Below are 144,179 nucleotides of genomic sequence, written 5' to 3' on the forward strand. Positions count from 1 at the left end.
AATCAATAAAATGTTTAATAAAAAAAGAAAAAGAAAAGAATGCAGGATTTGGGGTAAAAGTCTGGGCTCAAATCCTAACCCTGATAGTTGTATGTCTTTGGACAAGTTATTTTTTCTTCTCTAGGTCACAAGGTTGTTAATTAGTAAAATAAGGACATTGTACTAAATCAGAATTTCTTAAAAATAAAACTCTTCGATAAAAACTATTGGGAAAATTGGAAGTTAGTATGGAAAAAAATTAGATTAGACCAACACTTCACACCCTTTACCAAGATAAGATCAAAATGGATACAGGATTTAGACATGAAAAACAATACTATAAGCAAACTAGGAAATCAAGGACTAGTTTACCTGTCAGATCCATGGAAAGGGGAGCAGTTTATGATAAAGGAAGACATGGAGAACATCATTAAAAACAAACTAGATGATTTCAATTACATTAAATTAAAAAGTTTTTGTACAGATAAAACCACTGTAACCAAGATCAAAAGAAATGTAGTAAATTGGGAAATAATTTTTACTACTGACAAAGGACTCAGTTCTAAAACATATAGAGAACTGAGTCCAATTTTCAAAAAAAAAAACATTCTCCAATTGACAAACGGTCAAAGGATATGTGAAGGCAATTTACAGATGAGGAGATCAAAGTAATCCATAGCCATATGAAAAATTGCTCTAAATCATTACTTAGAGAAATGCAAATTAAAGCATCTCTGAGGCATGTGAAAAATGCTCTAAATCATTAATTATTAGAGAAATGCAAATTAAAGCTTCTGTGAGGTACCACCTCACATCTCTCAGACTGGCCAATATGACCAGAAAGGATAATGATGAATGTTGGAAGGGATGTGGGAAATCTGGGACACTAATACATTGTTGGTGGAGCTATGAACTCATCCAAACTTTCTGGAGAGCAATCTGGAATTATACCCAAAGGGCAACAAAAATTTGCATACCCTTTGATCCAGCAATATCATTACTGGGTCTATACCCTGAAGGGATGAAGAAAAAGGGTAAAAACACCACTTGTACAAAATATTCATAGCAGCCCTGTTTGTGGTGGCAAAGAATTGGAAATCAAGTAAATGTCCTTCAATTGGGGAATGGCTTAGCAAACTGTGGTATATGTATGTCATGGAACACTATTGTTCTATTAGAAATCAGGAGGGAGTGGAATTGAGGGAAGCCTGGAGGGATTTGCATGAACTGATGCTGAGTGAGATGAGCAGAACCAGTAAAACACTATACACCCTAATAGCAACATGGGGGCAATGATGAACCTTGATGGACTTGCTCATTCCATCAGTGCAACAATCAGGAACAATTTGGGGCTGTCTGCAATGGAGAATACCATCTATATCCAGAGAAAGATCTGTGGAGTTTGAACAAACACCAAGGACTATTACCTTCAATTTAGGGGGAAAAACCATTATCTTATTATGTAATTTTTTTATCTCTTACACTTTATTTTTCTTCCTTAAGGACATGATTTCTCTCTCATCACATTCAACTGAGATCAATGTATACCATGGAAACAATGTACAGATTAACAGACTGCCTTTTTGTGGAGGTTGGTGGGAGAGAAGCAAGAATGGGAGGAAATTGTAAAACTCAAAATTAATAAAACTTTTCCTAAAGAAAAAAAATAATTTAAGTGGTGTTGTGCAAGCTCATTCAGGAAGTTAGTGGAAAAGCTGGAATGAGAGGAAATTTGACCTAGAGAAGAGCCTCAGATAGAGAAAGTGGAAGGAGAAACAGAGACTGAAGACAAATGCCAAGCAGAATGACATGAATTTGATGGGCGGGGGAAACAAATGAGTAAAGAAGGGGGAAGTCATTGTAAAATCACTGCTAGTATGAATTAAGTATGCAAAAACTATGTCAAACTTCATTTACCCCAACCCCCAAATCCCCTAGAAACTATTACTCAAAGGAAATGAGATGGTCACCAATGTACTTTAACCACTCCATTCCCTCCACTTCAATTAATCCAGTAAGCCACTCCTGTCTATACTAGAATCTTAGAGCTTTGGACTTAGTTTCTCTGGTTTCATTAATTTCATTTCGATCCTTACCATCAGCCTACACTCGCATTCTCCGGTATTTTGCTGTACCCTGTTCTGCATCCCTCTCACTGTCTTCTTTCTCTGCTCCAAGATCTCTGGAAGAAAATCAGCATGGCCCACTTAAAATACTTGACTCCCTGTGTGGCACTGGTTGAAGTAGGTTTCACTTCACTGAAGGTCTTGAAAATGAATTTCATTTTTTGTTGATGATGGAATTTTTTTAATATAAGATTTAGGTCCTTTAGAGATCATCTGTCTTAGTCCCTTTATTTTGCAGGTGATAGAATGGAGTTGTAACTCACACAAGATCACACACAGCAAATAGTAGAAGATCAGAACCCATGTTTTTCTACTTTAGCCACAAAACTCTTTCACTATACCATGCTGCCTTTCTGTTGTTGAGGGTATTCTTGGTCAGATAGGAGTTAGACCTCTCTGAAGTCCCCTCCAGAATGAATAATTTGCAATTTTTTTATTGAGCTCTTCATGGGGGATTGTCCTGGCCTTTGCCCAATCTCCTCAAGGTTGTAATAAGTTTCAAAAAGTGATCTCATCAACTTCTTGGAGAAGATCAAAGCTAGCTGGCCCAAGAGTCCCAAGCTTCCATCTTCTTCATCTCATCAAGTTTCTATCCCTGCAAGGCAAGACTACATTGTGTGCCCTTGTGATCTGGGAAATCCATATAAAAAATGTTGACCCTTCCTTCATACCTAGAGAAGAAGTCTGAATTTTTCCTTTTTTGTTTATGGAGTGTTTACAATAACCTTATAAAATTTCAGTTAAGTATTTGGTTATAGGCTATATGGAGCTCAATGTTAAGCAAAAATACTATATGAAAGAGAAAATTTTTAAATATAAAATAAACATGAAAACTTTTAAAGTGAAACAAATTTGAGAAGAATAATGAATATGCTGATTATATAACAAAAATTATTTCAAAAAATAACTATTGAGTAGCATGTTCCTTAAATGTCCATATTACCTCTTGATCTAGAGGATGAATGAGAGATATTGGTTAGGTGGCATGTAGATGATTTCAGTGCCTTCATTGTAGAATTCATGGGGTTCTGGATAGTTGGGGGACATTGTCCAGAAACAATAACACTTTAAAGGGAAATCCCTTGTTGACAAGGTAACTAATCCAAGGACTTCATACAGTCAAAGAAATGATATTCTCTTCAAACTGGCTCCCTTAGGAATACATGGGGATTCTTCATAATATTTGTAGTTCCTCTTTGTCAACTGCCTTCAGACAGTTTACATTTCATGTTTTTGGATTACCTCAGTGGGATCACCATATTGTCTTTTGAGAACAAATTTGTAGGTATATGGAACTCCAAATATCCCAAACAGAATTTAATTCCATTTCCTCCCCCCAACCCTACCCCTATTTCTAATTTTCCTATTCATATTGTTAACATGGCCATCTGATTTCCCAAATCTATAATCTCAGTGTCATCCTTGGCTCCTCAAGCTCTTTCATCGCACACATATGCTCATTGACCAAATGTGCTGCTTCTACTTTCACATCTCTCATTTTTGTCCCCCCATCTCTATTGACATTGCTACCATCCTAGTTTAGACCATCATTATCTCTTGCCTGTACTATGGAAATAACCTCCTAATTAAAATCTTTGTCTCAAGTCTTTCCCCACTCCAATTCATCCTCCATACTGCTTCCTAAAGTTCTTGAATTAACTTCAGTGATTCCTCTTATTCCAAAGATTAAATTTAAGCTCCCTTGGCATTTAAAACCTTTCACAATTTGACCATAACCTAACTTTCTGACCTTATTGCACACTACTCCTCTTTATATCCTTTGAGGTATAGGCGAACTGACCTTTCACAGAACACTCCATCTTCCTTGTGTCTTTGTACTCATTGTTCCCAACTGTGAAAGGCACTATCTCCTCACCCCCACTTCTAAGAGCCCTTAGTTTCCTTCAAGATTCAGCTTCAAATGGCACATTTCACAAGAAATTTTTCATGACCAACACTCCCCAACCTCAGGTGCTAGCGACTCACTCCCCCAATTTTCTTGTCTCTCCCAGGTAGATGCTTAGTTCCTTGAGGCATGGACCATTTTGCTTTTATTCCTATTTCCCTAAAGCCCAGTTCTATGCCTGGCCTATGTTATTGTTCAGTCACTTTTTTTCTTTTTAAAAAATTTTAAACTTAAATATAAAATTTTAAAAACCACATTATCATGTGCACAGTAAAACACGAGAGGATTCATAATATAAAAAATAAATTTCCATTTCAAGAAAACATATAATAAATATTGGACATTGTGTTCAAAATTGTTCATTTTTTCTTCACTTCCTTGTAGGTTTTCTTTTGTTCTCTGCTGTGTTCTGTTTATTTTCCCCTCTTCCCCCATGAAGGCTCCAATTAAATGTGGATATATTCATATTATATATATATATATATATATATATATATATACACACCCCACACACATATATACACATATGCTCATGTATGTATACTTACATACACATGCATACATAGACACACATTTTACATATATACCTACACATATACACACACATAGATATTCATTTATAGACATGTATGTAAAACTATATTATGCTTATTTCCTTTTATCCTATATTTCTCTGAAGGTGAACAGTATGTTCCTTCATAAGTTCAAATCTTTCCATATTTTATTAAATCGATAAGTACCTCATTTTCTCTACCACAGCAATATTTCTACTTTATACTAGCTAATTATTTTAAATAGTCTAAAACAATATTTCTTAATATTGCTGTCACATAGTATAATTTCCTTATTTTCCCTTTTTGATTAAATCTATTTTAGTTTTAACTTTATCTGAAATCATGATTATTCTTGCTTTTTTTAACATCATAAATTCTACTCCTGATCTTTATTTTGTGTCTCTCCATTTTTATAGTGTTTTCCTGAAACCACAACCCCTCCTCACTCCTCTACTTCTACCCACTACCTTGCCTTCCTATCTCTTAACCCTTTCAAGAATTCCTCCCTTACACACCCTTCTATAGACCCCTTCTTACTGAGCTACATACTCTTCTATAATCCTCCCCTTGTCCTATCCCCTCACCCTCTAACTTATTATCCTCCCTATTCCCTCCTCTCTTTTTTAATTTAAAAGGTTTTTATAAGCAGACATTTACACAGTATTATTCCATCTTTAATTCATTTTTGATGAGAGTAGCTTTCCTCTCCCAAATCATTCCTCTGTGTCAGATTTTCCTCTCACACCTTATTTATATAAGATGATAACTATTTTATGTTTTCCTATATCATTTTACTTTTAAGAGTCCCATCCTATGCAATTCTACTTTCAAACTACCCAATTATTAGTATCAATCTTGGACATATGGTTTACATTTCCACATGTAAATAGTGAGCAATTTGTCCTTATTGAGTCTCCCTGTAATTAATCTTTGATGTTTACCTTGTATTTCTCTTGGGTCTTATATGTAAAATTTTCTGTTAAGTTCAGGTCTTTTTGCAGCAAAATCCTGAAAGTCCAGCAATTCATTGAATATCGTTTTTTCATTAAGGATTATGATTAACTTTGCTGGGTATGATATGTTCAGTTGTAACCTCAGGTCTTAGTGCTTTGTAGTCTTTTAAGATAGCCACTGCTACCTTAATTGTGGCTCCATGATATTTGAATATTTTTCATTACTTTTAATATTTTCTCTTTTACCTGGTGTTTGGGGAATTTGGCTATGAGATTCCTAAGTTTTCCTCCTAGAATCCCTTTCTGGTGGTGAAAGGTGAATCTTTTTTATTTTTATTTTCCCCTTGTTCTAATACTTTAGGACAATTTTCTTGTATCAAGACTTTTTTATCATAGTTTTCAAGTACTCTGATTATTCTTATGCTTTCCCTTATTTATCTGTTCTCCAGATCAGCTGTTTTACTTATGAGGTGTTATACATTCTCTTCTATTTTTTCTTTCTTTATATTTTGTTTTATTATTTCTTGGTCTTTTATAACTTCACTGACTTCTGTTTATCCAATTCTAATTTTTAAGGAGTCATGTTCTTAAGAGTCTGGATCTCCTTTTCTTGTTGGTTAACTTTCTTTTCATAATTTTCTTGTTTTTCTTGGATTGCTCATTTTTTAGTTTTTCCTCATTCTCTCTTATTTGATTTTTAAAGTTCTTTTTAGTTCTATGAATTCTTTTGAGCAGGTAACCATATGATGTTACTTTTTTTGGGTTATGAGAGGCTTTTTTTGCTTCAGTATCTTCCTCTGAAGATTAACTCCAGTCTTTTCTATTTCCCATAATAACTGTGTATGATTGGGTTCTTTATCCTTTGTCTGCTCATTTAAAGAAATATTTTTACCAACTTATTTTTATATTGTCCCAGGTTCAACCTCTGTATACCTTTCCTCCTCCAAGTCACAGCTGGGGCCCCTCCACCCACTGCTGGAAATGATCTTACTCCCTAAGAACCTTCCAGTGGCTATAGCCTTCAGTTATCCTCTCTGCCCTGGAACCAAGACCGAGAACTCAGTTCTCTTGTAAGTGTCCACAGTCAGCAGTGCTACCACACCACTGCTTCTGCATTCACCGGGCATGTGCTGGTTCCTTCTTACCCAGGATCCAGTGGGCAGAAAACCTGGGCCTGGACTCCCTTATCAGCAGAGGTTCCCTCTCTTTCTGGGCACAGACATTGAACTCCCTACTCTGTCCAGATTGAGGAAGAGGCTACCCTCCCAACCTGCTGCCCCTGAGGACTCTTGCTGTTTTGGGGAGTTAGACTGGAGATGTTTACAGTTCACTGTCCTCAGTCCTGGGTGTTTCCTTCAGATCTTCTTGAGTTGTCCCAGGAGGACCACTATTCTGTCCCAATTCTTGTTTATTTTTGTTGCTTTCCATTCACCCTGAGATATTTTTTTGACTTGTTTAGGGAGGAATTTTCTGATCTACCCTGCCATCTTCCCAGAATCCTCTCTGTTATTTTTTTCAATGACTGGTATTTGTTTGTTTGTTGGCAAACATATTGGAGTGGTTATCATTTCCTTCTACAAGTTATTTTACATATGAGGAAACTGAGGCAAATAGGGTTAAACAACTTGCCTGGGGTCACACAAGCTAGAAAGTATCTGAGACTGGTTTAAAAACTCAGCTTTTCCTGACTACAGAATTGGTGCTCTCTTCACTGCATCACCTAGCCACCCCAATAGCTGGCCCACAATAGAGGCACAAAAAAAAAAAAAAACAAAAAAACGCTTGCTGCTTGATTGATTGGAAACAGCCAAAGCCATTCTGAGTAAGTCAAGTAAATGAAGCATAGAATCACACTACATAATGCTATTTTCAGCCAAATCCATGGTACGGCTATAAAGCAAGGATCCTGGATTTGTACATGGCTCATAAACCAGCCCTGAAGCCATTTTCAAAGAAGAATTTCTGAAATATTGAGAGCAAAATCCTTGCAATGAATTTTCCTCCTTTGGAGGACAAGACTCGTTTATGAGTTTTGATGTTTTTGCTGTGATCTCTTGGCATTTTTGTTTTGGTAGGGTCTTCTTTTTCTCAATAGCATGCAAAAATTTTTGATAAGTCATTTTAAAAAATTTTGTATTCTAAATTAATCTACCTCCTGGCCCCACTCCTTGAGAAGGAAAGCAATTTGATATAGATTATACATCTTAAAGGGCAGCTAGTTGGTATGACAATGAATAGTGTTGGGTTTAGTCAGGAAGACTCATCTTCCTGAATTCCAACCTGGACTCAGACATATATTAGCTATGCGATCCTGGGTAAGTGATGGAATCCCCCTTGCCTCAGTTTCCTCATCTGTAAAATGAGCAGGAGAAAGAAATGGCTAATCACTCCAGTATCTTTGTCAAGAAAAACCCATATGAGGTCACAGAGACTTGGACAATTGAACAAGTAAAACACAATACATGTGAAGTCATGCAAAGCCTATTTCCATTTTAGCTGTGCTGCAGAAGAAAGCACAGACAAAAAATACACCCCAGAAAAATAAAAAAAAATTCAAAAGTACATTTTGGTTTATATTCAAATTCTATCAGTTCTTTCTGTGGAAGTGGATACCATTTTCACCATGAGTCCTTCAAAATTGTCATAGACCATTGCATTATTGAGAATAGCGAAGTCATTTACCACTGATCATTCATTGTATCGTATTGTTGTTAGTTACTGTGTACAGTGTTCTATTTCTGCTCACTTCACTTTTACATCAATATAACACAATGGTATCCTATCACAATTCTTTATCACTACTTGTTCACCTATTCCCCAATTGATGAACATCCCCTCAATTTTCAATTTTTTTGCCAGCACAAAAAGGACGGCCATAAATAATTTTATACATATAGGTTCTTTTATTTTTTCTTTGATTTCTTGTGGATACAGGCATTGTCATTGTATTGGTAAGTCAAAGTTTTATACAGTTTTATAACTGGGAACAATTCCTGATTGCTCTACAAAATCGTTAGATCAGTTCACATTTCTACCAACAGTGTATTAGTGTCTCAATTTTTTCATATTCCTTCCAACATTTGTCATATTCCCCTTCTGGTATCACAAAGTTTTTTTAATTTGTATTTCTCTAATCAATAATGATTAGGAGTATTTTTTCAAATGATTATACACACATATACATACATATATATATATGTATATATATATATATATATGTTTGTATGTATGCATTTGATTTCTTCCTCCAAAAATTGCCTGTTCATATCATTTGATCATTTATAAATTGAGGATGATTCATATTTTTATAAATTTGATAAAGTTTTCTATATGTTTGAAAAATGATGCCTTTATCCAAGAAACTGTCAATAAAATTTCCTCTAATTTTGTGCTTTTCTTCTAATTTTGGTTACATTGGTTTTATTTGTACAAGCCCTTTTCAGTTTAATGTAATCAAAATTGTTCATTTTACATGCAATATAGTTTAAGATATGGCAATGCTAGACCAATTTCCTTTTTATTGTTTCATTAATTCCTTTGATATTCTTGATATCAAATCCTAATTAATTTTTGTTGTTATTTTTCTAGCTCAATAAAATAATTTTTAATAATTTAATTATGATGGCACTGAATAAATTAATTTAGGTAGAATTGTAATTTTTATTACACTGACTTGACCAATCCTTGAACAATAAATATTTCTCTAATTAATTAATATGACTTTATTTGTATAAAAAGGTTTCATAATTATGTTCATATATTTCCTGGGTTTGTCTTGGCAAGTATACTCCCAGTTATTTTATATTGTCTGTAGTTATTGTAAATGAACTATCTTTTACTATCTCTTCTTGCAGGGCTTCTTTGGTGGTAATATTTAGAAATGATGCTAATTTATGTGGGTTTATTTTATATCCTGCAACTTTGTTAAAATTATTGTTTCAACTAGCCTTTTAATTGAATCTCTAGAATTTTCCAAGTAAGCCATCATATGAACATCTACAAAAGAAGATAATTTTATTAGCTCATTGGCCATTCTGATTTTTTTAATTTTTTTTCTTTTCTTATTGCAATAGTTAGTATTTCAATATAATATTGGTGTTAATGGGCATCCTTATTTCATTCATGATCTTACTGGGAAGGCTTTTAGTTTATCCCTGTTACAGATAATGCTACCTGATGGTTTTTTAGGTACATGCTTCTTATCATTTTAAGGAAATATCTATTTAAATCTGTGCTTTCAAGTATTTTTAATAGGAATGGGTATTGTATTTTTTTCAAAAACTTTTTCTGCCTCTGATACGATCATATTTTTGTTACTTTTGTTACTGAAATAATCAATTATCTTAATAGTTTTCTTTATACTGAAGCAGTTCTGTATTTTTAGTATAAATCCCACTTGGTCATAATGTATAATCTTTGTTATATATTGTTGTAGTCTCCTAAATACTATTTTATTTAGAATTTTTACAACAATATCCATTAGTGAAATTAGTGTACAGTCTTTTGTTTTTGTTTTTGTTTTTCCAGGTTTAGGTATAAGCACCATATTTGTTTCATAAAAGGAGTTTGGTAGGACCCTTTCTTGCCTATTATTCCTAAATAGTTGATCTTTAAATATTTGGTAGAATTCACATGTAAATCTATCTGGTCTTGATGCTTTTTTCTTAGGAAGTTCATTGAAGCCTGTTCAATTTCTTTTTTCTAAAATAGGTTAATTTAGATATTCTATTTCCTCTTCTGCTAATCTGGGCAGCTTATTTTTTGTAAGTTTTCTTCCATTTCTCTTAAATTGTTAAATTTATTAACATATAATTGAGCAAAATAACTCCTAATAATTGATGTGATTTCATCTTCATTAGTGGTATATTCACCCTTTTCATTTTTATGCTAATGATTGGTTTTCTTCCACTCCATTTAAAAAAATTACATTAAGCAATAGTTTAACTATTTTATTAACTAGTTTCATTTTTTTTAATTCAATAGGCTTTCTTATATCCAGTTTTATTCATCTCACATTTAATTTTCAAGATTTTCAATTTGGTGTTTAACTGAGGATTTTGAATTTGTTCTTTTTCTGTTTTTTAAATCTTATGCCCAATTCATTAATCTGCTCTTTCTCTATTTTATTGATACAAGCATTTAGAGATATAAATCTTTCTTTGAATATTGCTTTTGTTGCATCCCATAAGTTTTGATCCGTTGTCTTATTATTTCCACTCTTTTTAATAACAGTATTTATTGTTTCTATGACATTTTTTAGCCCACTCATTCTTTAAAATTAGGTTATTTAGTCTTCAATTCATTTTTATTTGTGTTTCTATGGTCCTTTATTGAATGTAGCTTTAATGCATTATGATCTGAAAAGGACATATCTAACATTTTTGCTTCTCTGCATTTAACTATAAAGTTTTATGGCCTAATATATGGTCAATTTTTGTAGAAGTATCATGTCACATTGAGGAAAAGGTCTATTGTTTCCATTCCCCTTGAATTCTTTCCAGATGTCTATTTTATATATATACATACATACATACATACATACATACATACATACATATATACATATATCTTATCTAAGATTCTATTAATCTCCTTGATTTCTTTCTTATTTTTATTATATTTGTCTGGTTCTGAGAAGGGAAGACAGAAATTCTCCACTATTATAGTTTTGCTATTTTTATATGTAACTCATTTAACTATACCTTTAAAAAGGCAAATCCTATAGAATTTGGTGCATGTAAGTTTAGTATTGATACTATTTTATTATTTATAGTGACTTTTAACATCAGATAGTTTCCCTTCTTATCTCTTTTAATTATATCTATTTAAGCTTTAACTTTGAGATTATTATTGTGACACCTGTTTTTATTATGTCAGTTGAAGCATAATAAATTCTACTTCATTCCTGTATTTTTACTCTATGTCTCTCATTTTAAAATACATATCTTGTAAACAATATATTGTCAGGTTCTGTTTTTCTTTATCCATTCTACTATCCATTTTCTTTTATGGGGGAGTTTATTTCATCCACATTCAAAGTTATAATTACTATTTGTGTATTTCATTTCATTCTATTTTTCTATTTTTCTTCATTATTTTTTAGGATCATCTCATCATAGTCAATTCAACTCCAAGTCTTCTATCTATGTATATTCTTTTGAACTACCCTAGTAATGATAGCAACTAGGTGACCCAGTGGATAGAGCAACAGCCCTGGAATCAGGAGCACCTGAGTTCAAATCCTGCCTCAGACATTTGACATACAGATCTTGAGCAAGTCTTTTAAACTAATTGTCTCATTTCTAAAGCCATCTCTGGTCATCCTGATTCATAGTTGACCACTGGACCCAGATGACTCTGGAGGAGAAAGTGAGACTGATGACTTAGCACAGTACCCCCTCACTCAAATTCAATTCATGTGCTTGTCATGGCATCACCTCTCTGATACCGTCTTTTTAAAAAATGAAGGACAATCATGACAGTCATGAAAATCATCATCATCATCATCATCATCATCATCATCAATAACGATAACATTCTTAAGCATGACAGATTTTCTCCAGTCCCTCATTTTTTATTCTGTGTGTCTCTCTGCTTCAAATGTGTTTCCTGTAAACAGCATATTGTTGGATTCTGGTTTCTAATCCTTACTGCAAACTGCTTCTGTTTTATGGGTGAGTTTATCCCATTCACATTCATAGTTATGATTATCAACTGATTATTTCTCTCTGTCCTGTTTTCTTTTGTTTATCTTTTACTCTCTCTTTTTACCCCTTTGTATGTTCTTTCTTGTTCAATCATTTTTCAGTAGTATCTGACTCAGCATGCCCCATTTGAAGTTTTCTTGGCAAAGATAATAGTGGTTTTCCAATTCCTTCTCCAGTTCATCTTACAAATAAAGAAACTCATTTTACAAAAGAAGTTGTAAAAGATTAAGTGATTTGCCCAGTGTCACACAGCTAGTAAGTGTCTGAGGCTGGATTTACATGTATGTCCTCTTAACTGCAGGACTGGCAGTCTATCCACCATGCCATCTAGCTTCCCTAACCTAAAATGAGAATTTACACATATGAATTTATATGATACATTAGAAATTTATGTACAAAGCTTGGAAGTAGCTGAGACCAGATTTGAATTCAGGAAATTGAGTATTGGTGACTCCAGGAACAACAGTCTATCCTCTGTGTTCTTCTTTTTTGTTTCTTTTTACAATTTGAACAATTTTGTTTTTTAAGGTGTCATTTTTTTCAGTATGTTTTTTGCCTCTTTTACCAAATTGTTGACTCTCTTTTCATAATTATCCTGTGTCATTATCATTTTTCTCAATTTTTCTCTATTTCTCTTATGTGATTTTAAAAATTCTTTTAGAGCTCTTCCAGAAATTCTTGAAGGACTTTGTGTTCAATTCACTGTTTTTCCCTTCAAGGCTTTGCTTGTAGCTATTTTGATATCATTATCTTGAGTTCATATTGCAAGGCAGTGGGGTTAAGTGGTTTGCCCAAGGCCACACAGCTAGGTAATTATTAAGTGTATGAGCTCAGATTTGAACTCAAGTACTCCTGACTCCAGGGCCGGTGCTCTATCCACTGAGCCACCTAGCTGCCCCGAGTTTATATCTTGATCTTACCTACCACTACAGTAAATTTTTATGGTTAGCTTCTTTTTTGTTGTTGTTGTTAGATCACTTTTCCAGACTTTTTCTTGACTTTTAAATTTATGCTAAATTGGGGTTCTTTGGGGTGGGAAGGGTGCAAGGAGTATTGTACTATGCTTCAGGTTCTTTGGGCTGCTGTTTTCTTAGCTAGTTCTGAGTGGTGGTGGGGAGGGGTCTATAAGTTTTTTGTGCTTCCAAGGTGGTATGATCAAGAAGAGTTGTGGTCACTGCTTTCCTAGTCTGTGTTCTGCCTGGTCTTTACCCAGGAAGGAACCTTGTTCCTCCGAAGCCACCACAAGTGGTGGCACTCCTCTTAATTCTGGAACTGTGATTTGGGCCTCTGTTCTATAGTTGTAAATGCTTCTCTTTTCTGTCTTGGAACTGAGACCAGAGTCTCTGCTCTCTTATGAGAGACCCCAAACACTCTTTTCCACCCTGCAACTGTGACCCCGAAAGCATATGAGTAATGCAACAGAGTTCTGAAACCAACACCAGTAAACAGCTCCCTGTAATCTCTTTCTAACTAGTTGTCCAACCCCTTGAACATTTGTGAACTGAGAGCTCCCAAAGGTGCTGCTGTTACTGATGTAGGCCTGCTATTGGTTTATGCTGAATTCTGAACTGACCAAAAGACTTGTTGGAGGAAGGGCTCCCCTTACAACATGACAGAGACATAATAGCGGTCTGCAAGTATTTTGATGATTTGTAGAAGAGAGATCAGGAGGCAGCTTGGCACAATGGGTAGAGCACCCGCCCTGGAGTTAGAACTTGAGTTCAAATCCGATCTCAGTCACTTAATAATTGCCTAGCTGTGTGACCTTGGGCAAGTCATTTAACCCCATTGCCTTAAAGAAAATTTTAAAAAAGAAGAGAGATCAGACTACTTCTATTTGGTTCCAGAGAGCAGAACCTGGGAGCAACATGTGAAAATTACAAGAAAACATATTTTAGTTCAATATAAGTAAGAACTTCCTGATAATTAAAACTATTCAACCTAATTGGGGTTTCCTCTGAGGCACTACTGCTTCCAAGGACACAGAGGTGCTCAAACAGAGCATGGATTTCTTGTTAGGAATGACTGTTTTAGAGAGGAGTCAGGCTTCATGTGGTGATTGGCCTTGACAATTTCTTTTTTTAATTATTATTTTTCCGCTCGAACAAACACACATTAAGTGTTCATTATTTACTCTTTTTATTTCTATTTTATTTTTTCAATTACATGTAAAGATAGTTTTCAACACTAATTTTTGGTAAGATTTTGAGTTCAACATTTTTCTCCCTCCCTCCCATCCCCATAACAGTGAATGATCTGATATAGGTTAAACATATTTCCATATCAGTCATGTTGTGAAAGAAGAATCAGAATAAAAGAGGGAGAAAACCATGAGAAGGAAAAAAAAAACAAAACAAATTTTTAAAAGTGAATATAAATATACTTTGGTTCTACATTCAGACTCCATAGCTCTTTATCTGGATGTATATGGTATTTTTCATCGCAAAGACCTTCTATATCAACAGACTTGGCTGCACTGTTAGGGAGACAGAGGATGATAATGAAATGGACTCTTCTGGTTGGAAGAGAACTGAGTGATGGTAGGTAGATTGAAAGGTAGATTCAGTTCTCTTCCAACCAGAAGAATCCACTTCATTATCATCTTCTGTCTCCCTAACAGTGCAGCCAAGTCTGTTGATATAGAAGGTCTCAATGATGATTTAGTGAGTGGATGGTAGCTGTATTTTCTTTGTATGTTCATTTTGCTGCAGTGAAGATACACTAGCTAAGTCTTCTGAGACTGAGCAGGGAAGGGGACATTAACTATCATGGTGATTTGGCATGTTGAGAACTCCCACATACCTTATTTAAATTTGAATTTTTTCCTCAATCACAAAGACTCCTGGGGTTAATTAGAGATAAGCACAAATGGAAATTTAGACAAGGAGCCCAACTTCTACATAAGTATTCAAAAAAACTGAAACTAAACTCATAACTTTTCATAAAAAATAAACTTCTTGCCAAAGGATATGAACAAATACTTCTTAAAAGAATAATTGCAAACTATTAACAATAAGTGAATGCTCCAAATCACTAATAATAAAAGAAATTCAAATCAACACAACTTTGAGGTTTCATCTCACACTCGGCAAATTGTCAAAGATGATAAAAGATGATAATAATGCTGGAGAGGCAGTGAAAAGTCAGACATACAAATACATTGCTGATGAGACTATTTAGAAAACCAAGTGGGAATTATGCAAAGAAAGTGACCAAAATGTCACTTTGAACCAGAGATTCCATACCTTGAAGAGATCACTGATAAGAACAAAGCACCCATGTAAACCAAAATATTTATAACACCATTTTCTGTCACAGTAAAGAATGAGAAATAAAGTAGATGCTTATTGATTGGGAAATGGTTAAACAAATTGTGTTGCATTGGAAGCATTAGAATAGGATTGTGCTGAAAGAAATAATTTGGGTGATGAATAGAGAAGCTTCCAAAAACATATATAAACTAAAGCAGAATGAAGTCATCAGAGTCAAAAAACACAATAAACAATAAACACAATGATTGCAATAATTTTTATGGAGAGAACAACAACACAATTGAAAATGAATCTTGCAAAATTACAAAGAACAAAGTAAGAGAAGAGAAGACGACTCTCTTCATTCCTTTTACAGAAGAGGGAGGTCCATGGATGTGAATCATCATAGGTATTGCCAGAATTTTTAATGTTTTGATCAGGTTTGAAGATTTTTTTCTTTAAAGAATAATCTTTGTTAAAAGGAATAGCTCTCTGGGAGGAGAGAGGGTAAAGGATATAAGAGGAAATATAGATGATATAAAAGCAATCAAAAAAAGCTCCTTTAAAAAACAAAGTAAACTTCTTAGAGTTGAAGAGTGGGGAAACACATGACCCTTAAGGACCATGATATTACCTCCTAGGCTTAAAAAAACAAATTATTTTAACAGGAAATCCAAGTTCATATAATGTCAGAATTAGAAGGGCCTTATTGTTGTTGCTGTTTTTCAATTGTTGTCCTACTCTCTGGGGCCTCATTTGGGGTTTTCTTGGCAGAGATACCATATAACAGAGAGAAAGAATTTGAACCTAGGTATTTGTACCTCAAATTCTTTACACAAAATATATACTCTGGCTTCCACAAAGAATTCTCCATGGTGCTCATGGGTTTGGATTATTGTGCTTTCTTTGACAAAACAATCCTTTCTTCCCCATCCCCAGTACTGAGGACTGAGGATGTGGGGGGACCTTGTCCTGCTCTGGCAGAATTAGCCACAAAGATCTGTGGGTCAGTTTCTTTTTAGCCTGTGCCACAGTAGCCAGAGTCTAGTGCTTAAGTACAGGAAGGCAGTATTTCTGGTGTGTCTCAAGTGTAAAAATAGCTCCTCTGTCTGCCAGCCAGAATTACTAGAGTGTGACTTTCCAGTAGTCGGCTATTCAATGCTGACCTTCGAAACTTTAAAAGTCAACTCTGTTGAGTCTGCTCCATTCTTGCTTTTCACGTTGGCTAGCTGGCTGATGGATCCTTAATGTGGGAGGGGGCAGTAATTAGAGAGACAGACTGAGGCTGGTAAGGAAGATGAACAGAAAAATAACCAGGAGGCATTGTACCTGTTCAGTTACTTAGCTGAGACATGGGTCATTTGAAACTCCCTTGCCCCAAAGTTTAGATGGAAGGGACACATTGAGGCAAGAGCTTCCCAAAAGGCAATGGGGAAGTAACCTGGGGGGCGGAGGAGGGCAGGTTGAGACTTTTACTTCTCCTACCTGAAATTCTCCTACCTGGCTTTGGGGTGGCAGTATCACAACATCACAGAATTATGGAGTTGAAAAAGACCTCAACTTCCATCTAATCCCATCTACACATCTCCCACCCCCATTCATTATCACTAGGTCCAGCCTCTATTTGAAGACTTCCAATAAGGAGGGTTTCTCTGCCCCTAAAACAGACAGACAGACACACCACACACACACACACACACACACACACACACACACACACACACACACACACAAACACAACCTTCTGTAGGAGTCTGTTTCATAGTTCTAATTGGAGAATCTGTTTCATAGTTCTAATTGGTAGAAAGTTCTTCAGTTGGTTTTCCCCCGATATCAGTCCTAAATGTGTCTCTTTGCAAATTTCTTACTTCTCATTTTGCCTCCTGGGGCCAAAAAAACAAGTGTAAACCATCTTCATGTAAAACTTGGGCAAGTACTTGAAGTTGACTAGCGTCACGTCCTCTCTGAGTCTTTTTTCTTCAGATTAAACATCCCCAGTTCCTTCCATTGGTGTTCATATAGCATGACCTTGAGGGCTTTCACCCTCTGATGATCAGAGACCTAAAGACAGAAAGGGTCTCAGAGTCTATCTAGTCTAATCTCTTCACTTTATAAGGAAACTGAGGTCAAGAAAGTCACACAACTAGTAAAGCATCAGAAGTGGGATTATGAAGCCAAATTCTCTGACCCTAGAGCCAGTACTCTGCACCAATCCTCTCAACATTCTCCAATTTATCCACAAGTTTCTTAAATTGGTGCTCAGAATTGAACACAGGACCCCAGTTGTGGTCTAGCTAGGGTAAAATAGAGAGAGATGATCACCCTCTAATTCCTGGAAGCTCTGCCTCTATTAATGCAATGCAGAATCACATTAGGTTTTTTGACCACCTTATTACACTGTTGACTTGTCTTTTTTAACTTGAAGTCTTTTTCACTTAGCCATCTATCTCCCACATCTACTTATGAAGTTGATTTCTTTAAATTCATCATTGTTGTTGTTTAGTGATTCAGTCATGTCCAACTCTTTGTGACTCCATTTGGAGTTTTCTTGGCAAAGATACTGGAGTGGTTTGCCATTTCCTTCTCAAGCTTATTTCACAGATGAGAAAACTGAGGCTGTGAAGGGTTAACTGACTTCTTCAGGATCACATAGCTAGGAAGTGTTTGAGGCTGGATTTGAACTTATGTTCTCCTGACCCCAGGACTGGCACTATAACTACTTAACTACTTCAATCTAAATATAAGATTTTACATTTATACCTATCAAATTTCATTTAAGGAGATTCAGATCCATGGTCTTGTCTGCCTGGGACTTTTTTGGATCTCAAAGCCACCTAATGTTTTAGTTATCCCATGCAGTTCTATGTCTCAATCAAATTCAGTATGTCATTTTGCCTTTATCAAAGGCAAGTGATTTTTTCAACTTTTTGGTCTAGTGCCCCTTTATACTCTTAAAAATTATTGAGAACCTCAAAAATTTTTCTATTTAAGTGGAGTATATGAATGAAATAAATGAAAACTGATGAATTTTTTAAATGTTATTTTTTGGGATTTTTTCCAATTACATGGAAAGATAGCTTTAAACATTCAACTTTTTGAAAGATTTTATAAGATTTTTTCTATGTCTCTCCTTCCCTCCCCCTTCCCCACAACAGTAAGTAATCTGATATAGGTTATACATGAAAAATCAAGTTTAACATATTTCCATATTTGTCATGTTGTAAAAAAAGAAACTGATGAATTTTTAAATATATATTCATTAATTCATCTTAAATAATAATAAATTATAATATAAATAGGATGTTCTGTGAAAAATCACTATGTTTTCCAAAAGAAACATTTGGTGAGATGGATGATATTGTTTTACAAATTTTGGCAAATTTCTTTAATGCGTGGCCTAAGAAAAGACAGATGGATTCTCATATTTGCTTCTACATTCAATCTCTTGCAATATGTTGCTGTGGTTGAAGTAAATACAAAAAAAATCTGACCTCACACAGATATGTAGTTAGAAAGAGAAGTATATTAACAGGGCAACAATTCTTTGGTATTTTGTTTTGGGAGATTTCTTAAAATTCAATCATATTTTATTTTACTGTTAGTTCCAAATTCTCTTCTTCCTTCCTCCCCCACTGCCACTCATTGAGGAGGTAAGAAAAACAAGCCTTTGGTGATAGTTTAAAAATAGTTTTGAGCTCACAGATCTCCAAAAAATCTCAAGGGTCTACAGACCACATTTTGAGAACTATTGGTCTAAGGCATTGCTAAAGACTATAAGGCTAAGCAGAAGACCCCTAGGGTGCTTCACTTTCTGGAAGACATAGAGTCATTAGGTCTTTTTATGGTGTTTTCAGGGAGAATTAAAACCCTTGATGTAAGGGCTTGTTGAGTCCTTTTCAGGGCTGCTCATTTACCTTTGGTGTCCCTCCTTCACCCAACTCTCACCTATGACTCTAAGAAGTTGTAGCATGCACAGGAGCCACACCCCATTCAACTATCTCGGCAGATGGGCTAAACCAGTAGTGTAACTGATAGGCTTGTCAATAAATTAGGGGAGTGTCTACCCTAAGTATGTGAAGACTTCTGGTGGAATGGGCAGATGAGTACCTCTTGTTCCAACGGCCATGAAGGTAGCTGAAGCAGATGCTATGGAGTGCTTTAGAGTTTGGTCAGACATCTAAGACACCAAGGTCATTTACTATACTCTGAACCATAGCCATTTGCCCTGAATTTTGACTGGACTCCAATGATGAGAGAAGGCTGATGACTGTACAATTCTGCTCCACTTAAATCCAATTTGCATTCAAGTCAATCACCTTAGTACAAGTAAGGATGAATAATAAAGTCGTGAATGCTGGCTCTTTGAGCCCAACCATTCTCCCAGGTCCAGAGCCATCGCACCTGCCTCAGAGGATACTTCTTCCATCCAAAACTCATTAGCCCATGCTCTCCACTTTTCAACATGAAAAACACTTTTTCAAATGCTTTCCCAAAATCTAAGTAAACTACATTTCCCAGATATAACAGACCAGTAATTACATCTTAGAGAAACCATCCTGAATCTTTGGAGTACCACTTCCTTTTCTAGATATCTACTAGCCTTCTCTGACAATTTGATCATGGATCCAAGGGACAATAATTGTCCTTCTCCAGTACAACTTGACTTTTCATCTTCTCCATGATCTTAGAGATATTACAAGTAGTGATCATTAATCACATCTGCCAGTTCTTTCAGCACCTGAAAATATAGTTCATCTAGGCCAGTTGCCTTGAATTCATCACCAATAGGCAGGTGGGCACAAGAGCCTTGGGAGTGGTTATACATCCCTCCTCCCTATCCACCCCAACCCAGACCATTAATCCTGCTTCTAGTTCAGCTTTCCTAGCCACCAGTTGGGAACGTATTTCCTTTGTATACCAATTCTAATTGCCACTCAAAGGGCAGACCAGTCAACCTAGAGGGAAAGACCAGATGGCATGTCTCAAGCACCTCCAGACCCTGAGGGACACAGTCCAGATCCCTCAACACAAGAACTTTGCAAGTAGCAACGTTTCCATTTCAGTGCCCTCAGCCATCATCCTGGGAAGCAAATTATGATGCAACCTGACAACTGCTCCTGTAGGTGATGCAGACACAGTTACTAAAGACCCCAAAGGGAAAGGACTTGTCTCCAAAAAGTCCTTGGCACTGTCAAAGGTTCAGCATCAGAAATGGGCATGATTTTATCAATGGAAATAACATTAAAGAAGAGGAATTACCACTGTTCTACAGGCACATAGCATTTAATAAATGCTTTTATTCATTCATTTATCTGGGACAATTAGGCACTCCCTTTGTGGTTGTTCAGTCATGTCTCTTTGTGACCCCTTTTTGTGATTTTCTTGGTAGCGATATGGAGTAGTTTGCCATTTCCTTCTCCAGCTCATTTTACACAAGAGGAAACTGAGGCCAACAGGCTGAAATAATTTGTCCAGGGTCACACAAGCAGTAAATATCTGAGACTGAATTAGAATTTGGTAGAGTAGTCTTCCTGACTCCAGGTCTGGCACTCTATCCACTGCAGAATCACATAGCTGCCCAGGTGCTCCCTTACTATTTCCTTTGTTATATTGAATATCATCTCTCATTTTCTCAGTCCTCATCCTTTTCACTTCTCTGCAGTATTTGATTGTGCCCTCAGTTTTCCAGGGGCAGGGGTGAGGGTCAATTACATGTGCTGAAGACTTTCTTCACTTTCTTCTGACATAAACAGGTATATATAAAATGTAAATTATTTGGAAGGAGCTGCAAAGGCTTCATGTAGAAGGCATAACTGAAATAGAGTTTTGAAGAACCCAAAGAATTGTAAGTGTAGAGGACACCTTGGAACAGCTGCATTCATAGAAGATAGCGTTGCAAAAAGGTGAAGTTGGGGATGGAGTGGATCACCCTTCACCCCTCCTCAAATAGAATGGAAGCTCTTTGCTAGCAGGGACAGCTGCATCCCAGTATCAAGCATAGCACCTGCTACATCAATGAGTTATTAATTAATGAATGAATAAAATAATGAAAAAAGTAAAATGAATTTCTGTTCTGACCTTTCCAATGTAGGGGTCCTTCTCCCTGGCAAATCAGAGTCAAACAAGTCAGTCTTCTTGCTAGGGTAATTATCATGGTCCCATCAGCCTTGGACAGAGTTCCTTCACTGAGTCTCTTCTTTCCTTCAACATAGTTGGGAAAAAGTACCATTTGGGAAACATGTTTGACATAGATATACATGTACAACCTATATCAGATTACTTACTATCAAGGGGGAAGGGAAGAGAGAAAGGGAACAAAATGTGGAATTCAAAAGCTTACAAAAATATGAATGTTAAAAACTATCTTTGCATGTAATTAGAAAAATAAATAAATTTATATAAAATTTTTTAAAGTTTATTTTGCAGACTATAACATTCCTGGTCAACCTCTGCTCCTTCTGAACTTTAGTACATTGGACATTTACCATTATTTTCAGCTTCCATTGCTTCACCTTGCTTCCATATTCTGTTTATATCTTATTAAAAATTTAATTTAGTTGGTAAGTCTTCTGCAATCCACATTGAGTCCTTTAAGTAACTTCCTCCTCATCAGAGGAAGGAGAGTTGTGTTTGAATTCTGGCTCTGCCACCAAGGTGATCTTGTGACTTTGGGCAATTCATTTATGCTCTCTGGGCCTCAGTTCTCCCTTTTATAAAATGAAAAACTTCTGAGTTTATCTGTCCATCTACATAACTGAATAAAACCAGTTAGATAAGGACCAGTCCTTGGAATCTCTGCAGCAATTTTTCATCAATCTCCCACCCCACCACCACCCCCCACTCCCTACTTGCCTCTGAAGCCTCCCACCCAGTAACAAAACCTTTCCTAAGATAGGTTAATTCCTTACCCATCCATTTGTCAGCAAATATTCAATACATTACTGATTCCATTCCTCACTCTCTGAACTTCACATTCCCAACTGCAGACTTCTCTCCTTGAAGATATCTATCTTCTATCACCCTCTTCCTCCTCTCTCTTTTTCTCTTTGCATTTTTACATCATTTAACAATACACTCACCCCTGTAATCCCCAACTAAAAACACACAGCAAATAAAAAAAGAAATCCCTCATAAAAATTGTATTGACTAGTAAAACAATATTCTATTTTGACTATGTCCAAGAATGTAAGGCTCATTCTGCATTTTAAGACCATCACCTCTTTTAAAGGTAGCGGGTCTTTTTGGAATTATGGTTGGTTATTGCATTTATCAAAAATCTTTCATTGCATTTTCTAAAACTTTGACAAAAAGATATCTTTCTTTAAAATATTGTAATTTTTTCCTGGTTTTACTCACCCTTCATAAGTTCACAAAACTCATCCCATTTCCTCTGAAACTATTCAGTTCATTATTTCGCATGGCACAATAATCTTTCATTACATGTATATACCATAATTTGTTTAGCAGCTAGATGGTGCAGTGATTAGAGTGCTGACCCTGAAGTCAGAATGTCCTGGATTCAAATTTGACCTCAGACACTTACTAGCTACCAGGCATCCAGAACCACCTCCAGTCATCCTGATTCCTATCTGACCACTGGATCCAGATGCTCCGGAAGAGAAAGTGAGGCTGGGAACTTAGGACAGCCCCTCTTCACTCAATCCATGTGCTTGTCACGGCATCACCTTCTGGATGTCATGGTCTTCTTTGAGAACAAAGGACAAAAAACAACAATTTTTTAACCCTCAGTTAATGGACAACCCCTTCTAATTCTTTGATCTTAAGAGAGACTGCTAGACATGGGGGTGATGATCAACCTTTGGATTTGCTCATTCCATCATTGCAACAACCAGGGACAATTTGGGGCTGTCTGCAATGGAGAATACCAGCTGTATCCAGAGAAAGAACTGTGGAGTTTGAACAAAGACCAAGGACTATTCCCTCTCATTTAGAAAAAAACTGTTATCTTATTGTCTGATCTTGTTATCTGTTATACTTTGTTTCTTCCTTAAGGATATGATTTCTCTCTCATCACGTTCAGTTTGGATCAATGTATACCATAGAAACAATGTAAAGACTGACAAATTGCTTTCTTGGGGGGTGGGCGGAAGGGAAGCAAGAGTAGGGTAAACATTGTAAAACTCAAAATAAATAAAATCTTTATAATTCAAAAAAAAGAGAGACCTGCTAGAAATATCTTTGTAGACATGCATCCTTTTCTTTGATCTCTTTGGAATTATATACCGACTTTGGAATTATATAACTATTTAGAAGTAGTTTAGCTGAGTCAAGGTTTGTTTAGCAAAGAGTTTAGTGATTTCCAGGACAATATTTCCAGATGGCTTTCCAGATTCACTGGATAAATTCTCAGATCCACCAATAGTGTTTTAGTGTACCTGTTTTCCTGTAGCTTCTCCAACATTGGTCACTTTCTTTTTTCTTTATTTTACCAATCTGAAAGGCAATAGAATCTTTAATGCTTGCTTTTTGGTTCCTGAAGATAATTTTTGTTATTTTTTTTCTAATACTATAAAATAATCCCTTTGGTAATTTGGATGGTTTAACACAAAATAAATAAATGATTGTAAGCAATAGCCATTTTTCTTATACTGGTATGATATACCTATGATCAATTACTATTGCGTCAATTATTTAGGTCTGCCTCTATTTCTATAAATAAAAAGTTTTATAGTTGGATTCACATAATTCTTGGGTGGGTCTTGGTAGACTCTTGAGTATTTTATATACTCCGTGGGTGTTTTAAATGAAATTTCATTTTCTATCTCTTCCTGCTAGAATTTGCTGAATTATCAGCAAATATACAGGAATAATGATGATTTCTGAGCATTTATTTGATATTCTACAACTTGGTTGAAGTTACTAATTATTTCAGTTAATTTTTAGTTGATGCATTAGAATTCCCTAAGTAAGTCATCATATCATCTGCAAAACGTAATCATTTTTTCTTGCTCTTTGCCTGTGCTAATTATTCCCTTGATCTCTTCTTCTTGTCTAATTGCTACAACTAGCATAGCAACTATGTTAAACAAGGGTGATGGGCTCTTTGCTTTACCCCAGTCCTACTGGAAAGACCTCTGACTCATCTCCATTACCTTTAATGTTTGGTCTTAATTTTAGATAGATATTATGTACTAGACTCAGAAAAAGTTCATTTATTCTTATGCTTTCTACTATTTTTAGCAGAAACCAGCATTGAATTTTGTCAGGTTTTTTCAGCATTTATTGACATAATCATGTGGTTTTATTATTTATGTTATTAATATGGTTTAGTAGTAGTAGTAGGCTGGTTCTCTCTTCCCATTAATGAGTCCCTGAGGCTGACTGTCATTTTTCTGAGCCACCCCAGGGCCACGCCCACTTCATTCTTGGCTCGATTTCAGGCTCTCCTGATTTTTCCACCACTGCCTCAGAATCCTTGACCCCATTTTCCCTTTCTTATCCTTTCCCCTTTCCAGCACCCTTTCTATATCGTGTTTCCCACCATTAGAATGTAAGTCCCATGAGGACAGCGACTGATTTTTGGCTTCCCTCACCAAGATTTAGTGTAGCTTCTGGAATATACAAAGCAATTATTACTAGGTGCTTTATGTAGTAATGCTCACAGCACTCAGACCCCCTCCACATACACTCTTTCAGGGGCCTAGCATTGGTCAAATCTACATTCACTGTGCCCTCTTGCAAAGATCTGCTTTCCCAAATAGGTCTCAAAGGCAACCCATTCACCCACTTGTCAACCCCTTGCTTCCTGCCATGAAGCCAGGAACACATCTGTTCCTTTAGTCAAGATTGATGGTTTGGGAAGGCTGGCTCCCTTTTTCAAATTCTTCTACATATGCTCTGTGTACAGAGGCACACATGGCCATGCCCCCAACAGACTGCTGGATGAAAGCCCTAGGCCTTGGGCCATGAAGAGACCAGCATGGCATCCCTAGTCTTGGTAACCTGGGGACTGAAGAGTCAATGGATAAAAAAGGGAATGAAAGGTCTGACCATGGAGGATGGTCTATAACCTTCCAGCAGAAATCTAGTGGAATTTCTCCATCAACAAGGTTGAGAGCTTGGGAGCTGGTCTCCATTGGCTTTGCCTGCTGTCAGATTTTGGCCCTATATGCCTCAGACTTGGAGCATCTGCTGACCATTCTGCCAGGGCTGCAGCACTTGTTACCTCCCAGTCATCCTGCAAGACAGGGAGATCAACCATCATTATTTCCCTTGAATGAATGAAGAAATCAACATGTAGGAGACATCATCCCAGAATTCCAGGGATACTTGATGGGATGTTCAAGTTCATCTACTCAGAGCCCTTCATTTGTAATGCTCTTCCCACTATGTTAAGCTGTGATGTGGTTAGACCTCAGCTTCCTTCTCTGTCAGCTGAGCTCTTATGGACTAGGTCATCTCTAAGGTTCTTTCTGTATCTAGCATTCCATATGGGAGATGATCTGACATAGACCTGTGGAAGTCTTCTATAGAATGGCAGCACTGAATGGAACCTTCTAGATCATCTCAACTGGGAATTCTGAATGTTTATGGTGTCAGAATAGCAATCTGGGGAAAACCCTTGACTTCTTGAATGTTTTTAAATACACAAAATGAAAGAAGCCATTTATTGAAATACAGTTATCAAAATATGAAAACAAACAAGTTCACAGACCCCAGGTTAAGCACTCCTGATTCTAGACCAAGTCCTTCATTTTATAGAAGAGGAAACTGAGGCTGAGAAACAAATACCTTGTCCAAAATCACACAAGGAGTTCTTGGCAAAGCAAGTACTTTTAATCTCAACCAGGTGAGTGTTCTACTGTGCTATGATGAATACTTAGCAATGACTTCAGTCTGCACCCAAAGTTCAGGTATATTCATAAACTAATCAGCTTCCACAGAGGAGCGCCTAGTCAACTGTCAGTGGTAACTGAAACCTTACTGGTACAACAGCTCCTTTTAGCTCTCAACCTCTTTGGAAATGATCCCAGCCTATCCCTAGATCATGTGGCTGAGTTGTACAAGACCCCCACAGTTGATCCAGAGGATCTAACCTGAGGGCCAAATAGTCTCTCTGCTTCCAGTTCCTCCTCTCTCCAATCTCCCCTCCACACAGACCTGGTCTGACTACCACTTGCTCAAGGAGGCTCAGCAGAAGTCCACAACATGCCGCCCAAAGGGGACAATGGACATGCTTGGGGAGGAGGCGTAAACTTGGATTGGAAAAATGATGTCTTTGTTTACACTAACCTCTAATAGAACTTAAGAATTTCCTTCCATTATGAACGTGATTCTAAGGAGTCCACAGGCTTCTCCAAACTACAAAAGAGCTCCAGGATTCCAACAAAGTTAAGAACTCCAATTCCAGCAGCTCCCTATTTATCTCTAGGACAATTTAACATTTAAAACCCTTTACAATCTGTCTCCAACTCATCTTTCCCATACTTATTATATATTCTTCCTCTTCACGAATTCTTTGGTTTAGCCACTGATCATCTTGTCGTGTTGGCAAAGGGACTGAGGGCAGAAGGAGTTCCTTCTCAAAGATGGAAAAATACCCTCTCTGTATCTTTGCAACTCATACCAACTTCAGCATTTTAGAATCCTTGGTTTTGCTAAAACTTTGAAGCCAATTCTGACTGCTATAATACCCTCCCTGACAATACTTTTCATTTTGGTTTGCATTTTGTATGTATTCATCTTCATGCAACAAAATTTAAGCTCTTAGAGATCAGGGATTGTTTCATTTCTGTCTTTGTACACTGTTGACTGACACACATTTTTTACTTAACAAAAGTCTATTGAATAAATGAGTCAGGAAGTATGGGTAACATGTAATGTGCCTTCAAACACTTAATAATTACTTAGCTGTGTGACCTTGGGAAAGTCATTTAACCCCATTACCTTGCAAAAAAAAAACAAAAAAATACACAATGTGCCGCCACTGACAGATAAATTTTCCCTATGGTGGCAAAAAGAAAGCAAGAAATTCAACTGAGTAGGGACTTCTCCATTCTGAGGATACAGCTGGGGCAGTTAGATACCTAAGTTCAAATCCAGCCTCAGACACTTAATAATACTTACTTAGCGGTGTGACCTTGGACAAGTCATTTAACCCTATTGCAAAAATCAAAAAAAAAGAAAAGCAATCTGAGGATATAACATGAAAAATATATGAAAAATGTGCTTCAGTCTTTGTTCCAACACCAACAACTCTGTCGTGGGTGGATCACATTCTTTATTATAAGTCCATGGCAAAAGTTATTTCCATATTTTTCCACCATTGTCATTGCTGATTATTATTATTTGGGGGGGGGGGTGCAGGGAAAATGGGACTGGGTGGCCTGCCTGGAGCCGCATAGCAGGGTGATCTTTGGGTGTCTGAGGCCGGATTTGGACCTGGGTGCTCCTGGCTCAAGGGCCAATGCTCTGTCCACCACCTAGCCACCCCTACTATTATTACTATTTTATTTTATTTTGGGTCTTTTTTTTTCTTTTTTCGGTTTTTTTCAGGGCAGTGGGGTTGGGGTGGCTTGCATGTCACATGGCTGGGTGATTGTTGGGTGTATGGGGCCGGATATGGGCTCGGGTGCTCCTGACTCGAGGGCTGGGGCTCTGTCCATTGCGCCACCTGGCCATACCTACAATTATTACTATTATTTTTTTAATTTTAATTTTTTCTCTCCCCTTTACTTTATCGCTCAAGCGAGTCTATATTTTGTGGGGGGAGGGGGTATTCTGTTTACTCTTAAACAAGAATATTTTATTATTGTATAAAAATTATTTGTACAAAAAGAGAATAAATAAATATTAAAAAAAGAAAAATATATGGGAGTAAGACTAAGAAAACTCAAAAATCCAGGTCCCAAGTCTACTAACTTGTGTGACCTTGAACAAGTCATATCCCCTTCACTGGGTCTCAGTTTCTTCATGTATAAAGTGAGAAGGGTAGCTAGGTGATTCAGTGGCTAGAGTACCAGGCCTAAAATCAGGAAGATCTGAGTTCCAATTTGGCCTCAGACACTTAATACTTATGTGACCCTGGACAAGTAACTTAACCATGTTTGCCTCAGTTTCCTCATCTATAAAATGAACTGGAGAAGGAAATGACAAACTATTCTAGTATCTTTGTCAAGAGAACCACAAAAGGAGTCACAAAGAATCAGAAGCAACTAAAAAAAATGAAAAACAAAATGAGTAGTTTGGAATAGATGATTTCCAAGGTTTCTTCCAACTCTGGTGCTCCATGTGTCACTTCCTAATGTCTCTTCTGGTTTGGACATTATGCTTTAAGGTACTTTTTGCTTCTATTTCTTTAGGTTTTTGCAAGGCAAATGGGGTTCAGTGGCTTGCCCCAGGCCACACAGATAGGTAATTATTAAGTGTCTGAGCCTGGATTTGAATCCAGGTACTCCTGACTCCAGGGTCGGTGCTCTCTATCCACTGCGCCACCTAGTTGCCCCTACTTTTTGATTCTAACAGTCATTTGATGAATGCCAAGGATCTGTCCAGTTCTGCCATTCTATGGTCCGATTCCATTAAGGCCCTGGGCCTCTCTTACTCCTCAGGGCCATTCCCACCCAAGAGCTACAGGTCTGTGCCATAGTGAGGTGGTACAGGCTCTGCTGTATTCTCCTGGCTTCCACTGTCAGACTAACGGAATGGCCTGGCCTGGCCTGTCAAAGCCAACTCCAGTAGACTTAGAGAGTCCATGCTTTCAAGATTATGACTGGCCACTGTTCCTTTTGTTTAACTTAACTTGTGTTTACCTAACTCTGTTGAGTTGTTCCCTATCCAAGGGAGAAGAGGGGTGCAGTCGAAGAAGCACTGAATTTCTAGAGAAAGACCCTAGGTTTGAATTCCTGTTCTGTTACTCCTGGTATCACTTCAGGCAAGGTACTTTCTGAATCTGTGCCTCATTTGTAAAGTGATAGGAATGAATTAGAGAAGTGATGTTAAACTAAAATAGAAACAGGAATACTAGGTTTCTGGCCAGTGCATATTGACTTAGAAAATGGATCTAACATTATTCATGTTCTTTTTTTCATGATCTATGTTCTATTATATTTTTGTTTACTTTGTTAAGTATGTCTCAATTATATTTTAATCTGGTTCAGACTGCACCACAATGTGGCCTACAGATTACCTTTGGATTAGATGATCTCTAAAGGACAGTCTAACTCCAGTGTTCTATGTGCTATGACATCTTCTTGCTTTAACATTCAAGGATTTTGTAATCCATTGTGGGGAGAACTCAGTTCCTTTATACAGATATTAAATGAATGGAACTGCGCAAGCTTTCAACCTTACTTTCCAGCTTCTTAATTCTCCCTTTCCCTGTCCCTCCCTGTCCCCCAAGTCAATCCATCCCATGTGTAATACCAGCCTTGTTACAAGAGATATTGGATTGGATTGGGTTACATGAGGTATTGGGGCAATGCCCTGAGAGAAGATAAATTCCCTGAGGAGGGAGGGTGGATGCCCAGAGTTGAGTCTTGAAAAACAGCCCTAGTTGGAGACAAGAGAAGAAGGCTTTGCTCAAGCAAGAATAACTGGTGGATGTTCCAAAGACCATGCTACAAAGGACTCAGTGTGACCTGCCTAATCTAGATTATTAAAATAATCCTGACCTAGGTAGAGAGAAAGTCTATTAAGGTGGATGATATTGAGAAGACACAGATATGGGACATAACAAAGGAAAAGTCATTAACACTTGGGATTGACTGACTAAGGAAGATAAAGGAGAGGGAAGAGTCAAGATGCTGTCAAGTTTTAAGCCTGAGCAAATGAGTGGCACCATGGACAGGTGTGGGAAGCTGACTTATGTGAGGGCTGAGTTTACAATATAACTGTAGCACTGAATGTCCCCTCTCTCCCTCTGCCCCCCCCAACAAGTCCTTAGATTCCCAGCCATGGCCAGTCATATTGACTGTTGTCTTGTCACTGGACTTCAATGACTGGAGGAGAATGTGAGGCTAATGGCTTTGTGCAGCTCTGCCTAACATTAACCCAATTCATATGTGAATCAAGATATCACCCCATGATGTCATTGATCTCTTTAAAAAACAAAGAATGAACAACCAACTAACCAAGATCTCAAAAGCTAGGGATGTTTGAAAAGGCTGAAAACCCCATGCATGTAGTATCTGTTACACACTTAGTCTATAATCTTAGATACTCTCCATGCCTCTTAGCAAGGTCTGCTTACATGCCAAACCAAACAGATGATTTACAACTTGAGCTGCTTGAGATGGGAAGAGAATGAGGAGAGGAAATGGAGGCAGAACTGAGGATTCCAAGCACAATTTGGGATTTCCATCAAGGGTACTCAGAGAATTCACTTGATGTGGTTCCCTGCCATTGGTATCCTCCATACCTGTAACATTTCCTGGAGTAAAGATCCTTCCTCAGTTTCCCAACCCTGGTTACACCCTAGTATGAGGAATAGATTATTAAAGAGAAGCTACCCCACAATATAGGGATATGTGGGCAGAAACAGTACATGGTGGTCAGCACATCACTCTCAAAGGGAGTGATTCAAGGGGTATGAGGGACTTCAGGAATGTGATGAAAAGGGGCTTGTGAGAGCTGGGCCTCCCAAGAGTTCTGCCTCTGCTCCAGTTTTTGATTTTGGAGACCTCTCAAAATATAGTCAGAAGTTGGAATCAAATTCAGAGAAGGTCATCATAGCAACAGATGCTCTGGTAATACACACTACCCAGATGGCATCTTAATAAATACTATTAGATGATAATGCCTTAGTTTATTTAATGTCTTGCTTCAGAGAGCTTTACCCTGTCATATAACATCTCCTTGCAAAGCCCCCAAAATGTTGAGTGACTCACCCAAGGTTATACAACATGCAGTCAACAGAGACAGGGGCAAACCTTAATCCTCCCCTTCCCTGTCTTCAAGTTATCAGAACTCACCACTTGGTGCTGTGGTTCAGGTGGCTGTGTAACATTTCCCAATCAACATAAGATGTCAGGGCTGGGAGGGACTTTAAATACAAAAGATCAGAGAAGGTAGAGAAGGTAGAGACCTTAGAAAAAAGGATATCAGAAATGGGAGGGACCTTAGGTTATAAAAGATTAGAGGTGGTGGGGCAGAGGAGCCTTAAAACATGGAACATTAGAACCAAAATGGACCTCACAACAGAGAACGTCCCAGAACATCACCACCATGACAGACCTTAAGACAGAATGTTAAAGGCAGAAGGCAAAGTAGAGTGTCAAGGTTGGGTGTGATTTTAGTGATCATCTAGTCCAACTTCATCATTTCATATATGGGAGAATTGAAACCTAGGAAGTCAAGGAATTTGCCCATAGTTACCCAACAAGTTAGTACCAAGGGAAGCTATGTGGCACAGTGGATAGAGCACTGGTCATGGAATCAGGACAGGCATTCAAATCCAACTCAGACATTTGACTCTTACTAGCTTGAGCATGTCACTTAACCCTGATTGCCTCACATCCAGGGCCATCTCCTGTCATCCTGATTCATATCTGGCCACTGGATCCAGATGACTCCAAGGAGAAAGTGAGGCTGATAACTTAGCATAACTGCCCCCCACTCAAATACAATTCACTTGCTTGTCAGGGCATCACCTCCCTGATATATGATCTTTTCCAAGAATGAAGGACAAATATTATCATCATCATTATCATCATCATCACCAAGGGTACTCCTAGAAGCCAGGTCTCCTGATTGCCAGTATTCCTATGTCCAGATCTCTTTCCCTTGGGTGTCTCATTTTTTTAGGTTTTTGCAAGGCAATGGGGTTAAGTGGCCACACAAGGCCACACAGCTAGGTAATTATTAAGTGTCTGAGATCAGATTTGAATTTAGGTAGTCCTGACTCCAGGGCTGGTGCTCTATCCACTGTGCCACCTAGCCTCCCTGTGTTTCATTTTTTTAAAAAGCATTTATTGATTTCTTCTCTCAGCTTGCCATACCAATCTGACTGAACTTCCCAACAGGAATGATAAGCCTCACTTATATTTCTGCTAGAATAGAATTGGACATGGAAGAGGTACACAGTCCAGATTTGATGAGATGGTTTTGCCCATCTTTGGCTCAGCACAGAGTGGAAAAAACCTAGCTCTCAGGTCAGAGGACCTGGTTTCAAATCCTTGACTTTGAGCAAATCCCTGGACCTCAGTTTCCTGCTCTGTAAAATGACGAGGATGGACTAGCTAGCCTCTGCTCCAAATCTAGATTTCCATGTTTTTTTTTCCCTTGTCTTAGGCCTTTGGGGGGTCCTTATCACTCAGGATTATCCATGTGGCTTAACTGTTCTCTTCTCTCTGCTTCCCCCACCCTACTTCATTTCACTTCCCTTCTGAGCCCTCTCATTTTTAAGCAGAGAACTTGGCAAAGAATTGCTATAGCAACCAACAACCTGGCTCTGATTAGCCAGCCATGAGTCATCCTGCAGAGCCAGGGGAGCAAAACTAGGGAAGAGCAAGGGAGGGAGCAAAGCTAGAGAGCAGGCAGAGCTAGGGAGGGGGAAGAGGTAGGGAGGGGAAGAGCTAGAGAGGGAACAAAGCTAGGAAGGGAGAAGTATGGAGGGGCAAAACTAGGGAGAGGAATAGGGAAAGATCTCTACTGGGGAAAAGATCTAAGGCAAAGCTAAGGAGGGCAGTGCAGGGGGACCAGAGAGTGGAGGGAGAGAGAGCTAAGGGAGGGAAGCACAGGAAGTAGAGGGGAGGGGATAGAAGGGAAGCCAGGTAGAGGTAGCAGATTCAGAGCTCCAAGAGGATGGAAAAGTACCTCTCAAAAGTAGCATTGGAATTCAGGCAAGTTCATAATGCCAACACACAGCACACTCACAAATGCAGTCTCTTTCTCTCTGCCTCTCTGGGTCTAGGTCTCTCTCCTCTCTGTTTCTTTCTGTCTTTCTCTATCTCTCTCTGTCTCTGTCTGTCTGTCTGTCTGTCTCTCTCTCTCTCTCTCTCTCTCTCTCTCTCTCTCTCTCACACACACACACACACACACACACACACACACACACACACACACTCACACTCTGTCACAGAGTGAGCTCTCAGGGTCCTTCCATTTTTGGTTTGATGTTTGTTCCTCCTGATGAACCAACTCCCTTGATCAATGCAGATCAGCCCTGGCTCTGTAGCAGAGTCTTAGAGAGTTACTTCGGGACACTGAGGTCAGCAATCTACCAACAGTTACAGAGCTCACACATGTCAGAGACAGATCTGGAACCCAGGTCTTACTCCATGTTGTCTCATAGAACATAGAATAACAGGACTATAGAGATCATCTTATCTAACCCACTTCCCAGTTTATAAACAAGGGAAATGAACAGCCCCTTCCTCATTATCTACTCTACTCCCTTCCCTCTCATGATTTGTTTTCTTTACCAGTTATTTTACTGAAACTATTTTCTCTAAGCTTCCCATGACTTCCCCATAGACAAATCCAATAGTTCTTTGGTTTTCATCTTTCCAAAGCTATATCTCTACAGCATTTCTAAGTGCTCTATGAACCTTTAAACTCTCTCTGAAGGGGAGTTGTCTTTAATAGCAATATGGAAGACAACTGTTTCTACTCCCTTTCTCATACCCTCTCCTCCTTTGGGTTTGAGGATACCACATGCTTTGGGTTTTTACCCCTGCTTCTCTAAAATGTCTCTTTCACTAACCTTTCTTCCTTTCCCCACCCCATGAATGATATTCATGATCTTCTCTCTCTTCTCTACACATTGTGATTCTGTCATTACCGTGTCCCACCAAGTATCTTCAACTCAATATGACCAAAAAAGGTACTCAGCAGCTCCTTCTCTAAACCTGAATTTCCTCTGAACTTCATTAGATTTATTAATGGTAGGCATCTATCTATCCCCAGTCACCCAGCCTAAATATCTCAGGCACTTTTGATTTTCCTAACTGGATATATTTCTCATTGGGGAGCTAGGTGACATGAGATAAAGTACTGGCCTTGTAGTTAAGAGGATGGAAGTTTGAATCCAGCCTCAGATACTTGATATTTACTAAGTGTGTGACCTTGGGCAAGTCATTTAACCCTGATTGACTCTCATCCAGGACCATTTCCAGTCATCCTGATCCATGTCTAGCCACTGGCTCCACATGACTAAAAGAGAAAGTGAGGCTGATGACTTTCAAATCAAATTCATGTGCTTGTCATGGCATCACCTCCCTGATATATCATTGTCTTCTTTGAGAATGAAGGACAAATATCATCCATCATACCTCTTATTGGTAGGAAGTTTGTTCTCAACATTAAGCCTATGTTAGCTTAAGCCACTTGGCAGCTTCCATTCCCTGTTTCCAGATTTGCCTTCTCAGATCAAAGAAGAAGCCTCTTCCAGGCCAGACATCTAAACATCTCCATTTTCTCCAAATGACCTTGGAATGGAATGACCTCCAGTGCTCTCATCATCTGAGGGCCCTCCTCTGGATACTCTCCAAAAAGTTAATGTCCTCCCTCAAATGAGGTTCCCCAGAACTGACCACAGTATTACACCCATGGGGGATGACCAGAGTAGACCACATTAGGACTCTCACCTCCTTCAATCCTAAACACTGCACACCTCCCTCTTGCAGCTCTAGCAAGTCATGTTCCAAGATACTTTTCAGCTCTAACTTGGTCACAGAACCATAAATTCAGAGCTCCAATTTCATCATTTTACAGAAGAGGGAACTGAGAACCAGAGAAGTCACACAGGCTCATATATAGATAACTGGAAGGAACCTTGAAGGTCACCATGCCCATCATTTTTTGAGAGGGAAACTGAGACTCAAGGAAGCAAAGTGACCTGACCAGAGAGGGAATTAGAAGCAATTCCTGACCTCTGACTCCAGAGTCATAGCTCTTTCCTGTAAAAACATTCCTCCCTTGGAAGCAATACTTTGTGCATATATATGTGTGTGTTCAAAATATGTGTATGTATATATGTGTGTATTGTATGTGTTGCATGTACATAAGAGCACACGTGTCTATATTTGTATTTTGTCTATGTGTGGTATGTGCTTGTGTGCTATATGTGCATGTCCATTTTGTGTGTGTGTGTGTGTGTGTGTGTGTGTATGTATACACCTGAGTGTGCTTGCCTCTTGGATTCAGAGAAGAACAAATCCTTGCCTCCCACTTAAGGTCCCTCTCCTCTTCTCCTTGCCCCAGCTCCAAGTATCCTGGGGGGCGGGGCAGAAGCTTTCGGTGAATCAATGAAGATGGAGGAATGGAGGGAAAGAAGGCTTCCCTTAGTGCTAATAGGACTTATACAGGTGTTATTACCCTCATCTATTTTCCAACAGAAAATTGTCCAGATGAGAATGAATTATAAAGATTATACATGTCTGCATCCTCTAGTGGGGGGCCCTAGGAGGAGGTATCATAGTTAGCGATGATTAGAGAAGGAAGGGGGGGCAGCCTGGACTTAAAAAGAAAGAATGGGTTTTCTGGGAAATGCTTAGAAACTGTCTGCCTGTGTCAGGGGCCCATGGTGACGGGCATCTGATGACGGGCAACCATGGTGATGAGAATAGGTTATTTCTCATCAGCGGAGCTCATCTACCCCTCTGGGAATCCAAAAGACCAGGTGGGGAGGGAATAGCTAGAGTCCAAGCTTGGAAACATTCAGCTGGTGGGAGTGCTCATGGAAATTTTTCTTCCTTTAGGATATTCAAGCCAATTTGAAGGAGTGTATTTCATCCTGAGCACACACAGATACATACACACACACACATGCATACATATATATGCATGAAAATATATATATATATATAAATGAGCACACATATGTGGTGACAGGTTCTCTTCCCATACAGATGTACTGATCTATTTTTTTATATATATTTACAGGCATGTGGAGATATATTTGCTTTAAACACTCATTCATCCACTAATTATTTGTTAAGTGCTCTGCTGGGTGCTAGGGAAGATGAGATATTGTCTTGCTCCCTATAAGCTCCATGAACCCCAGAATGCTAGACTTAGACTTTTTTTAGGTTTTTGCAAGGCAAATGGGGTTAAATGGCTTGCCCAAGGCCACACAGCTAGGTGATTATTGTCTGAGGGCATATTTGAACTCAGGTACTCCTGACTCCAGAGCCGGTGCTCTATCCACTTTGCCACCTAGCCACCCTAGACTTAGACTTAGAAGGAACCCCAATTCTAAAGATTGAGTTCAAACCCCTCATTTGATAGAGGAAGAAACTGAGAGTCAGAGGAAGGGAAATGACTTGCCCAAGATCACACAGAGGATCGTAGATCTTGAATGGGAAGGTACCAGAAAGGACATAATCTGTCCCCTAACATCCTACAGAGGAAGCCCTGAGGGTTTTGTAAATGAACTTTGGGGTCAGAAGACTTGAATTCAAATTCTGCCTCTCTTGCTTACTACTCTTCCTTCCTAGGTCTCAGTTTTCTCCTCTGTCAAATGAGAGAGTTGAATTGGATGTCCTCAGAAGTCCCTCCCAGCTCTGGTTCTAGGATCCTGGGGGGAGGGGGGGGATCATGAAGCTTATGAAGGTAAGATAAATACTGAGAAAATGAGCAAGAATAAGCAATGTGACATGAGAACTGCATTAGAAAGGAGTGAAATAAAGCATTCCATGTAGAACCAACAAGGGAATCAGAGCTGACTTCCTAGAAGTGGTGGAATTGGAGGTGGACAGGCTGAGAATGAAGAGCACCTCAGTTTGCCTGTCCATGCCTATAACTGCCCTTTCATTTGAAATATAAGCTTCTAGCAATGCCAAGATCAAGATAATAAGTAATATTAAACTTAACCCCATTGCCCCACACAAAAAAGAAGAAAAAGAAAAAGGCATACATAAAGGGGCAGTTAGATGGCACTGAAGTGGTTAGAGTACCAACCCTGGAATCAGAAAGACCTAAGTTCAAATCCAACCTCAGACATTTGACACTTACCAGCTGTGTGACCCTGGGCAAGTCACTTCAGCTCAATTGCCTGCAAAGAAGCAATATTAAATGAAAAATGTATCTAAAACCTCATGACTGAAAAGGGCAGAAAAATAAGATAGAAGCCTTGAGAAGCAGGCACAATGGTGAACTGATTTTCAGATCATGTGGAGAGACAGGTTATCTTTACAGTATTACTCAAATTTGTCACCCTAAAATTACTATACTGATGTTCTGCCCAATGTTATGGTAATGCTGTGGTGCCCCAACAACATAGGAAAGACCCCATCCAGAAGGTCAGACATCACGAGAAATCCTGTGAAGATGGTTCTGGAAGAGGCAGTGAGAATTTTGTCTTTGTCCAACACTCCCTTCACTACAATCAACATAATGTGCAAGTCATGTCATCATGTATATGATGTCATGGTCTTCTGTGATTGCAAAGAACAACATCACCAACACGGAAGATATTCAACTTGTAGCCTAAAAGCCCTAGGTTTGAATACTGATGCAGCCTTTTGCTGTGTGACTTTGGGTGAATCACTGAACCTCTCTGTTCCTCATTTTCCTCTTCTATAAAATGAGAGTACTGGAATTGAGAGCCTTTAAGGTCCTCTAGTCCTATATCTGAGATATTATTCTTACTTGGAGCACAAATATAAAGTATAAACATGAGAAACATGTAAGCAGAGACAGCTTTTCTTCCAAAAGCACATAAAGAGACAGACAACCTTTGACTTTATGCTGGCACATTAGTGAACCATATTTCAGTACAACACCTGTGCTTGTCATAGAGATTGACTCATGATTTCCTTTTAGCTAGATAGATCACTGTGTCTGGAAAGATTTGAGTTCAAATTCAGCCTCAAAGACTAATTAGCTGTGTAATTTTGGGCAAGTCACCATCTTTGCCTAATTCAGCTTCTTCAACTGTAAAATGGGGAATAAAAACAGCTTCTAACTCTTAAGATGAGAGGATCAAATAGGATGATATTTGTGAAGTACTTGTGCAAAGGTGGAGAATGGGCTGCCCAGGGCAGTCCCTGGTTCTCCTTTATGAGGAGTATTCAGGGGAGAAAATGGGTGATCACTTGTTGGGTACTTTGAACTGGAGAGTAGGGCATTTTCATCTCTCCCCTAAGCCTTTCTAGTGTCTGGCAAATGTTAGCTGGTATGAGACTAAGTGACTAAGAGACAATATGAAATGGAAAGCACTCTGGGTTATAGGAAATCCAAAGACCTGGGATTAAATACTATCTTTGTCATGGCAAACTGTGAGCTCAGTCAGTTCTCTGCCCCCCCTCAGGGTTTTCATTTATATCTAAATAAAATAATAGGACTTGATATTCTGAAATAGCTTCAAGTTACAAATCCTATATTCACAGGAAACACTACATAACCCCCAATCACTATATCATATGTCATTTTGAGACATTATCTCCATACCCTTTAAATTTTTATTGATCCTTTTTTAAAATTTTCATACAACTTTCCTTTCCTGATCTATCCCACAGCCTCTCTTATAATGCAAAAAAAATCATAATAATTAAGACCAAGTTACACATCCCATATATCATTCGACATCTATAGCTCCCATATTTCTATTGTGAGAGGACAGAAGCTTAGGAGAAGCTTCAAGGTAGAGGGGAGAGTCCTTGGCTGAGGAGACAGAAGACTTGAGTTCAAAGACCATAGTTGGTGCTTACTATAGATGAAAAGCAGGTCACTTAAACTCCCGAGGTCTTGGTTTCCTCAAACACAAGACTAAATGGTCTATGAATTAGGTCTCAATCTAGGAGCCAAAGTGGGTTTCATCAACTATTCCAAGGAGCCAAGATTGGTCATTTTAATGAATGTGAAAGTAGCTGTCTTTCAGAATTGTTTCATTCACCTCATTGTCATTGTCTATACTTTTCCTGATTCTACTTATTTCCCTCTTGTCTTCTCATATTTCTCCATAGCTTTCTTATTCATCATTTCTTGCAGTGCAGTGAACTACATGCATGGACAATAATTTGTTCAGACAGTGTCCATTTTATGAGTACCTACTTTTTTTTTCAATTTTTTGCTACCACAAAATTTGTTGCTTTGAGTATTAGAGCTTTCCCAAAGGTGGAGAATGGGCTGCCTAGGGCAGTCCCTGGTTCTCCTTTACTAGGAATATTCAGGGGGGGGAAATGGGTGATCATTTGTTATGTACTTTGAACTGGAAAGTAGGGCATTCAACTCTCCCCTAAGCCTTTCTAGATAGAAGCTCTGAACTTTCAGAACCTTCCAAGTAACTCTCCACTTTGTATCAGCAGTTTTGCTTGATTTGAATTCCTTGGAATATCATCCCCTTCACCTATTATGCCCTGGTGACCCCCCTTTCCATTTTTCTTTTGCTGTTGTCTTGTCTTACTAGATGGTTAAGCTCCATGAGAGTAGGGATTGTATCTTTTTCTTATTTCTATCCCTAGCTTTTAGTATAGTACCTAGTTCATAGTAGGCAGTTAATAAACATTAACTAAATGGAATTGAACTGTATACCATGGCTATGGGGTGGATTGGGTGACCAACTGTAAGATTCTGTGATTCTGTGGGAACTTTCTGTCTATCTATGACTTTCTTTGGGTATATGCTTCCTACTGGGAGTTCTGGATTAAAGGTTATGGACACTGTTTCCTTTCTTAGCATAATTCCAAATTGTTTGCTAGAATAATTAGGCCTATTTGCGGTGTCACCAGCAATGCATCTCTTTCACATCCACACAAAGATGGTTTGCTCACATAAAAGAAGGTGTCTATACCTAGTCTTCCTAAATGTGCAAATGTATTACTTGCCCATAAAATCATTCATCTCTTGGGGGAAAAAATGAGAACTTGGCCCTTATTTATGTAGAGTGTTAGCAACAGAAGCTCCCTTAGAAATCAGAAAGTCAGATGCTATTCTAGAAAGAGACTCAAAGACAAGATTACCCAATTAGTATGTAAACTCAGAGCCTCTGACTTCCAAACCAGGGCTCTTCTCATTTACACTGCTCACTAGACCCCTGATAAATTCTACTCACCAAATCTGGGCACCAAAAAACCAAGAAATTAACTGAAGAACTATCTGTCATGGAACTGGAAGGAACTTTATTCTGACCCCTCCCCCATTTTTCAGATGAGGAAACTGAGATCCACAGAGCTTACCAAGTTCACAAATGTGTCAGAGCAAGAGTCAGAATTTGAACCCATGACCTCTGACTTGAAATCCAGTGCTCTATCCATTCCACCACAATGATTTTCCCTCTTGAATTACTTTCTGTTATTTTGTATTTATTTCTTAGAGCTATGCCCAGGGATTATGGGTGTTTTGGTTGAGAGTATTTCCTTGACCCAGCCAAGAAAAGATGGGTAAAGGCAGAAACAGTTGACTGGAAAATTTCCCAGAAAAGTGGAAATGTAGGCTGTGGCTTAGCACAGAGGTGTCAAACACCCAGCCCACAGACAACATGTGGCCTACAACACTCCCACAGCCTGAACCAGATTAAAATGTCATTGGGAAATATTTAACAAAATAAATAAAAATACAATAAAATACATTTTAAAGCTAAGTCAACATGAGTCCCACAGGATCCTTATGTACAGATTGCTGTTTTTGTTGTTGTAGTTCAGTCATGCCTGACTCTTCGTGACCCTATTTTGGGTTTTCTTGGCAGAGTTGCAGGACTGATTTGCCATTTAGTTCTCCAGTTCATTTTACAGATGAGGTAAACATGGTGATGTGACTTGCCCAGAATCACAAAACTTGTTTCTGAGGTTGGATTTGCACCCAGGTCTAACTCTAAACCTGGCATTCTTTCTACTACAACACCACCTAGCTGCCTGTGTTCAGATTAGTGACTCCCATATTCTATTTGAGTTTATACCACTAAACTAGACTCCAAGTATAATCCTCTCTCTGGAGTACACTACAACCTGCAATTGCAATCATGAATTAAATCCTCAGAGGGATGATTTCAGCTCTAGAGGTAATATTATATGTGACTTCTCCTACTAGTATAGCTGATGAGCTCCCACAGGTGTGGACCCTCAGAAACCTGTGACACAGCCTCCTAAAAAAACACAGTGTCTATGGCAAGAGTAGACTGAAACTTAAAATGTAAAGGTAGTAGAGATATAAATCTGAAATGTTTTCTACATAGTGTATAATATTCATATCTAAAAAAAGGGTAACTCACAACTCCTGGAAGGACCTAGAAGTCTTTCTTTTCTTCATTGGGTCCACATAAAGGTACCCCTGGTGCTTCCTCTTCTCTGCTAAGAGAAGATGCCAGGGTTTGCTTTCCAGGGTAAAGGATCATATGCCCTGAAACTATCTTTTCCCTTGATTGATTGTCTTTCTGCATTTCTGTTATCCTTGAATTTGTATCACAGAACTTTACATATCAAGGGAAGGATTTCAAATCATATCTACAAAATTCCTCAATGGATGCATTTACTAGAGGTCCTATCAACATGACCAGTAGTCTGCAAATGGATGAGGAGAAAATCCTTTTTCCTCACCTTGTTACTCTCTCTGATACAGATACCAAGGTTTTCTTCTACAATTTCCCCCAGTTCTGGAACTCAAAACCAAATTCCTCAACTGTTGGATTTCTTGGTTCATTTAAGACCAAGGAGAATGACTGATTCTCTTATTCAATCACATTACTTTATATTTTGACTCATAAAGAGAGAATAAATTGTTTACACATTAAAAGCTAATTCTGCCTGTCTTTATTGTAGTTTGATTATAGGAAAATTCTTTGGTTTCTACTTTAGACTTTTTGATTACATTTTGGGTATTTTGTAATTATATTAATCAGAGGGAGGATAGAAACTACCTTCCCTTATGTAAGAGCTCTTATTGCTCAGGCTTCTTATTTGTCAAATGAACTTAAATGATCATCATCAGGGTATGGTAGAGAGAACAAGATGTGGAGTCAGAAGAATTGCCCAACTACTTGTCATGTCTCAATGACTTACTACCTGCAGAACCTTGGCAATGTAACTCACTTCTTGGTGGGTCTCATTTTCCTCATTTGCAAAAGAAAAAAGGAAAATAAAAAGTTGGTCCTTTCCATTTCTAAGTTCTAAAATAATCCTGCCCCTCACTCTGCAAACTATGCCAACATAGATACTGAGGGGCATGATCTGGGATAGGACTTTTTGGAAGGAAAAGGGACAGGAGTTCAATTAAATTCATTTCAATAAGCCCTCTATCCAGCACATACTATATACTAAGCATTAGGCTAGGAGTTAGAGAGGCAGCACCAAAATAAAACAAATCTGGCATCTGCTCTCAAGGTGTTTACATTCCACAAGAGGATACAAGACATACACAGGTAAGAACATTCTATTTCCTTTGACAGTAGTGGGGGAAGGTAGAATAGGTGGAATCCCTGTGTCAACATCAAGCTGATGGTTTAAAGTTCAAGCACTCCAAATTTTGAACTCTGCACTCCACTTTCAGTTCTTCTGATATAAGATTTGCCTGTATTCCTGTATTTTATATCTTCTCTGTGGGTGCCCAAGTCTTGATCACGTTAATCAAAGAGGCAAAAATATATTTGCAACGGAATGTGATAGAGGTTATGATGGTTAGGCAGCTGTGTCAAAGGTAGGACATGAATTCAGGTCTCTTGACTCCAAATTTTGAGAATTTGCCACTCTCTCAATCTACCTCCTAAGTAATAATGACAAGATTTGAAAGAAGATGCACAAAGAAAGGTGAAAAGTCTATTCAAGGCTATCCATGCACTCTTTGAAAATGTCAATGACAGGGCTCCTGCCCAGTTGCACCTAACTCCAAGGACAGTGTTCTTTCCACTCCACATGTTATGATTAATTCCAGGCTGCCTGCCACCAGCAATCCTTCCCCCCCTCCTCTTCTTTGAGCCTGTGCTCACTGACTCACTTTCCCACAAAGCAAACCTAATTAACAATATTAATAAAGGGCCAAAAAGATTTGTCCTTTATTACCAAGCCAAGTCCTAATGATTTTATATTATCTTCCATTTAAACTAAATGAGTATGACTTACTACCCTACCCCTAGTTGGCACAAATACCAGAGCAGACTTTAGAGGTCTTGACTTGAATCTTCCTACTTTCCTGGGGGTGGATCACAGTACTGCTCTTGGGCAGAGGGGGAGCTCATCCTAGTCACTGCTGCTGTGATCCCCACCTTGCCAGGGCTTTCCTAGAGACAAAAGAATTATAGGATTTTGAATCTAGAGTTGGAAGGTGCATTGGGGATCATTGAGTCCAGTCCTTTCATCTTACTGATGAGGAAATTGAGTCCTAAAGAGGTTAAATAACTTATCCAGAGTCACCAAGTATTGAAGATAAGATTGGAACCCAGCTCTTTCCAACTCCAAGTCCATCATCCTACCCACAACATTATCAAGGAACTCCCTGAGGAGTTCCCCAAAGTCATTTCTTCACTATCAGTTGGTAGCCAATGGTGGGATTGACCCATTTGCATCATCAGCTTGTGTTCATGGTGAACATTTCAGGGGAAATAGGGACATGCTCTGGCTCCAGAGAAGTTCTGACAAACACTCCAGGCTTTGGGATAGCCAGTTTCACTTCCTTCAACATATTCAACTCAACAAAGATGTCAAAAGAACATACTAAGAACAAGAAATAAAAATACCAGCAAAAAGGACCTTGCCCTCTAGGTACTTACAATCTGCTGATGAGGAATGATATGGATACAAAAACTTTGAGGGTGAGGTGATAAAGGATAGGAGGAGACCAAGTGTTTGAGGGAAATCTGAGGATCTGGAGGGTCTAGATGTTAATTCCTGGCTCTGCCACTTACCATTAGTATGACTGCAAATCATTTCCCTTTGAGGGACCTTTTCTTTCTTTCTGTAAAATCAGATGGCAGGTCTAGATGATTCCAGTTCCAAATCTTACAATCTGTGATCGTGTGAAGTTTGTCCAGACAAAAGAAAGTTTTAATAAGGTGAGAGCACCTGAGGTGGGCCTTGGTTGACTTCAAAGGTAGAGATGAGGGATGTCTTTCAGCCCCAGGGAGCAGTGAGGGGAGGACAGAGACAAAATCAGATGACTTAGAACTGGAAAGGATTTTCCAGGTCATCTAGTCTGACCTCCTCTTTGACAGATGAATTAAAAGGCCTAGATTAGAGGGAAAGAACTTTAGACGATAAAATATAGAATGTTGACTACTCTTCTTTCTAATGTGCTTTATAGCTCTGATAGTCTATGTTTTAAGGTCCCTTCCAGTTCTGGTATTTTATGTCCAAGGTTCCATACTATGGTTCTCTGTACAAAGATCTAACACAGATTGAATGACCATCCTACAGAATTTCTGAAGGCTAATGTGCAAACACCTTCAACATCACCCAAAGTTTCTCTTGGGAGAAGTTGGGAGATTAATAAGAAACATTCATAATTAAATTTCTCCCAGAGCCAACTCCTTCATTGAGTCTGAGCCAGCCTATTTCTGAGAATGAGCCAGTATTACTTTTTTTATTGATAAATTTTATTAAAACTTCCACTGACAGATTAATCCAAATATACCAATAGGAATTAAAGAAAGATATGCAGGTATAGTTTGAAGAAAGGACAACAAAAACAAAAAGATTCACAAAGAAAACCTGAGAATAAACAAAACAAAATTTTCCCTCCCCCCAAAATCCCAAACAACCCATAAGCAATTAAGTGAAACACAAATAAATGGCTGTGGATGAGGACAGCTGTGTTCTGTGGTTAGTTGCCAACTGAGAAAAGTGGTACACATGAATCTTTCAAAAAAATTTTTGAAGTTTCATTTTTAACATCACAATTAGTCCTCAACAATCCTTCCAAATATCCCAGTCTTATTAAAACAAAATTTAAAAGTTAAGAAAAACTGACCAATGCAGCAATTGCAACTGACAGAGTATGTCGCACCCTACAACTGTAGACCACCACCTCCGAACCATTAGGAAGGAAGCATATTCTCAGATCCATCCTCTGGAGCTAGGATTGAGTATTCTTGAATATTAACTTGAACAAACTAGAGTCACCCTTGTCCATTCATTGTATGTGGTTCTGTTTTGGTAAGTGATTATCCTTTACATTTAGAAGTGATGTGCTTGTAAGTATTTGTGCTCTCTGCCTCTCTCTCTCTCTCTCTCTCTCTCTCTCTCTCTCTCTCTCCTTGTCTCTCTTTTCTGTCTGTCTCTCTCCTCTTTTCCCTTCTTTCTCTCTCCTCTCTCTCCCCCTCTTATTCTCTTTCCTGCTCTCCTTTTTATTTTCTTCTCTTTTTTATTCCACATCACTTCCTAAGTCTTCCTATATTTCTTTGTATTCTCAAAGTTTGTTTTGGCATTCCTTACAGCACAATAATATCACATGTTGTTGTTGTCCAAACACTTTTTAGTCATGTCCAATTCTTCATAGCCCCTTTTGAGGTTTTCTTGACAGAGATACTGGAGGGGCTTGCCATTTCCTTCTCCAGCTCATTTAACAGATGAGAAAAATGAAATAAACAGGATGAAGTGATTTGCCCAAGGTAATACATTTAATAAGTGCCTAAGACCAGGTTTAGTCTGGTTTTCCTGACTCCAAGCCCAACACAATTCATTGTGCCACCTAGATGCCCCATGTTCATGTATCGTGATTAGATTTAGCCTTTTGCTAATTGTTGAGCACAATCTGTTTCTAATTCTTGCTCTGACAAATAGTATTCCTAGTAATTTTTTTACAGATAAATTCTTTCATTTTTGTCACAACTAACCCTACAAAAGTACTGTTGCAGGGTCAAAGTATATAAACATTTTCGTAACTTTTTGTGTGATTTCATATTGCTTTCCAAAAGAGTCAAATATAATTCTATCATCATTAATTGTGAATTAACCCATGATCCTGAGTTGCTCCCACTCAACCCAAAGGAGATGGAATATGACTGAAGAGATCTAAAGATGGTTGGAAAGATCAATATTTATATTAGCTCTTAGCACATTGGCTGACACACAGTAGGCTTGGAGAAAAGGGAGAAAGAGACAGGGACAGAGAGACAGAGACAGAGACAACCAGAGAGATAAAGAAACAGACAGAGAGACAGAGAAACAGAGACAGAGAGGCAGAAAGAGACAAAGATAGAGAAACAAAGACAGACAGAAATAGAGATAGTGACAGAAAAAGAGAGACATAGACAAAATGACAGAGATAGAGAAAAAGAAAGAGAGGCATAGAAATAGAGGCAAAGAGAGAGTAATGCAGAGACAGAATGACAGAGACAGAGCTAGAGACAAAGAGAAAGAGACAGAGATAGAGAGACAGAGAAACAGTAGAGACAGAGAGAGAGTGACAGAGAAGGGGGCAAAGAAACCTCCTCATTGTTTTTGGATGGGACAGGAAGGAAAGACTGGTTGCAACTGGATGAGTGACTGAGGCTTTTGCTACAGCCCTTTGGCCTCTGGAAGGGCAGGGTAAAGAGAGAAAGAAGAAGAGGATGGAAGAGAAGGACAGAGTAATTTGGGTAGACTTTGTCATGCAGGTGCTATGCCTCTGAAAGCTGGGTAGACAGAAGACCAACTGGAGAAAATCCTCTCAGAGCCTGGGCAAGTCATGGAAGCAGTTGAGAAATCCTGATCCACCTCTGTAAGGGCATGCCTCTAAGATGTCTGGAGGCTTTGAGTTGGCTGTGACTGTATTCTAAAAGACCAGAAACAGACACATAAAAGCTACAACCACCTTTCCCCCTGGGCCTGTCTCAGAGCCTTTCCCCCCACCTACTCCTCTATACTGGAGAAGAGAAAACTAAACTAGGAGCATTTCTGTAAACTACCAGCATTGCCAGTAAGATCAGGGATGAAATCCATTATCACCTCTACTATTCAATATAGTATTAGAGATATTAGTTTTAGCAATAAGAAAAGAAAAATAAATTGAAGGAATTGGAATTAGGAGAACAGAAAACTAGGGAACTCTGAACCCCAGAGTTATTTGGTAGGATTTTTTTGACAAATATCCAGTGCCTGATTTATAGTCAACATCTCATAGATTAAAATTGGGTAGTGGAAGGGATGCTCTTCAATGAGTTGGTGAGGTTTACTGCCCAGGAAGAGGACTTCAAGCACAAACTAAATCTGAGAGCATTATCCAGGTGGGCTGAGCCTGCTCTCTATTCCAGTGATCTGGGAATCTCCTGCTCTGAACATGAGAGATTTCAGAAACCATGGCAAATGTATCCAGTATATTATATGGCCACATGTGCATTTATGGTTAGTCTTTTTAATAACTGTGTATCCATGGAAACATATGCATTTGGGAATATGCATGCCATGAGCAACTGTACATGAAGATATATATATATATATATATATGTGTGTGTGTGTGTGTATGTGTGTGTGTGTGTGTTTTCATGTATGTGTAAGTGATTATCAGAACTCCCATTTAGCTAATAAAGTGACAAATCCCTATGAGGTTGAGAGTAAGAATATCATTACCCTCATTTTACAGAAGAGAATAACTACAAGGGGATCTTGAGATCATTGCTTTTAGAGTTGAAAGTGATCTTAGAAATCATCTTGCCCAGTGATTGTCAAACATTTTTGATCTCATAACCCAAAATATAAAATTTCTGAGCATTTACTTTCAATACATCTGTTTTCTTATTATTAATTCATTATAAGCAAAATAGTAATAGTGTTAGTGTTTTAAGTTTTGCAAATTCATTTACATGTATCACTCATTTGGTCCTCACAACAAACCTATTAGATAGGTCCTATAATTATCTCCAGTTTACAAATGAGAAAACTCAAAGAGTGAGTTGCCCAGGATAATGCAGCAAAGAAGCATCTGAGGCAGGTTTTGAACTTTAATTTTCCTGCTTCCTGCTCCTCCTATCTATCCATTATGCTATGTATGACTTTACAAATAACTATTTACATTATAAAACTCACAAAAATAGGTATTTTAAAAGGACAAGATAAACACAAAATAAAATTTTGTCTTAAAGATAATAGGGAATCATTAGAATTTGTTGAATAAGGGAGTGATCTAGTCAGATCTGAGCTTTTGGAAAATCACTTTAGCAGCTGTAGTGGGTGGGTTGGAGAAGGAAGAAATTGAGAGCAGGAATTTAATTAAAAGGTGATTGCGATAGTCCAGGTGAGAGGTGATGAGAGTCTGAGCTAAGGGAGTAATTGTCTAAGTAGAGAGAAGCAGACCACTGAGAGAGATGCTGTGGAGGCAGAAGGGAGGAGATGTGGCAAGTGACTGAAGAAGTAGGGGAATGGAGGGGAAAAGTCAACATCTCTGAGGTTGGGAACCTGGGTGTCAGGAAGGCTGGCAGCATTCTCAGCAGTAATAGGGATGTTTGGAAAGGAGATGATTTTACTAAGCAGATTGCAACCCATGCATATACTTCCTGTGAGACTCAGTGTCCCATCCAAAATGAAAAAGAGAGTGGCAGAGAGCTAGAGCACAGCTTTCTCTCCTAGGAACCCCTGAATACTTCCAGGGGATCTGGAATGCTGGGTATCCTGCTAGGGGTAGGGATGAAGAAGAGGGTCAAGGTCAGAGGGAGAGGAAAGGTATTTTCTCAGTGGTATCTGTTTAGCTGTTGCTGTAGATGATCAAGGAGTGGTTAGGTTGTAACTGCCTTGCTAGGTGGAGGCTGGGCTCAGAAAAAGGGTGGGGGAAGACAAGAACTGGCTCAGCAGGAGGGGGAATAGAGGGGGGATTGTTGGAAGATAAGGGTAGGTGTGATTGGGTTGGAGACAAGTCTCATGATTGGCTATTGCAGGCAGGGTGGGCTACGACCCCTCATTCTATCCTGTGATTGGTTGATCACTCCTTTGTGGATACAGAGGGAGAGAGAGAGAGAGAGAGAGAGAGAGAGAGAGAGAGAGAGAGAGAGAGTCCCCTTTCATCTTACAGAGAAAGAACTGAGGACCAGGGAATTTGGATTCATCATCCAGAGCCCACATTCCCCCCACACTATTGTGTATGCAATAGAAGTTTCCAGAACCCTTGCTCTAGGCTGATAGCACAGAGCCAGCTATGCTCAGGTATAATTCATATACTAGTGACTATGAGGAATGATCCAAGTAGGGATGGAAGGGGTGGGGGGGGTGACAGGCACAGTCTTGGCCCTGGCCCAGAGGGACACTCAGGAGTTGACAGCATTTTGGGAGCTCTAGGGTGGCTCTACCCTCCCTAGCTGGAGTTGAAGTGTGCAGGCTTGAGCTGATCCCTGGTAGGAAAGGGCCTTCAGCAACCTTCCTCTAGGTTTCTTGTCCTCCACAGGCAACCACAGAAACGTAGAGTTGAAGGTATCTCAGAGGTTAGTTAGTAAAACCCTTACCAAGAATTCCCCTTGCAACTGCTCCCAACAAGTGAATGACTAGATTCAACTGGAAGAGCATTGAGTATGAAGTCAGAAACAAGGGTTCAAGTCCTAGGACTGCCACAAATATATGTTGAAAGTTGTTTTTCCTCTTTGGTCCTCAGTTTTCTATTTTATAAAATGTGGGGTGAGGGTGGACTAGATGATGTCCCTTTCAACTCAGACACAATTTTTTCAGTTATCCAATCTTTACTCTGCTGAAAAGCATATTTCACTTTATATTCAGACCATGTCCAGTGTTGTTTTGCTTTGTTGTTTAAATATTTCAATCACATCCAACTCTTCATAACCCCATTTGGGGTTTTCTTGGTAAAGATGGTGAAATGGTTTGCATTTCCTTCTCCAGCTCACTTTACAGATGAGGAAACTGAGGGAAACGGGGGTTAAGTGACTTGCCTAGGTTCACAGAGTTAGGAAGTGTCAAAAGCTAGATGTGAACTCCTGAAGATGAGGCTTCCTGACTTCAGGCTCTATCCTGTGTCCCTTGACACCTAGCCGCCTCCAATGGTAAAGGCAGTCTATTAGGCAGCTGGCTAGTACAGTCAGGAAGACTCAGTTTCTTAAGCCCAAATCTGGTCTCAAACAGGTCCTAGCTGTGTTACCCTAGGCAAGTCACTTAATCCTGCTTGCCTCAGTTTCCTCATCTGTAAAATGAGCTGGAGAAGGAAAGGACAAATCCCTCCAATATCTTTGCCAAGAAAATCCCAAATGGGGCCATGAAAAGTCAGGCATGACTTAAATAAGGATGGGCAGTCCTAAAAAATACACTCTCTTTGCCAAATTCTCTCCCCACCACCACCATGGCCTCTGGGAAATCTTGGAATGCTGCTCAAATCTAACTTGCATCTAGGTCTCCGCAGATGTGAGTAAAAGGGACCTCAATCCAAGTCATCAGTGTGGATCAGATATAAGACACTTATTCCTCCCAATAGAAAATGCAGAAAATCCATAGATCAACTTCCCTTCCCACGCTAACACTGAGCCAACATCTATCAGTCATTGCTCCTAGCTTTCCCTAGCAGACAGAAAGTCTGATCCTTCCATGTGGCCGTGGGTCAGCTCTTTGATGGATCCTACACTTTGGGTACATCTTGGTGGACCTAAACAGCCTCCCCAGAGGACCTGACAGATCACAAGGGGTTTTAGAGGCTAGCCTCCTCATTTGAAAGATAAGAAAAAAGAGGCACAGAGAAGTGAAGCAATCTGTCCAAGGTCACACAGTAGCAGTGTAGGATGTGAACCCAGGTCTACTGACCAAATGCAAAACTCATTCCCCTAATCTCTGTTGCCTCATGAGAAAAAGAACAGAACATAGATTCTAAGCCAGGTTGCCTGACTCCAAAACCAGTTTTCTTTCCTTTCCACTCCATTCCCCCTCCCTCCCCCTCGCCCCCGAATAGAATCCAAGAGTCCCTGGAGCGAGCGAGGAGGGATGAGGAGGTACAGCGGATGGGGAAAAAGGGGGGCTGTTCAGCTTCTTTGTGAGGGGCTGTAGAGAGGGGAGGGGGGAATGCGTGAGCGCCTCCTTGCTATTCTGCTCCCACCTATTCTGCTTAGCAGGCTTTAGAACCCATCATGAATATAAGAGAACATTTTGACGTCAGCAGTGAGCTTTATCAGCAGACCCAATAGGGTAAGAATATTAAGTGCGAGTCAATAACCGTAGCTTTATTAGCAGCCTTAACCAGGGAGTAAGGCTCAGATCCGAAGACTGATCAGAGGAAGAAGAAGGAACAGCAAGTCTTCAAAAGCTGCGCTGAGCCTTGATCGCTGGGACCGGACCGGCCGGGCGAGCTGGCCCAAGTAAGAGATGGGCATTGCATGACTCCCGACTGGGCGCGGGTCGGAATGGGCAGGGGTAAGGGATGGCAGGGAATGGAATGGAGGTCAAGGGGCGTGGGAGGCAAGGGGAAGGAATCAGGGAATGTTGGATTTGGGATGAGTTGGAGAGCCTCTGTCCATGGTCCCGATCGGGGCTGGGCAGAGGCTGGGGTTGGAGCTGGGACTGGGGCAAACAAGGGAGGGCACGTCCTTTCCACCACCACCACCCCCCCCCCCTCCCAGGAACAGCTATAGGTGACTGAAGACCATTTGCCTCCTCCGCGAACCCTAAGGCACCTTGGCCGCAGGTTGCCACCGAGTCAAGGGTAGAGCGCTGGGGGCAGATTGGGCTCGCAGAGTTCGCCCAAGAGGAAAAGGGAGCCCAGTTCGACTCCGGGCAGAGCGCAGCGCCCAGGCTGGGTGTCTTTGCAGTGGCTGCAGCGGTGTCCAGGGAAATGTTGCACCAAACACACAGGGGCGCGCGCGCGCGCCACACACACACACACACACACACACACACACACACACACACACACAGACAATCTGCCACCACCACCAAAACCCCTAAAAAAAAGTGATTTACTGAGCCTGGGCTTCCGCGGGGAATCTAGACCCAGGGGGTGTTGAGAAGGCAGAAATCAAGAACCCAGACAGAAAGATCCCTCGAGGTCCCGAAACTAGAAACGATCCCACACCCATTCAGAAGGCTGATTCTCACCTAGGGACTTAGAAAATTGACAGACAGGGTTGATGGACGGCGAGAAAGATGCAAGTCCAGGGACAGAGAGGACTCTCTGGGGCCTCAGAGAGGTGGACCAAAGCATGACAAGACCCAGAGAGACTTCGAGAAAGAAACCTGTGACATAGGGAGACCAAGAGACAGAAAGACAAGGTGGGACTTAGAAAGAACAGCAAGGCCAGTGTGGAGGCTTAGAAAGACTGGCAGGCAGACCCCCTGGATCTTCGAGACATAGACCACCAGGCAAACACAGACAGGTGGTAACCCTGGGTCACAGACAACCGGAAGCGCAGTTCATCTCCGACTCTGCCCACCCCTGGCACCCATGAGGGGCATGGGTGGGGCGATCAGCTTTAGGGCTCTTGGATCTCTCCCCCCCCAAAAATTTCCAGAGGTCGCCCTGCTTCCCCTTGTTCAGTTCCTTTCACGCTCTCCTTCCCCCACCCCTCAGCCCTCTTTCTTCTTTCCGCAGAAATGGTCCCCCCACCGACGCAGTCGCCTCTCCAGTCGCCTCTCGAGCTCTTGCTCCATGCCTCCACCACCACCGGCTCCAGCCCTGGCCCAGGCACTAGCCCCAGCAGCGCCACGGATGCCTCACCTCCCCCGCCACCAGATGGCAGTCCCTGGCCCCCCAACGGCTCCTGGCCGATGGGCCGTGGCCGGGGACTGGGAGGGGCTGAGGGGGTGAGCCCATGGGACATCGCCCTTTGTGCAGCGGGCACAGTCATGGCCTGCGAGAACGCCCTGGTCTTGGCTGTGCTGTGCTGCACCTCTAGCCTTCGGGCTCCCACTTTTATGCTTATAGGTAGTCTGGCCATGGCCGACCTCCTGGCTGGCGTGGGCCTGGTGGCCAACTTCGTGGTGAGATGCGTGATGGAGCCGGTGAGCGACGCCATAGCCCTGTGTTTGGCCGGTTTGCTGTTGTCCGCCTTTTCGGCCTCTGCGTGTAGTCTGCTGGCCATCACGGTAGATCGCTACCTGTCGCTGTACAGCGCTCTCACCTACCAGGCCGAACGCACTCTGCCCTTCACCTGTGGTCTCCTCGCGGCTCTCTGGCTCACCTGTCTCGGCATCGGTGCCCTCCCCGCCATGGGCTGGCACTGCCTCGACACCCCTGAGACCTGCAGCGTCCTGAGCCCCCTGACCAAGGATCAGGCGGCCGGGCTGTCTGTCTCCTACCTGTTTCTCTTTTCCTTTATCCTGCACCTCTACTTGCAGATCTGCCGGGTGGCCTTCCGCCACGCACAGCAGATCGCTGTCCAGCGCCACATCGTCAACAACGCTGGCTCCCCCATGCCGTCCCTCTTCTGCCTGGTGTCCAGCACTCGCAAGGGCGTGTCCACTCTCTCGCTGGTCCTGGCCACCTTCGCCTTCTGCTGGGTGCCCTTGGCCGTCTATGCCATGGTGGCCGACCCCACTTACCCGCAGGTCTACACCTACTACCTGGCCCTGCCGGCTGCTTGCCACTCGGCCATTAACCCGGTGGTCTACGGCTTCCGCAACCCCGAGATACGGCGGTCTCTGTCGGTGGCCTACACCACCTACTTGCGCTCCTTCTTCTCCCGACCTCGTGCTGCCACCAGCAACGTCTGAGGCTCGGGGCGAGGGAGTGGGGCGATGGTCCGGGAGGAGAGGTTGAGGAGTGTCGAGGCGGGGGTCTGAGGAGGGAGTGAGGTGAACTAGAGAGGTCCTGGGCCAGAGGACGCAGGGGCAGGGAACATCGACGGCAGAGGGTCCAAGGGAGCACAGAACAAAACGGGGAAAGAGAGGTGCCGTGGGAGACCCCTTCCGGGGTAGAGTTGCCCCCTCGTGATGGAATCAGCCTCTGGCCTTTCGCCCCCGACCTTGCTGCCTCCCTCCCGGGGTGCAAGGCTTTCCCCCCCAACCCAGCTCCATGCTCTTACCCGCTCCAACTCTGGAGCGGTTTCACGCTGGCTGCTCTGTGCGCATTTGTGCGTGTTTGTACGTGTTTGTGCCCGTGTGCTGGTGGAAGCAGGAGCACTATCCCAAAATTCTTCAACTTGAGGCGGGGGGGGGGGCCTTGGGGGAGATGTCCCCTCAACCTTCCAAAGAACCCTAGACTTGGAAGAGGGAAAGAACAGGATCTCCTGGGGGGAAAAAAGAGGGTTGGGTTCCTCAACTGGAAATGGGGGAGACTTCTCCCTAGCTTTTCCTCCCGCTCTCTCCCTCCCCCCCAGTTCCTATCCCCTTCTTCCCTACCCCAGTCCAAGATGGGCGATCTGCCCCTTAAGCACCTCTGGAGAGATGTGTTTCAGCACCAGCAAGCACGGAGAGCTCCCGGATGGGAGAAGTCTTGAGTTCTACAAAGCAAGTCACCTGGGGAGGCTGCAGGCTTACTCCCTCCCTCTCAGGAAGGGCATGGACTCGCAGAAGGACTGGAAGTGGAAAAATAACAACAACAACAACAACAACAAAACACGTCCTCTGCGTGGCGGTCACTTTGACTTTAAATTGTCATTCCAGAGGTGGCTAACTCCCCTACTCCCAATCTTAGTAGAGTTTGCAATGCACTTTGGAAGACCCTCTTCTTCCTGGCAAAAGGGGACTGGGTGACTATTAGAAGCACAGATGCCATCCCGCCCCCCCCCCCCAGGATCAGTGGGAGCTACCTCCCCCCCAACCGTCCATGAAAGTATCAGGAACCCATGGTGGGGGGGGGGGGGGGATTTTAAGTGTTTACAGACTGCAGCTGTGGGAGCCAGGAAGGGATGGAGGAGGGTGCAAGAATGAATGTTCTGATCTCAGCAAGCCCTTCCCCTGCTATGTCCACCTGTGTATCTCACAATGTGTCTATAGTAAATTCTTAAAAAGACTTGGATTGCTTGCTCTCCCATCTTGTGCCAGATTGTGGTGCAAAATAAAGTATTTTATCTGCAAAGCAATTGTTTGGTGTGGGTGTGTGTTTTTTTTTTCTCCCGGCAAAGGCAGAATGGGTGGTCATTCACTCTCACCAGGGAGCAGAGAGGAAGAGGGGAGAGGGGAGGTCTTTCCAAACTGGGGACTGAAAAAGAAAACAAACCATGAATAACCAAAAAGGGATGCTACCCAGAGTGTCTAGGAAGCCTATAAATCCCTTCTCTCTTCTTGGGAGAAAAATACCAAAGTCACTCTTTCTAAAGTTACAACCACTCCCCTCCACACCATCAAAGTCCCTAACAAGCTACACAGTGAGAGTTCAAGTTTTGGGCCTGAAGATGCCCCATTTCCCCTACCAGAAGTACAGAATGTACCTCTTAAGCTTCCTATAGGAGCTCCTAGGACCTTTCGTTTCTTTGCCATGGGGACCGAGTTATTGGGGTTAAGACTGAATCCAGGTGCAATAGCATTGACCTCTAGAAGTATAGCTGTGCCCTTTGAACTGATAACTGAACAGTTATCAATGGTGCCTGCATAGTCCTGACTTGTTTTCAGACTTCTAAATTTCTAAAATATCTGCTCTTTACCCACATTGAGCTCCAATCAAATAACTATTTATCCTGAGCCCTCATGACTCTCATAGACTGACCTAAGTCAGCTCCTGGAGCTCCTGGAAGTGGGAGGATGTTAGGTGAAGAGATTTGGCCTCAAGCTGCAGCTCTGAGGCCATGATCAACTGCCCATCATTCACCTGTGAAGGTGCAGTCATAGTTGGGCTGAAACAACTTAGGGGTCATTGAATAGATCTTTGAAATTTAGTCTATTAAAAAACATCTAGGGGAGATGGCTGGGGTGGGCACATAGGTGGGACAGGACTATATCACAGCTCTTTACCCTAAGATGTATCAGCTGTAGGATTAAGATGGGTCTGGGAGGTATGAATATGAGGGTAGGGGTTCCCCAAAGAAGGGTTAACCACCCACCCATCATATTTTCCTTTTCTTTTATAGAGTCTCTGGCCTTCCTGTTGGCCACAAAGAGTGGGTGTGATGAAGCTCCACTAAGCCTCCATTCTCCTCCAAATCTGTAAAATAAGGAAGTAAAACTATATGAACTATAAGGTGCACTGTCCCTGGACTGGTGCTGAAAAAGAACTAAAACAAGGAAAATAAATGGTCATCAGTGTAGAAACAAAGTCCAAAGTCCACCCTTATCATTGACCCAAAGGCACAAGAGAATGTCATAAGGAGAGAGGTGTGGTAGAAAGAGTCCTGCACTGGAAGCCAGGAGATATGGCTTCTAAATCTTCACTTAAGCTATCAATGTTTCTTGGGATAAAGCTCCCCATTATAGATCTTTTTCCTCAGATGAAACTCTTTTCTTTTCCTCGGATGATAGTCATTCAAGCATTTACTATAGGCCAAAAACCATGCTAAGCTCTGTGGCTACAAAGAAAGGACATCTCAAAGTGCTCATATGTTGACTGGGGAGACAACATGTATATAACTAGATTTATACTACATGTATTTATTTACATACATGTGTGTATAAAATAGATGAAGATAATATGAAAGGGGAAGGCATTAGCAGTTCAGGGACTGTGAATGGTCTTTCCACAGAAGATATGGTTTCAGATGGGCCTTGAAGGATTCCAGGGAAACTAAAAGGCAGAGTTTAGGGGGATTAAGCAATACAGGTAGGGGGAACAGCCAGTGGAAAGACATGTAGTTAGAAGATGGAATGTTATGTTGGAGGAGGAACAGCAAGAAAATCAAAGAAGCTGAATTGTAGAGTGCATGGGTGGGGGGGGGGGATTAAATATAAGCAAACTGGAGAAAGAAGAAACCAGATTGTGAAGGGGTCTCTGAATTCCAAAGAGAGGAGATTATATTTGATCCTAGAGGCAAGAATGAGCCAGTAGTTCTCCCCAGGCTGGGGGTGTATGATATGATCAGAAGAGCATTAGAACAAAATCATTTTGGCCACTGAGGATGGATTTAGAGTGATGGAGAACTTGATGTAAGGACACCAGTTTAAAGGCTATTAAAATAGTACAGACAGGAGGCCATGAGGGCTTGGCCTAGGCTTGTGGCTGCTTGACTGGAGAAGACACAGATGTGAGTGAGATGGGTGGAAGTACGAGAGATAAGATTTGACAATTATCTGGAGATCATATTAATGGAGGATGACTCAAAGATAACACATAGACTATAAATTTGGGTGACTGAAAGAATGGTAGTGCCCTCAACAGTAAGTAGGAAGTTCCAATGCAGGGAGAACTCAGGGAAAAAGAGAATAAGTTCTACTTTGGACATAATGAAGTTGTGATGCCTAATGGTCATCCAGTTCTAGATAAGCAAGAGATGTGTAACTGAAGCTCAACAGTCTGATAAGTGCTAGAGCTATGAATTTAGCAACTACAGAAATGATAGTTGAGTATGTGTTAGTTGGTGAGATTGCCAACTATGGATAAAGTGAAAAGAGAAGGGAATCAGTTTAGAGCCTTGGGAGGGATAGCCATGGTTACCAACTATGATATTGACAAAGAACCAGCAAAGAAGGATGAGAAGCAGTCAGAATGAAAAAGAAGCAGAGAAGGTCATTGACACGGCATCAAGGGGGCCAAGAAAAATCAGGATTGAGACATGGCTAGTTAATTGGGTAATTGAAATAACCCCAGAAACTTTGTAGAGGGCAGCTTCAGTTGAGGGATGAGGTTGGAAGCCATATTACAGAGGGCTTAGAAGAGGAGAAGAAGTGAATGGAGGGAGAAAATGAAGAAGGGGGAGATCACATGCAGGGAGGGCAAGAGCAAATGTAAGGAGGCAGCAAAAGTCGATTTTTTTCTAGACTGAAAGGTAGCAGAGATGGTAAGATTTTTGAGAATTGAGGAAGACAGTGTTGGCAAATGAATCCACAGGTGCATCAATCCTCGTTTTTCTTTTTAATTTTCGGGTCCAAATTCTCTCCCTTCTTCCACTTCTCCATACATTGAGAAGAAAGAAATACAGTATCCATTATATATGACAAAACATATTTCCACATCAGCCATGTTGTGAGAAAAAAGCAGGAAAAATAAAAAAATATGCATACACATGTACATGTTTCAATCTTCACTGAGTTCATCAGTTCTTTATTTAAAGGAGATAACTTTTTTTATCTTGAGTCTTTTGTAATTGTGAATCATTTTATTGATCAGAGTTGCTAATTCTTTCACAGGTGATTGTCATTGTCATTTTGATGTTTCTGTGTACATTGTTCTCCTGGTTCTGCTCACTTTTTTTGCATTATTTCATCTAAGTCTTCCCAGGTTTTTCTGAAGCCATATCCATCTGAAACCACATCCTTTACTTCATCAGTTCTTATAGAAGAATAGTATTACAGCACATTAAAATACCACAGCTTATTCAGATATTCTCCAATTAATGGGTATTCCCTCAGTGTTCAATTCTTTGACACCACAGAGAGCTGCTCTGAATATTTTTGTGCATATGGGTCCTTTTCTTTTTTCTTTGATCGTCTTTTAGCTAAAATGGTACTGCTGGTCAAAGAGTATGTACAATTTTATAGCGATTTGGGAATAGATCCAATGGTTCTCCATGGCACCAGTTCACAGTTCTACCAACAGTGTATTAGAGACCCAGATTTTCCAGCATTCCTTCCAGCACTGGTCATTTTCTTTTTCTTTCATATTAGTCATTCTGATAGGTGTGAGGTGGTACATCAGAGTTGTTTTCATTAGCACTTCTCTAATGAATAGTGATATAGAATAATTTTTGCCTGACTACAGCTTTGATTTCTTCTTCCGAAAACTGCCTGTTCATATCCTTTGATCATTTATCAATGAGGAATGACTCTTATTTTTATAAATTTGGTTCAGTTCTTTATATATTTGAGAAATTAGACCTTTATCTAATAAACTTGCTATGAAAATTTTCTAGTTTCCTGTTTTTCTTTGAATTTTGGCAGTATTTGACTATCTTGGTTTTGTGGAATTTTTTTTAATGTAATTGAATGTAATCAAAATTATCCTTATACCTCTTGCTTGGTCATGAACTCTTCCCTTGTCCTTAAATTTTCAGGTAATTTTCTCCATGTTTCTCCTATTTGCTTATGATAACACCTTTCATGTTCAAATCATGCACCCATTTTGAACCTTGAGTATATGGCATGAGATGTTTCTCTCTATGTCTAATTTCTGCTAGGATACTTTCTAGTTTTCATCAAATAGTGAGTTCTTGCCCCGATAGCTGGGTTCTATGGATTTATAAAACACTAGGTTCCTGAGCTTATTTGGTTCTCAATATTATGTATCTAATTTATTCCATTGACCAAGCACTCTATTTTCTATCCAGGACAAGATTGTTTTGATGATTATCCCTTTTGTTTGGGATCTGGTTCTGTTAGACTATCTTCCTTTGCTTTTTTTTCCATTGATTTCCTTTCATTGATTCATGACCTTTTGAGCTCCCAGATGAATTTAGTTATTTTTTCTAGTTCTATAATATAATTCCTTGATAGCTTAATTAGTACAACACTGAATAAACTAATTTAGTAATATTCTCATTTTTATTATATTGGCTCAGGCTACCTATGAACAGTTAATATTTCTAGAATTGTTTAGATCTCTATTTGTATGAATTGTGTTTATGTAGTTCCTGTGCATGTCTTGGCAGGTAGGGTTCCAAGTATTTTAGCCTATCAGCAGTTATTTTAACAGTAATTTCTTTTTCTATCACTTCCTGGACTTTGTTGATAATATATAGAAATGCTAATGATTTATGTTGGTTTATTTTATATCCTGCAAATTTTCTGAAGCTGTTGATTGTTTTGATTAATTTTTTAGTTCTTTCTCTAGCATACACTAAGGATTCAGCTGTCCAAAATGTTGCCCAATGGCTGAATGTAGCCCAAAGGCCAAATGTAACCCACAGTGAGATTTTATGTGGTCCGCTGTGGGTTTACTAAATGCTTTAGTAAAAGAAGCCAAGCTACTGCAGAGTCCTCACTAAAATGACAAATCAAAATATATTGTCTGTTGTTTTCAATAAAAACTTTTAAAAGCGAAGTTGGACAGCCCTGCCATAAGGAAACCATCATATCATCTGAAAAAGTATAGCTTTGTTTCCTCATTACCCATTCTAATTTAAATTTCTTTTTCTTCTCTTATTGCTATAGCTAGCATTTCTAATATATTATTGAATAATACTGGTGATCATGAATATCCTTGTTTCATCCCTGATCTCACTGGGGAGACATCTAATTTATCTCAATTACAGATAATGTTTGCTCTTGAGAAAGACTCCTTTTATTCCTGTGCTTTCTAGTGTTTTTCATAGGAATGGTAGTTGTATTCTGTCAAAAGGTTTTTTCTTGATATAATTATGATCTGTGTTGTTTTTGATATTGATCTGGTCAACTATACTTATAGTTTTCCAAATATTGAACCAGCCTTGCATTCCTAGTATAAATCATACCTGGCCATAGTGTACTATCCTCATGATAGAGTACTATAAATCTCTTTGTTAATATTTTATTTAAAATTTTGCATCAATATTCATTAGGGAATTTGGTCTATAGTTTTCTTTTTCTGTCTTGACTCTTTCTGGTTTAGATATAAGCACCATATTTGTGCTGGACTCCTCATTTGCCTATTTTCCCAAATAGTCATGATCAAGCAATTTTTTAAAAGTTGGGAGGTAGGAATGGAGAGCTTGTACAGGCTGAGAGAGACACAGAGAGAGACAGGGAGAGAGAGTGACAGAGAGAGAGAGAGAGGGAGAGAGAGAGAGACAAAGACAGAGAGATAGAGATACAGAGAGGGAGAGAGAGAGAGAGACAAAGACAGAGAGATAGAGATACAGAGAGGGAGAGAGAGAGAGAGAGAGAGAGAGAGAGAGAGAGAGAGAGAGAGATGGGGGGGAGAAAGAGAGACAAAGAGAGGACTAGGACTAGATCAATCAATAAAATATCAATTTTCTGGTTGGAGTCAGAGAAGTCAGAATTTGGATTACAAAGCTTTAGAATTGTGTTGTTCAAATCTTAGGACATACCAACAGAAGGTCATTCAGACTATGTGCTTTTCCCAGTTTTTTTTTGTACCTTTTGTAGGTCACTCTAAATCACACCAAATCAAGAACCACCTGCAGGTCCTCCAGAACTGGCCAGGAGAAAACAGATAGCAAGACTAATAGAAGACTTTTTCTTGCTCGGGTTTCATAGATCTTCAAGGAGAATACCTTTTCAAGGCTGTCCTCTGCTCAGTCCATTAGACAACACATCTATTGAAAATGTCAGCTCTATCAAGAGACCAAAAGTTCACGTAACTGGCTCATCTGTAGTGTTTTATCCCTGGGCTATACTTCTGGGAGAATAAAGAAGTTTATACCTACTAGAGCTGAAATGAACTATGTACAGGGTCCATATAGTCCAACATTCATTTTTACAATGGAAAAAAATAGATACAGGAAACAAAATATATGAGACTCTAACTCTGATATCTAGTATTTTCTTTTTCTCTCCTAACTTCATTCCACCTGGAAAATGGATAAGCATGTCATCCATGCCTTTTTGTATGCATTTGACAACAATGTAAAATAGCATAGGTTATATGCCTCTAATCCCAAGACATTCCAATAAAGACTACCTCCTGGGTCATTTACTTTTTGCCCTGGATTATTTAACCAGGTTCAAATTCACTTGGTTATACTACCATCTTTAATTACATTTTTAAACTTTTTTAATTGATATTTTATTTTTCTAATTACATGTTATGAAAGTTTTTCAACATTCATCCATACAGTAGCTGTGAACTCATCCAACCTTTCTGGAGAGCAATTTAGAACTGTTCCCAAAGGGCAACAAAAATGTGCATACCCTTTGATCCAGCAATACCACAACTGGGTCTATACCCTGAAGAGATGATGAAAAAGGGTAAAAACATCACTTGTACAAAAATATTCATAGCAGCCCTTTTTGTGGTGGCAAAGAATTGGAAATTGAGTCCTTCAATTGGGGAATGGCTTAGTAAACTGTGGTATATGTATGTCATGGAACACTATTGTTCTGTTGGAAACCAGGAGGGATGGGAATTCAGAGAAGCCTGGAGGGATTTGCATAAACTGATGCTGAGTGAGATGAGCAGAACCAGAAAAACATTGTACACCCTAACAGCAACATGGGGGTGATGATCAACCTTGATGGACTCACTCTTTCCATCAGTGCAACAATCAGGGACAATTTGGGATTGTCTTCCATGGAGAGTACCATCTGTATCCAAAGAAAGAACCATGGAGTTTGAATAAAGACTAAGGACTATTACCTTTAATTTAGAAAAAAAATTATATCTTATTGTCTGATCTTGCTATCTCTGATGAAATTCTCCATATATTTTAGAAATGAGACCTTTATCTGTGAAAATTGTTTCCCAGTTTTCTGTTTTTCTTCTAATCTTGTCAGCATTGGTTTTATTAGTGCAAAACCTTCTTAATTTAATATAGTCAAAATCATTCATTTTGCAATTTATAATGGGTATACTAACATCTTGACCACATCTTTCCATCTTGTCCATAAGAGTAAGAATAATAAGAAGAACAATCAATTTAGAGGAATTCTTTGCTAAAATTTAGAGGCAATCATGTGGTGTAGTAGACAGAGAATTGAACCTGGAATAGGATGATCTAAGTTCAAATCCAGCCTTAGATCCTTACTTACTTTATTACCCTGAGTAAATCAACTAACCTCTATCTGCCCCAATTTCCTCATTTGTCAAATGGGGACAAAAATAGTATCTACTTCCCAGGGTTGCTATGAAGATATAATGAGATCACTGAAGAAGGAAATTGCAAACAGCTTACCAAGAAAATCCAATGAACATATGGAATGCTATGATTCAAAGATACAACTAAATGAATGAATAACAACAAATGAAATCATTTTCAAACTTTAAAGAGCTACGGTCAATAAACATTTAATAAATGCCTATTATGTGCCAGGCACTGTGCTAAGTGTCTAGGATACAAAAAAAAAGCCAAAGATAGTCTCTGCTTTCAAGAAGTTCTCAAAAATCTCACAGTCAGATCTGGAGAAAACTGAATGGGGTTAGAAAGGAATATGCCTATTTCTCTGCAATACATGACACCTATACTAGAATTGATCATGTACTAAGGCATAAAAACCTTCAGTGAAATACAGAAATACAGAAATAAGAAATGTATCCTTTTCAGATCATGATGAAATTAAAATTACATGTAATAAAGTGTCAGGGAAAGATAAACCAAAAATTATTTGGAAACTAAATAACCTAATTTTAAAGAATGTGTGGACCAAACAGCAAATCATAGAAATGATCAACAATTTCATCCAAGAAAATGACAATAATGAGACATCATATCAAATTTATGGGATGCAGCCAAAACAGTTTTTAGGGGAAATTTTCTATCTCTAAATGCTTATATGAATAAAAAAGAGAAAGAAATCAATGAATTGGGCAAGTAACTGAAAAAGTTAGAAAAAGAACAAATTAAAAATCCTCAATTAAATACCACATTAGCAATTCTGAAAATCAAAGGAGAAATTAATAAATTAATTATTAATAAATTAATAAAATTGAAAGAAGTAAACCATTGATCTAATAAATAAAACTAAGAGTTGGTTTTATGAAAAAATAAAAAATAGACAAACCTTTAACTAACCTGATTAAAAAGAAGAAGAAAATTACCAAATTACCAGTATCAAAAATGAAAAGGGTGAACTTATCACCAATGAGGAGGAAAGTAAATAGATTATTTGGAGCTATTTTGCCCAACTGTATGCCAGAAAATTTGAAAATCTGAGTGAAATGGATGAATATTTACAAAAATATAAACCATTTAGATTAACAAAAGAGGAAATAAAATAACTAAATAACCACATTTCAGAAAAAAGAAATTTAAAAAAACCATCAAACCATCAAACTCCTTAAAAAATTATCCAGGACCAGATGGATTTACAAATGAATTCTACCAAATTCTACCAAACATTTAAGGAACAATTAACTCCAATTCTACGCAAACTATTTAAAAAATAGGAAAAGAAGGAATTTTGTCAAGTTCCTTCTGGGTTCACCAATATGATGGTGATACCTAACCCAGGAAGAGATAAAACAAAGAAAATTACAGACCAATCTCCCTGATGAGGCAAAAATCATTAATCAAATTTTAGCAGAGGGCAGCTAGGTGGTGCAGTGGATAGAGCACTGTTCCTGGTGGCAGGAGGCCCTGAATTCAAAGACATTTAATAATTGCCTAGTTGTGTGACCTTGGGCAAGTCACTTAACCCTATTGCCTTAAATAAATAAAATTTAAAAAATAAAATGTTAGCAAAGAGATTATACAAAATTTTATTGGGATAAGACACCATGATTAGGTAGGATTTACCAGGTAGGCAAGGTTGGTTTAATATTAGGAAAGTACTCAAACATAATTGAACATATCAATAACAAAACCAACAGAAATAATATGATTATCTCAATAGATGCTGAAAAAGCCTTGGAAAAAAATACAATATCCTTTCCTATTAAAAAACACTAGACAAGAAAGCTAGGTGGTTCAGTAGATAGAGCACCAGCCCTGGAGTCAGGAGACCCTCATTTCAAATCTGGTCTCAGATACTTAATAATCACCTAGCTGTGTGACCTTGGGCAAGTCACTTAATCCATTGCCTTGTAAAAAAAAAGGCAAAAAAACAAACACCAGACAGTATAGAAATAAATGGAGTTTTCATTAAAATAATTAGCAGTATCTATCTAAAACCATCAACAAATATTATATGTAATGCAGATAAACTAGGAGCATTTCTAATAAGATCAGGGGTGAAACAAGGATGCCCATTATCACTGCTACTCTTTAATATAGTATTAGTAATGTTAGACTTAGCAAGAAGAAGAAAAAGAAATTCAAGGAATTAGAATTGGTAATGAGGAAGCAAAACTTTCACTCCTCGAAGATAATATGATGGTATACTTAGAGAACCCTAAAAAAATCAACTTAAAAAACTACTTGAAACAATTAACACCTTCAGCAAAGTAGCTCGATATAAAATGAACTCACATAAATCAGCATTTCCATATATTAACAACAAAGCCCAAGGGCAAGAGATAGAAAGAGAAATTTCATCTAAAGTAACTTCATAGACATAAAATACTTGGGATTCTACTTCCCAACACAAACCCAGAAATCGTAGGAACACAATTACAAAATTCTTTTCACACAAAGTCAGATCTAAAGGACTGGAAAAACATCAGTTGCTCATGGTTAGGTTGAGTTAATAAAATAAAAATCTCACAGTCTGATGGGAGAGACAACATGAAAATAAATATGTACAAACAAGTTACATACAAAATAAATTGGAGATAATCAATAGAAGGAAAACACTAGCATAAAAAGATCAGGAAAGCCTTCTTTATAAGGTAGAAGAAGACCAGGGAAGCCAGGAGGCCAAGATAAGAAGAAAGAGTAGTCTAGCATGGGGGACAGACAATGAAAATAACCAGAGTTGGGAAATAAGAGTCTTGTGTGAGGAATATCGATTCCAGTGTCACTGAGTTGAAGAGAACATGGGGATAAGGTACAAGGAGACTGAAAAGGAGTGAAATGAAGAAGATAATGATTGTCTTTGAACACTAACAGAAGACTTCAAATCTGATCTTGTAGGTGATAGGGAGCCATTGGATTCTTGAGTGGGGTGTGATATGATCAGACCCACACTTTAGGGTGATCACTTTGGCAAAGAATTGAAGGAGATATTTGGATTAAGTAGAAACTTGAAGCAAAGAGAGCTCAAGCTATTTAAATAGTCCAGGCATGAGATGAGAAGGTCCTGAACCATGCTGGTAGTGGGGTCAGAGGAGAGAAGGGAAGCTATATCAGAAATATTATGAAGGGAAATTCAACAGGCTTGACACCAGATTGGATATGGAAATGGGTCTAGAGAGTGGGGAGTCAACTACAACTCTAATGTTGAAAGTCTGGGTAATTATTAAATTTATAAGTTGCAAGTCATTCCCCTATTGATAAATGGTCAGAGGATATGAACAGATAGTTTTCAAATGAAGAAATTAAAGCTATATATGGTCATATGAAACAATGCTCCTAATTATTACTGATTAGAGAAATGCAAACTAAAACAACTGAGACATCACTTCACACCTATCAGAGTGGCAAAGATGAGAAAAAGGGGAAATGATCAATGTTGGAGAGAATGTAGAAGGATCGAGATGTTAATGCATACCTGGTATAGTTGTGAACTGATCCTATCATTCTGTTTTTGGTTTTGTTTTTCCATTTTGCAAGGCATTAGGGGATAAGTGATTTGCCCAAGGTCACACAACTAGGTAATTATTAAGTGTCTGAGGTCAGATTTGAACTCAGGTCCTCCTGACTCCAGGACCGGTACTCTATCCACTGTGCCACCTTGCCACTCCTGATACTATCATTCTGGAGAGCAATACAGAACTATGCCCAAAAAGCAATAAAACTGATTATATGCTTTGACCCAGCAATACCAATACTAGGCCTAATCCAGAAGAAATCATAAAAAATGGGAAAAATCCCACATGTCCCAAAATATTCATAGCAGCACTTTTGGTAGTGGTAAAGAATTGGGAATTAAGGGGATGCCCATCAATTGGGGAATAGGTAAATAAGTTCTGGTATATGAAATACTATAGAATATTATTGTTCTATAAGAAATCATAAATGGTCAGACTCTAGAGAAGCAAAGAATAACTTACAGTATATGATGCTGATGGAAGGGAGTAGAGCCAAGAGAACAATGTACACATTAACAACACTGTGAGATGATCATCCCTGATGGATGCAGCTGCACTCAGTGGTTCAGAGAGCTAGGACAACTATATTAGACTGGCTATGGACTGGATTATACTATCCTCATGCAGAGGAAGAAAAACAAAACAAAAAAAAACCCTGCAGAGTCTGATAAGCACTTCATAAAAATGTCTCTTATGTATTTCTTTCCCTTGGTCCTAATTCCTTATGCCAAAAAATGACTAATCTGTAAGCATGTTTAACACAAATGTATATGTTCAATATTAACTTGACTATTTGCACTGAGGGGAGGGTGGTGGGAAGGGAGTGTAGAAGGAAATTTTGTCACTTAAAAAATATATATAAGCATATGGATTAATGTTGAAAAGCTTTCATAACACATATTTGGAACAATAAAATATCAATAAAAAATCCAGAAAAACCCAGAAAAAAGAACTTAAAAAAAGAAAGTAATTGAAAGAATGAAGGTACCATCAGCATCAACAGGACAGTTAGGAAGAAATGAGGGTGGGGATGGAGTGTGGGAACATAATTCGTCCAATTTTGGATAAGTTGAATTTAAAATGGGCATCCAGTTTTAAATGACCAACAGGCAGTTTGAAATATGAGACTAAAGGTCAACACAGAAATTAAGAGTTGGATACAAAAGGATCATAAAGAAGAGGAAAAGACCCACATGTACAAAAATATTTATAGCATCCCCTTTTGTAGTGGCAAAGAATTGAAGATTGAGGGAATGTCCATCAATTGGGGAATAGTTGAACAAAGTATGGTATATGAATGTGATGGAATATTCTTGTTCTGTAAGAAATCATGATTGGGTGGACTTCAAAAGAACCTGGAAAGACTTTCATAAACTGATGCTGAGTGAAGTGGGCAGAATCAAGAAAACATTGTACACATTAACGACATTGTGAGAAGATGAACTTTGATGCAGCTCCTCTCAGTAGTTCAGTGATCAAGGACAACCCTCAGAGAACTGTTATGAAAAACGCCATCCAGACTGTTCCCTAAAATAATTAGCAGGATCTATCTGAAACCATCAACAAGCATTATACTCAATGGGGAGAGGCTGGAGGCATTCCCAATAAGATCAGGGGTGAAACAAGGGTGCCCATTATCACCACTACTATTCAATATTGTATTAGAAATGTTAGCATCAGCAATTAGAGAAGAAAAAGAAATCGAAGGAATTAGAATTGGGAAGGAAGAGACAAAACTCACACTCTTTTCAGATGACATGATGGTCTACCTAGAAAATGCCAAGAAATCATCTAAAAAACTACTGGAAACAATTAGCAATTTTAGCAAAGTTGTAGGTTATAAAATGAACCCTCATAAATCCTCAACTTTTCTATATATGTCTAGCAAGAAACAGCAGGAAGAGCTAGAAAGAGAAATCCCATTCAAAGTAACCTCAGACAATATAAAATATTTGGGAGTCTATTTGCCAAGACAGACTCAGAATCTTTTTGTAAACAATTATAAAACACTTCTCACACAAATTAAATCAGATTTAAATAACTGGGCGAATATCAACTGCTCATGGATAGGTAGAGCTACTATAATAAAAATGACAATTCTACCAAAACTAAACTATCTGTTTAGTACCCTACCAATCAAAATTCCAAAAACTTACTTTAACAAGTTAGAAAAAATTGTAAGTAAATTCATATGGAGAAATAAAAAGTCAAGAATTGCCAGGAGCTTAATGAAAAAAAGTGCAAAAGAAGGTGGCTTAGCCCTACCCGATCTAAAATTATATTATAAAGCATCAGTCATGAAAACTGTTTGGTATTGGCTAAGAAATAGAGTGGTGGACCAGTGGAATAGACTAGGTGTAAAAGCAAGAGATGATTATAGTAATCTGATGTTTGATAAACTCAAAGAGTCTGGCCATTGGAATAAAAACTCCCTCTTTGATAAAAATTGCTGGGAAAATTGGAAGTTAGTATGGAAGAAACTTAGATTAGACCAACACCTCACACCCTTTACCAAGATAAGATCCAAATGGTTACAGGACAAAGACATAAAAAACAATACTATAAGCAAATTAGAAGATCAAGGACTAGTCTACCTGTCAGATCTATGGAAAGGGGAATAGTTTATGACTAAGGAAGAATTGGAGAACATCACCAAAAACCAATTAGATGATTTTGATTACATTAAATTAAAAAGCTTTTGCACAGATAAAACCAATGTAACCAAGATCAAAAGAAATGTAGTAAATTGGGAAACAATCTTTACAACTAATGATTCTGACAAAGGACTCATTTCTAAAATATACAGAGAATTGAGACATATTTTTAAAACAAAAAGCCATTGCCCAATTGCCAAATGGTCAAAGGATATGCAAAGGCAATTTACAGATGAGGAGATCAAAGTAATCCATAGCCATACGAAAAAATGTTCTAAATCATTAATTATTAGAGAAATGCAAATTAAAGCTTCTCTGAGGTACCACCTCACACCTCTCAGATTGGCCAGTATGACCAGGAAGGATAATGATCATTGTTGGAAGGGATGTGGGAAATCTGGGACACTATTACACTGTTGGTGGAGCTGTGAACTCAGCCAACCCTTCTGGAGAGCTATTTGGAACTATGCCCAAAGGGCAACAAAAATGTGCATACCCTTTGACCCAGCAATACCACCATTGGGTCTATACCCTGAAAAGATGAGGGAAAAGGGTAAAAACATTACTTGTACAAAAATATTTATAGCAGCCCTGTTTTTGGTGGCAAAGAATTGGAAATCCAGTAAATGTCCTTCAATTGGGGAATGGCTTAGCAAACTGTGGTATATGTATGTCATGGAACACTATTGTTCTATTAGAAACCAGGAGGGACGGGATTTCAGGGAAACCTGGAGGGATTTGCATGAAGTGATGCTGAGTGAGATGAGCAGAACCAGAAAAGCACTGTACACCCTGACAGCAACATGGGAATGATGTTCAACCTTGAAGGACTTGCTCATTCCATCAGTGCAACAATCAGGAACAATTTTGGGCTGTCTGCAAAGGAGAGTACCATCTGTATCCAGAAAAGGAGCTGTGGAGTTTGAACAAAGTGCAAGGACTATTCCCTTTAATTTAGAAAAAAACCAGATAGCTTATTGTCTGATCTTGTTACCTCTTAGACTTCTCTTCTCTTTAGGGATGTGATTTCTCTCTCATCACACCCAATTTGGAACAAGGTACAACATGGAAACAAAATAAAGACTGACAGATTGCTTTCTGTGGGGGGGGAAGGGGGAGGGAAGCAAGATTGGGGAAAAATGTAAAACTCAAATAATATCTTTAATAAAAATAAATTTAAAAAAAAGAACCAAAAAAGAAAAGATTTGGTTATAAAGGAAGCAAAAGAAACCTCTGAAAGAAGAAAGAATAAAATATCAGAATTGATGCCTTCAAAAAAAAAAAGAAAAATGCCATCCACATCCAGGAAAAAACTATGGAGTCTGAATGAAGAGCAGAGCACATACCAAGTTCACTTAAAATTTCTTTTATGTTTTCTTTCTTTCTCATGTTTCCCCCCCATCCCCTCAGTTCTAATTTCTCTTTCATAATGTGACTCATATGGAAATATGTTGTCCATGTACAACCTATATCAGATTGCTTGCTGTCAAGGGGAAGAGGGACAGAGAGAGGTAAGGAGAAAAATGAGGAACTCAAAACTTACAAAAAATGAATGCTGAAAACTATCTTTGCATGTAGTTGGAAAAATAAATACATTGAATAACTAAAAAAAGAAATTAGTATTGGATAAATAGATGTGAGAATCATCTGCATAAGGATAATAACTTCATCTATCATTGTTGATAAGTTGCCCAAATGAAATAGTACAGAGGGAGAAGAGAGAACAGGATATGAGTGAGGGACCAGGGTACCCTTTGGGGGTCTTGACCTGAATGAAGATCTACCAAGGGACACTAAGGAGTGGTCAGAAAGGAAGAAAAGCTTGGGGCAGCTAGGTGGCACAGTGGATAAAGAACGGGCCCTGGAGTCAGGAGTACCTGGGTTCAAGTCCGGTCTCAGACACTTAACAATTAAATAATTTCCTAGCTGTGTGGCCTTGGGCAAGCCACTTAACCCCATTTGCCTTGCAAAAAAAAACCTAAAAAAAAAAGAAAGGAAGAAAACCAGGATAGGGAGTAATGTCAGGAAACACAAGACACAAGAGTATCTCAAGGAGATGAGAGTTATTGACAATTGGCAAAGGCTAAAGGGCAGTCAAGAAGGATAAGAATTGAGAAAAGGCCATAAGATTTGACAATTTCAATTAAAAAATCACTGGGAGGGGGCAGCTAGGTGGTGCAGTGGAACACCAGCCCTGGAGTCAGAAGGACCTGAGTTCAAATCTTATCTTAGACACTTAATAATTACCTAGCTGTGTGATCTTGGGCAAGTCACTTAACCCCCTTGCCTTAAATAATTTTTTTTTAAAAATCACTATAGCCTGAAGAGATGATTAAAAGGGTAAAAACATAACTTGTACAAAAACATTCATAGCAGCCCTGTTTGTGGTGGCAAAGTATTAGAAATTGAGTGAATGTCTTTCAATTGGGGAATGGCTTAATGAACTGTGGTATATGTATGTGATGGAACACTATCGTTCTATTAGAAACCAAGAGGGATGGGAATTCAGGGAAGCCTGGAGGGATTAAGTATATACCAACACATACAAGATAAAGAAAAAGTATATTGGAGGAGCAGAGTTCTACCCTAGGGAAAGATCATAAAAGGTGAGAAATGAGAAGAACTTTGAAGGAAACAAGGGATTCTAAGAGGTTATGGTGAGGAGGAAGTGCCTTCCAGACATGGGAAACAATAAGAAAAAAGGTACAAGAATATATACATACATATATATAATAAATTTGGAAAGATAGGGTGAAATCATTTGGAACTAAAAGTTAAGATTTTTCCTATCACTTTATGGATTATAACCCCTCAGAATTTTACCATCACTAGGGTTGTTAGAGGCTATCTAGACTGAGAGCAGGGTGCAATTCTATTATGTTGGAATGATCTCAAAAAAGGCATGAAAGGCTGAAAAGGAACTATACACTTAGAGAAGGGGGAAGGGAGAGAGAAAATGGGGCACATAAGGAAGAGATAATGTAATGTATGTGGAGAACAGGCAACACTTGAACTTCACTCCCATCCAAACTCATTCAAGGAAGAAAAGCATATACATACATACATACATACATGCATACATGAAAATTTAACCTTATTCAATAGGGAATTAATAAGAAAAGGGGATAAGAGAAATATGGAGCAAAAAAATAGGAAGAAGAGTAGATAAGGGAAGGCAGTGGTTAGAGGCAAAATAGATTATTGAGGAGGGAATAGGATAAAAAAGAGGATAAGTATAAGAGAATAGAAGAGAGAAAAATACACAGTTAGCAATCATAACTATGAATTTGAATGGCATGCACTCACCTATAAAGTGGGAGCAGAAAGCAGAATGAATTAGAAAAAAATATATACACAATAAATATACTTGTAACAGAAAGATACACATAGAATTAAAATATGGGGCTAGAGTAAAATCTATTATGTTTCAGCAGAAATAAAAGTCAGAAGTAATAATCATGATCTCAGACAAAGCAAGAGTAAAAAGATATCTAATTAAAAGAGATGATCAAGGTAACTATATTTTGCTTTTAGCCAAAAAGTTCCTTTTTAAGGAACCACAAGAAATGAAATAATATCAATACTGAACATAAATGCACCAAATGGCATAATATCAATTTCCTAAAGCTAAATAAGCTACAGGAAAAAATAGAGTGTAAAAGCATACTACTAGAGGGACCTCAATTTACCTCCTCACATACTTAAATAAATCAAACTATTAAGTAAACAAGAAAAAGAAAAGGAGATGAGTAGAATTTTAGAAAAGTGAGATATAATAGACATCTGTAGAAAAGTGAATGAAAACAGAAGAGTGTATCAATTTTTTCAGCAGTTCCTGGTACACTCACAAAAACTGACCACTTGCTAGAATATACAACCTCCTAAACAAATGCAAAAAAGTAGAAATATTAAATGTTTATTTTTTCTGATCCCAATGCAATAAAAACTACATTCAATAAATATCTGTGTAAGCATAGATTAAAAGTGAAATGAAAACTAAATAGCCTAAAGAAAAAGTGGGTCAAAGATAGAAACAATCAATAATTTCATTAAAGATAATGAAGACCATGAGGCAACATAGCAAATTTTGTGGGATGCAGCCAAAGTCGTACTTAGGGGAAATTTTCTACTTCTAAATGCTTACACAAATAAAAGAGAGAAAAAGTAGGTCAACAAATTGGGCAAGCAACTAAAAAAACCTGGAAAAAACAACAAATTAGCACCCCTCCAACTCAATACTAAAATAGAAATCCTGAAAAGCAAAGGTGAGATTAATGAAATTAAAAGTTTAAAAATTTTTAACTAAGAAATAAATAAAGTGCTTGTTATTTAAAACAGCAACAACAACAATAAAATAGACAACTCATTGGCCAATTTGATTTTGAAAAAGAAAAAAGAAAACCAAATTACCAGTATGGAAAATGAAAAGGGTGAATTCACAAACAATTAATATTAAATCAAAAACAATTATTAGGAGCTATTTTGCTCAATTATATTCCAATAAATAAAACTGACAATCTAAATTAAATGTATGAATATTTACAAAACTATAAATTGCCCAGATTAGCGGAACAGAAAATAGAATATTTATATAACTTGATCTTAGAAAAAGAAATTGAGCAAGCTTTAAATGAAATCCCTAAGAAAAAAAAGCCAAGACCAAGACCAAGAAAATTTCTACCAAACATTTAAAGAACAATCAATTTCAATGCTATATGAAATGAAAAAATAGGTAAAGAAAGAGTTCAACAAACTTTCTTCTATGATCCAAATATGATTTTGATATCTAAACCAAGGAGAACAAAAGTAAGGGAAAAAATTATAGAACAATTTTTCTAAGGAATGTTGATGCAAAAAAATTAGAATACTAACAAGAAGATTATAGCAATGTATCAAAAAGATCATAGAATGTGACCAGGATGGATTTATGTAAGGAATGCAATATTGCTTTAATATTAGAAAAACTACCAGCAAAACTGACCATATCAATAAAAAGATCAACAAAAATCACAATTAAATTTATAGAGGTAAAAAAAATTTATAGAGGTAGAAAAAGCATTTGACAACTACAATATCCATTTGTATTAAAAACACCAGAAAGCATAAGAATAAATGCGGCTTTTCTTAAAATAAGTAATATCCATCTAAAACTAAGAGAAAGCCTTATGAGGATGATCTAGAAACTTTTCCTATATGATAAAGATATGTATTGGTTTTCCCTTGAATATAGAGACTACAGGGCAGCTAAGGTGGCACAGTGCATAGGGCATCAGCACCTGAGTTCAAATCTGACCTCAGACACTTAATAATTAACTAGCTGTGTGATCTTGGCCAAATCACTTAAATCCATTGCCCTGCCAAAAAAAAGAAAGAAAGAAAGAAATATATAAACTACTCAGTTCCTGAACCTATTCGTTTTTCATGAGCAGCTACTCAACTCAGTCTCAGCCAAACACATAAAGTATAATACCTTAATCTTACCATCAATCACAAATATGCCACCTCTGTGTTCAAAAATTCTAAAATTCAGAGGTGAAATCAAGATGGTAGAGTAGAAGGAGGAACTTTAGCTGAGATCTCCCCACATTCCACTCCACAGAATTTTAAAATAACTCCTCAAATAGAATTCTGCAGTGACAAAGTCAATAAAAGTTTGGGGTGAGCCATTTTCCAGCCAAAAATAACTCAAGAAGTCAGAAGGAGAGCTTTGTGACAATGGAGTAGGAGCTGGGGTGGACCACATTAGGTGACTACATCAATTGTGGACGTTGATGGTGGCAGTAGCAGTAGTACTTCAGGAGCTCTTATTTCAGAAATGGAAAAAAGATTAAGCAATTGGTCAGAAAGAGATTATAGGGGATCCCTGGGTTAGCACAGTGCACAGGACAGAGTGTTGTATGGCAACACCCTTGTCCATACTCACTTCCAAGTTGCAGTTTCAGAGCAGGAACAATAGCTTATGCAGACTAAGAGAGCAATGACAATACCTCTCTCTAGGTCAAACCACTTTGAAAACATCAAAAACTTCCAAATCCCTAGAACTAGCTCTGAAAACAACAATGCAAAAAAAAGTCTAAAGCGTGGGGCATTACCTCACAACATCCAAGTTCCCAGACCCCTAGGTGAGAAAAGCCCAACTTTAACATGAAGTTCAAAGTCAAGAAATAGACAAAAATAATAAGTAAACAACAACCAAAGAACATGATGATGAAAGTTGCTATGAGACAGGGAAAATCAAAACAAAATCGCAGAGGAAGACAACAATGTCAAAACAGTTCCAAGCAAAACCCTAAAGGAAAAAAATGGAAATCAGATACAATTCCAACAAAATTTCCTGTAAGAGCTAAATAAATTTACTTTAAAAATCAAATATGAGTGAGGCAGCTAGGTGGTACAGTGGATAGAGCACAGGTCCTGGAGTCAGGAGGACCTGAGTTCAAATCCCACAACAAACACCAAATAATTGCTTTATAATTGTGATCTTGGGCAAATCACTTAATCCCATTGTCTTAGATAAATAAAAATTTTATTAAAAATCAAATAATAGCGAATAGTGTTGGGAAAAATGGGAAAAGAAATGCAAGAATGCAAGAAAAACATGGAAAGACAAGTAGCATCTTGATTTTAAAAAAGACACAAAACATACCAAAAATAGAAGCAATACCCTAAAAAACAAACTTGGTCAAATTTTTAAAGATATAAAAATTTAATGAAGAAAATAGCTCCTTAAAAATTAGAATGGGAAGGGGACAGAATTGCTGTGCAGTAGATAGCACACCAGTCTTAGCTTCAGATGGACCTGTGTTCAAATCTGAAATCAGATACTTAATAATTTCCTATACTTAATAATTTCCTAGCTGTGTGACCTTGGGCAAGTCTCTTAACCTCATTGCCTTGAATAAATTTGGGGGCAGCTAGGTAGTACAGTGGATAGAGGACCAATCCTAGAGTCAGGGGACCTGAGTTCAAATCCGACCTCAGACACTTGATAATTGCTTAGCTGTGTGACCTTGGGCAAATCACTTCATCCTTTTGCTTTAGATAAATACAAAATTTTTTAAAAAATCAAATAAGAGTCTTGGGGGGAAAGGGAAGAGAAATGAAAAAAAAATGCAAGATAACCATGGCAAGGCAATTAGCAGCTTGGGTAAAAAAAAAGACACAAAACATACTGGAAAAAAGCCAATACCTTAAAAAACAGAATTGGTCAAATTTTTAAAGATACACAAATTTAATGAAGAAAAAGAACCTTAAAAATTAGAATGGGAGGGGCAGAATTGTGGCACAGTGTATATAGAGCTCTGACCCTGAAGTCAGGAGGAGCTGAGTTCAAATCCAACCTCAGACACTTGAAAATTGCCTACCTGTGTGACCTTGGGCAAGTCTCTTGACCTCATTGCCTTCATTAAATTTAGGGGTGGCTAGGTGGCGCAGTGGATAGAGCACCAGTCGTAGATTCAGGGGGACCTGAGTTCAAAGCTGACCTCAGACACTTTATAATTGCCTAGCTGTGAGACCTTGGGCAAATTTCTTAACCTCATTGCCTTCAATAAATTTTGGGGTAGTTAGTTTCCTCAGTGGATAGAGCATGAGTCCCTCAGTTAGGTGGACCTAAGTTCGAATTTGATCTCAGTCACTTAATAATTGCCTAGTTGTGTGACCTTGGGCAAGTCTCTTTACCTCATTGTCTTGAAGAAATTTGGGGGCAGCTAGGTGGCACACTGGATAGAGCACCAGTCCTAGATTCAGGTGGACCAAAGCTCAAAACCAACCTCAGACACTTAATAATTGCCTAGTTGTGTAACCTTGGGCAAGTCTCTTAACCTCATTTCCTTCAATAAATTTTGAGGCAGCTAGGTGGCGCAGTCAGGGGGACCTGAGTTCAAATTTGACCTCAGACACTTAATAATTACCTAGCTGTGTGACCTTGGGCAAGTTACTTAACCCCATTGCCTTAAATAAATAAAAGAAAATCTAAAAATTAGAATTGGTTAAGTGGAATTGAATGACTCCATGAGATATCCAAAAACAGTAAAAGGAAATCAAAAGAATGAAAAATAGAAGAGAAATATTAGCAAAACAAGCAACCTGAGAAAGATATCAAGGAGGTTCAATTTTAGAATTATTGTGTTGTCTGAAAGTCATGATTTTAAAAAAGAGCTTAGACATCATATTTCAAAATTACAAAGAATAACTATCCCAGGATCTTAGAACCATAGGGTAAAATAGAAATTTGAAGACTCCATCCAATCACTTCCTGAAAAAGATCCAAAAATTAAAACTCTCAGGAATATTATAGCCAAATTTCAAGGTACCCATGTAAAAGAGAAAATCTGGCAAACAACTAGAAAGAAACTATTTAGATGCCATAAAGATACAGTGAAGATCCACAAAATTTAGCAGCTATCACATTAAAGGAGCAGAGGGCTTAGAACATGATGTCCCATAAAGCAAAGGAGGTAAGATTAGAATCAAAATTAATCTACCCAGCAAAACTGAGTTAAATCCTTCAGGGGAAAATGTACATTTAATGAAACGGAGAATTTATAAGCATTTCTGATTAAACAAAAAAAGAGATGAGTAAAAAAAATTTAACTTTTAAATAAGCTCAAGAGAAGTATAAAAAGATAAACATGAAAGAAAAATGATAAAGGACTCAATACAAAATAAACTGTTTACATTCCTACATGAGAAAATGATACATCTAACTCCTAAGAATTTTATCAGTATTATCTATTGGGCAGCTAGAAGAGTCTGCATAGACAGAGAGCATAGTTGTAAATCAGTTATGTTGGGATGATCTCCAGAAAATAAATGAGTGGAAAAAAAGATGTTTGAACTGAAATAAGGGAAAGGAAGAGGAAGAAACAGGGCAGGGGGGGGGGAATATGTCACAAAAGGAAAAGTTTTTACAGTGGAAAAGGAAATGGTAGTGGGGGATAAGTGGGCTATGCTTGAGTGATACTCATCCTTTTCTAAGTTAGTTCAAAGAGGAAAGAATATATTCATATATATGTAATATATATATATATATGTATGTATATGTATACACATTGTTGGTTAGGTATAGCTGGATATGGGAATCTATTTTACCCAATGGAAAAGGAGGGGAAAAGATTAAAATAAAGGGAGATTAAGGGAGGCAGTGGTCAAAAGCAAAATAGACTTTTTAAAGCTACTTTATTTTATATTTTTTATTTTTATTCTATTTTTATTTTTTTATTTAAGAAAATGGGGTTAAGTGACTTGCCCAAGGTCACTCAGCTAGGTGATCATTAAGTGTCTGAGACCTCAGCCAACTAGCTGCCCTGTGAAACAGACTTTTGAGGAAGAATGAGAATAAACAACAGGGAAACTAAAACTAGAATTGGCTAAAAATAAACTAGCTAAAACAATTAATTTCAGTAAATAAATCCACATAAATCATGAGCATTTCTCTATAATACCAACAAAATTCAGCGGGAAGAGATAGAAAAAGAAATTCATTTATAATAACTGCAGATAATGTAAAATACTTGGGAGTCTACTTGTCAAGACACATACAGGAGCTATATTAACATAATTAGAAAATACTTTTCAGGGTGACTAGGTGGTACAGTGGATAGAGCACTGGCCCTGGAGTCAAGAGTACCTGAGTTCAAATCCGAGCTCTGACACTTAATAATTACCTAGCTGTGTGGCCTTGGGCAAGCCACTTAATCGCATTGCCTTGAAAAAAATTTTAAAAAATTGGAAAGTATTTTTCACACAAATAAATTTCAAAAACTAGAAGCTATTTTCTGATTGAGAAATTATCAAAGGATACAAACAGGCAGTTTTCAGAAGAAATCAAATCTATCAATGGTCATTTAATAATGCTCTAAATCACTAATAATTAGAGAAATGAAATTAAAATTGTTGTTGGTTTTTCATTTTCAAGAGAACCATTGACATAGGGTGATGTCTTGATACACCTGTGAATTATATTTAAGTAAAGCAGAATTGCATTAAGTTGTCAGCCTCATTCTTTCTTCCAGCATCATCAGAGTCCAGTGGCAAGACAAAGGTTGAAACAACAGGCAATGGCCCAAGATGCAGTGGATGATCTTGGCATCTTAGATTTCTGACCAAGCTCCAAGCATTCCAAAGCACCTGTTTCAGCCATCTTCATTACTGTGGAAACAAATTGTTCTCATTTACCCATCCTACCAGAAGAAATCTTTACATGCTCACTGATGGGTTTCAGGTTACCCTCAATCTGGTCTAGCCAGTTTTACTGGAATATGGCTGTTGTACACACTGGAGCTTCTTGGAGTCACAGGTGAGTTGAGTGAAGGTGGACACCAAAGGTGGATGAACAGCCCCCAAACCAGAGGGGTTAGTCTTTCCTGTACACTCCATATACCCCAGAGAAATTCATATTAAAACAACACTGATAAACCACCTCACACCTATAAGGTTAGCTAATGTGATATAAAAAGAAACAGTAATGGAAGAGATGTGGGAAACTGGGGACTAATGTTTTGTTGGTGGAGTTGTGAACTGAAAGCAATTTGTAATTACTCCCAAAAGATGATAAAACTGTACATATACTCTTTGATCCAGCAATATCACTACTAGGTCTGTATCCCAAAGAGATCTCAAAAAAGGGTAAAAAATCCACATATACAAAAACATAGCAGCTCTTTTTGTAGTGGCAAAGAATTGAAAATTGAGGGGATACCTATCAATTGGGGAATGGCAGAACAAATTGTGGTATATGAATGTGATGGAACACTATTGTTCTGTAAGAAATCATGAGGGAGGGCGGCTAGGTGGCATAGTGGATAAAGCACCGGTCTTGGAGTCAGGAGTACCTGGGTTCATATCCAGTCTCAGACACTTAATAATTACCTAGCTGTGTGGCCTTGGGCAAGCCACTTAACCCCATTTGCCTTGCAAAAAACCTAAAAAAAAGAAATCATGAGGGACAGAACTTCAGAGAAGCCTAGAAAGACTTGCATGAATTGATGCTGAGTGAAGTGAACAGAACCAGAAGAACACTGCACATACTAACAATATTGGGTGATGATCAACTATGATAGATTTGTTCATTTCAGCAGCACAATAATCAAATACAATTCTAAAAGACTCATTGTGATGGAAAAATAATATCCATATCTGGAAAAGGAGCCATGGAGTTTTAAATGCAAACCAAAGCTTACCATCTTCAAATTTTAGAAGTTGTCTTATATATTATGGTTTTTTTCTCTCTACTGTTTTTCCCCATTTCAATATGAATCTTCTTTCATAACATTATAAATATGAATATATGTTTAACATAGATATACACGATTAACAGAGTGCTTTTTTGTCGGGGGGAAGAGAAGGTAGAGAGGGAGAAAAATATGAAACTCAAAACTTTGCCAAAAATGATTATTGAAAACTATCGTTGCATGTAGTTGGAAAAATAAATAAAATATTTTAAAAGTAAATAAATAAATAAGTGAAAAAGAAAAAAGAAATGGTAAAAGACGCTTGAAGGAATGTGAAAAATTGGGACACCAACGAACTTTTGTTATAGTTGTGAACTAGTCCAATCATTCTGGAGTACAATTTGGAACTACGCTGAAAGGGCAATAAAATTGTGTGTGCCCTTTGACCCAGCAATACCACTACAAGGAGACCAAAGAAAAGGAAAAAGATTTACATGTACAAAAATATTTATAGCAGCTTTTTGTGATGACAAATAATTAGAAATTGAGGGATACCCATCAATTGGGAAATGGGCTGAACAAGTTGTGATATATTATTGTAATGGAGTTCTGTTGTGCTATAAGAAATGAGGAGGGAGCAGCTAGGTGGTGCAGTGGATAGAGCACAGGCCCTGGAGTCAGGAGTACCTAAGTTCAAATCTGACCTCAGACACTTAATAATTGCCTAGCTATGTGACCTTGGGCAAGTCATTTGATCGCATTGCCTTAAATAAATAAAAAAATTTTTAAAAGAAATGAAGAGCAGGATGCTTTCAGAAAAACTTAAAACTTATATGAAGTGATATAAAGTGAAGTGAGAAGAGCCTGGAGAACTTTTACATAGTGACAAAAAATAGTGTAACTACAATCAACTGTGAAATATTTAGTTATTCTAATCAATAAAATGATCTAAGACATTCCAAATGACCTATGATGAAAAATGCTATCCACCTCCAGAAAAAAAAAACCCTGATGAATTATGAATGGAGATTGAAACATACTTTTTTTCCTATTTTTTCTTGGGTTTTTTTACAACACAGTTAATATGAAAATATGTTTTGCCTATCTTTACATGTATACTTGATTATATTGCTTGCCTTTTCAATGGGTGGGGAGAGTCAAAAGGGAGGGATTTGGGAACAAAAATATTAAAAAAGATGTTAAAAATAAAAAAAAAGAAAAGAGGAAAAAGTAATCTTCCCATAATCTATTAGTTTTTCACTTCACTCTGGCTTCGAATATATAATCCTACTGTCCATCCACACTGTGACTGCCAATTACTTGTTTCTCCCAAGTTATCTACCCTACACCAGCTATTCTCTTCTCTTCTCCTCATTTTGTTTCTGGTGAAACAATGCAACTATATACTTATCCTTCTCTCTCTTGAATCTCTAGTTCCCTAATCATATTGCTGATTACACCAAGCCAAGTCTCAATTTTGAATCCTTCCCAACATGCTGCTAAATGAAAACAGAAAATCACTCAACCATTCTGAGTAGATGCACTACAATTTTATGTTACACAGGATCAACTGAGCTCTTACTGCTGCTTGGCAGTCCTACTATAATCTCCTTTTATCAGCTCAGTTTCCCTCTCTCCACAAGGGTTGTTCCAAACTTTTCTTCCCTCCTCAAACCTCCCAGGACTTCCCTTCACCTGAGCTCTCAGTCAAGTTTTATTACATATAAATTGAAACTATTCAGGAATGCCCATCAATTGGGGATGGCTAAGCAAGTATCCTAATACTATAGAATACTATTGTTCTATAAGAAGCCACAAATGGTTGGACTCTAGATAAGCATCGAATGACTTTCAGGATCTGATGCTGAGCTAAGGGAGTAGGGCCGAGAGAACAATGTACATATTAACAGCAACATTGTAAGATGAACAACCTGGTTTGTTGGAAGCAGCTCCTCTCAGCAGTTCAGAGAGTTAGGACAAGTATATTTGACTGGCTATAGACTATATTATCCCCATCCAAAGGAAGAAAAACAAAACACACACGTGACAAAATATCCCCTTCTGAATCTGATGAACACTTTATAAAAGTATTTCTTATATATATTTTTCCATTAATCTTAATTCCTCCTGCCAAAAATTGCTAACTTGTAAACATGTTTATCAAAATCTGTATGCAAAATGCTAACCTGACTGTTCCCTGCTGAGGGGAGAGGGGTGGGAAGGGAAGGTGGAAGGAAAGTTTGTCACTTGGAAATATTCATGTGCATATGGATGAAAAAAAATATTTTTTTTAAAAAAAGAAAAAAAGAAACTATTCAGCTATAAGCTCCCTCTTCTCCCCTCCTCCTCAATTCCTATCATAGGAGTGCCTCTTGCTATTCTTTCCTCCTTTACTCCATCTCATTTGAAAAGATGTGACCTTACTCCTAACCAAGACCAACTCTTCTATTTGTTTGAGTGATCTTATGCCATCCTGCCTCCTCCAACAGATAGCCCCCTCTGTCATCACTACTCTGTCATTCTCAATCTCTCCTCTCTATTGGTCAATTTCCTACTGCTTACAAGTATACCTATGTCTCCCTCATCCTGGAAAAAACCTCACTTGATTCTATCATCCCTTCTATCAAGATATTAGGAGACGCCTTGCTTCCCAGAGCTAAGACCCATCAAGCATATTGTGCCCTGAGCTTGGAATGGGCAACAATTTTGCTCTCTGGATGATCTCATCCTCTGGATCTCACCTTCAGCCATAGCAAAATCCCAGAACTGTTTCACACTGGCATCAGGTGATCATTAAGTTTGGACAACATGAAGTCCTACTGTGACTCAAACTTGTCACATTATTGCTGTTGCCTCTTATTGCCAGGGCTCCAATTCACTGGGTAGTCATTGGAGTAAGTGTTGAGATTTGTCCACACTGCCTCAGGTCTCTCTCATTAGGTACAGAGCTCCAGTATATATGTCCTTGATTGCAAACTGATTTCCTCCCTCTGAAATTAAACTTCTATTTGAACCCTTAATCTCCTGACTCTAGCCTGCTTTGTTCAACTCTGATGATTCCCAGGGTTAGAGATCAGTTCTACTCTGTTTGACACTGCTACCTATTATCTTCTTCCCTTTGTAACCAAACTCCTCAAAAAGGCCATCTACAATATGTGCTTCCATTTTCTTTCACTTTCTTCTTATTCTTTTACAATCTGGCTTCATACCTTATCATTCCACCAAAACTGCTCTCTCTGGTAGTTACCAATGATTTTCCAGTTGCCAAATCCAATGGCCTTTTCTCAATCCTCCTTATCCTTGACCTCTCTTCAGTCTTTGTCACTGGTGATCACCCTCTTCTCCTGGATACTCTCCTCTCTCTAAGTTTACGGGACATAACTCTCTCCTGAAACATCTCTCAAATATTCCCTCTTTTCTTCTCTGATAGTGTCACCACCCTTGGGCAGACCCTTCATCCCCTCGCATCTGTATTGTTGCAATAACCTGTTGATGCTTCAGTCTACCTCAAGTCTCTACTCATTTCAATCCATCTTCCATTCCTTTGCCTAAGTAATTTTCCTAAAGGGTTGGTATGATGTTGTCACTTCCCTACCCAATAAACTCTAATGACTCCCCAATGCCTCCAGAATCAAATACAAAATGCTCTGTTTGGCATTCAAAGGCCTTCATAACCCTCAGCTCTCCTACCTTTCCAGTCTTATACATTATTGCCCAAAACATATTGCACTGGTCTCCTGGCTGTTCCACAAAAAAGACTCTCCATCTTTTGGTTCCAGACTCCATCTTTTGCTGTACCCTATGACTGGAATACTATTCTTTCTCTGCTGTAACTATTGACCTCTCTGGCTTCCTGTAAATTCTAATTAAAATCCCACATTCCACATAAAGTCTTCCCTAACCCCTCTTAATTCTGATGCCTTACCTCTATTAATTATTCTCTATTTTAAAATAGAGAACTGTGTTGAATTTATAAGAATATAAGTCATTCCTCAATTGATAAATGATCAAAGGATAGGAACAGGCAGTTTTCAGATGAAAAAATTAAAGCTCTATGAAAAAAATGCTCCAAATCATTATTGATTAGAAAAATGCAAATAAAAACAACTCTGAGGTACCACTTCACACCTATCAGATTGGCTAATATGACAAAAAGGGAAAATGATCACCATTGAAGTGAATGGTACACTGTTGGTAGAGCTGTGAACTGATTCAACAATTCTGGAGAGCAATTTGTGCACATTAACAACAACATAGTGAGAAGATCAAGTAGGATCTTCTCAACAGTACAATGATCAGAACCAATACTAAAGGAATTGTGATGAAAAATGCCACCTACATCCAGAGAAATAACTATGGAATCTGAATGCACACCAAAGCATACTAGTTTCACATTTTAAAATTTGCTCTGTTTTTGCTTCCTTGTGTTTTTTCCCTTTTGTTCTGATTATTCTTTCACATTTTGACTAATATGTAAATGTGTTTAACATCATTATACATATAACCTATACCATATCACTTGATGTTAGGGAAGGAGGGAGAGAGAAAAATGTAGAATTCAAAATCTTACCAAAAATGAATGTTGAAAAAACTAGTTGAAAAAAATTTTTAAATAAAAAATATAAATATAATTATTTCCTGTTTTATCTTGTACATAACTTGCTTTGTATGTATTTGCTAGCATATAATCTCCTCAATTAGATTTTCTCCTTGAGGACAAGGACTGTCTTTTGTCTCTTTTTTTATCACCAATATTTACCACAGTGGTTGACCGATGGAAGGTACTTAATACATGCTTATTAATTAGTTAATCAAGAATGAAACAAGGATGTCCAGTATCCCTATTGTTATTCAATAGTGTATTTAAAATGCTAGCTATAACAGTAAGATAAGAGAAAGAAATTGAAGGAGTAAGTACAGGCAGTGAAGAAATAAAACTGTCATCTTTTGCAGATGAAATGATGGTATATTTAGAGAGTCAACTAAAAATTAGACAAAATAATTGCCAACGTTGGAAAAGTTTCAGGATATAAAATGAATTCACAAATCATCGGTATTTCTCTATATCACCAACAAAACCAAACAGGAAGAGAGAGAAAAAGGAATTACATTTAAAATAACTGCAGACATAAAATACTTGAGAGTCTACTTGCTAAGATATACACAGGAACTATATGAACAAAATTATAAAACATTCTTTACACAATGACAGATCAAAATAGTTTGGAGAAACATTAATTGCTAGTGGTTAGGCTGAGCTATTATAATAAAAAATGACAATATTGCCTAAATTAATTTACTTATCGGTGCCATTCCAATAAAACTCTCAAAGAATTACTTTATAGAGCTAGGAAAAATAATAACAAAGTTCATTTGGAGAATGTCAAAGAAATCAATAAAAAAGTGAGGGCCAGCAGTATCAGATCTCAAGTTATACTATAGAACTGTATTGTCAAAATAATTTGGTCCCAGATAAGAGATAAAATGGTTGATCAATGGAATAGATTAAATATACAATATGCAGAAACAAATGACCACAGCAATGTAGTGTTTGATAAACCCAAAGATCCCAGCTATTGGGGAGAGAATTCACTATTTAATAAAAAACAAACTACTAAGAAAACTGGAAAGTATTTTGGTAGAAACTAGGAAGAAATTAACATCTCACAACATATATCAAGATAAGCTCAAAATGGGTACATGATCTGGACATAAAGGGTGATATTATAAGCAAATTAGGAAAGCATGGAAAAATCGCTATGGATAAAGGAAGAGTTCATGTCAAACAAGAGATAGAGAGCTTCATGGGAGATGACATCAATAATTTAATTACATTAAATGAAAAGGGTTTTTTTCACACAAAATCAATGCATAGAAAATTAGAAGAAAAACAAAAAACTAGAGGGGGAGGAATCATGATAATTTTCTCTGATAAAGGTCTCCTTTCTCAAATATATACAGGAAACTGAGCCAATTTTCTAAAAATTAGAGCTATTTCCCAATATTCAATGGGTATGAACAGTTTTCAGAGGAAGAAATTCAAGCTGGCAACAGTCATGTGAAAAATTCTCTAAATCACTAATAGAGAAATACAAATTAAAATACATAACTATCACATTTGAAAAAATGACAGAAAAGACAAATGGTAAATGCTCAGTGGATGTGGGAAAAATAGACAGTAATGCACTGTTATTGAAGATGTGAACTAGTTAAACTATTCTGGAAAGCAATTTGGAACTAAGCCCAAAGGGTTATAAAATTATACATACCTTTCAGCTAACAATATTTCTACTAGATATATCCAAAGAGAAAAGTGTGTGGGGTATTCAAGGAGGACTGCTCATCCACCTTTGGTGTCCATTACTCACCCTTACCAGTGGCTCCAAGAAGCTAAAGTATGAGCAGGAATAAGATTCCAGTAAAACCATCTTTGCAGATAGGTTAAACCAGACTGAGGATAACCAAAAGGCTTCAAATCCATTGGTGAGTCAGGATGTCTACCCCAAACACGTGAAGATTTCCCCTAGGAGAATAGGCAGCTAATAACAATTTGTTCCAATGATCATGATGGCAGCTAAGACACTTAGAGCTTGATCAGGCATCTCAGATACCAAGATGAACCACCATATCTCAGATCACTGCCAGTTGATTTGACTTTTGTCTTGCCACTGGACATCAATGAATGGAAGAAGAGAGTGAGGTTGATGACTTTTGTGCCACCCTGTCTCACTTAAATCAAATTCATCTCACCCATCATCCACTCTTTTACTATTTTACCCCAATATCATGATGTCATAGGTCCTCTTCAAAAATGAAAGATGAACAAGAATCACAAAAAGACCAAAGGGAAAGTTAAAAAACCTCTACATGGACAAAAATATTTATAGCAACTCCTTTTATAATGGCAAAGAATTGGAAACTGAGGGGGATACTCATCAATTGTGAAATGACTGAATAAATTTGGTATATTATTGTGATGGAATACTATTATGTTATAAGAAATGATTAAAAAGATACTTTCAGAAACACCTGGAGGGGCGGCTAGGTGGCGTAGTGGATAAAGCACCGGCCCTGGAGTCAGGAGTACCTGGGTTCAAATCCGGTCTCAGACAATAGTTACCTAGCTGTGTGGCCTTGGGCAAGCCACTTAACCCCGTTTGCCTTGCAAAAAGAAAAAAAGAAACACCTGGAAAGACTTATATAGAGCTGATACAAAATGAAGGGAGCAGAACCAGGAGAATGATTTATATTATAGTAGCAATACCATAAAGATAATAATCTATGAAAGATGTAATAAATGATCAATACAATAATACACCACAATTCCCATAGACTCAGGATAAAAAATTATATTCCCCTCCTGACAGAGTATAGAGTAAAGCAAACTTTTTTCTCTTTCTTTTTCTTTTTCTCTGATTCCCTAGAAGTTGGCTAATGTGGAAGTTTGTTTTATTTGACTTCATATTCGTAATGGGTTTTGTATTTTTATCTTCTCAATAGGCAGGGAAGGGAGAGAGAAAGAATCTGGAATTGAAAAGAAAAGAAAACTAGGGTGGATCAAGGTGATAAAAAAATTTTTAAAAACAACGAAATGGGGAAGATTTTAAATATGATGTAAGGGTAAAAACAACAGGATTTGCCAACTAATTGGATGAGGTGTGAAGTGAAAGAGAGGGAAATATCAAGGATGACACCAAGGTTATGAGTCTGAGAGACTGGAAGGATAGTTGTACTTTCGACTGACATAGGGATGTTAGGAGGAGGAGTGGAGTTAGCAGAAAAAAATGTATTATGTTTTGGAAACCCTGAGTTAGAGAAGCTTCCAGTACATACAGCTTTACATGTTAAGGTAAAACTGTTGACCCATTCCCTGAAGAATGGAAGCAGTGCCCCAGAAGCCCCTTAAGAGGCAAATACCTGATACACTAAGTAGGTGGTGGTACAGTACAGTTCTTGACATTCACTTTGTCACTAGGACAGGTATTTTCTTCACTACCTTCCTATAGATGACCCTGACCCATGATGAGGCAGAAGGTGCCCTCAGTGATAGGCCTAATGGCCCCAGTACTGTTCCTGCTTATAGCCAACTCTGTTCATTAGGAGACCCAAGTGAAGTACCAAGATCTGATGTAACCAACCAAATGGACTGGATTGTCTAGATCCAAGTCTTGGTCCTTCCAAAGGGAGCATGTGAAACCTTGGATTTGGGGTCTTAGACTCCCCACTCTTTAGGGAGGGAAAGGGATAGTATATTAGTTTTCTTTTTTCTCTCTTTCTGATTTAGTTTTGTCCTAAGTTCAAGACTGTTCAGCAGAAGCAGGAGCAACAACAATAACAAAACCAGAATATGATGTAATTGCAATGATTAAGCTTGGTCGGCTCCTTTGTCCATCAGATCTAAAGCACCATCTGGCCTTTCCATCTGTGTTGTTTCACCCAATTAGACTGTGAGCTCCTTGAGAACAGGGACTATCTGAACTTTTGTGTATCTCTTCAGTGTCTGTAATGCTTGGCCCATGGTAAGTACTTACTGCTTTTCCATTCCATTGAGATTTCTAATTAAGTGCTCTTTCTGCATTGTCTTGAACATGATTGCATAGAGGGAACAAATGGGGCCATCAAGAATGGAGATACAGATTAAGTGGGCAAAATATATTTAGAAGAGCCTGGAGGGCAGAAAATGAAAAGTGGTGAAGAGCAAGGAAATTAAGGCTTCACCAGCCAAACTGCCCCTGACCTTGCTTTTAATCAGCTCCTGCCCATAACAGAAATTCCTTTTTTTCCTTTGATTGATTTATGCCAGTGCAAATACAGTCCTTGTCCTCCTGAGTCTGCTTCTTTCTATTTCCTGAGGAATAATAACCTATACAATTCTTGTGTAATTCATGGCATTGAAAGATGGAAAAAGAGACGTCTTGAGGAGAAGAAACTCTACAAAGGGTCAGAGCCCCCAAACTATAAGAAAAAATTTGAAGACTGGCATCTTTTTATATTGACCAGTGAAGAGATAATGATGGGGGGGAAGAGTTTTCTTACTTGCTTTAAGGACACTGAAGTACAAGAGTAGTGCTCTGTGATACTAAAGAAGGGGATCTAGGTTATAGAAGCACAATTCTTCCCCAGAAACAAAATGTCTCATCAATACCAGACTTATCTATGGACAGATGAGACAACCAACATATCGCTCCCCCAACCCATTTGTGGTGCACAAAATGTCCTGGGGGAGGGGGGGGGGCGGGGTTGAAAAGAAATATAGCCTTCCACTGGACTCCCTTTGAAAATTTATTTCTTGCCAAAAATAAGAACATGTTTTTTTCCAAGTCACTTCTGTACAAATTAAACTTTCGAATGCTTTGCTCTATGATAAAAGAAGCCAGATCAGCAAGCAGGCTGAGCAAACTCAGGCTTTGGGGATTCACAAAGAAAGGGGGTTCTCTGGTTCTCCTTTCTGTGAGTGAATGCTGTGAGAGAAGAAGCAAAAGAGAAGGCTTGGGTCAAATGCAGAGGATAATATCAGGTGAGGTATTTAAATTTGAAGGTCAGAGGTTGAACTTAGGGAGAAGAAATCTGGAGAAATCTGGGGGAAAGTGAGAGAAAGTTGAACAAGACCCAGACATTAGTCCAAAATCTACTTCCAGGTTGTAAAAGAAACATAATTAAGAACAATCAAGAATGCTTTGATCATTTCCTTATTAAGGAGGTTTGAGGAGAATCATGAAGGATTAGATAGCAAAACTAGTAGGAAAAGAAGAAAGTAGTTGGTATGATTACATAAAGGAAAAAGAAAGTGGAATAATTAGAGGGTTAAGCAAATTGATGCAGTGAATTGGTGGGTGAGATAAAGCTCTGGAGATCTTTCCAATTTCCTTTCATGCTGATGAGTCAAATCCCCCAGAACAAGGCTCTTCCTTTGGTTCTAAGGAAGTTTCAGATTGTCGCAGCCAGATACATGCTGGTGTTTGCTTGGAATTGATGGTGTGTTGTGGTGCCTTGCTGGTATGGAAGGAAGTTAAATCAATTCAAGACCAAGAGATTCCTGTAGCAGCCAGACTAGTTGCAATAGTCTGTTTCCTCTCAATCATGCCATAAAGTGGAACGATTCTGAAAGGCAATTGAGAAGGAGGTCCTGCACAGCATGCCCCTCATTATAATAAATATCATTGAGCAACTCACACCTCCAATTATTTGATTGGTCGGTGTGGTCCTCTTCGATATCGAAGAACTAGTAGTAATCGTGGTAAGAATTCCCCTAAAGGGTTAAGGGTTTCTTTCTCTTTCTATTAGCTCCCAGGACTTATCAAAATGGATGACCCACTATGGTGATTCACATGGACAGAAAAGAGACCAGAAGATATTTTAAGAGCATTGCCAATGATTATGAAATCTGGGGGTGGGGGGACACAAGATCAGAAGACGCAGATTATGCTTTCCTCACTTCTTCCCATTAAAAGCAAAGAATAAAAAGAGAAAAATGAAATGAATACCTAGCTAAAAAGTAGTATCTGAGAATAAGATTTGAATTTCTAGCCCACCACTTACAATGGAGGACTGACAGATTCCTTGACAGGCATAGAATAGATCTAACAAAAGCTGATCATTAATGTATTTGTTTGGTGTGTTTTAAGTGTTATCAAAATAATTTCACATTAAAACAGGATAAGGGAAGAAGACTGTCTACCTATAACTATTGAGAGTAAGTCACAAAGTAGGAAGAAAACTATAGGATTGCTAGCATTTATATAACACTTGATTGGTGTTGTTCATAAGAAAAAGCTCAAGGGGTAACTAGGTGATACACTAGATAGAGCACTGACCCTGACATTTCAATGTGATATCAGATACTAGATACTAGCTGTGTTACCCTGAGCAAGCCACTTAACACTGACTGCCTCAAAAAATAAATAAATAAAGATCCATTTAAAAAAAAGAATTAACCCAAAAATCTGAAACAGAGAGAAATGTATTAAGTCATTTGGTAGAGGGGAGTGACCTGGAAAAGAGGATGTGACTCCCTTCCATCCAGGCTTTAGAAGATTTACATTATTTAGGATTTTGACAAAGGTTCCTGTACATATGAATCCCATTAAGGGAACACAAAATACAAACTTGAGTAGGCTCAAAAGAAGACCTAAGTGTGGGGTGGTTTCAGGACCTCGGGAACACAAAATTCCTTACAACCATTTCTAACATTCCTTGAGAGTTACTGAGGTCAATATGACATTCTGGGTGTAGTTTTTAGCTAGATTTAATAACAAGATAATTAATATGTTTTCCAAACATAAAGCATTTGGGGGGGCTTTTATGAAAAATTTGCAAAGCATTTACAAACATTATTTCATTTTATCTTCACAACTTCATCTTACAGATGAGAAAACAGGCAAATGGAGGTTAAAATGACTTGCTCAGAGTCACACAGTTAGCAAGTGTCTGAAGATGGTTTTGAACTTAAGGTCTTCCTGACTTCAGGCCCTGAACTCTCCACCTAACTGCCTCTAATAAAGAAAGATTCAGAGTACCAAGAGGTACCTTTAAGAATTCAGGGCTAAGTGACAGCGGATAGAGCACCAGCCCTGGAGTCAGGAGTCCCTGGGTTCAAATCCGGCCTCAGACACTTAATAATTGCCTAGCTGTGTGGCCTTGGGCAAGCCACTTAACCCCATTTCCCCACAAAAACCTAAAAAAGAGAATTCAGGGCAAGCAACATGATGATTATACAGACAGAACTGTATAGTCACATAAGGAAAATTCAGGACCTAGAAGGGAGAAGCATGACAGAGAGTATTTGAATGAAGATTCGAGCAAGAAACCAAATTGATTTTGTAATTAGATTATACTACAGTCTACTTGTAGATTTGGCCATGATGGAAGACTTCAATTATTACAAACATTTTTAGAACTCTGCCAAAACAGAGCAACTAATAACTTCCTGTCTGGCTTCGACATAATTTCATCCTGAAAAATAAGGAAACTGTATTCTAGATTTGACTCTCACTAATAGGAAGGAATTGCTTGCAAGAGCATAAATGATGGGAACCTTTAGGAAAAGAGACCACTCCATCTTAGAGTTTGTGATTAAAAGAGATGAAATACAGGTATCATCTGGCATGTGCTCTAATTCTAGGGAAACACACTCCAATGGGTTTAGAGGAAGCATAGGTAGAATCTCAAGGACTAAAATGCTCCAGGGAAAGTCATTTCAGGAGGGAGAGGAATGAAATTCTAAAGGGGATGAAAAAAGGAAATTTATGTTCTGAAATGGATGTGGATGCACAGGGAGCTCACTAATCAACTTATATTCTGAAAGGAAAATGTACAGAAGATGGAAGTAAAGTCAGATCTGCTAAGTGATAGAGAGAGAACCCTAAATTTAGCTATTGGAATGGCACATAAGTTCATTTGACCCAAACCAGGGTGTGTTTATTGGAATTTTATCGATATAAAGTCTTTTCTCAATTACATATATGTCCACACATATAATATTATGCATATATATGTATATTACATACATATATGTACATACAGGTAAATGTATAGTCTTCTGGGACTTCTTCTATACCATCTATACCTCTCCATTTCAAAAGACATCAATAGGTTGACATTCACTTGCCTTTATTCAATTTGTAAGGTTTGGGGTAGATACTAGGATCATCATATTGAACAAAGGGTCCCAATAGGTTTCACTCATATGGGATTAGCAGTGGGCTCCCAAAAATAAGATATAAGTAGCTATCAATTAATAAAAGTATGCATGTAAATAGCAGGATTTTCCATCCCCACAGTCCCCTCAGTGAGGAATCAGGGGACACCTGAAAATAGTAGTAAGGTGCATCATAAAAACAACTGAAGTTTTCCTGCTATGGTCAGAAAAATTATGACAAAGAGAGATATGCTTTTAACAATTTCAAAATTGTTCAGTCAGTCCTGAGAGTCACAGATTAACCCATCATAGGTATAATGGGACAAAACTCCCTTCAATAAAATGTCACAGGCATCTTTTGGAACAGGCAATTCATGAGTTAGAACTCCACATACTAAAGAAGCCCCTGAAATTACCTTCATAAGGAAATTCTCTCAACCTTCTCAGCAATCTCAATGCATCCAGTTGACTAGTACTTGGGAGTTGCAAAGAAGTTTTCCCAGTGGGCAGCTTTTGGTATCCTCCATTGCATTGTGTATTATTGATTTAGCAGCCACATAAACATTTTCCCTGGAATTGAAATTCAAATCAAATTAAAATTAAAGTCCCCAGAGATTTCACCTCACAACTGCTTTCAAGGCAAGTAGTTAAGGCAGAATATAGTTGTTTCTCAAGTTAACAGCATTACAAGCAAGATCACAGTTTAAGTCACATCTAAGTCAATGAACACAGCCAGATTTTATAGCCATTAAATATTCTCTAAAAACTGAGCTCTTTCCTTCTCCTCCCAGTTTAACAATATTTTGATGCAAACACCAATCATCATCATTCATTAAACCATTCAAGAATCACATTCTGGGATATTACACAGCAAGTAAATACAAAATTATTCACTCAAACCCAGCAAAACCTGTATCTTTATGTCTGTACATCAACCCTGGGGGCAAATGGATTTTGAAATTGGCCATGCCAGCATGAGATCTGAGGTCCTTTCTTTAGCAGGCTTCAGGGATGTCTCTTCTTGATGAACTGAAACAGAGTGTGGACCTGGGAATCCAATCCTTTATGTATAACAATGGTTTCTCACAACTACTGACAAATTCACTGTATCCCAAGATGTCAAGTTAATCTTGTATTTTATTATTCTGCCCAAGTTGTTAACCTTAGCACACAGGGCAATAAGAAATTCTGGGGTGCAACAATCAATCTACCATTTGTTCAGTTGGTTGCCCCAGATTTCATAATTGACAGTAAGCAACCTTTTGGGTCATCCTCTGAATGAACTATCATAGAAATAAACATTCTACCAGTTGGCTGGGGTTGGGGGACTGAGGGTTGGTCAGGTGCAGGTGGCAGGATGTTAGAAGTGTTAGGATGTCTCTGGAAGCCAACACTTTAATTAATGTAAGGTCAGAATTTGTGAGGCTGTCACACACACACACACACACACACACACACACACACACACACACACACACACACTTGTGGCTTCTCTCACAAAGTCAATAAGGTCTTGTGACATCTCCATGGCTGAAAATGAAAGAGGTTGGTATTCTTGGTATACTCTGTGTCTGTGTGTGTGTGTATATATATGTGTGTGTCTGTATGTATGCATGTGAAATTTTAGTGTGAGAGGTGGCTGTGAGCTCAGAGACCAACTTCTACATTGTAAATCACCTCCTTCCCTAATTAAAACAATACAAATCCCATACTCTTTGTGGGAAGTTGGGGGAAGGAACAGAAACAGAGAGAAACAAAGACGAGAGAGAGAGACAGAGAGAGAGACAGAGAGAGAGACAGAGAGAGAGAGACAGAGAGAGAGACAGAGAGACAGAGAGAGACAGAGAGACAGAGACAGACAGAGACAGACAGAGACAGAGACAGAGAGACAGAAAGAGACAGAAAGAGACACAGAGACAGAGAGACAGAGAGACAGAGACAGAGCGAGAGAGAGAGAGAGAGAGAGAGAGAGAGAGAGAGAGAGAGAGAGACAGGGAGACAGGGAGACAGGGAGACAGGGAGACAGAGACAAAGAACACTCTGGTACATTTATTTGTTTGCCAAATCCTTCAAATTTCTACTTTTTGACAATAATCACTGGCCAATTCACTTAAACAGTCTACTCCAGTTTCCTCATCTGTAAGTTGGGAATCAACAATACCCACCTCTCAGAGTTATTGTAAAGATCAAATAAGATAGTTTATGTAAAAAAAGTGCTTTGTAACTATAAACTAAGTGAATTGATTAGATTTTTTGAAAATAGGACTATGAACTCAGACTGGTGCAGAACAACACTGTACACATAATACCATCTAGTGGTCTAGTGAGGTACACTCTAAAAATCCTTAGACTATTTCTATACATATAAAGAATTGGGGTTCATGCCTCTGATAATTTGAAAGTTCGTATTAAAAATATTATGCCTGAGTCAAAAAATTTAATATCTCTTTAGTGTCCAATGCCATAAATTTATGAAGGTTGAGGAAAGGGAATTTTTCTTCTCTCTCCCTTCCCAACTGGCCATGACTATGACTAGAAACAGGACTAACCTGAGAAAGTTTTGAAACTATCACCTGTTTTTATACCTCCCTGCTTCTACTCATATTCTTTTGGCTGATCAGGCCATAGGAAGAAAGAAATCCTGTCTGTATGATTTGTATAGAATATACACAAACACTGCTGAAAGAATACTACATATCACACACACCCATGCACACACATAGACATAAATGCACACTCTTAACAAAACACAAGCACTTCTCTCTTCCCAGAGATATGGGGCAGCCATTTGAATTTCCCCTAAGACCAAAGGTATTAAACTCCTATGGCAGAGGATTGGAAGGTATTTCTCTGACATGCAGGCCATGAAGCTTCCCTTTACCATCATATTTACTTTCATAACCACCATACCACTCCCTAAGGGTTGGTAAGGTAACTCTACCTTATTCCACTAGTGGGACTTTGCAAAACCATCTCCAGCTCTTTGCTCCCAGGTGCTGTGGGAAGTATCAGGACTCCCCCTCTCCAAATTTCACAGGCTTTTAGACAGGGGAATCAAATCCTTACTTTCTTGCTTCCCTTTCTTGAACACAAATTTTTTTTCAGAAAATTGAATCTAAAAGTGCTTGGAAGCTTAACAATACTTCCTAAATGCAGGTATGAAAATAGTATAAATTACTAACTTCACACAAGCAAGGGGGTTATGGAAGGAGGGAAGGAAGGAAGGAAAGAAGGAAGGAAGGAAGGAAGGAAGGAAGGAAGGAAGGAAGGAAGGAAGGAAGGAAGGAAGGAAGGAAGGAAGGAAGGCAGGCAAGTGAGTAGCCATTAGTCCAATTAGTGGGAAGGCACAGGTAAGTGGTTGCAAGAGCCCTTCAATAAACAACTTTGCATTACCCTCTATGCACCTCTTATTGCTGTCCTTATACCACAAGTTGACCTTACAGGAAGGAGTGAGGGAAGGAGGCAAAGAAGGAGGGAGGGAAGGAAGGAAGGAGGGAAGAAATAAGATAGGGAAGGAAGGTGGGAGGGAAGGAAGAAAGGTAAGAGCAAAGGAAGTAAAGGGGCAAGCATGGAGGGAAGGAAGAAAGGTAGGAGAGAGGGAATGAGGAAGGAAGGGAAGGAAAGAAGGAAGGAAGAAAGGAAGAAAGTAAGTATTTCTTAAGCAGTTACTCTGTACCAGTCCCTCTTCTAACCCTTTACTAATCAGATCTCATTTGATCCTCACATGCAGATGTTAGTATTATTCCCATTTTATAGTTAGGGAAACTGACACTGAAACTCTAAGTGATTTGCAAAAGATAAATATCTGATGCCATATCTGAGCTCAACACTGGTTCCTGTACCACCAGTTGCTCTATGCCATGCCCTATTCAAGAACAGGTGTGTTAAGATTATTAGGATATAGATGTTGAATACAAATTAAGGCTAGACGTTAATAGTTCTGGTCCTGGTGCTGGTTCAATTAGATGCCCAACCCTCTCCACATCTGTCTTTCCTGCACTGAAGATCAGTTTCCCAGTGGCCTAGGAGGAGCAACATGGTGCACCAAGCTTCACAATTTGGTGACTTTCTGTGTCCCAGAGGCTAACAGCTTTAATGTCACCAGGAAAAAGGTTTGATTTATGTATGAAATAAATCAATCTGTCTCATGTCTGCATGAGGAGGTGGGGGGGGCAGGGAATATGATTCATCCTCATCCTCTCAGTGACTATTTTAGGGGCTCTAAAGCTGAGGATCTTAACCCTTGAAAATTGGTCTGCTCCCTTTGACCTGTTTCCTCCTTTAGATTGTGTGTTTGCCTGACCATAGCCTACTACAGCATATGACCATAGGAGTATGTCACAGTCCTGAAAAAGAAAGTGTTGGGAATGCTAAGGCTCAGAATTAGCTGAGATTGGCAAGGCAAACTAAAAACAAAAGGGGAGGAGGTTGAATTATATTAGGGGAGAAAATTATCAAAGGAGACCTATCTTTGGGACATGTTGGATGACTGTAGCTTTGAGAGGGAAATGGCCATACCAGTCAATTCCTGGTTTGTTTCTGTTTTCTGTACAGAGCAGAATGGTCATTACACTGGAAAAGGCACAACAAAAAGGATTAATGGGGAAATGATATCCAAGATAAGTAAAAAGATAGCAGGAGCTGCTAGTGAATTTAAGTCACATGACCCTATGGACTCCATCACTGAGTCTTGAAAGAATTGTCAGATGTGATTATTGAGAAATTGTTAGTTATGTTACAAAGATCTCAGAAAATGAGCAATACCACAGCATAGGCATAGATTTGAGTGTTTCCCAATTTTCAGAAGAGAAGAGAACAAAGTCTACAAACTAGAGATCAGTGATTTTGACTTCAATTATTGGAGAAATTATAGAATGTCTCAGTAAAGAGAAGGTTGGTGAATATCTAGAAAGGGAAGCAGTAATCCTAAAGAGTCAGCTTGACAATCAAAAACAGAGCATGCCAGAATAATCTCATTTCTTATTTTGATAGTTACTAAAAATAGTAGATGAGAATAATGTTTACAGATGGAGATTACCAGTGTTTCAGAAAAGTTTTTGATCAACTATTTCATAACATTCTTGTGGAGCAGATGCAGAGATATGGACTAGGAGATAATGCAGTCTGATAGATTAAAACTGGTCTGATGACCAGACTCAAAAGTAGTTGGTGGATGAGAGTCAGAAAGACTTATCTTCCTGAGGTGAAATCTCAGACACTAGCTGTATGACCTTAGGCAAGTGACTTAGCCCTCTTTATCTCAGTTTCTTTATTTGTAAAATGAGCTAGAAAAAGAAATGGCAAACTTCCAAATGATTCACTACATTGTGGAACACTATTGTTCTATTAGAAACCAGGAGGGATAGGATTTCAGAGAAGCCTGGGCATGAACTGATGTTGAGTGAGATAAGCAGGACCAGAAGAACATTGTGTACCCTAATAGTAACATGGGGTTGATGATCAATCTTAATGGACTTGCTCATTCCAATGGTGCAACAATCAGAGAAATTTTTAAGGTATCTGAAATGGAGCATACCATCTGTATCCAAAGAAAGAATTGTGGAATTTAAATAAAGACCAAAATCTTAATTTAATAAAAAAAAAGTTATGTATTATGCAAGTTTGCTATCTCATATTTTATTTTTTCCTTAAGGACATGATTTTTCTCTCAATACATTCAACTTAGATCAATGTATACCATGGAAACAATGTAAAAACTATCAGACTGCCTTCTGTGGGGTGTGGGGGGAGGGAAGCAAGATTGGGGGGTAAATTGTAAAATTCAATAAATAGATAGATAGATAGATAGATAGATAGATAGATAGATAGATAGATGTTAAGCAAACAAACAAAAAGAGTCAGATATCACTGAAACAATTGAACAAAAACTACCAAATGTTTCGATGTTAACATGGCAACATGTCCCTAGTGAAGTGCCCCAGAAATTTGTGGTTGGGCCTTTGTTATTTCATATTTTTAGCTCTCCAATTTCCAATTCTTAACCAGTACAAAAACAAACTGCTATAAATATTTTTATACAAATAGGTTTTTTTATCTTTAAAAAAATCTCTTTGTGATACAGACCTAGCAGTGGTATTGATGAATCAAAGAATATGCCATTTCCTAGCCCTTTGGGCATAGTTCCAAATTGCTCTCCAGATGGTTGAATCAATTCACAACTCCATCAACAATGCATTAGTGTTTCAATTTTCCTAATCCCCTCCAATATTTATCATTTTCCTTTTCTGTAATATTAGCAAATCTGATATATATGCAGGATATGGTACCTATCCTCACTTCAATTTGCTTGTCTCTAATAGAAAATTAGAGCACTTTTTTATATGACTATAAATAGCTTTGATTTCTTTGCTTATTCATGTCTTTTAACCATTCATCAATTGGGGGAGGACTTGTATTCCTATAAAAATGACTCCATTCTCTATATATTTGAGAAATGAAACTTTCCTCAGAGGTAGTTAAATTTTTCCCCAAGTTTTATGTGTGTGTTTCTGTATATGGTTCTATGTCTATGTTTCTGCATCAGTGCCTCTGTGTGTCTTTGTGTGCTTGCATGTCTGTGTCTATGTGCCTGTGTGTATTTCTATGAGACTCTGCTTCTGTGTCTCTGTGCCTCTGTGTGTGTCTTTGTGTGATTGTCTGTGTGTCTGTGTATTGTCTGTGTCTATGTGTATGTCCTTGAGTATATCTGTCTGATTGTCTCTCTGTGTATGACTCTGCATGTGTCTGTGTGCATCTGTATTTTTCATTGTGTGTGTGTCTGAATGTCTCTCTCTGTTTCTGGAAGTCTGTGTGTTTCTGTATCTTTGTATCTGTTTATCTGGCTTTGTATGTGTGGGTCTATTTCTTTTTGGGTGTGGGTTTATTTCTGTTTCGGTGTGTGTCTAGGCTTGGACCTGTATATCTATTTCTGTATCAATGTGTGGGTCTGTGTTTGTGTCTGAGAGTTTGTCTTTGTCAAACCGTGTCTGTCAATTTCTGTCCGTGTGTCTATGTGTCCCCAAGTGTCTGTCTGTGTGTCCACAGGTGTCTGTGTGTCTATGTGTCCCTCTGAGTCTGTCTGTGTGCCTCTCTGAGTCTGTCTGTGTGCCCCCCTTATTGTCTGTGTGTCTCCCCATGTCTGTCTGTGTGTCCCTCTGAGTCTGAGTCTGTCTGTGTGTCTGCCGTGTCTATCTGTGTGCCCTGGTGTCTGTCTGTCTGTGTGTCCCCCGGTGTCTGTCTGTGTATCCTCTGGCATCTGTCCGTGTGTTCCCAGGTGTCTGTCTGTCTGTCCGTGTGTCCCCAGGTTTCATTTTGTGTGTGTCTTTGTTTTTGTCTATGAGAGTCTATGATGTCTGCTTGTGTGTGTCTATTTCTCTGTAATATGTTTTTTCCTTTCTTTTTGTATGTCTGTGTCTTTGTCTGTCTGTCTTTGTGTCTGTGTCTGTGTCTGTGTGTTTCAATGTTTTTGTGTTGGTGACTGTCTTTTTCAGTGTCTTTGTGTGACTGTTTTTGTGTCTGTATGTTCATGTGTGTTTCTGTGCACATCTGTGTTGTGTGTCTTTGTATGTCTTTCCTTGTGTCTGTATCTTGTGTTTCAGTGCATATTTTTGTGTGATTGTGTGTATGTGTATGTGTCTTTGTGTATGTTTGCATCTGTGTGTCTATATGTCTTTGTGTGCCTGTCTATGTGTATCTGTGTCTCTCTGTGTTTGTTCTTGTATCTGCCATTCTGTGTCTATTTATATCTTGTGCTTGTGTGTCTGTTTGTGTCTGCCTCTGTGTCTGTGTGTGTATCTGTGTCTCTGTGTATGTTGGTCTTTTGTCTGTGTCTGTGTGGATGTGTCTTTCTTTTTGTGTGTCTGTGTGCTTCTTTGTCTTTGTGAGAGTCTATCATTCTATGTGTCTATTTGTATCTTTGTCTCTGTGTCTGTGTGGGATAGCCCTTTAAATAGATGAAGGCAGTCTTCATATCATGTCAGGTCTTCTCTTTTTAAGACTCAATGTCCTCATGAAGTCAAGGCCATTCCTCCTCCTTGGTTGCTCTCCTCCAGATTATCAGTGACTTTGATAAACTGTAGCAACAATCCACCAAAGGCTCACAGTCCACCAAAAATAAAACAAAACAAAAATACCAAACCCAGATCTTTTTTTCAGCATAGAAGACTAATCAAGGAAGTGTCTTGATCAACTTGGTCCAAGTCACAGGTAGCTAAGTTTTTATGTGCATCTTTCCTTCTATCTGCTTGTGGGCAGATGAAGCTTCAGTGGTTGGGGATGATTTAATGGGATCAGTCAGTCAAGCAGCATTTATTAAGCAACAAGTATGTGCCAGGTACTATTACAAGAGCTAGGGACAAAGAAGGACATAAGACAGTCCCTGTCCTTGAGGAGTTCCCAACCTAATTGGAAGACAACATGAAGACAACTATGTATAAACAAGCTATAACCAAGATAAACAAGAAGGAATCAAAATTACTAGAATGGACAGGGACTGGAGAAGACTTCCAAGAGAAGGCTGGAATTTAGCTGATATTTAAGAGAAGCTAGGTGATAGCAATGAGGAGTGAGAGCATTCCAGGCATTGGCGGGGGGGGGGGGGGGGTCAGAGAGAATGTCTGGAACAACTGGAAAAAGCTTCCTATGGATGGTGGGTCAGATTATTTGGGGGGAAACTAGCCCATTATATTAGGTCTGTAAAAGGAAGTCTTCATGGAAAACTTGTGGCTTTTGTGACACTACATTTTCTGAACCCAAAGACTTTGATCCATTGAGAGCATCTGAACAAGATCATGGTAACCCTAAGAACCAAATCTGAGTTATATTTGTATAAGAATGTATTTTTTTAGACATGACCAATTTGCTTTGTTTCAACATACTAACAATACCAAAGAAGATTTTTTTGGAGGAGGAAAGAGAGATGTGAAGGAGTAATAATACTCTCTCTTCTCTTCTGGCCCACCTCCTGAAAAAAAAGAAAAAAGAACAAGTGATGCATTTTTAAAAAATATATGCAGAAGGAAGTTCAGAGGGAGACTTAGATAAATAGGATAACATTGACATTAACAAACAAGATTTAATACAGAGTGTCCTAAAAACTTTAGCTTTAAGCTATTAAAACTGAAAATTGCCCTAAGACTTTTGGAACACCCTATATATATGAAAGAAGCAATCACATATCAGGCATTTACTATCTTAATGGGAAAAATAATAGTTAAAAGGATACTGAAAAGAAGAAGGATAGAAAGAGAGGAAATAGGGGGAGGATGAAGGTAGCTGACACAGAGGCTTGGTTTTGAAATGCCACAAAGTCAGGAATCAATGCAGGAAAGAAAGACATGAAGAAATTCTGAAAAGAAAAACAATAAGCTATAGAAAAATATAGAATCATATGATCATAGACAAGCCTCTGGATAAGAAAAGACTCACATTTGTGAACCTTCATCATGTTCATAATAATAAATAAGAAAATTGGAAGAAAAGTCTACCTGTGAAGTAGTCCATCAATAGAGCTCTGCTAAACATTAACTCTGACCTTTTACCTTAGTGCTCTGGCCCAAGTGGAGTCTCATTAGTGTAGTTTTTTCAAATTTTGATCTCTTGCCAGAAAGTTATTCTTTACTCAGGTAAAGCATAAAGAGGGTGGACAGGAAGTGCAAATAATGAGGGATTTAATGATGTTGAACTGCTTGTTATATGCCTACATGGGAAGAAGATAATGAGAATTCATATGAACTTTCTCATTTTTATTAAAGTAGTTAGAAGAAGCATATATGGACAAGATACAAGAGGATGTTAACTTTGAAGGTATAATATATTTAAAAGATGGAGTTAATGGGGGAGAAAGGTACATATGAGGAGAAAAGGAAAGGAGGAGTAGAATGGGCTAAGGGGCAAGAAAATGTTTTTGCAGTGGAGTAGAAGAAGGGGAAGGTGAGGGGGAGTGAGTGAGTCTTATTCCCATGGGAAGTATCTCAGAGAGGAAATAACATTCACACTCAATTGGGTATAGAAATCTATCTTACCTTAGATGAAATTAGGAGAGGAAAGGGATGGGAGAAATGTGGTGGGGTATAGAGAGAAGGGAGAGAAGATTGTGGAAGGGGGAAGTCAAATGCAAAACAATTTTGAGGAGGGAATGGGTGAAGGGAGAAAGAGAGAATAGAATAAATGGGATGGGGGAATAGAATGGAGGGAAAGTATAACTGTTGGGGTGGTTAGGTGGCATAGTGAATAGAGCACCAGCCCTGGAGTCAGGAGTAACTGAGTTCAAATCCGACCTCAGACACTTAATAATTACCTAGCTGTGTGACCTTGGACAAGCCACGTAACCCCATTACCTTGAAAAAACTTTTAAAAAGTGCAACTGTAGGAAAAATATTGAAGCAATTTCTCTGATGGACTTATATAAAAAATGTTATCCATTCCCCAAAATAAATGAATAAATAAACTGAATATCCTCCCCCTTACTCTAAAAAGTGTCATTAGTCCCACTCATTCTTGAGTCATTAAAGTCTAGTGACAAGACAAAAGTCTAGATAACTGGCAATGATTGGGGAGACAGTTGCTTTATCAATGTGCTAATTAGAGAAGGCTCTAATATTTTTCCATTGCAAATAATAATAGTTTTTGCTTACAGATATATATTTTTATTATATTAAATTGGGCTTTCTATGTCAAATTATTTTTTTTTATTTAAGGCAACGGGGTTAAGAATGACTTGCCCAGGGCAGCTAGGTAGCATAGTGAATAAAGCACCGGCCTTGGAGTCAGGAGTACCTGGGTTAAGACACTTAATAATTACCTAGCTGTGTGGCCCTGGGCAAGCCATTTAACCCCATTTGCCTTGCAAAAAAAACTAAAAAAAAAAAAAGAATGACTTGCCCAAAAAAGCCAACAAATTATGACTCTACCCAAAATTTAGAGGGGCAAAACCCACAGAAAGACTGAATAATACATTTTCTCAGTCCAAGATAACTTAGAAGTTCCATGGGAAAGGTGTGTTTCACCAGGACCAGGGGTTGGAAAAAAGCCACTGCCACAGTGCAACCCAGCCCAGCCCAGCCCAGAGATCACTGGCAACAGCTTGAAGGGGCAGTGAGAGAACTCTGCTATGCCATAATGAGTGTGGAGTGAGGAGCACAGGCCGCAGAATCTGCAGCAAGAATCTAGAGAAAACAGCCTGCACATCCAGAGATGGTAAGGGAAGTCAGCAGAGATTTCTCTGCTCTCCCTCGTGGTAGGACTCTGCAGCTAGCCTACACTCAGATCCAGGTTGTAGTTTGGGCTTCCATACTAAGTAGCCAAGCTGGATCCCCCCTTATAGCCCCTGGGCAGAGGGAAGTACAGGGGTCATCTACATATAAAAGCACAGTCAAGAGAGCATAAAATCTTGGAGGACTAAAGATCCCAGTGGGGCATCTCCCCCCAAAAATCCAAAGCCTTGGAAGTGATGTCTTGGGCTGAGGAAATAAGTAAACAACAGAAAAAGAAGACTCTGACCATAGAAAATTACTTAAGTCCCATGGAAGATCAAAACACATGATGATAAAATCGAACCTTCCATATCCAAAACCTCCAAGAGAAATAGAAAATGGGTTCAGACTATGGATGAGCTGAAAAAAAGACTTTGAAAAGCAATTAAGAAACATGGAGGAAAAATTGGGAAGAGAAATGAGAGTGATGCAGAAAAATCACGAAAACCAAATCAACAGTTTGGTGAACGATATATAAATACTGAAGAAAGTAATATGTTTTAAACAAGTTTAGGCCTAATGGAAAACGCAAAACAAAAGGCAAATGAGGAGAAGAATGCCTTAAAAAAGTAGAATTGGCCAGCTGGAAAAGGAGATAAAAAAGCTCTCTGAAGAAAATAATTCCTTCAAATGCAGAATGGAACTAAAGGAAGCTGATGACTTTGCAATAAATCAGGAAGAAATAAAACTCTTCCCCCAAAAAGCCAAAAAGTAGAAGAAAATGTGAAATATCTCACTGGAAAAACAACTGAACTCAAAAACAGATCCAGAAGAAATAATTTAAAAATTATTGGGCTATCTGAAAGCCATGATCAGGAAAAGAGCCTAGACTTCGTTTTTCAAGAAATAATACAGCAAAATTGCCCTGAGATCCTAGAACCTGAGGGTAAAATAGAAATCAAGAGAATTCACCAGTCACCTCCTGAAAGAGATCACAAAACAAAAACTTCCAGGAATACTATAGCCAAATTCCCAAACTCCCAAATCAAAGAGAAAATTCTAAAAGCTGTCAGAAACAAACAATTCAACTACTGAGGCTCCATAGTCATGATTACACAGCATCTGGCAGCATCTACATTAAGGGCTCATAGAGGTTGGAATATGATATTCTGGAAGGCAAAAGATCTTGGTTTACAACCAAGAATCAACCACCCAGCAAAACAGAACATCCTCTTTCAGGGGAAAAGGTAGGACTTTCAATGAAACAGGGGACTTTCAAACTTCCCTACTGAAACAACCAGAGCTGAACAGAAAGTTTCATCTCCAAGTACAGTACTCTGGTGAACCATAGAGGGAATGGAAGAGAGGAACTAACTATGAGGAACTTAATGATGTTGAACTGTTTGCATTCCTGCGTGGGAAGAAGATACTGATAACTCATATGAACTTTCTCACTTATAAGAGTTGTGAGAAGGAGCGTATATAGACAGGACACAGGAAGGAACAGAATATAATGGTATAATATAATAAAAAGATGGACTAATGGGTGATAAAGAAAAGTACTGGGAGAAAGGGAAAGGAGATGATGAAGAAGCTAAGAGATTTCACATAAAAGTTAAGAAAAAACTTTTTCAATGGAGTGGAAAGGGGGAAGGCAAGGAGAAATGAGTGAGCCTTCATTCTCATTAGAGATGGCTCAAAGGGGAAATAACATACATACTTAAGGGGCAGCTAGGTGGTGCAGTGGATAGAGCACCAGACCTGGAGTTAGGAGTACCTGGGTTCAAATCTGGCCTCAGATACTTAATAATTACCTAACTGTGTGATCTTGGGCAAGCCACTTAACCCCATTGCCTTGAAAAAAAAAACCTAAGGAAAAAAAATACACACTTAATAGGGTGAAGAAATCTATCTTATCCTAGAGAAAAATGAGAAGAAAGGGATGGGATAAGGGATAATGGGGGAAGGGAAGGGGGGAATAGGTAATAGATGAGAGGGAAGATTGAGGGAGAGGGTGCTCAGATTCAACACACTTTTGGACAGGACCAGGATGAAAGGAGAGAGAGAACAGAATAAATAAGAAAATAAGAGTGGGGAGGAATATAGTGGAGGTACAGCTAGTAAGAGCAACTGTGGGAAAAAATATTGAAGCAACTTCTCTGGTGGACTTATGATAAAGAAAGCAACTCACCCCAGAGAAAGAGCCGGGATTCTATCCACTGCACCACCTAGCTGCTCCTCAAGTTTTGTAAAAAATAGAAAAATAGGTACCAGCCCTGGAGTCAGGAGGACCTGAGTTCAGATCCAACCTCAAGAGACTTAATAATTGCCTAGTTGTGTGACTTTTGACAAGTCACAACCTTATTGCCTTAAATAAATAAAATTTTAAAAAAATTTTTAAAAATTAAAAAAAGCTATCCTGATCTTTGATTGGAGCTATTATTCCTTATGAAGTATGAGAAGAAATCTGAAATGAGACAGGCATGGAAACAATGCAAAGACTGGTAAATCGCCTTCTGTGGGGGTGGGGGGTGGGGGAGGGATACAAGATCAGGGGAAAAATTGTAAAACTCAAAATAAATAAAATCTTTAAAAGGAAAAAAAGAAATGAGGCATGAATTGCTTTTTTTTAGATTTCTTCAGGAATTCTAGGTGGAAAAAATTACAAGTCAAAATTTGTGATGAACTTATGGAATAGTTCGGGAAACTTCTGAAACCCTCTGCAATTACAGCATCAGTCATTACCTTGGCCATGCATGGTGAGGGAGGCTTCTTCTTATAGGAGTCACCTAAACAATCCCCTTCTTTGTATGTGGGGAAGAGACTACCCCACGGGGGAACCCCGCCTACCAGTCAAGGGCCATATACTCCACCCTACATGTGGAGACCCAATCCTCATTGCATCAACAAGGGCAGGATGGTGACATCACTGGTAAATCAGAACAATATAGAACTAATGGAGATTGGAATACTAACTGATGCTAGAAAGGGATATGAGGATGACCTGGGATTTCAATTTCCCTACCAACAGGTAAGGGGGTAGAGAATTTCAAGGATTAAAAAGGAAAACAGAGGCTTCTGTGCTGCCTCTTTTGGTCACAAGATGGCAACCTTATCACAAAACAGGTTATTTACTTCAGTTCTTTGGGAGGAGAGGAAAACCCACTATATTCATTGCCCCCTTTCTGGAGGACTTTGCTCTGTCTCTTTGCTCTGCAGTCTCATCTCCCCAACAGCTTTGCCAGTCACCTCACCACCTAGACCAGAAGTAGTATGCCCTGGAGAGTTTAACTTTTACCTCCTAATTCGAGGCTTCTCTACTAATTCAGGAAGTTTGCCTTCCTCCATATCTTCTAGAAAGTCTTCCCAGCAGCCTCGAGGTCACATGCATACTCTACTTTCTGCCTCACCCTCTCCAATTCAAGACCTATGAGCACAACAGTTTCATTACTATTCTTGGGAGGAGCATGTCCATCCACTCCCCTAGGGTCCCACCAGCATCCTAGAAGCCTTCCAGGCTAGGGAGTGTCCCTCCCTGGCCACTATGCCCCACCCCACTCCTGACCCTGTGCTCTCTTCCTCCTTGGAGTATGTGAGTACCTTAGAAGGCAGGAGTGATCTTTGCAAGTGGGGAATTTAATGTTTGGGGACCCCAGTTACCTGGACTCCCTGGAAAGGCGATGGTAGAATCAAGTATGGTGCACAGGTTTTGACCCTCTATCTCTAGGCTGCATCCAACCCTTAGGCCTGGCATTATTGCAACTCCATGGTGACTCAATGACTTGGGAAAAGCCTGCATTCCAAAGACCATGGTCTGCCATGATATCCAGACCAACACCATTTCCTACACTATCAGGTCACTGGGTTAAGACATTCTGGAAGAGACAATTAGAAGGATTTCCTTGCAGAACATTCCTCTCACTTCAATCAAAAATAATATGCATATCATATCATCATCATTCACTTGATATCATGGTCTTCTTTGATTATAAAGGACAACAATCACCATCATCATCAGACCTCTCATGGCTTGGGGGGATAACTTGGAGGGTTTGAATGTATTTCTTCTCTAATATTACAAACTTGGGCCCCCATCAACTGTGTTCCTCTCTTTGTTGCCAAGTAAGTAGCATCTAAATTCTACCTAGCCACTTAAAATCAATTAGCTTTTACAAAGATTCATTTCCTTTGGAGATATCACCAAAACAAAAACAAGATTTCCCCCCAACTCCTCAGGAGTATACTTTACCCTATACCACCTCAGTCTCTTGGAAGAGTGGGTTCAAACTTAGACCAGATCCTATATCATATAGGTCCCAATAATTCCTGTCCAGATGCTGAAGGAGCCCTTGTCTCACCTACCTCTCAGCTGGGTCAAGAAGATCATTCCTGAATTTCACCCCTTGCTTCTTAATTCATTAATGATGCAGTGATGAGACATCAGGGTGCCAATATTCACTCATTGAACCACTAAATCGACATGGTCAAAGTATGTACTCCTTTTAGCTAGAATAGAAAAGAACAACTGTAGAAGCCAAACCACATCTATTTCACAGGTCTACATGTTGATCTCAGTGGGGAGAGCCCAGGGTTTCTCCTCTTTCAGAATTTTCTCTCACTGGATAGTGACAGCAAAGGATTCAAAGAAAGGGCAGAGCAACAAAGAGGAAAATGGCCAAGACTCTAGTCATTAGTCCTTTCTGAATGCCTCTGCAGCCAATCAGGCAGTTCAGAGGATAGAATTTTGGGTTTGGAGTCAGGAAGACCTGAGTTCAAATCTGACAACAGACACCATCTGTGTGACTCTCTGCAAGTCACTCCACCCTGTTTGCTTCAGTTTCCTCATCTGTAAAATGAGATGAAGGAAATGAAAAAGCCACTGCAGTATTTTTGCCAAAAAAACCTCAAATGAGGTCATGAAGCGTCAGCCATGACTGAACAACAACAAGGAATGGAGTGATGGCCTACATGTGAGCTAAGTAGAGTTTCTACATTTTAGAATACAATAAGAGATAAAAATCATTTTTATATGCCAGGCCATTAAAACAGACAGTGAGCAAGATTTGACCTTTGGGCTATACATTGCCTACCCTTAGGATTCGAAACCATTATCAAGGAAGAAGGTCAATGCAGGGAGCAATCTTTGGGAAACCTGGTCTTGGAGTCCACCTCTTTTTCTCATATGTTATGTTGTTACCCCAGGTCCTTCTTCTGTCTCACTTCTCCCAAAGTGGGGAGTTAAGAGATATTCAATATGTGTAGACATTGTAGAGCAATGTAGATCAGATTTCAGGACAAGCAAAAAAAAATAGCCAAAGGGGAGATCAAGTTGGAAAATGGAAGTTTAAGGGTACAAGTCCCAGTGGGGGAAGAACACAGAGGGCCAGAATACAGATGGCATGATTGGCAAATGTCCTAGGAAGTGATACAGTGAACAACTTAGTTCTGGGAACAATAAGTCCACCTGTCAGATTCCAGATTACAGATATATAGTTCAAAAATCTGATGATAGGAGTCAGAACAAGCACCAGAATACTTTGGGCTGAGAGCCCTTAGGTAAAACTAGAGTGAATTACAGAATGTGTAAGCTGGAAGGGTTTTTGCTATTTAGTGTAATGCAAACCTGCAATGAACATCCACCATAACCTACCCTACAAAAGAGGAACTTCAAGGAAAAGAAAGGAAAGGAACATATTAGTACTTGAGTCAGGTCAAATCAGCCAGCATTTATTAAGGGCCTACTAGATTCCAGACACTTGAGGCAGTTCATTCCACTTTGCGGCAGCTGTTTGTCTCTTCTACTCATTGCTCCTACTTATCTTTCAGAACAAGCAGAACCAGTATAATTTGGACTCCATCTAAGGGGCCTTAAAGATAGCTATCCTATGCCACATTAGCCTTCTCCAGTTCTTTCAATTCATCCTCATAGGATATGGATTCTAGATCCTTCCCCATCCCAACTGACCTCCTTGTGGACATTTTTAAGCTTCTCCATGTCTTTCAAAATTTTTAAAGCTTTATCTTTTATTTATTTATTTATATTTATTTTTAGGGGTTTTTTGGCAAGGCAATGCAATGGAGTTAAGTGGCTTGCCCAAGGCCACACAGCTAGGTAATTAGTAAGTGTCTGAGGCCAGATTTAAACTCAGGTCCTCCTGCATGTCTTTCAAATCTGGTGCCCAGAATTCCCTATTCCCAGAAGCTCTACCTCTCCTAAGGCTCCCTAAGATCTCATTAGCATTTTTTGGCTGCCTCAACTGCTCTTGAATTTAAGGTCTATTAAAAAAGTCCAGATCTTTTTATCAAAACAACTGCTTTCTAACCATGCTATAAATAGCATAGCTACAGTGCTGAAAGGAACTTAAGAGTTCATTGAGTCCAACCAACCAATTTATTTTACAAATAAGGAAACTGAGTTTCAGAGGCCAAATGACTTGCCTGAGATCACACATCCAGTCAATGCTTGGGGTGGGTTTCAAACCCATAGATCCTGGATAGTTCTAACTTCCATACGCTACTATGTTAATTTGCCCCCCTCCCATATTTTCTTCATGAACTTGAATTTGTTTGTTTTTTTAAAACCTAACTGTAATACTTTACTTTCATCCTTATTGAATTTTAAATGGAATGCCATTCCATCACACCAGGGCTCCTGCCTGGACTCCTTCCTTAGAAAAAAGAGAAATGCCATTCTATTGTCTACCAGCCTTTGGGGTGAGGGGAGTAAAAGCCTTTCATTCCATCATGCCAGGTCACCTGGTTTTGGGGGGAAGGAGAATAACCCCAATTCTTTTAGCTCCCCTGGACTTATCCCCACACCTGAGCTGCCTATGACCCTAAGAGGACTCCAGACTATTTAGCTCCTAGAACATTGTAAGCATATAATAAATGGTTATTGACAGCCTGATTATTAGAGTCAATAAAGTGCTCCGATCTTTCAAAAACTTTTTTGGATCTTGTCATCTAGTGTGTTAACTCTCCCTTTAAGTTTTGAATCCTCAACCAACTTCATAAGCCTGTCATCTCTGTCATTCCTCAAAATATGAAACAGCCTAGGGCTAAGAACAGATCTCTGAGTTACTTCACTGGAGACTTCCTGCCATAGTGACCTTGAACTACTGACAACTATTGTTAGAGTCTGAGCATCCAATCAGTTCCAAACCCTTAATTTAAGATATTTTATCAAAAAGGTTTAATCAAATCTGGGGAGATTATGTACATGGTAATCCCTATCCAAAAGGCAATGAGGATAACCTAACACAACCTTTGCTTAATGCAATCAGCCTGGCTCTCTGTGATCACCACTTCCCTTTGCAATTTCTCAGGAATCTAAGTTCTCTGGTCTATAGTTCTCCTTTCTTTTTGGAAAACCAAACCATTTTTTCCTCCAATCATGAGCTGCTTCTCCCAATTTCCACTGTCTTTCAAATGTGGCTCAGTGATCATTTCTGCTGGAGTTTGGTAGACCCAGTGATGGTTTTCATCTGGACGGAATGGCTGGAATCACCAAAGGCATCTCAGTATACGCTCTCAATATCGCCCTACTCATGTGAAGCATCAATTCCCTGTTAGTCATTTGTATTCTGTAATTCCCAGTCTAAAGATCAATCTATCTGACAGAAAGACCAGACACAAAATAAGGAGTGAGCAGTTCTGCCTTCTCAATGTTGTCTGTTTTCATGATACCACCTACCTTTAAGCAAAGATATAATATAGCTAAATATAGCTTATATTTATATTACAAATAATATAGCTAATAATATAATATAGTTTTATAATATATCATGCATTATATAGCTAAATATAAATAATTCATAATATAGCTAAAATAGCTCCCTCTTTCCCTCCCCTTTTCTTTCCTCAACAGCTTCAGTTTGTCCTGACACTATTTTGAAAGGATCATGTTCCACTCTTATGTTTATCTTCTGATACCTGGCCTTGCTTAATTTTTCCATGCATTTCATTTGTCAACAAATCTAAGTAAGTTGGTGAGCTCCCTATGCAGCCACATAAGTCTCTTCAAAAAAATTCCACTTTTCTTCCTTAGTAGAACTGTTTGCCTTTGTGCCTTCAAAATTTCATTCTTGACAAACAACTTTGAAAGACTTAAGAAATCTGATCAGCAAAATGACCAGTCACAAATCCAGAGGACTCAAAAGGAAACATGTTATCCACCTGCTAACAGAGAGGTGATGGATTCAGGGTACAGATTGTGACATATTTTGTTGGACATGGTTAATACAAGAACTTGTTTCTCTTGACTATATACATATATATGTATATATGTTTGCAACTATATATACATACATATGTATGATTTCTCAAAGGGGCATGGAGAGGAAGAGAGCATAGATCCAAAAATAAAATAATACTTAATAAAAAAATATACTTATTTCATTATCAAGCATCTCCCATCTCTCCTGGGCTAACTTCCCCTGAAGGATTTTATTCCATGGGATTCTACCTATCTTTCATCTGAACTCTTTGAAAATTACTTTCCCAAAATCAACAAGTCTGTCCAGATTTCCTCTTTCCTATTACAAACTCTAAGACACGGTACTCATTTACCCCCCACATTTCCATCATTTCTCTGCCAACAGCCAAGTCCTCTGGGTTAGTGAGAATCAGATCCAGAATAGAATTTTCTCTTGTTATGTAGTATAACACTGATATCATGGGCCCCACTGCAAGAAGGTCAGAGATGTTCCATTTCCCCCTCCCTCAGCGTTCTGAAGTATCATTAAGGGAGTTTGGAGTAGCTAGGTTCTCTGTCATTGGTTCCAGTTCCCTTAGCTAGTGCTCCCTAGATTCTCAAGGTATGGGGTCTCCTAAACATCACTGTCATTTAGCCCTAACAGATTAACTTTTATAAAGGAAAATTTCTTTGAAAGTATAATCACAAATATATGAATTTAGAAGTGGGGCTTAATTCCCACCCCACTCACCCCCATGCCATCTCACTCTCTGGGCAGGGGAAGGGGATTAAGTTCATAGGTTAGTTCAGTTCCTATAGTACAGAGTCCTGAACTTCAAGGCTAAAGATCCTCTTGGCCTTGCGTCTCCAGCCCCCTGGCTTCCCTGGCAGGCTGGCTGCCTGGAATTCTAATGCCAAGGTCACCGAGCTTTAACTCCAGAGACCAATGGGAATTATTACCTCCACCTAGAAACCAAAAAGAAGTAAAACAGAACAGAAACAAACAGCCACTTAGACCTCACTTCTGAGGACCACAAGACCTAAAAAGAAAGGAGGGAAAAAAAAGAAGCCCTGAGACACAACAGGAAAGAAAGTGAGACCATCCCAATCGAATAGTTTTAAAAATCCCATCCTATTCCAGCTTTAGAGCCAATCATAAGTTTTGCAGATTGAACAAAACAAGGTTTTCCAAATATTTCTGCTTGCTTAGTCTTAGCCTTACTTTTCTCAACCCACAAGCAAAAGAAAATGCTAAGGACAAAGCCTCCTGTCTTGAATAGAAACGTGGTCCACACTGAGCTTTCTGAACATCCTGGAGCTATACTCTGGGGAGTTGGGACCTAGAGTCAGCTATAAGCGTCATCCATTTCTCAGATAAGAAAATTGGCCTGGAAGCAAATTCCTCTATGATTATCTCAGTGAATAAGGTCATTCTATTGAGACATGGACCCCCAGATCTGCACAGGGAAGACGCTTTTTCTTAAAGAGTCCCTGAAGCATAGATGGTCCCCATGGAGGTCCCAGGTTATTTCTGCTAGGTCCTTATTCCAAAGAGCACTCACATTTCCCCATGGATCTTTGCCATGGCCAGGGTAAATGCAGAGGGAATTGCAAAGTGACCCATCAGGATGAGAAGACAAGTATGTTCAGCTTAGAGAAGTGACAAAGAATATGACCTAATGGGATTTTAGGTATGGGTTTTCTCATCCTAAGAAGTTGCAGAATATTTTGCTTTCATAAAAGGCAAGCAGTGTCCATCAGTTTAAATGTGGAAAAAAATCAATGTGAGCATTTCTACTAGCCAGGAACAATGTAGTGAATCCATAGATTCAATTTAATATCGGAATCCTTTCAGGAATCAGTAATACAGCATATCATGTCAGTATAGCAATACTATACAGAATTCAATAATACAAAAAGGATCCATATTTAAATAGTCAAGCAATCAGCAACTCAAAAGCTGACTTGTGAGGGAACATACAGTGGGAAAAAAATAAGCTGTACATTTACAGTCTAATTTATTTATTTATTGAGAAGAGGGATATCACTAGGCTCTTTTGACTAGGATATCTAAAACAAAACTCCCAGGCAATGAATCTCTTCACAAAATCAAAGGGTCCGGTTTCATCATGGACTAGGTCCCAAATGTAACTAGCCTGGCCTTCAGTGCCTAAAGCCAGTAATGTTGTATCGGCCCTTCCTTCAGGCTTCTGAGGTATCCCTAAGGGATTTGGGATATCTAGACTCTTTGTCATTGGCTCCAACCCCCCAACCCCCACTGATGGTGCTCCCTAGGGATGTGGAGTCTCTGGAACTTCACATCCATTTAGCCAATAATAGTCGGATTAGTTTTTACAAAGGAATATTCATTTACAATATACACGTGGGGCTTAATCCCTCTTCTAGCCCACCTCAGTCTCTGGGGAGGGCAAAGGGATTAGGTTCCCCGCATAACTCGGTTCCTATAGTACACAATCCGAAATTCCAAGACCAAACCCCGCCTTGGGTCCCAGTACCAGGCCTACTGATTTCTCAAGACGTCCCTGGCCTCCTTAGTTGACTGGTTGAAGCCCTGGCTCCAAGGTCACCAAGCCCCCTAACCCCAAGATCCAACAGGCATTACTGCCTACACCTAGAAACTAAAGGTAAATAGGACAGAAATAAACAACCCCTGACCCATTTCTCTGGGTAACAGGGTCTAAAAGGGGAAGGGGGGAAAATCCTCCACTGTGGGTGAGCCATGTGGAATCTTCAGCCTCTGGTCCCAGCAAGAAAAAAAGCAAGACTGTACCAGGCTGGTGGTTTTAAAAATCCATCTTGCCTAACTTTGCAGCCACTTGAAGGAGACTACTCCCATTCCTTTGGTAGGGGAATTCAGAGAAGTAGGGTGCTTCCATGTTAGTCAAGCTGGGAATGTTCCAAAGGAGTCCATTGTAGGAGCATGAAAATGGGGAAGTCAAAAAGTTATTAACTGCACTGCTTTTGGGAGAGCCCTAGTCAATGCCTGGATAAATGAAGACCCCCATCCATACTATATACCATGCTTCTGTTCTGAGCTTCCCAAACTCCTCATCCGTCTCTTCATTCTATCCATTGATCTGTATTATATTACTTTTTGTGAGCAATTGGGGTTGAGTGACTTGTCCAAATTCACACAGCTAGTAAGCCTCAAGTGTCTGTGGTCAGATTTGAATTCAGGTACTCCTGACTGCAGGGCTGGTACTCTATTGCATAGCTCAATTACAAAATCCCTCCTGCTGCTCCCTCCTTTGACCTTCACAAATACACTCTCAGTTGTGTTTCCCCCCTCTGGTTCTGAATACCATCTTAATAGATGATTCTAAGGGGGCAGTTAGGTAGTGCACTGAATGGAGCATTGTCCTTGGAATCAGGAGGACCTGAGTTCAAATCTAGCCTTGGACACATACTAATTACCTAGCTGTGTGACCTTGGGCAAGTCACTTAACCCCACTGCCTTGAAAAAACAAAAACAAAAAAATAGATAATTCTATTCTATCTCACCTATCCCTCTTTTGTCTATCTTGATTCTTTTGAATAAAGTAAACCTATCCAGACCCATCGTCTAGTTATGGATTTTCATCCCACTGGTTCTCAGTGAAACCTGTGTATTGAAATTGACCACTCTGTTTTAAGACATCTAGACCCTTTCACTTCTTAAAGCAGTGGGACAGTAGTGTATGGTTATTCAAGGCCATGCTGGCTTCTTTCGTTGATTCTATCGCCTCTAAATTCCTGGGTACCTCAATTGCTATTCATCTTCCTTCATTGTAGCTACTCTCTGTGCTATCTAGCTTGAAGTATGCATCTCTTACCCATATTTTTAGTTTAAAGTCACTTTGTTTATCTAGTAAAATAGTTGGCTGGTCAATCATTCCACTGAGATTCCAGGAATGGTAACCTGGCTTTTACATAGGCATTGTGGTTTGCCTAGTTTCATTACTTGACTTCTCAATAGGGTCCCCCAGTTATAAAATCCATTGGCTGCTCACCACCATCCTGATTATGTTGGGGACAATTTTACTTGTAGTTCTAGTCTAGAGTTTCTCCACACAACAGGGTGAAGTGACCTGTCCAGGGTCACACAGTCAGTAAAAAAAAATCCACTGTACAAACATGAGCCAGTTAGAAGACAAATCTTTTAGTCTGGCTGCAATTTGTCCATTTAAATTTTACCTCAACAGAGCACAGTTCTATCAAATATTGCCTTCTTGAGAATGATCTCTCTCTCCCCTAAGCTGACTCTTCTTAAAGGAAGCAAAAGATCAAACTGGAGACAACTGTAACATGAAATGAAAAATCAAATACTCAGATGAGAACTGGAAATTAGGCAGGAAAGATGTCTCACTGGATGTGAATAAACCTACAAAGAAAAAGAAGAAAGTCCTGCTGCCCATTCACTGCCTTCCCTTTTCTGTTGCCCTCAAGGGAAACAGGTACAACAGGAGATGGAAGGCTATCAGGAAGGCTATCATTGCTCAGAGAAAGATCTGACTCCCCCATAAGAATATAAGTATGTTTAGGTGTGTTCCATGTCTGGCCAAAATCTGTGAGCCCTAAAGTGAAGCTAAAGTTTAGAAATCCAAGTATCTTCCTCTGATATAACTTTTGGGGGGTTATACATGCACAATCATATTAAATATATTTCTATCTTAGTCATGCTGTGAAAGAAAAAATTATAACTAAAGGGAAAACCATGAAAAACAAAAAACAAATTTAAAAAGTGAAAATAGTCTGCTTTGATTTGCATTCAGACTCCATAGTTCTTTTTCTCAATGAGGATGACACGTTTCATCTGATAGAACTTTTTTAATCAAATGTTCTTTTCCTAATTCTTGTTTCTTTTTATATATTTTGCCTTCAATAAGCAACAATGATGAAAATACAATCCATGGATCTATAATCTTCAGTTTCTTCTGCAAGACCTTGGGATCACTGGTGATAAATAAATCAAAGTTCGAAAAGATATGCAATGTTCACACTCCCAGATGTCCCCCCCTTATCAAAATAGTGGGAGAAGGAAATGTCTTCTTCATATTCCTTTTGGGGATCATTATCTTTCTTTGTAATTTTTGTAACTTTAACCTTCAAATGTTTTGTACTTGGGAGTGAAAGGACACCATGTTAAGAACCCTCATTCTAGGATGAAACAGTGACACAACAGAACCAAAACTTCTAGGCAGATATCAGTGAGGGGCGTGGGAGAAAGTTTACTAGCTCTTTTCCAGGCTTTTCCATCTGGGCCAGATCTTATAATTTGCAAAGAACAAGAAAAGCATGGTGGGGGGGGGGGGTGTTGAGGGGGGTGTAAAGCATTCTCTCTATCATCACAGATATATTCAATGCTGAGTTGAGTTGTTCAGTCATGTTATACATTCTGTGATGCCATTGGGGGTTTTCTTGGCAAAGCTGAGGCAAAGAGGGTGAAGTGACTTGTCCAGGGTCACACAACCAGTAATAAATATCTGAGGTCAAATTGGAACTTAGGTCTTCCAAACTCCAGTCCCAATACTACTCACTGCAGTGCCACCTAGTTGTCTGCCAGGGCAGATACACTGTGCTCCTTTGCAAGTGGAACACTGAGAACATTTTCTGGACCTTGGGGGATATGATTAGGAATCAAGCAATGAGTTAATAAGAAGTTATTTGAATACTTACTGTGTGTTAAATGCTTACAGTGTGTTCAGCGTTTAGGATATAATGACCAAAAAAAGCACTCCCTGCTTATAAGGAGCTATTAGAGAAGACATATCCAAGTATAGTCAGTTCTGCTATACTGTGTGTTTCAAAAGCATAAACTTGTTCCAACACAATTGACATATTAGGGAACATTTGGAGTCTTAGAAAAATTTCAGGTTTTCTCATAGATGCTTTCTTCCCTAAGAACCAGTGAGAACACAGAAAACTACCCAAGTGGACAATCACAACTTCTACAAGGTAAAGAGTTTTAACCAAGTACAGTGCCTTATTTATTGTCTATCTTCTAGTGCAGTGGAAGCTGTTGATAGAAGAGGGCTGAGCCAACCAGTCCCAGGCCATGGCCTCTGTGACCCAAGATTTGTGCAGCCTTTGGTGCAGGTCACAGACTGGGTCAGTATTTATCGTAGCATTTATGTATTTCTTAACCAGTGATTCTGGGCGTCATTTCACCTTTTATCTGCCTCAGTTTCCTCATCTGTCAAAAGAGGATAAAAACAATACCTCCCTCCCAAGGTGCCTGAAATGGAATTTGAACTCAAGTCCTCCTGACTCCAGGGCCAGTGCAATGAACCATCTAAGCTGTCTCTAAGATGAGTAACATTTCTCATTATGGGTCCTCTGGAATCCTTACTTAGATCAGTTCTTAAGTCTTTCAAAATTGTTTATTTTTTTACTATCATTATAGTAAAACTTGTTTTCCTGGTTCTCACTTAACTGCATAATTTCATACAAGTCTTTCCAGGTTTCTCTGGAACTGTCTTTTTTGATTTCTTATAATACAATAGTATTCTATTGTTTATATACCATAATTTATTTAATCATTTCCCCATCGATGGGTACCTCATTAGTTTCTGTTCTTTGCCACTATAAAAAGAGTTGTATCAATATTTTTATACACATAAGCCCTTTTCATCATTCTTTGACCTTTTTGGGCCCTAGGTCTAGCAATGGTATTGATGGGTCAAAAAGTATGCACAGTTGATTAGCTTTTTGGATCCCTGACCTCCCTCCTGATGACACAGTTTCCCTGATGGCTAGTTGCATTGTGACTCATTCCCTTCGCCTCACTGGTTAAGGTGAAGAAGTCACACCCCATGATCACTTCCAGATTGTCCTCTCCCACCAGAATTCCTTTGATGTTGCTTTGATACATATTTTACAGTCAATTAAGATTTTAGCAGTTGTTGCCTATAGAGCTTCAGACCATCTTGGACTCTCCCCATGAACTCCTGCCCTGATACCAAAGGTCTTCAGCATATTCATCATATATAGCAATGCTCCTTCACAGACCAATACTAATCTCAAGACCAATCTCAAATTGGTCATTGCTTGTGACCTCCTTCTGCTCTAATCCACCACAGATACATGCAGAGAAGGTCATGGCCTTGGTCAGATCATCACCCCCTACCTTGTTATCCACCCTCATCAAGACCTCAATTGCTCCATCCTTCACTTCCTGCCCTGGTCACACCATCTGTGAGGATACCTTTTCTTTCCCCCCCATCTTTGTCCTTTTGGTGAATCAGTTCAACTCCCCATTTCCCTTTTCCCTTAACCTGCTTATAGAGTCAGTCCTGCCCTTTCAGTCCCCAGCTTGGTTTTCCTCTTGTTTTCTCTCTTATTTACTGGCTGCTGAACCAAACTGATGAAAAGCAGGAAATTCTACTAACTGGGTCCAATACAAGTATGTGTTATAGAATCCCAGTGGAACTCCCACAGAAGCAAGGCAATCACCCACTCACCACAGTGGCTTTGCCAGACCTTACCTTTGCATCCTCAAATCTCTCACAGCTCCTTCCATGTGTCCAACCCTGTGCTAGGCACTGTGGCACTCCAAGTGGTTCCCCAGCAATTTCTCCCCTTCCCAGTCTTAACTCCTTAGCAGGCCATTTCAACAGGGACATAGTCTTGATGAATGGAACTTTTTACATATTCATTTGAAGATTACTCCCCTACTCTGATTACATAAACATACATACACACATGAATACAATCACACATGTACACAAAACACAGGTCATACCCAAACATGTGTGTGCATGTAAGTGAAACATTGGCATAATTGTGATTGCATGTATACACTCAGATGTGTACATGAGTGTGTATGTGTAAATGCAGACAAAATGCACATATCTACAAACAATTATGTACACAACACAAAAATACACATGCAAACTCACATATATGTACACACTCATTTTATATACACACATAAACATATGTGTGTCTGCAACTCAGTTATACATGTAAACACTCACACATGAACATGCATACACTTGTACACATGCACTCAAGAAAACTCATTTATACGTAAATACACAAACACACATGTGACTCACACTGATTTATGTGTGCACATAAATAGCACATTCACACAGTACAAAAACTCACATATTCACATACCTACAAACAGAAAAAGATAGAAAATATGCACATACATATGCACTCATATATGTGCACACCGTCACAAACAGAAATGCCCATGCATGCATATAACTACACAGTTCAGATACAAACATGAACTAGCTCACACTTGCTCATGATCACATCAAATACAAATAAGTGCTTGTACACATGAACGCATATACACAATCATACACAATACACTCTTGCATAGAAACACACACACACCATCACATAAACATGTACACACAAATGATTGCACACAGAGACCTCATGAAACACATATGTGCACACAATGACATAAAGTACAATAAAATACACTGCACATATGCAGGCATGTGTGAGGTATACCTGTTCATATGCATACAGGTCATGTGTACTATCATATACACAGATGCATGCATGTACACATATGGGACCATATAATGCTACCTGCAAAATTCACAATAAAGCTGCAATGCATATACAGACACATATTTAGCACACATATGTGAGCTGTCTCATGGCACTGCATGCTCATGAATGTGCATATGTATGCATACTCAAGCAGACTGTATACATACAATACATGCTCACACATAAATGGGAAAACATTCCCTTATGTCATTTTAAAAACTCACTCACTTCAATCCAATGGAGTGGTTCCTTTTCAGAATGGGGAAAAGTAAAGTCCCAAGCAAGCTGTGTTGCCCCCACTCCAACCCTTCCCCTTGCAGGGAATTTTCCAAAAAAGCAGAGTTGCCTCTTGCCTCATCCCCTATCTCAAATCTTTTTTTTTTAATTTTATGTTTAGCAAGGTAATGGGGTTAAGTGATTTGCCCAGGATCAAACAGCTAAGGTAATTATTGGGTGTCTGAGGCTGGATTTGAGCTCAGGTCCTCCTGACTCCAGTGTCAGGGCTCTACACATCGTACCACCTAGCTGCCCTCTCTTGGATCACTATATGATAGTCACACACAGGTCCAGAAGCAGCCTTTTGCCCAAAGGATGGCTTTGGCCTCTTTTCTGTCCTCATTGAACAAGGCTTTCTAAAGACATGGAGGGTCTTGAAAACAAAGATCACACTAGGTTGATTGAATAACACTTTTGCCAGGTGCAATTACAAAGAGCTAAGAACAAAGGACCCACCTGTTGCTTCAAGAAGTCATTCACACAAGTTATTGTTTCTATGATTTGTTCTTTGACCCATTCCTTATTCAGGATGCCATTATTAAGTTCCCTTTTAAATCTCTATCATCCACTTGAATTCCTGTATTAATTATTTTATCGTGTTATATAGTCTGTAAAGACTTTAAAATATTCTAAACATTTCTCCTTTATTTATACTTATTTATAATTTCTCTATGTCCTAACATATGCTTTATTTTAGTAAAGCTACCATATGATGCTAAGAATTATGTATCTGCTATAATACTCCTACAAGGAAATTTCATATGCTTTTCCTATCTAACTTCCAATACTCTGTTCCATTCTATACTTTCCTTTTGAGAATCTTTCTATTCAATTTATCCTTCTATAAAAGGAACATTATAGTTTCCCACAATTACTGTAGTATTACCTCTATCTTACTGCAATTCAATTAACTTCTCCTTTATGAATATTCATGTTATACAATTTGTGCATACATTTTAACATCCATATTCCTCCATTGCTAAGTATCTTTTAAGCATAATGTAGTTTCCATGACTCTCCTGACTTTATGAATTTTTATTTTTGCTGTCTACAGTTATATTATCACCACTTCAGATTTCTGGAATACTGTGACAAATCATTGTCAATTTTCTTCCAGTCTCTCATTTTTTACTTATTAAATGTATTTTACATATGCAGGAAATTGTTGGATTTTATTTTTTCATTCATTCTATGTTCTTTGATTTCATTTGATTGTCTAATCTTCTCACATTCAATATTGTGACTGTGATTTTTCTGTTTCCCTCACTTAAGTGAATGCTTTATTCTTAACAATTCATTTTGCTTACAGAATGTTGATGTTTCTTCCAAATGCTTCTCTCTTCCACTCCTGCTTACCCTTTCTATCTCCTGGTTCCTTGACTTTAAATTGTCATTTGTTTCTTTCTGTCTTTTATATGAGCCATCCTCCTTCAATATTTCCCCCTCCCCCATCCAAAATTGTGTCCTTCAAAATCTTTCCTTGTTTGGGGGCAGCTAGGTGGTGAAGTGGATAGAGTATCAACCTTGGAGTCAAGCGGACTTGAGTTCAAATTCAGTCTTAGACACTCAATACTTGCTTAACTATGAGATCTTGGACAAGTCACTTAACTCCATTGCCTTGCAAAAAAAATCTTCCCTTCTCTATCCCTATAACTTTTTTGTTTAAATAATATCCTTTTGTGATAAAAAAGTTAATTTACTTTTTATTCTCCTAAGCATAAATGTACTCTTCCTTGTGCCTTCTTCATCCTAATATGAGAGAGAATCTTCAAGAGAGCCAACTTGAGGTCCTTCTTATATCCTACTTTTACTGTTGCAGCATTAATAAACTTCTCTTCATTTTTGTCTATCCCTTGTGTATTTATTTACATTTTATTTTGTTTTGCTTGATTTTGGAGGAGTCTTCTGGTGGTGCCTTAGTCATAGAATTTTCATTCACTAAGGAGGTGGTATGATATGGTGAGAGTTACTTTTCAACTTGAAGCATGATACCCCAACCCTTAGCCTTACCACGATCATTCATTGTTCTTAAAGCCAGGTTTTTTCCATCTCTGGATCTACATTTATCTCTCCATCCCCAACATTCCTTAGGGAGTCCTTGGGAACCCCTATATCCCCTCTCTTTGGGTGGACATTGTCCTAAGAAGTATAATCCTTGCTCAAAAGTGATCTCCTATTGTGCTCATTCTCTCCAAATGAAATACATTATAATAACTCCACCTCTTTATACAACACCTATCCCCACCCTCTTCCCCAACCACCACTATGGATATTCTTTACTTGCATCTTTAAATCTCCATTCAAGAGCTCAAAACCCTCATCCTTGTCCCTTCCCTTCAATGCTTTAATCTGATGCTCCTTTTCAGCCTCCTTTTCTTCCCCCTCCCCATCTATATTCATATTGAGACACTAAAAAATTCCCTATCCTTTCTCTGGCTACCTTTAGGGTCCACCTTCTCCTCCCCTCTGTCTCTTGCTTCCCCTCTCCCAGTTCAGATGCCTTTTTATTGTGTCATTTCTTACTCACTCCCTACCCCCAAGATATTGATTCACTTATAGGAGAGTATGCAATTTATTTCATGGAATATTGATCGACTTCTTCCTCCTTCCTCCCAAAGCCAGACACAACAAGCCTTCAAAGTTGTTTGTTCTGGCTGCAACTCTCCTAAAGAGGTAAGGATGGGTTGGGGAGACTGAGTGGGAACTCTAAGGATGTGCATTCTCCATTGCTACCTTATGAAACTTTTACCTTATGTAGTGTTTCCATCTTATCTTATGGATTCAGCTTTAGTTGCTTGAAATTTGTCACCCATTTCCTTGTTTTGAATTTATTTAGGGGGCAGCTAGGTGGCATAGTGGATAGAGCACTGGCCCTGGAGTCAGAAGAACCTGAGTTCAAATTTGACCTCAGACAGAGGCCACTTAACCCCACTGCTCTGCAAAAAAAAAAAAAAAGTTGAATTTATTTAGGTTAGAAAGCTATGCAGAAAATAACTACTTGTTCACCCTGGGATCCACATTCTTTTGATTGATGAATGTGTTTTATATAATCCACTACACTCAACAAGCCCCAGCAATGCTCCCAATCCCAATCTGGCTGCTACCATGTTCTCTGCAGCCATGCTGTCCCTAACTGGCACTTCACTAGCTATTCCCAGCCGTGCTTCTCCGACCCAACAATCCTCCCACCAGTGTCCTAGCCTTCATAGTTGCACCACTTCGAAATATTCTGCCCAAGAGGGTTACAGTAAGGTCCACTGTTGAAAATATCAAACAGGTGTTTCTTGAGAAAATATTACCACTGGCAAGTTACAGCAGCAAAATAAGACCTGCTAATCATGAAAAACATATGGCTTTTGTACTCATTAAGCTAAGCAAGGCCTTCTCTAAAAATCTCCATCTCTTTTCCTTTTTTCCTTGTTTCTCAGACTCCTATGAAAACAACAATAAAACCTAAAAAAATAACAAAATAAAATGGCCCCAGTTTGAATTTTTATACAGCAATTTAATATATGAGTTTGCAAAGAAGTCATGGGGACTTGCAATCAAGATACTTCTCAAGGCCAACTACTTTGAGGTTAAAAAGAAAACATATCAACTTCAATAGGGAAAAGTTTTTGTTTTTATTTTTTAAAGTCAAGTCTATAAGAGCTGGTTAAAAATAGGGGGAACACTATCAGCATAACTGACTATGTCAGCAACAAAAATGTGATTACCTCAATAGATACAGAAAAAGCTTTGGACAAAATACAACAGTGATTCTGATTTAAAACACTAAGAAGCATAATAACAAATAGAACTTTCCTTAAAATGATAAGTAGTATCTACAATAAAACCAAAATCCAGTATTATCTGTAATAAGGATAGAAAAGAAGCCTTCCCAATAAGATGGAGGGGGCAAGAATGTCCATTATCACCACTATTATGCAACATTATACTGGAAACACTATATAGCAATAAGATAAGAAAAAAGAAATGGAAAAAATAAGCATAGGCAAAGAAGAGACAAAATTACTACTTTTGCAGATGATTTGAGCAAAACTGCTGGTTCCTGGGAAAGTCTCATATCATTTACACCAAGCAAGGGCTCTGGTATCTGAGTATCAGTCTTCTAGGCTATAGTTTCCAGGAAAGCAAGACTCATACTGTATCTAAGATTTTCATTTTCCATAGAACCTAGCCCTCTGGAGAAATGCTTATCTTTATAAACGTGACTCCCAATATATTTGGGAAATTATGTCTTTTTCAGAGAAACTTGCTCTGCAGATTTTTTCCTAGTTCCCTGTTTTCCTACTAATTATGGTTTTGTTTTGTGCAAAAACCATTTTAATCTCAAGCATTCAAAATTATCAATTTTACCACCAATGATGCTCTATATCTCTTATATGGACATAAACTCTTCCCTCATTCATAGATTTAACTGACAAATTTTTCCATGCTCCTCTAATTTGCTTACAATCATGAGCACCTTCTTTGTTTAAATCATGTACTATTTGAACTTTTATCTTTGTATAGGATGTGAGATTCTGGTCTTTGCCTAGTTTCTGCCAGACTATTTTCTGGTTTTCCCAGAAGTTTTTGTCAGTGAGTTTTTGGGGTTAGAGTCTGTGGGGTTATCAATCAAGTTGCTATGGTCATTTACTACTGAGTACTTTTTACAGAATCTGTTCTGATTTATCACATTATTTTTTATCTAGAGCTAAATTGTTTTGATGATTCAAGATTTGCAATAAAGTTTGAAATCTAATACTGGCTAGGCTGCTTTTTTTGCATTGTTTTTAATTTCTTTTTCATTGTTTCCCTTGATGTTTTTAACTTTTTGTTTTTCTAGGTGAATTTTGTTGTTAAGTTTTTCAACTTCATAAAATATTTCCTTGGTAGTTTGATAGGTCAAAAATGAAAAAGTAAATTAATTTAGGCAGTCGTTTTTATATTATTGGCTTGACCAACTCATGAACTATTAGTATTTCTCCAATTGTTTAGATCTGTTATATGTATGAGGAGTATTTTGTAATTGTGTTCATGTAATTCCTAGGTGCATTTTGGCAGCTAGATTCCAAACTATTTTATACTTATGCAGTGACTTTTAAATGGAATTTCCCTGTCTTCTTCCTGCTCAATTTTGTGATGAGATAAATTGTTTTGAATGTATATATACCAGGACATAGGAATTAGCAGGGGCCCATCTGGCTTTCTGGAATATGGCCATTCTAAGTCTATTGGTTTTCTTCCTGTTCTCTTCTCTTGGTTTTGTTTGTAGAAAAGTCCTTGGATGACCAACCATTTAGCTCCTTAAGTTAGAGAAGGCAAATCTTGCATCAGTCTCAAGTGTAGGACTGTTTCCAAGAGGCAGAAGATGAGAGAAGAGTGAAGGAGGGGCAGGGAGGGGAAGTTGAACTGAGTCTTTCTGACTCAGATGAGATGTACAATGTGACTTCATTATTTTGTTTGAAATAGATTATTGGAATATCAGACATTCCCAGAGGCTTACAGAAGGCTAAAATTCATTCCAAAATCAAATGCCCAAAACTGATTAGGTAACTGACTGTTCTGGTAGCATCCATGGCTTCTGCAACCCTCCCTTGTTGCATATAGGTTGTTGGGAGATGGCGTTTCAGAAGTTCATTCCAGCTATGGGATACTTACTCAGTGGGCTAGATTGTGGCATCAAGCAAGTCCCTTTACTTCTCAGGGCTCTGATTTTCTCACCTCTGACATAAGAGTCTAATCTAGGTGACATCTTGAACTCCTATGAGATAGCTCCCTTCCTAATAGAAAAATCAAACAGTGCTTCTTCCTGGGTGCTATCATCCTCTCCTTTCTCAAAGGCAAGCAGTCACTTTGGGGACAGGCTTTCAATAAGCTTTTGTCATTCCCCTCTCCCTATTCACGTCACTGAAAGAAAGTCTTGAAGTCATGGTAAGGAAGTGGTAAAGAAGCATCCCAGCCCCTGGAATGGCTATTTACCAGAGAAGTGACATTGGAGAAGGCTCACTGCCTCTCTGAACCCCCATTGAGTCACCTCAACAAAGAAGGGTCCAGACTAAATGTTTGCTAATGTTCCTTCCTGATCAAAAATTCTCTGGCACAGGAGCAAAGTGTTTTGAAGACCTTCCAGGGCTCTATAAATGGGGAGGGGTTGATTATTGCCATGTTGAGGGGCACTGCAGTGTGGCCTGTCTTATTCATTCAACAATCATGTGGTGGGTCTTGTGCTAGCAAGCATTTTATTTTTTTATTTTATTTATTTTGAGTTTTACAATTTCCCCCTAATCTCCCCCCCCCAAGGCAGTTTGTTAGACTTCAAAATGTTTCCATTAGCAAGCATTTTAAAGGATGCAGATGACCATCAAGGAACTTTTATTTTACTCGAGTGGCTTGGCGGTGGAGGGGTGCCCAATGTGTTCCCAGATACTTGTTTTAGCGAGGTAGCACTGGAGGGAGAGAAGAATCCTTGCAGCTTTGGGCGGGGTTGCAGTGGCAGAGTGAGAGAGGGAGGGAATCAGGAAAGGCTAGACCGAAGATTTGGAAACTGACTTAGATCTTTTTTTTTTTTTATTTAAGGCAATGGAGTTAAATGACTTGTCCAAAGTCACACAGCTAAGCAATTATTGTCTGAGGCCATATTTGAACTCAGGTGCTCCTGACTCCAGGGCTGGTGATCTATCAACTATGCCATCTAGCTGCCCCCCAACTTAGATCTTAAAGGGAGAATAAAGAAATTTTAAAAGTAGAGGTTAGGGAGGAGAAGATAGTCTAGGCAAATACCTAGAGATGGTAGACAGGCTGTTGAATTCAGAGGATAGCTAATAGTTCACTGTTGCAGGAACATAGAATGTGTGAAGGGGAGCAGGGTGAAATAAATCTGGAAAAATAAGATGGAGAAATTGTAGAGGTTCTTAAAGGCCAGGCTGAGAGTCCCTTCTTTATCCTGTAAGCAAAAGGGAGCCGCAGGAGGATGTTGAGCAAGGGAAGGCCATGGTCAGAACTATGCCCTAGGAGGATTCTTTTGGCAGCTTGGAAAAGGTAAGGACAGAAAGCATGATCTCCCTTAGGACACTGTCAGTCATCCAGGAAGGGGCTATCCATTTAGTACACATTTACTCCATACTTGTGGAATCAATGAGAAGCCATGAAGACATGCATTGGAATGGGTATTTTGGGAATGGAAAGAAGGGCAGGCAGGTGTGCAGGAGAGAGGGTATTGATATGACTTTACTTTTTATTGGATAATGAGGGTGGGGAGCAGGAAGAATCAAAGATTGTACCAAGGTGGCCAGGAGGATGGTGGAGCCCTCAACAGAAAAGGGTGAGTTTGGAGGATGAATGAGTTTAGGGAGGAAGATGAAGATTCATCCAGTTTTGGATTCAGTGAGTCTGAGATGCCAACAGGACCTCCCTGTGGTGGTGTCCCAGAGACAGAGTTAGAGGAGAGATTAGAGAGAAGGAGAAACCTGGTTATGCAGGTTTCCCTACAGGAGTACATGAGCTCACCAAGGGAAAGATTAGAGAGGGAGAAGGCCTAGCCCATCCCCAGTTTTAGGGAACACCCCCATTAGAGAGCATGATGAGGAAAATGAGTCAATGAAGGCAATGGAGAGTGACCAGGCAGGTAGAACTTGTAGGTGTAAAGTTGTGGAAACCTCAGAAGGGAGAGATTGAGGTGGGGTCAACTCAGTGGCAGATGTAAATCAGTTTGCAGGAAGAGGAAGATTTGAGAAGACTCTTAGATTTTTTCCCTTTATTTTTCAGGCAAGACAATTAGAGTTAAGTGACTTGCCCAGGGTTACACAGCTAAAAAGTGTGAAGTGTTTGAGGTCAAATTTGAACTCAGGTCCACCTGACTCTAGGGCTGGTGCTCTATCCCCTGTGAAACCTAACTGCTCCTCAAGGGCCTTAGATTTGTAAAAAGGAGAGCCCCTCAATGACCTTTAGAGAGTATGGTTTCAGAAGAATGATAGCTCTGGGAGCAGTCAGTGGGAGATTGGGAAGCACAGATGTCCAGGTCTATGAGAAAGCTAATTTGCTTTGTTTGGGACTTGTTTTCTCAGACTGGGCAGCTCTGAGAATGTTTTAGGTAATAGGGGAAAGAGCCCATCTTGCAGCAATTGGGGGACCACAATCAATGGTACTTTCTGGTGGAAATAAGTTTCCTAAGAATCATATACTCATTCAACTTCTTAATTTTCCTCTCTTCTCCCCACTCCCAGTTAAAAAAATGAAAGACTTCATACAGAAATATGAAACTACCCAAGAAAGTCTTCAATCATTTGATGAAAGTATGGGTGAAAACTAAGCTTCCATTCCCCAATAATCCAGCTCCTTGGGAATTGGCTGCTGCTGGTATTTGGGAAATGAGGGGAAGGTTTTGGACATGAGGCAAGTTTCCATTTGCTTTGTTAAAAATAATTTTTATTCTTTGTTAATATGAACCTAACAAGTACCAATAAGGGACAAACAGAAAAAAAAGAGAATTGTTTATGAAACTACAAATTGAAGTTATTATGACCACCTTACTTAAGAAACAATAAAATAACTACCTTGTTTTCAAAGTGATTTTTGCCTTTCTTTGTCTCCTTCTATACTGCCTTCTGTTCTCTTTTTTGTACTTTTTAAATGCTTCTTCAATGAATTTTTTTCTTGCTTGCTTTTATTTGCTAGAGCTTTGGTTAAAAAAGAAAATAAAAGGGAAAAATGCTTTATAATAAATAATCACATTCACTTATTGACTACATACAAAAATGTCAATCTCATTCTGTATTATGAATCTATCACCTTTCTGTCAGGAGGTGGCCTGCATGCCAATCCCTAGTCTTCTAGAGTTTTGGTTGGTCATTGCATTGATTGCAGTTCTTCCAAAATCATCATTCAGCTGAGAGTGCTCTTAATTGCCTAAGGACATTTTCTTAACCCTTGCCTTTCTTGAACTCCATGCAACCATCTTGGATACTGTCAAATACCCTCTTCTCCTTGTTACCATCTTCCCTCTAGATTTTTGTGACACTGCTGTCTCCTGGTTTTCTTTCTACTTCTGTGACCACTCATCACACTTCTTGCTGGATCCTCCTTCAGGTCATATCTAATAATTGTGGATATCCTCCAAGGCTCTGTCCTGGGTCCTCTTCTCCTCTTTCTTGAGACAGTTTTACTTGGTGATCTCATCAACACCTGCAGATTTCATTATCATCTCTATTCTGGTGATTCCCAGACCCTAGTCTTTCTCCTGAAGCTAGAGTCCTATATCCCCAATTACCAATTGGACACCTGGAACTGGATATCCTATAGACATCTCAAACTCAACATGTTTAAACCAAAGCTCATTTTCTTTCCTCTCAAGTGCTTCCCTCTTCTCGGTTTCCTTATTATTTTGAGGCAGCTGGGTGGCACATGCCTAAGGATGTTGACACTAACTAGCTGTGTGACCTTGGGAAAGTCACTTAACTCTGCCTCCCATCCAGAGACATTTCTAGTCATCCTGATTCACATCTGGCTGCTGGATCCAGATGGCTCTAGAGGAGAAAGTGAGACCAGTGACTTAGTACAGTCTCCCCTCACTCAAATCTAATTCATGTGCTTGTCATGGTGCTACCTCCCTGATGTCATGGTCTTCAAGAATGAAGGACAAACATTACTATTATTATTATTATCATCATTATTGTTGTTGTTGAGGACTCCATCATTCTCCTAGTCACCCAGACTTAAAAACCTGGTGTCTTTCTCAATTTGCAGTTACACCATATATTCAATCTGTTATCAGGTCTTGTCTTTACTTTCACAGCATCCCTTGTATATATTCCTCTTTCTTCATTCACACAGTTACAGGCAGGCCTTCATCACTGTATGCCTGGACTATTGTAGAAGCCTTCTTGTGGGTCTCCCTACCTCAAGTCCCTCATTATATTAGGGGGAAAGGTCCTCCTTTCCCTCTTCCTTTGATCTCTGGAGTATGGACCTGTAGTTTCACTGGGTATGGAATCACTAATTGTGAAACCTATGTATATGCCCCAAAAGTTAAGTGACTTTTGGGCATAGTGCCAAATTACTTTCCAGATTAGCTAAACCACTTCACCTCTCCATCAACATAGCATTGAATTTCCCATCCTCTAACAGCCCCTTGAACAATTATAATTTTGCTTTTTTGCCATTTTTGCTAATCTGATGGATAAGAAGTGGAATTTTCAGTAAGTCAGCTAGCCTATATTAAGTGCCTAAGTGCCAAGATCTTGCTACTACTAGTCCTTCATATTGAAGAAGACTACACCCACAAACCAACCAAATGATTGGAAGCGTAAGTTGCACAATTATGTTTATTATAGCAAGGGGTATGCTGTGGGAGGTGTCCTTTTCAGTTGCCTTGACCAGAATCGTTCCATCCCAGGGCCTGATTTTTAGAAAACAGGACTATTGGAGGTGATCCAGCTACTGCCAGGGTCTTTTGGCCTTAAATGGTTTTAATTACTCCAAATTCAGTGAGGCAACCACAGCAATGCCGGACAGACACTAGCCTGTGGTATGTGATGATGATATTCGACAACCTGCTACTAGATGCACATCTGGTGGGTCTAGTTCTCTTGTCATTGATGGATCTTTCTACTCCTATACTCAAACTAAGAAGAGAAAAGAAAAAAATAGTGTTTTCCAGAATGAGAGGACAAAATCTCTCCTTCTCAGACAAAATTGACAACAGAAAACGTATCTGAACTTTGTAAATCAAAGAAGTTTTGTGTCACTCAGATGTTGAGCCTGAAGTGAGTGCAAAAGACTAGGTAAGGGCTTAAGGGCTGAGCCAAGATGGCAGAGAGAAGGCAAAATGTTATCTTAACTCTCACCAGTTTCCCTTTAGACAGATTCTGGAGCAACAGAACTGAAGAACACTTTCATGGGAGAGAGAGTGAATGTGTAGTGGATGCCATGATGAGTATAAAATGCAGGGATTTGGTCCCTAGAGAGACCACTACCTCTGAGCTATTGTTGTGCCACCTCCATAGTCAACATCCTGCCTCAAGCAAAGGGTCCCTGTGAATAATTGCTATCTGAGGAATAACAGGACATGGACCCAGAAAGGAGATTTCATGGAAAATAGGAAAAAAATTTTCACAGTGAAAAATGAAGTGCAGAACTAGAAACTCAGAAAATTTTACTATGGGATAATTATACTATCCTAGAGGGAGGGGAGAACAAGATCTACAAGGCAATAACATAGAAACTGGAAGAAGAAACTCAAATTACAAATCTTTGAAATATTTAATTCCATAAGGAATATAGAACTAAAGAAGGAATGAATATGTGTAAAGGCCATGGATTCAATAATAAAAATCTAAAATAGGGAAGGCAATAGAGAAGGGAAGAAAATGAATGGAGAAGATGAGAAAAGAAATACTTTTTTGAAAAAGACATGGAAAATTTTTAAATGACAAAAAAAAGTTAAAGAGGAAGAGAGAAGGGGGAATTTTACTTCATTCTTGAACTGAGGGAAAGAAGAGTAAAAATCAGATAATTAGACAAAAAGAATAAAGAAAAAATTAAATTAAACTTCAAAACTAGAGAAAGAGATAACATACTGTAGTGAGGGGATTGAGGGGAAGAAGAAGAGGACCTGTGGATATAGAGATGCCTTAAAGTAGATTAAGCAAAAATAACTGAAGAAACAAAATACTGTCTTTAAAGAAGAACCAAAAAACTTCAATTCAGAAAAGGCTAATATTAGAGAAAATAGAGATAAATATAAACCTAGTTCCCATTTTTCTCTTTTTTTCCCCAAGGCAGTGGGGTTAAATGACTTACCGAAGGTCACACAGCTAGGTAACTAACTATTAAGTGTCTGAAGCTGGATTTGAACTCAGGTCCTCCTGACTCCAGGGCCGGTGCTCTATCCACTGTGCCACCTAGCTTCCCCTAGTTCCCATATCTCTAAATGTGTATACATAGAACAATCCAATAAAATAAAAGATAGTGACAGATTGAAAGAAAACAAAACCCTGCAATCTGTTGTTTACAAGAAACATAACTGAAAAAAAACAAAGCCTTAAACAGAATAAAAATGAGAGTCTGGAGTAAAATTGACTATGCCGCAGGTGAATCCAAAAAAGTATAAGTTGCAATCAGGCTATCAGGAAAAAAAAACCCAAAAAGTCACAATATAAAAAGAGATACATAAGAAAATGATATGGTGAAGGAAACTAGTCAACAAATCAATGTCAATAGTAAATATAAACATTTCAAATGCCTTTGTATCTAAACTGACTAAACAATAATTAATTGAATGGCAAGACATAGACAGTAATGCAATAAAATAGCAAGAGATTTTAATACCTTCTCAGTTCTGGTCAAGTCTAACAGAAAGACAAACAAAAGAGAAAATAGAGGATTGAACAAACTCCTGGAGAAATTAGAACTGAAAAACTTATGGCATCTTCAAATTGGGAATTCTGAAGAATACTCAAAGACCTTTTACAAAAATTAACCATGTATTAGGGCTCAGAGATTGCAAATAAATGTAAAAAAAAGCAGGGTAGTTAGATGGTGCAGGGGATAGAGCACCGACTCTGGAGTCAGGAGGACCTGAGTTCAAATCCAGCTTCAGACACTTAATAGTTAGTTACCTAGCTGTGTGGCCTTTGGCAAGTCATTTAACCCCATTGCCTTGCAAAAACCTTAAAAAAGGTATGAATCATTAATACATTCTTTTCAGAGCATAATGAAATAAAAATAGTAATCAATTCATTTGGAGCAAAAGCAAAAGACAGACTCAAATGGAGACTTAATAATGAAAGCCTAAAAGAACAACTCATAGGTATAATTAATAATAGTAGTTAAAAAATGATCATTATAAAACAGTATACCAAAATTTCGTGGATGCTGCTAAAGCAGTTCTCAGATGGAAAATTATATCACTAAAAAACATTAACAAAATAGAAAGAAAGAGGTTTATTAAACTGAAGATGAATTTAAAAATTTTAGAAATCAATAAATAAACCCCAAATAAGTACAAAAGATAAGATTTTGAAAATTACAGGAGAAATAGATAACCTGGAAACCAAAGAGACTATAGCGACTAAATATTAAATTGTAGGGGTAACTAGGTGGCTCAGTGGATAGAGCACCAGTCCTGGAGTCAGGAGGACCTGAGTTCAAATCAGGCTTCAGACTTAATAATTATCTATCTGTGTGACCTTGGTCAAGTCACCCAAACCCCATTGTCTTAAATAGATTTTTAAAAACTATCTAAAAAATAAAATTGTAAATTCATTCTTAGCCAAACCAGTTTTAAAAAGAAGGCAGACAATCATATAGAAGAGAAAGTAAATTCATAGGAAAACTAGAAGAAATACAAAGATTGATCAAAACCTGTAGAGTTCTATGCTCTATGTTCTATGTTAACAAAACTGATGTTGCAAAACAAATAGAATACCTTCAAAAATATAAAATACAAAAAGTAAGAGAAGGTCAAAAAGCTCCAGTCTCAGAAATTAGAACTGACTGTGACAAAAAAAAACCCTACCTAAATGGTATTGGGGGGTTGGGGGGAGGGAAGAAACTGGTCCTGATAAGTATCCATCAAGAATTCTAGCAAATTTAAAAAAACAATTCATATAAATACTACACAAATTATTCTCAGAAAATTGAGAAAGAACTATCAGACTCCTTTTGTGAGACATATATAGCTTTAACATATAAATCAGGCAAGGATAAAGCCAAGGCATAGAAGCAATATCATTAATGAATATCTTTTCAAAAATATAAATAAAATCCTGTCAGACTATAGCGACTCATCCAAGAAATCATTCATTATCACCAAGATGGATTTACAGCAGAAGATAATGATGGTACAGTTAGGAAAGCAATCAACATAATCACATAAAAACAAAAGCATTCAAAATCGTTTAATGATCTCAATTGTTGACTTGTAACAAATATGAATCTCACGATTCTATCAATGGTCACTGGGTGGCGCCAGCATCCTAGAGAGGAAAGATATACATGCTTTTTTTTTTGAATTATAAAGATTTTATTTACTTTGAGTTTTACAATTTTTCCCCTAAACTTTCTTCCCTCCCCCCCACCCCCCCCCACAGAAGGCAATTTCCCAGTCTTTACATTGTTCCCATGATATGCATTGATCCAAATTGAATGTGATGAGAGAGAAATCAAGATATACATGCTTTATGGAGTTCTTAGCATAAGTGATAAATTGAAAGATCCTAGAGGAGTCAATCTTCCCAGCATGTCCTCCTGGACATACAAGAGCTAGATGTATTAAGAAAAGATGCCTATATCTACAGGTAGATATCAATGTAAGCACAAACTTACCAATTCATGAGTGTGTGTATGTATAAATAAAAAAGCCATTCTTGAATAGATAAATGGTCAAAATCTATAAAGTGTTCCAAAAAGAACTAAAGACCATTAACATCTATTTGAATGCTCCAAATTTCCTATTAGTAGGAGAAATGAAAATCAAAACATCCCTGAGGTTTTACCTCACATCCAACAAATTGGTGAAGTTGATAAAAGATAGTTTTTGTTGGAATAGTCATTGTTGGAGGGAGCCATGGAAAAACAGGCACACCAGTGCATCGTTGGAACTGTGAATCCACACAAGATTTTTAGGAAACAATTTGGAAGTAATGGATAAAGTAACTAAAATGTCTATACCCCTTGATCCAGAGATTCCACTGTTAGAATGACATCAAAATGTTAAACGTGACTGTAGGGGAAGCTAGGTGATGTAGTGGATAGAGCACCAGTCCTGGAGTCTGAAGGACCTGAGTTCAAATGCAGCCTCAGACACTTAATACTTACCTAGTTGTGTGACCTTGGGCAAGTCACTTAACCCTATTGCCTCAAATAAATAAAATTTAAAAAAATAAATATGATTGCAAACATACAACTTTTACCAGTTTACTGCTGTGGGGAGGGGAAAGGATAGTAGAAAAATGTGAAAATCACAAACTTGTAAAAGGATGAATATTGAAAACTACCTTTGCATGTAATTGAAAAAACAAAATAAAATTAAGAAGTAGATCAAAGAGGTAAGAAGAAAGTTGCCATCTATACCAAATATTAAAGTTACACTCTTTGTAGTAGTATCAAATTGGAAGCACAGTAGATTCCCATCAATTGGGAGATGACTAAACAAACTATGGCATAGAAATGTAATGGGGGGAGCGGCTAGGTGGCACAGTGGATAAAGCACCGGCCCTGGAGTCAGGAGTACTTGGGTTCAAATCCAGCCTCAGATACTTAATAATTACCTAGCTGTGTGGCCTTGGTCAACCCACTTAACCACATTGCCTAGCAAAAACTAAAAAAAAAAAGTCATGGAATATTACTATGCTATAAGAACTCAATAAAATGAATATTGAAATGTGTGTAAAGATGTATATTAATTGATGCAGAGCTAAGCTGAGCCAAGCAAACAATATATACATGACTATAACCATCTAAATAGAAAGAACAACTACAAAAATAAAAAAATAGCGTTGTAAAATTATAAAGAACAAGATTAGACCTAAAGAAAAGATATGAGAAGAAACTATCACTTTACCACTATCCATTGTACATGTGGAAGGTTGAAGAGCATGGACTATTAAATATATTTTCAATCTTTTTTGATTCATTGATCAGTTTTCTGATGGGCATTATTAACACTTTCCCCCATCACTTTCTTAAGTATAGACAATCGACAAAACAAACCAAGCCCTGATTTCAAAGGTTCGCACTAAAAATTTACTAAGTGGCTCTCAACCAGTAGTATAAGCTAGTTCCAGCTCACCCTTGATGGTGTACTTCCCTTTCCCATTTCCATATGATCTCTCATACGGAAATGGCAATGTCATGTCATTACATTAACAAGGGCAGAAGGTTGGTTTAGCTTGTCCCTCATTAGAAAACAGGTACTTATTGAGTGTCTTAATACTTTAGCTTGTCTTGGTCCCAGACATTGTGCTAAGCTGTATGGGTACAAGGAAAGGCCAAAGAAATGCCCCTATTCTCAAGGAACTTACATGATGATGGAGGAGACAACTTGAAAACAACTGTGTACAAACACAATATATGCAAGATTAATTGAAGATAACCCAGAAAAGGGACAGCTAGGTGGTGCAGTGGATAGAGCATCAGCCCTGGAGGCAGGAGGACCTGAGTTCAAATGAGGCCTCAGACACTTAATAATTACCTAGCTGTGTGGCCTTGGGCAAGCCACGTAACCCCATTGCCTTGCAAAAACCTAAAAAAAAAAGATAACCAAGAAAGGATAGGCACTAGACTTAAGGGGGATCAGGAAAGACATATATAGAAGGTGGGTTTTGATTTGGGACTTAAAGGATATTGGGAAAAGTGAGGAGGGAAAGCATTCCTGGAATAGGGGTCAGCCAGGGCCCTGGCTGACAGAGTGTTATGTATGGGGAATAGCAGGGAGGTCAGTGCTACTGATCACAGAGAATATATATGGGAGAGAAATGTGCAAGAAGAATGGAAAGGTAGGAAGGGTCAGTTTGTAAAGATCTTTAAAAGCCAGAGAATTTCATATTTGATGCTGGAGGAAATAGGGAATCACTGGAGTTTATTGAATGGGAGGCTGTGAGATGGCAGGGGAAGTGACATGGTCCAACCTGTGCTTAAGGAAGATCATTTTAACAACTGAGTAGAAGATGGATTACAGTGGAGAGAGCCTTGAGGCATTGAAACCAATCAAATCAATCAGCATTGTAATAGATAATGAGGGGCTATACCAGGGAGCATGCCAATATCAGAGGAATCTATGGATGTATTTATGAGAAATTGAATGAAGGGGGAGGATGGTCCTGAGAATGAGGTATCAACAGTGACACCTGGGTTACAAGCCTGGATGATCAGGAGAGTGACTCTTCATTTAATGGGAAATTTAGAAGAGGGGAGGCTTTGAGGGAAAATATAATGCATTCATTTTGGGACATGATGAGTTGCAAATGTCTTTAGGCTTCCAGTTCAAACTGTTAGTTGATAGAAAAAAAAGAAAGAACTCATGGTCATGGTAAAACAAATTAATATTAGGCAGGAATGTGAGAAAGAGCTGATTCCATCTCTCTAAATCATATCAATTGATAGGGACAATTGAGAATTTAAGAACTATACAAAAAAAGAAAAAACTATACAAGAAAAGAGAGACCACAAGATGGCAGCATTGCTGCAAGTCCAACATTCAGAACTGCCCTTTCCTCATAGTGATCCTAGGAGGTAAGTGGTTACTATATTCACAGATGAAGGCACTTGTGAAAATAGGCAGTTCCAGGAAGAAATGCACCAACCACAGCCCAGGAAAATTACCCCAGGCTCCAGGATCTCTGTGGCTCAAGATACCAGCTCCCATTAATGGGTTTTCTTTTACCATCCACTCAAAAGATACATGTCACAGCCTTTTTTTTATTTAAGGCGATGGGGTTTAGTGACTTGCATAAGGTCACACAGCTAGGTAATTACTAAGTGTTTGAGGCCAAATTTGAACTCAGGTCGTCCTGACTCCAGGACCGGTGCTCTATCCACTGCGCCACCTAGCTGCCCCTAAGTCACAGCCTTTTAATCAAACCACACATCAAATAAGATGACAACAGTTCCTTCATCCACGCAGAAGGTGCACCGTGACAGCTAACACAGATGAGAACACATTGGTCCCAGGAGCACATGTGGAGGATGTGTATGAGGGCAACAAATAGAGCCAGAGGATATGGGGGAAAGGAATAGGCCGAAAGTTTGTGAAACCAGAGAACACACGGGAAAGAGTCTACACAAACATGGCCATGCTAGTCATGGAGCTGAGTCAATTCATTTCTTGGCACAGCAACCTTTTGCAACTTACACAAAATCTGTCTCTGTCTCTGTCTCTGTCTCTGTCTCTGTCTCTGTCTCTGTCTCTCTCTCTCCCTCTCTGCTTTTTTATCTTTCTCTGTATCTCTATCTAGGTCTGTATCTCTGTCTCTGTCTCTGCCTTTCTCTGTTTCTCTACTTATGTCTCTCCCTCGCTGTCTCCCTCTCTGTTTCTGTTTATTTGTCTTTGTTTCTGTCTCTCTATGTCTCTTTCTTTGTCTCTCTGTTTCTCTCAGGTTATGTCTTTTTCTTTCTCTGTGTCTCTGTTAATCTCTATATTTCTCAGTCTCTGTTTCTGTCTCTTTCTCTCTTTGTCTCTGTCTCTCTGACTGTCCCTGTTTCTCTGTCTCTGTATCTATCTGCGACTCTCTCTCTCTCTCTCTCTCTCTCTCTCTCTCTCTCTCTCTCTCTCTCTCTCTCTCTCTCTCTCTCTCCCCCCCCTCCCTCCCTCTGTATCCATCTTTCTCTCTTTCCCTCTCTGTTTCCCTCTTTATTTGTTTCTCTGTCTCTCCATTTTTGTCTCTGTCTCTTTCTCTGAATCTCTATTTCTTTGTCTCTGTCTGTTTTTGTCTCTATCTTTACCTTTCTCTGTGTCTCTGTTTCTGTTTCTCTCTCTCTCTATGTCTCTATATATCTCTGTCTCTCTGTCAGACCCTCTCTGTTTTTATATGCTGGAATGCCAAGACTAGGACTCCTTGCAGACAGGAAGAGCTGTAGCTATTGAGTGCATAAATTATTGGGGAAAATTAACTTTTCTTTTTTTCAACGGACAAGCATTTATTTTCTCTTCTACTCCACTTCCATAGGAAAAACAAAAACAGAACACTTGTAGCAAATGAGCGTTAATTAAACTAATCTCTACATTGAACATGCCTTGCTTGTGGCAAGGCAATGGGGTCAAGTGACTTGCCCAAGGCCACACAGCTAGGTAATTATTAAGTGTCTGAGACCAGTTTTGAACTCAGCTCCTCCTGACTCCAGGGCCAGTGCTCTATCCACTGCACCACCTTGTAGTCCCATGTGCTACCTAGCTGCTCCACATATTGGCCATGTCTAAAAACAGATATGTCATTCTACATACATAACCTCTGCACTACCACATTTTGTTAGGAAACCACCAGACCCAGAAGAGTGGCCCAAATTTGGACTTAAGTCTCTTCTTTTGCCTTGTTTCTTACTGGTTTAGACTCAAGAACCTTTTCCCAGTCATCCATCTAATATAGTATTAGAACTTTCTTTTTATCTTTGTTAAATCCCTGATTGTGACTTGCAAAAGGATAAATGCTGACAACTATCTTTGTAACTGGGAAAAAATGTTTGAAGTCATGAAGAAAAGTAAAATTTTTCAAAATCCCTGATTGTGTATATTTGTTCCCCAAAACCCATTTCCAGAACTCCACTGAAGAAAATCCTATAGGAGTCAGAATAGAAGTCAATAAGGCTCTCTGGACTCTTTAAGATCCTCTTTGATTAACATGTAAATGATGCTGAGACAAGAAAAATGGCTGAATAAATAATGGAGGGTCCCACTCCCATGTTCTTCTCAAATCTCTTCTCCTTTTCATGACCAAATCCTTTGAAGAGGCCTTCAACTAGGTGCTTCGTCTGCTTTCCACTCACTCTCCTAATTCCTTTCAGTCTGACTTCTACCAAAACTTCTCTCTCCAAAGATACTATTGAAAGGCAGAAGGATAGGGTGACTAGGTTGCACAGTGGATAGAGCACTGGTCTTGGAGTCAGGAGTACCTGAGTTCAAATCTGGCCTTAGACAATAATTACCTAGCTGTGTGACCTTGGGCAAGCCACTTAATCCCATTTACCTGGCAAAAACCTAAAAAGAAAAGAAAAGAAAGACAGACAGAAGAATCTAAGGGCTCTCTTCTCATCCTTCTTGACCTCTCTGCAGTCTCTGGCACAATTAGTCTCTCTCTCTCTCTCTGCCTTGAGTACTTTTTCTAGGCTTTCATGACACTACTACTGACCTCTTCTGGATCTCCTTTTCCAGATCTTCATCCAGATCATGCCCACCAACTAGAGAAGGAGACAGCTAGGTGGCAAAGTAGATATGGTGCTAAGTTTTGAGGCAGAAAGACCTGAGTTCAAATCCAGTTTCAGATATTTACTCACTAGCAGTGTGACCCTAGCTAAGTCACTTTAATTTTGTTTGCCTCAGTTTCTTCAACTGTACATTGGGATAATAGTAGCCCCAACATCCTAGATTTGTTGTCAGAACAAATGCAATAATATTTGTAGTATAAATAGTAGCTGGCACATAGTTGGCACCATATAACTACTGGTTATTCTTGCTATTTAATAGCATGTGTACACAAAACTCTTTTTTTCTTCTATTCTATTTCATTAAGTGATATGACTGAAAATGACTGAGGATAATGATGATGAAGATGAGGAGGAGGAGGAAGAGGAGGAGGAGGAGGATGGTCATCTCAAAGAAGACCATGGCATCAGGGAGGTGATGTCATGACAAGTACATGGATTGGATTTGAGAACTAAGAAGATAATCTTCGGAGTCTTGGAGTTACATCAGCAGCCATGAATTCAATTAGCATCTCTATGCTGATAATTCTGCAATCTATTTATCAGCCCTAACCATTCCACTGAGCTTCATTCTTATGCCTCCAAATGTCAAAACTAAATGTCTCATAACCACTTTAGATTGAACATGCCCCAAACTGAACTCATTAACTTTCCCCCCAAACTACCCTTCTTTCTGACTTCCCTTTTTACTGTCCAAGGTACTACCATCTTCCCAGTCACCCAATCTCAAAATCTAGGTGCTATCCTCCATCCTTGTTCTCTCTCAACACCCCCCTCCCCATCCAATATGTTGACAAGGCCTGTTGATTTTTACGTTTATGACATCTCTTCAATATACCCCCTTCTCTGACACCACCACCTCTCAAGTGCCCCCCCCTATCACTTCAGGCCTAGATTATTGTAATAATCTGCTGGTTGGTCTCCCTGTCTTAAGGTTCTTCCCACTCTAAACCATCCTTCACTCAGCTGTCAAAGTGATCTTCCTAAAGTTCTAAACTAGCCTCAGACTCTAACTAGCTATATGACCCTGAGCAAGTCATTCACCCTGTTTGCCTCAGTTTCATCATCTGTAAAATGATCTGGAGAAGGAAACAGCAAATCCCTCCTGTAACTCTGCTGAGAAAACTCCAGAGACATGAAGAATCAGACATGACTGAAAATGATTGAGGAGGAGGATGATGATGATGATGATGATGGGCTTACAGAAGACCATGACATCAGGGCAGTGATTCCATGACAAGTACATGAATTGGATTTAAGGAATAAAAAGATAATCCTTGGAGTCTTGAAGTTCCATATATTTTTGTTGCAAACATCATAAAAATAAATGAATAGCAGCAATCCACTACTCAATAAACTCCATTGGTTCCCTAAAATCCGTTGTTTGACTTTTAAAGCTCTTCATATCCCAGTCCTTTCCTATCTTTCCAATCTTTTTACAATGTGCCCCACCACACACACACACACACACACAGACACAGACACAGACACACACACAGACACACACAGACACACACACAGACACACACACAGACACACACACACACACACACACACACACACACACACACACACACACACACCATGATCCAGTGATAACTGACCTCAATGTTTCCCAAAGAAGGCACTCTATCTCTTGACTCCAGCCATTTTCACTGGCTATCTCTCATGTCTGGAATGTTCTTCATCCTCAACTCTACCTCTTGTCTTCCCTAGCTTCCTTCATTTTCCAGCTAAAAGTCCATCATCTCTTGGAAGCCTTTCCTGATTCCCCTTAATTATAATACCTTCCCTTTGTTGATTATTTCCAATTTGTTTTGTATTTATCTAATACATATCTGTTCACACCTTGTCTTCCCCATTAGACTAGGAGTTCCTTGAAATCATGGACTGACTCTTGCCTTTTTTGCATTTCCAGCACTGCAATTACTCCTGCTTATTTCCCTGTTGAGTTTGTTGTGTATGAGTGTTTAAATTCATTCTTCTTTTGCCTATTTCAGATTAGAGTAAGATTCATCTGATGTCCATTCCTTATCCCTTCTTCCATATATATTGTTTTCTTCTTCTCATGTGTCCCAATCACGAGGAGTAGCAAGTCCCTCACCCTCCACCTTTTATTCTGCATTTGTGTATTCCTCCTTTTACCCTCCTTTCTTCTTTTCCCTCTTCAAATTCTGAGAACAGAATCAATCTACTCCCATAACCCCTTTCTTTTATTTAACTTGGTCAACACTTTTGAAGGCAATCAACTTCTGAAAGAACTCAATTTTTCTTCCCTCCCTGTTATAATGCCTGCCCTGTATCATCATACAGCCCCTTTTAATTGCTTGAACCCATTTACCTTTTTAGATTTCTCTGGATGCCTGTGTCATTTCAGAGTGTCTACTCAGTTCTGCTCTTTTCATCAGAAATACCTGAAAGTCTTATATTTCATTAAAGATCCTCCCCTCCCCCCAGAGCATTATATTCAGCTTTTCAGGATTAGTTGCTTTTGTTTGCAAGACTATATCTTTCACATATTGGAATATATTCCAGGATCTCCTCTTTTTTTAGAAGAAAGTGTTAGGTCTTATGTAATCTGACTGTGATTCCTTGAGACTTTTCCTTTTGAGGAGGTGATTAATAGATTCTATTTTCACTTTGCCCTCTTTCTGATAGATCTAGGCAAGTTTTATTTAGTACTTCTTGAAATAGAGTATCCAAGTTTTTTTATCTTAGCTTTCAGGGAGTCCAATGATTCTCAGATAGAGACAGCTAGGTGGCACAGTGTCCCTATGTTAAAACTGTGCTAGTCACAAAGACCTGAGTTCAAATCCAACCTCAGACACTAAATATGTGACCCGAGGCAAGTCACTTAACCTTTATTTGCCTCCATTTCCTCAACAACACATGGAGATAATAATAATACCTATTTCCTAGGATTGTTATATAATGTAAATATTTAGTCCCCTTCTTGTCTCAGATTCTCTCTCTTTGACCTATTTTCCAGGACAGTGGTTTTTTGTTTGTTTGTTTGTTTTTAAATATAGGGTAACTTAACATTGTTTTTCTTTCTTTTGTTTTTTTTACAAGGCAAGAGGGTTAAGTGACTTGCCCAAGGTCAGACAGCTGAGTAATTATTAAGTGTCTGGGGCTG

The 144,179-nt window shown here is 38.8% G+C and overlaps 1 protein-coding gene across 1 annotated transcript; it reads left to right on the forward strand.

The window, feature by feature from the left end:
* The first annotated feature begins 52,789 nt into the window (after window positions 1-52,789).
* Window positions 52,790-53,908, forward strand: LOC141497659 (G-protein coupled receptor 12-like). Its single transcript, XM_074200418.1, has one exon. It carries the CDS (start codon window positions 52,790-52,792, stop codon window positions 53,906-53,908), a length of 1,119 nt encoding a protein of 372 aa, XP_074056519.1.
* Window positions 53,909-144,179: the final 90,271 nt, after the last annotated feature.

This window comes from Macrotis lagotis, chromosome X, assembly GCF_037893015.1.
Source record: "Macrotis lagotis isolate mMagLag1 chromosome X, bilby.v1.9.chrom.fasta, whole genome shotgun sequence".
In the NCBI taxonomy this organism is placed as follows: Eukaryota; Metazoa; Chordata; class Mammalia; order Peramelemorphia; family Peramelidae; genus Macrotis; species Macrotis lagotis.

What these genes read in the sequence shown, in the direction of transcription:
- LOC141497659 (XM_074200418.1), top strand. Translation starts at nt 52,790, where the DNA reads ATGGTCCCCCCACCGACGCAGTCGCCTCTCCAGTCGCCTCTCGAGCTC.